The 144179-nt window shown below is 45.1% G+C and overlaps 3 protein-coding genes and 1 long non-coding RNA gene across 8 annotated transcripts; 2 read left to right on the plus strand and 2 right to left on the minus strand.

Annotated features, from left to right (window-relative positions):
• Nucleotides 1-11798: 11798 nt before the first annotated feature.
• Nucleotides 11799-18638, plus strand: LOC141154887 (uncharacterized). Its single transcript, XM_073641419.1, has 3 exons — nucleotides 11799-12203; nucleotides 14031-14414; nucleotides 17219-18638. Exons 1-3 carry the CDS (start codon nucleotides 12146-12148, stop codon nucleotides 17788-17790), a joined length of 1014 nt encoding a protein of 337 aa, XP_073497520.1. The 5' UTR covers nucleotides 11799-12145; the 3' UTR covers nucleotides 17791-18638.
• On the minus strand, nucleotides 18586-76711 carry RELB (RELB proto-oncogene, NF-kB subunit). 2 transcript variants are annotated; one of them, XM_073641417.1, is made up of 11 exons: nucleotides 76514-76711; nucleotides 52252-52287; nucleotides 44310-44584; nucleotides 40599-40759; nucleotides 39069-39160; nucleotides 37136-37267; nucleotides 23630-23734; nucleotides 23122-23337; nucleotides 21737-21802; nucleotides 21585-21659; nucleotides 18586-19361 (listed from the first exon to the last, which is right to left on the minus strand). In XM_073641417.1, exons 1-11 carry the CDS (start codon nucleotides 76533-76535, stop codon nucleotides 19054-19056), a joined length of 1488 nt encoding a protein of 495 aa, XP_073497518.1. In that variant the 5' UTR covers nucleotides 76536-76711; the 3' UTR covers nucleotides 18586-19053. The 2 variants fall into 2 exon arrangements, with proteins under 2 accessions (XP_073497518.1, XP_073497519.1); XM_073641418.1 differs by lacking the exon at nucleotides 52252-52287.
• LOC141154888 (uncharacterized) lies at nucleotides 76710-120150 on the plus strand. Of its 4 annotated transcripts, none has more exons than XR_012247489.1 (4): nucleotides 76710-76839; nucleotides 89673-90508; nucleotides 112953-113086; nucleotides 118158-120150. It is a non-coding gene; the product is annotated as an uncharacterized lncRNA (long non-coding RNA). The 4 variants fall into 4 exon arrangements; XR_012247491.1 differs by lacking the exon at nucleotides 118158-120150 and adding an exon at nucleotides 116565-116693; XR_012247490.1 differs by lacking the exon at nucleotides 112953-113086.
• CLPTM1 (CLPTM1 regulator of GABA type A receptor forward trafficking) lies at nucleotides 89842-109109 on the minus strand. The gene is made up of 14 exons (XM_073641416.1): nucleotides 108959-109109; nucleotides 99116-99237; nucleotides 97851-97974; nucleotides 97601-97759; nucleotides 95386-95503; nucleotides 95171-95256; nucleotides 94972-95092; nucleotides 94099-94343; nucleotides 93845-93938; nucleotides 93562-93752; nucleotides 93212-93307; nucleotides 92631-92766; nucleotides 92097-92264; nucleotides 89842-90439 (listed from the first exon to the last, which is right to left on the minus strand). The coding sequence occupies exons 1-14, from the start codon at nucleotides 108983-108985 to the stop codon at nucleotides 90252-90254; spliced, it is 1875 nt and encodes a 624-aa protein (XP_073497517.1). The 5' UTR covers nucleotides 108986-109109; the 3' UTR covers nucleotides 89842-90251.
• Nucleotides 120151-144179: the final 24029 nt, after the last annotated feature.

Consider the following 144179-nt stretch of genomic DNA (forward strand, 5'->3'; position numbering starts at 1 on the left):
ATATGGTCACCCCTTATATACACCCTACAATTATGTGCTGTGTTTTAAAAGGGTTTTCTTCCTATTGTCAAATAAACTGATTTCTTATATGTCTCATTGCTTCTCTATTCTATCCCGGAGAAGGATTGGCATAATCCTTAATTAGTGATGGTGGACCGTCATCCTAAGACTTCCATTACTCGGCTGATGCTAAATTGTCTTTGTTACCAGCCACCACTAGAGGGAGCTCACTGCATTTGCCTGTATACAGAACCCATTAAAGTGAATGGGAGCTATTTTATATATGGAAAGAGTGATCCTTAGTGACTTCTGTCGGAGTAATTCTTCTCAATTTGGATCAAACTCGCCAATGGATCTGTGAAGGAAAATGGATAAAGAACGGATGCTATGAGTTTCATCAACGTTTTTTGTTGTTTTTTTTTTTTATAACTGTTTCATGGGTAAGAGAAACTTCAAAACTTTATTTTTTGCCTATAAGCATACTGATGGTAAGAATGGATGAAAATTGTGTTCGGTTCCCAGATGAAAACAGTCTGCTCTAAAAATGCATACCTGAATGATTCTTTAAAGACGTTGAGTGGAGGCGCATAAACTTTATGGTGGCCATGTTCTCTACCCAAACTATATGGGACACAAATACACCTGACACATGCCTGTCCCTGCAGAAGGTGGTCTGCTTGTCCGTGTGGTAGCCCCCCTCTATCCTCAAGACACATGTCAGACATCGATCGATGGGATGATGTTCCATAGACAGAGGACTGCCGTCGACTGGTGGGATACATTTTAGTAGCAGTGTTCATTACGTCTATGGTCACCTTTTTTGTTAAAACTGAGACATCGCAATTTTTTAAAACTTTTAAGAGAAAAACAAATTGTGAATGTTGGCCTTTTTTTACTTAATGGAGCACATTTCTTGCAGTGACACATGGAAGGTGAAAGATGTGCCAATTTAATTACCGTAATAGGTACACCCTTTGTCAAGACTGGTGTACAAAATGGCAGTATTGGTGAATTGGGGCTATTTGCATGCAACTTGTTAAGTGATGTAAGCAGCCTGGTACTATACGGAGCACTGGAGAGAATAAACCTGTGGGAAACGGTCCCGGTGCCCAGTGCACGGCAGCATCGGGGGTCACAGTGGAGCGTGGAAATCAGCATCTGCTCCATGGAGCGGGAACTAGCGCCTATTATTTCAGCTGATTAGGTCTTAACTGAGATCTAGCTTTAATCAATGAGACCTAATGAAGCTTGAAGCCTTGGTACGGAGAGCTCTTATCTCATATTTTATTTCATTAAGGTTAGCTGCTTGGTTGCAGTTTACCATGACTTCATTAGGATAGACGTAGTGATTGCAGCTTAGTTTCCTTGATTATGGGGAGGCTTAAAGGGGCACTCTCACTTCATCAATCACACGGTCCTATCTGACGCTGTATATACCCAACGTCGCTTGCAAACTTTGACAGGAGATCCAGCTAATTTTTCTTAGGATACATCCACACATGAACGTGTCACATCCTGGTGCCGTCAATGTTTATTATCAGGGGTTTAAGGGGTAACGTTTCTCCATAAGAAGAGTGACAGGCCAGTGCAAGGAGACTTAAAAGGCCATGCAATGCTCTTCTGGGAAATTAAATATGCCAATCGTCTCTTCAGAGAGGAAGACTACCTGATTTCTAGTGCCACCTATTGGAATTGACAATCCTAAAATCTATACTGACCCTTTAATGAGTTTTACCATGAGACTTTGGATAAAAAGCCAAACCAGAATTTCTATTTACAGACACATGTTTCAGTGTGTTGCCCCTCCTCAGTGCTAAGTGAGAGATCCTATTTGGCTGTATGAGAGGCCACTGATGGGCCTAAGGGGTAACGTCTCTCCTTGTCGAGAGTGACATGCCAGTGTAAGGAGACTTATAGGCCATACAATGCTCCGCTGGGAAATTAAGCATGCAAATTGCCTCTTCAGAGAGAAAGAGGGATTGAACTCTCAAGTCTTAGAGTTGCCATACAGGCAAATCAGTCCTCTTACTTTGCACTGAGGAGGGCCCACACCCCATAATAATTTTTTTCCTCAGCTCACTGACCCATAGAGTTAATGATCCATACGCTTCAGTTTTAAAAACGGATCCGAGTCTCAGGGCAGGTTCTTTTCTCATCTGTTTTGTGGATCAGTCTCGGACATTAAAGTCTGTGGGGAATCTGCGAGACATGGATGACAAACTGTGTACGTCAGAGTTCCATCCGTTTTAACTGATACATTGATAAGAGTCAATGGATAAAAAAAAAAAAAAGTTCAGACCGTCTACTTGCTTCAGTGAAAAAACTAAATAAAACATACAAAGAAGATGACACCTGCGAAAGAAAATGGTTCCGTTTCTCTCGGATGGTAACACATTAATGTGTGAATGTGACCTTAAAGAAGATCTGCCGCCAGGTCAGAAATGACCAGTTTTTGCATTTATTTTATTCCCCCTCATCCCCTTAGTATCCCACCTTTTGTAAATGCGCCATACGCTTCAAGAGATATGGACCTTTTTATTTAGTGTTACTTTTTATGGTCTTTACCAAGAGGGTGTGGCTCACAGGATTATAATGTAGAGTAACCTAAAGACACCCCCCCAGAAGATCCTGTGAGCTACACCCCCTTGGTAAAGACCATATATCTGAAACCATATGGCGGATTTAAATACAACAGCAATCGGGCACAGTGGGAATAAAATCAGAGAAAAAAATGTTCATTTTTGACCTGGCGATAGGTCTTCTTTAAAAAGTCCAAATGTCGCCGCCTTCTTCTTGACTGCCTGAAGTCACACAGTATAGAGGCGATCAATCAAGCAGGAAGAGGCAGGGAATAGAGCTGGAGTGACAGAGGCTTCAGATCTACCATAGCCCTTCAGCCTAATTTGTATATCTATTGAATCACTGATTTCTCAGTAACAGAGGAACAGACTGGCGAGCTAAAGGTATTGATGGACTCGTCTAGCGCATATATATATATATATATATATATTAATTAAAAAAAAAATTAGAACAGAGGATTTTTTTTAGAACAAATAAATGGCAAAGTCGCTTATTTTTATCAGCACTTTGCAATTTTTGTTCATACGAGAACATGGGAAAAACTATTTGTTAGGCCACAGGCACATTAGACATCTACATACTTTAGTTTTCCAACCTTGGAGCACTTAAAAGACATCCAGTATGACATTGTACATGACCTCGTATCACAGGAGTACGGATGAATAAGAAGCGGTGTGTGAGAACAGTACATTGCCTGCACTAGTGTACCAGCACATGATGGACAAAAGCCTCAAGATCAAAAGTGTAAAGGGAATCTGTCAGCAGGATCTCACTCCCCAAACATTGTGTGTGTATATATATATATATATATATATATGTACAGTACAGACCAAAAGTTTGGACACACCTCATTTAAAGATTTTTCTGTATTTTCATGACTATGAAAATTGTACATTCACACTGAAGGCATCAAAACTATGAATTAACACATGTGGAATTATATACTTAACAAAAAAGTGGGAAACAACTGAAAATATGTCTTATATTCTAGGTTCTTCAAAGTAGCCACCTTTTGCTTTGATGACTGCTTTGCACACTCTTGGCATTCTCTTGATGAGCTTCAAGAGGTAGTCACCGGAAATGGTCTTCCAACAATCTTGAAGGAGTTCCCAGAGATGCTTAGCACTTGTTGGCCCTTTTGCCTTCACTCTGCGGTCCAGCTCACCCCAAACCATCTCGATTGGGTTCAGGTCTGGTGACTGTGGAGGCCAGGTCATCTGGCGTAGCACCCCATCACTCTCCTTGGTCAAATAGCCCTTACACAGCCTGGAGGTGTGTTTGGGGTCATTGTCCTGTTGAAAAATAAATGATGGTCCAACTAAACGCAAACCGGATGGAATAGCATACCGCTGCAAGATGCTGAGGTAGCCATGCTGGTTCAGTATGCCTTCAATTTTGAATAAATCCCCAACAGTGTGACCAGCAAAGCACCCCCACACCATCACACCTCCTCCTCCATGCTTCACGGTGGGAACCAGGCATGTAGAGTCCATCCGTTCACCTTCTCTGCGTCGCACAAAGACACGGTGGTTGGAACCAAAGATCTCAAATTTGGACTCATCAGACCAAAGAACAGATTTCCACTGGTCTAATGTCCATTCCTTGTGTTCTTTAGCCCAAACAAGTCTCTTCTGCTTGTTGCCTGTCCTTAGCAGTGGTTTCCTAGCAGCTATTTTACCATGAAGGCCTGCTGCACAAAGTCTCCTCTTAACAGTTGTTGTAGAGATGTGTCTGCTGCTAGAACTCTGTGTGGCATTGACCTGGTCTCTAATCTGAGCTGCTGTTAACCTGCGATTTCTGAGGCTGATGACTCGGATAAACTTATCCTCAGAAGCAGAGGTGACTCTTGGTCTTCCTTTCCTGGGGCGGTCCTCATGTGAGCCAGTTTCTTTGTAGCGCTTGATGGTTTTTGCAACTGCACTTGGGGACACTTTCAAAGTTTGCCCAATTTTTCGGACTGACTGACCTTCATTTCTTAAAGTAATGATGGCCACTCGTTTTTCTTTACTTAGCTGCTTTTTTCTTGCCATATTACAAATTCTAACAGTCTATTCAGTAGGACTATCAGCTGTGTATCCACCTGACTTCTGTACAACACAACTGATGGTCCCAACCCCATTTATAAGACAAGAAATCCCACTTATTAAACCTGACAGGGCACACCTGTGAAGTGAAAACCATTTCCAGTGACTACCTCTTGAAGCTCATGAAGAGAATGCCAAGAGTGTGCAAAGCAGTCATCAAAGCAAAAGGTGGCTACTTTGAAGAACCTAGAATATAAGACATATTTTCAGTTGTTTCACACTTTTTTGTTAAGTATATAATTCCACATGTGTTAATTCATAGTTTTGATGCCTTCAGTGTGAATGTACAATTTTCATAGCAATGAAAATACAGAAAAATCTTTAAATGTGAAGGTGTGTCCAAACTTTTGGTCTGTACTGTACATATATATATACACACACACACAATGTTTGGGGAGTGAGATCCTGCTGACAGATTCCCTTTACACTTTTGATCTTGAGGCTTTTGTCCATTATGTGCTGGTACACTAGTGCAGGCAATGTACTGTTCTCACACACCGCTTCTTATTCATCCGTACTCCTGTGATACGAGGTCATGTACAATGTCATACTGGATGTCTTTTAAGTGCTCCAAGGTAGGAAAACTAAAGTATGTAGATGTCTAATGTGCCTGTTGCCTAACAAATAGTTTTTCCCATGTTCTCATATAAACAAAAATTGCAAAGTGCTGATAAAAATAAGCGATGCTATTTATTTGTTATAAAAAAATCCTCTCTGTTCTAAAAAAAAAATTTTGTGTAGTGCACAGTGTATTGGTTACTGGACACCGTTGAACATGACCAATGCTCAGGGTATGTTCACGCGGGGTCTTTTTTTTTTTTTTTTACATGAATTCAAAAACCACAAGTTTTCACTACAGTTTTCTGTCCCTAAATGTATATTTGGATGTCAGGACGCTGGTTAATGATGGAGCATATTGGCATCATACACACACAAAAAAATCTACCAAGATTTTTTGGTGGCATCTGGGATATTTGCCAATTCTTTTGGGACTCCAGGAAGGACTCCGCTTTTTTTTTTTTTTTTTTTTTTTTTTTTTTTTTTTTGCGTAAGCCTTCCAAATGTTTTGAAAGAGTTGACAAGTATCATTTACCCCCTTCCCCTCTTTCAATCACATTGTACTAAAAGTTCACATTCATTGGACTGGTCGGCTTCCCTTGTTTGCAAATTGTGCTGCAGCGGTGCAAGGTCACAGCGCCCATGGGGGGCAAGGATCCTTCTTTATAGAGCGCTAAACTATGATGAAGAATTGGACAATTAATGAAAGCAGAAACAGACTAGAAAAGTGAAAAAGTGACACTGATGTAAGAATTTGATAATGATTGCCTCAATTTGCAACTGCCCTGACAGCTCTTTCCCATTGCCATCTAGTCACATTCTTCCAGCAGTCCCCTAAGCGTTAGTATAAGTATTATTATTTGTTGGTCCTGTGTAGGTCCACGTTATTGAGTTCCATTGACAAGGGTTGCATATGAGGGATCGACTTCTAATCACTGTTAAGCACACACAGTCTTTTTGCAGAGTCTACAGAGCAGAAATTGAGCAAAACCTCAATTTTTGAGGAATTTTGAGTCTTTGAAGGGGATTTGGAGGCTTTCTGCTCAGTTTCTGCTCCAAAACCTTTTTTTTTTTTTTTTTTTTAAAAAAGCCTTCAAGTTTGTGCACAGAGTTTCTTGAGAAGTTTTTGAATCACAAACGGAGAGGAAACTCTTCAAATCCTCCACCAAATCTCAATCAATTTGAGTAGGGTTGAGCGGAGTATGTTCTATTAACCCTTTCGGCGAGTATGCTCAGGCCGAGCTCCGAGTATTTACAGCTGCTCGGTGATATGGTTGAATCGCTCCCCTGTGCATGATTTGCAACTGTTTGACAGCTTTATTACATGTGAGGAATGTGTAAGAAATAGACATTCCTCACATGTATTAAAGCTGTCAAACAGTTGCAAATCATGCACAGGGGAGCGATTCAACCATATCACCGAGCAGCTGTAAATACTCGGAGCTCGGCCCGAGCATACTCGGCGAAAGGGTTAATAGAACACACTCGCTCAACCCTACTAATGAGCACAAGTGCTTGTGTATGTACTGAATATCGCGGGTGCTAGAGTGACAATTTCGAGTCCCTGCGGCCACATGTTTCGCTGTTTTTAGACAGCCATAAAACATGCGGGGATTGCCTGACATACTTGGGCAATCCCCGCATATTTTGTGGCAGTCTTACACCCACAACATTCGGCCACGGGGACCCGAACTTGTCACGAGCACCCGCGATACTCCGTACATACCCGAGCACCCTAGGCAAACTCAAGTAATGAGCACTTGTGCTCATCTCTAAATTTGCGTTTCCATTGCGTGGCTCTGTGCACACGGACTCCTTGTGCTGAATTTTCAGAGAAGAAACTGAGCGGAAACTCAGTTTTTGAGGAGTTTTGCATTTTTTAGCAGGAATTTGGAGAGTTTCTGTTGGGTTTCTGCTCAAAGAACTCCTCGAAAAACTCTGTGTATACATAGCCACTTTCTGCTCCAAAACCTTGGCAAAAAGATTCTTTGTGCACATAGCCTTATTTGCGTTTTATATTGAAAAAAATTTTTTTTTTCATCTGCTTATTGATTAGAGAGGAAAATCCAAGGCATTCAGGGTGCGGCACATGGACAGCCTAGAGCCCGGCCCCTGGGCAAGTTGAGAAACGATAATCCTGCATCCTCAGGAGCAATAAGTAAAACTTCACATTTATTAGAAAAACTTAAAACGGAAAAACTGTAAAAAAAAACAAGAATATGTCAGGGAGACACTTTGTCTACGCGTTTCGAAGCTCTACTGATTGGGCTCTTAATCAGGATTATTGCTGCTATGGATTGAGATTTTATTCCAGACCATTTCCCATCTCCGTGCATTTCCATCCTTACTGACACCTTACCACTCGAGAAAATATCCCAGAAAAAGTATCATAAATTTGGTCATGGTTTCTTTTTATTCAAATTGGTTAAATTCAATCCTGAATCGTTTTTGGAGCTTTTTTTTTTTTTCTCTGATCCAGCCCTTCAAAATATAACATATTGATTACCACTAGCGAGAGCTTTGGACTCAATAATAACACAGTATGCGGTGAGCTCCCCCTAGTGGTGACTACTGGCAGTCAGAACATTATCTTTTAACTTTAAAGCTTTGCAGTGGATTTGACACTTTATAGTTATATCAACCAGAACAGAATAATAGGGACCTATACAGTCTATATTGATTAAAGGTGGAGATTCACTTTAAGGAGAGAACAATATTTTCTACAGCTAACTATAGCACATTACTCATCAGTTACAGAACTTTTCAGAACTTTGACATTTTATTATCTACTCTATGGCTCTGTGCTGTAATGTTACAGCAATGTGTGCATTATGCTGCTATAGTAAATCATTAAATCTAGCAGGAGTATAAGTGCTTCTAATACCACGAGCACAAAGCTCCAAGGTGACATGAAATACCCCGATAATCTCACAGTGGGGGGCACATTAATCCTCACAATGCACAACTTATTTTATAAAATGTAGCCACGGAATTATTACAGGAAGGATCATTATATAGCATTGCTTATAAAGACTCTGGCGAAAAAAGTACCTTTTCACCTCCAAGTAGGGTCCACACAGGACCGGACTGGCCCCGCTGAAGAACAGAGGATTCCACGGTTCACACATCGGGACACAATAATGGACCAAAGTAGTGCATGGCACAATTTTTTTTCCATACAGTCATTTGCATTGGCACACTAGCGTCTGTGTAATACGCTTGTCCAAACAAGGTTTTAAAGGGAATCTGTCAATAGGATCGACCCTCCTGAGCCGTCTATATGGACAAGCAGGTCATAGGAAGCTGAATAAAATGATATTTTGATATCTGCAATCTGATGTCTTATTCCAGAGAAATCCACATTGTTCTTAATATGTAAATGAGTTGTTAAGCTCTATGGGCCGGACATAGATCTCCTTAAGACTCCGCCTCCAGAGCGAAAGGAGGCGTCACCAGTGTGAGACATGTAATGACTGACAGTCTGCTCTCCTGATTTACATGTCTCACACTGGTAGACATGTCCCGTGTTGCAGATTTGGTGCATTTTTGATGCTGCTGATTTTCAGCAACATTTCTGCACCAATTAGATAATTTTGTGTACTATTTTAGTGCGCGTTTACCGTGTTTTTATCATGTTATTTCCACTACATTTTTTGGTCTCTTTTTCGGGCAGTCATATAAAATAAAACTATATTATTTAGGAAAAACCTCCAGTTTACCAAACAATAGAAATTGACATACGGCGGATTTCAAAATTGTACCCCCAGTCAATTTATGCATCTTTAAAAAAATCTCATCCCCTTTGCTGAAACTGTAATAGGCTGTGGTCTATTCACAAGCAAAAATATGCAGCTTATATGCCCGGGAGGAATCTGGCCTTAGGTCGGGGTCACACGGGATCTGATCAGAGTTTGAAGCGAGTGTCAGATTCCGGTGATCCGATTCTCTCGCAAGAATCGCAGCACAGGTGTCGAGAAGATGGGAGAACGTAATTTCTCTATCTTCTCCATTGTCTGTGTCTGTGTAAATCAGACTGCACTCAGATGACATCCGAGTGCAGCCAGATGTTTTACAAGCACCCATAGACTTGAATGGGTGTGCGTGATCCAATTTGCTGAATCAGCAGGAGAAAAAATAGCAGATCTGCACTGCCCCATAGTATAACACTGGGCTGATTGTAGAATTGAATACAAAAATGGGTCCATCCAGGTACAAAGTTTCCTTTAAATTGCATATTTCTCATATATTTTCAAAACAGTAAAGGGTTTTTTCCACCCTTGGGGACATTTTTTTTACTTAAATGCATGTATTTGGGTCTAAAAATCAGTTTTGCAATTCTGTTAAATTAAAAATTCAACTTTAACGTGGTCTGTGGTCATTAATCAGCTGAGAAAAATGCAGATAAAAGAGTTACACACTCCTGGTCTGACCATCATAGCTCACTGACTGATGGATTCTCAGTTAACACATTATGCATCCAGCAATAGACAGTGGAACACAAAGGCTATAGAAGGCAAACGGTGCCAAACTTTTAATGAAACCCAATAGGAAAAATTATTTTAGACCTAAATACATGCATAAAGTAAAAAAACAAAGGACCTGTTAGTTCCGAGAAAAAGGCATGTCTTTAGCAAACCAGTTGACTTCTCTCAGCATTAATGGATGGAGTTTTTAGTCTAACTTTTCCACAGTGCACCCTGAATCTGGAGAAGTTGTGATTTATCAACTGTGAGAGGGGGGACGGTTTTATACAGCAACTGAACACTAAATGGAACTTTGTGCTTATATTTGAGGGATATAGGGAGGACTCATAAATTCACCTGTTTTGTCAAGTCGCTTGTCCATTGATGACAATAGGAGAATTAATTAACCTATGTTTTATTTTTTCATACATTCTCTTAAACAGAGTCACAAACATGGTGAATCGCGTCACCAATGTATCCCCAATGAGCAGTGAATCAGTGAGTCGAAAATCAGGCGAAAAGTGTCTTCCTTTAAACCTGGAGTCTAAACTTTACTTGATACTGAATATTGCTATTTATCAGACATGTAATAAGATGTTCTATATGTTCTGCAGACCAGCTGAAAGAAGAGGACATACCTGTTCATAAAGGATTATCTGCTAATAGGAGGACAGAGCTGCTTGTAAAGGGCTAATCTGAGTGTCCTGCTACATACTGCACAAAAACAACCTCAACCAAAGCACACAATAAAGGCTGTAGCTTTTACCTGTACAGCTGCTCTTATCCTCCTCCTGCACCAGCTCCATAATATACAGGGATCAATCAAATTTTGCCACATATACTGGCCTGTGGGGTAAGTTTGCAAGTTGGAAGCTTTTTCTTACAAAGAATAACATCCAAACCCGCCTATGTTTGCTAAAATCATGTCTGCCAAAAGCATGTCGAAAAAATGTTATGGTCTGATGAGACCAAGGCTGAACTTTTTGTCCATACTTCCAAACAGTATGTTTGGTGCAAAGCCAAAACTGCACATCGCCAAAAGAACACCATACCCACAGTGAAGCATGGTGGAGACAGCTTTATGCTTCTGGGCTGCTTTATGGCAGATGGAACTGGGGCTTTAGTCAAGGTGCAAGGATTTAAGGACAGTTCTAAAAATCAGTCAATTCTGCATCAAAAGCGTCAGGCCCCTGCTAAAAAGCTGAAGATTTAAGAGGAATTTCAGCATGACAATGACACTAAACGACCTCCAAATCAACAAAAGAATGGTTTCGCCAGACAAAGATCGTAATTTTGGTATGTCTCAGCCAGAGCGCAGACCTGAATCCAAATGAAAATCTGTGGGTGACCTAAAGAGGGCGCTGTACACAGGAGATGCCCTCACAACTGGACAGATTTGCAGCTACTACAAGGAAGAGTGGGCAAAAATTACTCTGACCCAAAAAGACTAAACTGCTGTCAGCAATTCAAAGGGTACTTCAACAAAGTCTGTGTATATTTATGTTACCACATTATTTTGTTTTTTATTTTTCCACCCGAAAATATTTATTCTTCAATTGAATTGTACAGCTTGTGGGGAGACAGTAACGGTGGAAAAAGTTCTGAAATTATTATTCTTGGCATGATTTTTTCACATGGCAAAATCCTGGCATATTAACAGGGGTGTGTAGAGTTTTTTATCCACTGTATACCAACATTCAGCATGGAACAAACAGACTCTGCTGTATTGTTTACATGCTACATTCCGCCAGGCTCCCCCCACACAATGGTATCGCCCACCTCACAAACAGGAAGTTTCACACAACTGTCAAATAGTGAGGCAGCTACTTCAATCTCCTCTTAAAGGGCCAGAGCTTTTATCACTAAATTGGTAAGGAAACGCTTTAATTTTTTAAATTGTATATATTTGAGAAAAAACTTTATATTTGGTCTTCTTTAACTTTATCAGGTTTCCTCATGAGGTGATGTGTACACTTTTAGCAGATCTTCACTTTACATTGCTGTGTACAATACAATGAATGCTAAGAAACGCTGACGGACAGAAATCCCTGGACTTAGAACAGCTGAAGGTCGATAAGGTGCAACTCCTGGTAATTTATCTGTCATGCAGACACAGGGAACGAAACTTTATTGCTAGTATGAGGGGATAGGGTTCATTTTATCCTTGGGCATTGGGCCATTGGATATTTTTTTTCCTCCCTATTCCTGTATATAAATGGCCATTGTTAGGCCGGTGTCAGCTGAGCGAGAAGGGATTGCATGGACTGGGAGGAGGGGGGTAGAAAGGGGCTTAAAGAGGGGGAGATATGATTGATAAAACAACTAATGGAGAGGAGGGAACCAGGCACATGGTCGGCTACAGCTGGGAGGAAAGACCCAAGAAGTGAGGGGTGGAGGAACCCCGCCGACAGTGACCCAGAGACATAACACCCAAGGGGGAGTGTGACCAGCACATGATCCATGGAGGGGGGCACCGCAAACACAAGAAAGAAGCAGACACTGGAAGAAGGCGAGAAAGGTAAGAGGATGCGAGTAATGGGACAGGTGAGAGAGTCTCAGCAACCCTGGGAGACAGCAGTGCGTGGAGGAAAGAGACAGACGTGACAGCAATGAGAAGAAGGGATCAGCTGCTGCTGTAAAGCCCCCTGGTCTCCCCTCACACTGCCCCTCCAGCATTGCCACACACTCAGGAATGTGCTCGCATGTCCTTTCATTCTTTTTACAGAGATCCTAGCAACCAGCCATTCTCTGGCTGTTGTAGTACTACTAGTTGCAGCATGTCTTGCAGTAATTAGTAAAGTACTGGTGGAATTCTGATGGTTTTGCCAAAGTTACAGTATTCTGGATTCTGTTGCTTCCAGGTACCGGTTCCTTCCCTCAAATATACTCCAGAAGAGCATTGCATGGCTTGTAAGCCTCCTTACACTGACTTGGAAAAACTTTACCCATTAGCCTTCCCTCAAATAGGCATGTACCAGCCGTTGGCCGTGCCAAGCATCCATTCCTTTTTTGCTGACCCATTCACTTGTATACACAAGTTCTTTCTGCAGATCTGACCAGAATAGCACATGCCTCTGTCTTTTTTTTATTTGTGCCGGCCAACGCTCTAGGCATAAAAATACCCGGACAGGTGAATAGCCTCATAGAGCCCAATTCAAAATTCGTAAAAATTGCTTGAAAATGAAGCAAAAGTTTTGTGCAACTCCAAGTTGTGGAAACATTTTATAGCATTTGACCCTTTTTACGCCACTCTGCCAACTTTTAGAAAAGTGTGCAGAGTAGGGATGAGTGGACACGTGGCTGTCCGGGTTCCACCGAACTTTAGTTCAAAGTTTGGTTCTGGCACCAGAACTCTACCCGAACTTGAACCCGAACCCCATAGAAGTCAATGGGTACCCAAACTTTAGTGCTGTAAAATGGTCATAGTAAGGGCTAGGGCTAGTAAGGGCTAGGGGGCTGTCAAAGCTCTCTCACTTCCTCTCTCCGAACTCTCTCTCTTCAAATTTTGTCTCCAAACTCTCTCTCCCTCTCTCCAAACTCTCTCTCTCTGTCCGAACTCTTTCTCCAATCTCTCTCTGCAATCTCTTTCTCACTCTCTCCGAATTCTTTCCAAACTCACTCTCTCTCTCTCCGAACTCTCTCTGCGCCAGAAAAATTCATAACTTAGGTCACAAATTGGAGTAAATTACAACCGAAATGTATCCCAGCCCCTTGTGGTGCACGGCCATTGAATGATGCATAAAATGCGCCTCTTTATGAGCTCAGTTTTGCTTGTGACTGTGTTGCTGTTATTTGCACCAAATGTATAAAAGTGTTGCAAAAGGTTTGGTAAATGTGCTGCATATTAAAATATGACACTTGTCTCTAAAAATATTACACCCCACCTCTTAACACCCACCCCCCCTATATTTGGAGTTTTTGACTCTTTTTTTGTGACTTTTTAAAAATCATCGATTCATAAATCTGACCGCCTCCACTTCTGAAAAATGTCGAGAACGGAACAAATCGTCAAAGTCACAAATGTTTGTGACAAAATAAATAAATAAATTTCCCCCCAATGTGTCAGTGGGCCGTCACCGACGTGTGAATGAAGCCGATGGCCGGGTCCAAATGAGTGAATGAAAAATTGTCCGGAACTTTTGTAGATCTATGTGATGCCGCTGATCTCCGTGTGATCAGGTTGTGACGTCAGAATTTTCCTAGCGTATGTGAGCGGAGCCGTACGACTTCTTGATCCAATGTGGTATTTGATGACTGACTTTACTTTGGTTTTTTTTTGTTTCTTTGTTTTTTTTTTTAAAAAAAAAAACTTTTTCTCTTCATCTTTCCACCGCTTTCCGTGTAGCTGCCGCCATGGTGTCGCACCTTCTGCTCTTTGCAGTCTCGCTCACTGTCTTTCTAACGCAGATCGTACTTAGCAGACTGTCAGATTCCCTGCTGACGCTGGCGGACTCCGCTCACACCCTCTCTCTGGTCATCGCTCTTTGTCCCAGTCTCATCCTTACTCACGTACCCTCCTTGCCCCCACATGCCAAGGTCCGGCTCCCCACTCTCTTCTCGCTGCTCTCCCCACTCTTTCTTTCTTCCCTTTGTCTGTCTCTCACCCTAGGGTCCCTCGGACATCTCGTGAATCCGCACCACTCTCACCGTCCGGCGCTCATCTTTGTGGCCGGAGTCCTAGGTCTGCTCTTCAATGTCATTTATATGGCTGTTACTGGAGCTTTACAAGGTAAGACTGGTGCTAGGGTAGGATACTCTGGTGGGTGCAGTACCCTGGTGCATTAAAGCCCCCCATTCACATCAGATAGCTGCAAGCTGAACAGCTATTCCCCTGTTTTCCCCAACACAAGAATTCTTGGCTCGGCCGTGCGCTCCTTAGTTCTCTCCCTTTAAATCACCTGTCGGGGGAAGAGTTGGGAGGCCAATCCGGCCACTATCATCCAGTTTGGCCAATTTTAACCAAATATGGGGACCTTTATTTGCACTCGACGGAGCAACAATGAGGCTTTGAGATATAAGATGACCAGATATGTTCTGCAGAGCCTCTGCACAATTCTTCAAAGTACAAAAAGTATAGACATTATATAAATAGATCTCTTAGCCCTGATGACACCGGTGTACTTACTTTAAAAATGCAAATCCAAATGGTTGTGTAATCCAAAACGTTTGCCTGCCTCAAAATAAAGTAAGTAAAGCCAAGCTCTACCAGCCATTCCGGTATGGATTATCAAATTAAGTACATCAGCCTCAAAATATATATATATATATATATATGGTATAGACCAAAAGTTTGGACACACCTCATTTAAATTTTTTTTCTGTATTTTCATGACTATGAAAATTGTACATTCACACTGAAGGCATCAAAACTATGAATTAACACATGTGGAATTATATACTTAACAAAAAAGTGTGAAACAACTGAAAATATGCCTTATATTCTAGGTTCTTCAAAGTAGCCACCTTTTGCTTAGATGACTGCTTTGCACACTCTTGGCATTCTCTTGATGAGCTTCAAGAGGTAGTCACCGGAAATGGTTTTCACTTCACAGGTGTGCCCTGTCAGGTTTAATAAGTGGGATTTCTTGCCTTATAAATGGGGTTGGGACCATCAGTTGTGTTGTGCAGAAGTCTGGTGGATACACAGCTGATAGTCCTACTGAATAGACTGTTAGAATTTGTATTATGGCAAGAAAAAAGCAGCTAAGTAAAGATAAACGAGTGGCCATCATTACTTTAAGAAATGAAGGTCAGTCAGTCCGAAAAATTGGGAAAACATTGAAAGGGTCCCCAAGTGCAGTTGCAAAAACCATCAAGCGCTACAAAGAAACTGGCTCACATGAGGACCGCCCCAGGAAAGGAAGACCAAGAGTCACCTCTGCTTCTGAGGATAAGTTTATCCAACTCACCAGCCTCAGAAATCGCAGGTTAACAGCAGCTCAGATTAGAGACCAGGTCAATGCCACACAGAGTTCTAGCAGCAGACACATCTCTTCAACAACTGTTATAAGAGGACACTTTGTGCAGCAGGCCTTCATGGTAAAATAGCTGCTAGGAAACCACTGCTAAGGACAGGCAACAAGCAGAAGAGACTTGTTTGGGCTAAAGAACACAAGGAATGGACAGTAGACCAGTGGAAATCTGTGCTTTGGTCTGAGGAGTCCAAATTTGAGATCTTTGGTTCCAACCACCGTGTCTTTGTGCGACGCAGAAAAGGTGAACGGATGGACTCTACATGCCTGGTTCCCACCGTGAAGCATGGAGGAGGAAGTGTGATGGTGTGGGGGTGCTTTGCTAGTGACACTGTTGGGGATTTATTCAAAATTGAAGGCATACTGAACTAGCATGGCTACCACAGCATCTTGCAGCGGCATGCTATTCCATCCGGTTTGTGTTTAGTTGGACCATCATTTATTTTTCAACAGGACAATGACCCCAAACACACCTCCAGGCTGTGTAAGGGCTATTTGACCAAGAAGGAGAGTGATGGGGTGCTACGCCAGATGACCTGGCCTCCACAGTCACCAGACCTGAACCCAATCGAGATGGTTTGGGGTGAGCTGGACCGCAGAGTGAAGGCAAAAGGGCCAACAAGTGCTAAGCATCTCTGGGAACTCCTTCAAGATTGTTGGAAGACCATTTCCGGTGACTACCTCTTGAAGCTCATCAAGAGAATGCCAAGAGTGTGCAAAGCAGTCATCAAAGCAAAAGGTGGCTACTTTGTAGAACCTAGAATATAAGACATATTTTCAGTTGTTTCACACTTTTTTGTTAAGTATATAATTCCACATGTGTTAATTCATAGTTTTGATGCCTTCAGTGTGAATGTACAATTTTCAAAGTCATGAAAATACAGAAAAATCTTTAAATGAGAAGGTGCGTCCAAACTTTTGGTCTGTACTGTATATTATAGATTTCACACAACAAATTGCAAATTATATATATATATATATATATATAAAATTTGTAATTTTATATTTGTAATAAATATATATATATTTGAAATCTGCAGTGTGAAATCTTGTGACAGATCCACTTTTACACTATTTCCTCTAGTATTATCTAATTAGTTTTTGTGTTGATTAAAGTAGCATTTGTGGTGTAAGAACCTCTGCCTGTTTTGATGAATCTGATGGGTGGGGTGTAGGTACACCCATGTCCTGCTCTGTCTACTCTCGAGCTCCATCCATTTTTGGCAAAGGTGCCCAAAACTGGAGTGAATACTCCAAAAACTGTCAAATTCCTGTACACCTTCGCGTTGCAACTTTGTACACTGTTTTTTGGCGTACACAATTTGATTAATCGGGGCCTAGGGGTATGTGCACATGGCGTCTTTTTCAGGTGGACCCAGACGGCAATCACCACATAAGAGCCCAGCACTATTATAAATTAGACGGGGCATGTACATTGCGCACCAGGAACTTCCAGTCACATCTCGGAGCATTACATGGAACATGTAGCTGTCTGTGTAGTCACTTGTTGGCATTCAGCCATAATGACCGTATTTCTTCTTTTCCCATCTGATATAACCAGGTCTGTGCTTAGCGGGACTGCAGCCATATCAGCCCCGGTGGTATCTGGTCCTGCGCATGCTCTGTTCCCTTGCTCCGTCATCGCTCCTCCTCGCCAGCAGCTTGCTGCTTCACCTGCTCAGTCACCCGGCCGTCCACTACCTGGATCCCGCTCTCTCCTTGGCATCTATAGCAATCATGATTGCTTCAGCCTACTCAGACATCGTTCAAAATGGCTGCATTCTCCTCCAAGTTGTGCCACCCTCTACTAAATTACAGAGCCTAAAGCAAGATCTGGACTCAATCTGCGTCAATAATGGACATCACGAGCTTCACATATGGTCCCTTGCCCCAGACCATGGTGTGGCATCTCTCCATGTTCATTGTTCTGGGCTGGAAGACTACAAGAACATTTCCGCCCAGGCCAAAATACTTTTTAAGCGTCATGGTATAAGAGAGCTGACCATCCAACCGGAGTTTGGTAGCCCAGGAACGTGCGCTTTGGCTTGTGGACCGGCTTGTGCCCACCACTCCTGCTGCGGCTCTCCACACACATTAAGTAATGATTTAGTCTTGGCCAACGTCTGCACCTGAACGTAACGGATGAGATTCACCGCTCGGTAATGGACAATTGTGGAAACTTACGGAATGTGAAAAGCTTGGACCCATAACCGATAGAGTTGAGCAAAAAGATTCGCAGGACACTATGTCAACAGCCACATAAGTAGTAAAACGTTTGTAGGGCTCTGGCGGCCATAAACTATCTGAGGCATCCCAGGTGCCTCTTCTGATTAGTAGGTCCTTGGGACATTAGGTGGAGTCGCAAAGTAATGATGTTGCAAGGCTCTCGTCTGATGGCCACATCCATAATCCATGGCCATCAGACCAGGACCCTGTGAACCTACTAATTTCAGCATCCTAGGCACCTCTTCTGATTAGTAGGTCTCTGCGACATTAGGTGTAGTCGCAACGTAATGATGGTGCAAGACTCTGGTCTGGTGGCCACATCCGTAGTGCATGGCCATCAGACCAGGACCTTGTGAACCTACTACCTTCAGCATCCCAGGCGCCTCTTCTGATTAGTAGGTCTCTGCGACATTAGGCGTAGTCACAAAGTAATGATGTTGCAAGGCTCTGCTATGATGGCCACATACGTAGTTCATGGCCATCAGACCAAGACCCTGTGAACCCACTACCTTCAGCATCCGAGGCGCCTCTTCTGATTAGTATATTGTAGCACAACACCACTGCGAATCATTTTGCTCAACTCTAATGACCAACCATAACAAGGGTTGAAGAGCAACCTCCATTTTTCACAAGGACGATGGATCTTCGCCCCTCGTAGCCGTTCACGGACTATCCTCAGACTACAAGGTGTAACACAAAATGTTTTTTTAAAAAATATGATTTTTAATATCTACATTAAAATTTAGTGCATTGACTGCTGCTTTTTTTAAATTTTCAATCGCTACTTACAAGATTTCTGATATAAAACCCCATTTCCCAACACAAAACCACTCTGCAGCCATATTGTTAGATAGCGTAGGGTAAATGAATAAAGTGCATCCCCACCATCCTTCCTGCCCACGATCCCGGCATTGTACGGTGGTACTCGCCGAGTCCAATAAATCTTCTTCTAGTTTTCGTTCATGGTGGAAAGCTGTAGTGGGATGTTAATGCTGTTATGTTAGTGGATATACCATTACCTTGTATATTTACATTACAACTAAAAAAAATAACCCTATCATCTTCCAAGACCTTGGGTTGGTCTTTCCGTTCAGAACACCTCGGATTGGGGTTTTACAATAAAGTCCAAAATTCGAGTGCATTCATGAAACATTGCTGAATCCCGAGAGGTCAGCACCTATCCAATGGGTCCTCTGGGTAAGCAACACCTGGAAAATGTAGTCCATGCTCGCCGGTGAGGGCAAGGCTGTCACCCACCAAGCTGGCTGTTGCATCGTCGACGGGAACATGCCCTAAATTATCAAAATCGACTGGATCTGCTAATTCATTGTATTCTCCATGAATCCATGGCATCATTGCATTGAAGTTGGCAGTGGAATCTTCAATAAAAGGTTCATGGAACATAGCTTCATTGGTGCCCATCAGGTTCACAGGCGTGTAATCGAAGTTAGAGAGGTGTTCATGAATGGGAAATAAATCTTAAAAATACAATGAAAATGGATAAAAATATAATTAATAAAAATATTTAATATATTCTGCAATAATTCATACAATTATATTGGCCTTCCATGTGAACATCACTACATTAAAGCGTTATTCCCATCATTTAAACCTACAAGTACAACTTGCAAACCTGTGGGGGCTTTACAGCTGGGAAAAGGAAGGTCCATCCAGCACTGGGTCCTCATAAAAAATTCTTCTTTATTTCAAATCCAGAAAAACTCCAGACAGAGTAATCGCATACGCGTTTCAGACGGTTATGTCCATAGTCATCCAATGTCTAAGGACATAACTGTCTGAAACGCGTATGCGATTACTCTATGTCTGGAGTTTTTATAGATTTGCAATAAAGAACAATTTTTTATGAGGACCTAGTGCTGGATGTACCTTCCTTTTCTCTTCATTGTTCCTTGCTATACTACAAGACCGTCCGTGCAGAGGAGATCCCCGGTCCATGGGTGAGCTGAATATCAGGTTGCTGCAAGGTTTCCTATGACTTTTACAGCTGGGACCCCTATAGATCTAGAAAAAGGAGCTCCAAAATGGAGCTGGAATAACCTCTTAAAGGAAACCATTATTCATTTCCACTCAGCACGTCATCCAACTGGTGCTGCTCCACTAATTCTGGAACACTTTTTCTTTTTCTTCTGTGCCCCTCCGTTCCAAAGTTATGCCCCTCGGAAATAAAAGTGCAAATTCTCCCTTTATCCAACTAGGCGGGTACCACACAACCTCTCTCTGGGCGTGGCCGTGTTTTGATTGCCTAGCATCAGAGATGAAAAAGCACACGCCCCCAGAGAAGTTATGTGGTATACACTCAGTTTGGTTGAAGGGAAATTTTGTAACTTTATTTCCGGAACAGAGGGACACAGGGGAAAAAGAAAAACTGTTTCACAATCACTGGAGCAGCGGCAATTGGAGGAGGTACTAACCAAATCCAGGGAAAGGTGCACTTTAAGCTCAATTCACATTTGTACTGGAGGCCCAATTCCATTGCAGCTCTCGTCATATTTGCATAGAGCGGAAGGCAGTGCTATGCTTTTCTGGTGGAATGACGGATGCCATGAAGGAAGCTGAAGGACCCCACTGTAAGTCAATAGAGTCCATAAGGTCATGTGATGGATGTACAGTCTCATTGAACTCAATTACAAAAATAACCTACTCGGCTCCCTCTAGTGGTGGCTGTAAGCACAAAGAATTTCAATATTTCACTAAATTCTTATTTTAAAGGGGTTTGTCTTTTGTTTCATCTGCAGGAGCGCACCGCTCCTCTTCCTACTGGTTTCCTCTTTGCTAGGAAGTGATGCGTTCCTGAAGATTGACTGTTCATACCAATGGCATGGTTACGCATCTGGTCTCTTCAATGCTGCGTCGAAGAAGCACAGAAGCAATGCTATACCTGAAGCTGACCAGATTGTGTGCTCCGGCGATCCAGCCAGCTTCAGATCAGCGCTGACAAGCTCTGTAGAAAAGAGCAGTGGTCATGATCAGCCACCGCTGAAAGGCTGCAGAAGTAGCCGGTAACCTAGAAGGTGACCTTGAGAATGGAGAGGATTTTTAGTAACAAGTTAATTGCAAAGTTGCTTATATTTAAGAGCACTTTGCAATTTTACCTATTAGTGATGTTGAGGCGAACGCTTTCAACCTCGAACCTGTTTCATTGCATATTATTAATAGTCTTGAACCAGTAATCCAAATGACAGGTGTCACCTCCCCCCCCCCCCCGGATAAGCCCTAATAACAAATGACAAACTATAATGCAAAACATCTGGCAGAAGATGAAACAAGATCTATCAGTATGAATAACCACAAAGTTAGTATGACTTTGTAATAAAGATATAAAGGTTCCAAAAAGATTCCATTATTTGCTGAACATTTCCTTTCTTTAACCCCTAGGTGGCAGTGCGACTGCATGTAATAAATGGACTGCCAAAGACCCATTTCCGCTGACTTTAGGGCAAGGCCTAGAGGAGGCGTTCACGGCGCGGCCATAAGCTGCAGCAATGATTTGATTTTTGCAGGGAGAACGGATGTCTGACCTTTCTCTGGAGTAGAGAGTTAATCTCCCATTAAACTATTCTCATCTGGGACACGTCTCACTGATCTTTGACTTTGATGAGACGTCTATGAGTCCGGTCAGACTGAGAAGAGTAATGTTACCAGCAGTAATCATTATTACGTGCCTATACTGCAGGACGTACCTGCCATAGGGTTGCAGTGCTCCGTGTAGTCGGGTCTGACTTGCTGATTCCTTTTACTCTCAATCCCATGTGGATCTGCAAAAAGAAAATTCAGACAATTCAGTCACTTCCCCGTTCCACCAGCTTCCCCGTTCCCCTATGATGATACGGACCTGGGCCGTTAATGTCCTCAAAGGGAGACGAGAGTCGTTGCCGCTTTTTGCCTAATCCATAGGAGTCTGGATAAAAGATTAGTAACTATAAGGAGATGCACGAACAATCTGTAAGGGTTAAAGGGGTTTTCTGAAACACACACAACAAACTGACTGTGCTTTACTCACCCTCCCCAGGTCCAACACAGAGTCCCCTCCGCTGCTCACAGAGTATTATTGTCCACACCTCTCCCCTGATGAAGCCACAGCGGAAGTGGCGATACGCGTAGGGTTGCGGTCTTCTTGACCTCCTTGGTATACATGGGTATACTTCCACCTTTAGCCTACAGGTCTCACTCAAGGGGTTCTTAATAATGGTATTGGGATAATCACCCCCTCCTACCCCTTTTGGGCAAATTGTGCATATTTACCATGATGAATTCTGATAGCACTCTTTCTATTTAAGGAAATGTATTTAACCAAACAGTGCTAGCATCAAACTTTTGGTGGAGGAGAGGGGTTTATCTATGTACTTACTTATAGGGCCCGTTATGGGCTTATATGAATATGTTAGGTGTATTTACTGGTGATATTTATATATGTGTAGGGGTCTTTACCACTATTATATTTCAATGTGGTACACTGTTGTATTTAAGTAGTATGCTTTTTAAATGTTTTTAATCTTTTCATGTCTGTCCGGTCTTGCTGAATAATAAAATCATGTTGGTATATATTTAGTGCTCCCTGTCTTTCTGTACATACCGCCTTTTTTGTTACATGCTATTAGTGTATTATTGTCTGCAGCGCTGATGTCAAAAGTGCTGCAGCCAATCAGTGAGCTCAACTGCTCTGCCCAAGTAGACGGCACAAGCCGCTGAGTCCATCGATTGGCTGCAGTGCTGTGAACATGACAAACTGAAGTGAATTTTAGTCTTGGATTAATAAAGTAAAGAACAGATTCACTCTCTTCTAGCCTTCCCCGCACTTCTCGGGGTATTGGAATTACCGTACGAAAAATTCCTACAAAAAAATCTGCAATCAGCAGGAAAATCCACACCGGCAAAAATACATAAAAAGGATGCAGATTTGGGAGTGGATCCGTTCATATTTTAATCTTTGGGGGTAGAATTGCAGGCAATGCGCAACAAATGAGAAAGTCAAAATCCCCAACAAACCTCCATTGTTGTGGATTTTCACTTTTTTCGGATGGAAAAAATGATGCAATGAACGCGCCACCGTTCTACAACGCAAACTGACAAGCTGCAGATTTAAAATCCGTCAATGTCAATGGCATGTTAATCTACAGGGAAATATTATTGCAAATCCAGGAAGAAAAATCTCCAGCCTTTACGTTACTTGTGAACTTGGAGAATATTCTGTGGTGATGCAATGAATGGAATACTTACTGATTGCTCGCGGCATGTACGTGAAGATCACTCCTTCGCTGCGGATCCCGTCTCCGATCCTCTCTAGACATACTTGCACAGGAGCCGGGTTCTTTATGTGCAGATCGTGATATGGAGGCGTCTTCAGGACGATGGCGATCTGTCTGTGGACATCGGCTTGCGAGAAAGCGGCAGTAGCATGCCATTCTCCTTCCAAGAACATAACCTTGATATCCTCTGGAAGAAGGCACCAAATGTCAAGGTAACGTACGAGCAGCATATTCTGCACAACACTTACTGATCTGATCGGTGTATTATATCTTCAGGCACAGAAATCTCAGGACAGTGTCAAAGGGGCCAGTGACCACAGATCTTATCACAGGGACATCTGACATAGCACATACTAGATTGGCCCTAGAGGAACATCAGCCATAACTGCATATGTCATCAAGCAATGAAATATCCATTAGTTGTCAGTAGACCCTGACAACCCATGGATTTCCTGGGATCCCATGTGCTGACCTCTTACCTTTCTGCACTTTGTCACATAGGATATAAAGCTCCTCTCCGCCATCACAATGGCCGTGATCTTTATTCATCCGGCAGATCTTCAGCTCCGAAGTGTTAGTGGATTCTGTAAAGATGGATGGAAGAGATTACTACAGAGCAAATGTTACTCCATTGACGGCATTTCATAAATGTGTGATCCCTGGGGGTCCGAATACAGGGATTCCCCCTCCACCAATCACAAGAACAAGGATCCCAAGTCTTCACATCTATGGGAAAGGTGATCACACCGGTGCGGTACACAGTGTACCAAGTAACTGTAATCTCATGGGCCCCAATGCAAAATCTCCTACACGGCACCGACTATCGCAAGTGTTTAATAGTAATAGTGTTTTCATATGGGATGGGCCACATGGATCCTTTCCACCCACTAAACTCCAGGGCCCGGGTGCCATGCTGCCCCTGCACCTATCATAGTTACACCTCTGCCGAAAGGTGAATTTATCCAGCATTTACATTCACATGGGACTTTTAAACCTTCACTCTTGGGATCTGTTGGGGATCCAGTTGTCGGGCCTCCTCGGACCTCCACAATTATATACTTCCTACCTATTGTGTGGATAAGTGTTAACCCCTTCCCACCAAAGCCATTTTTCGTTTTCATTTTTTTGCATTTTCCATTTTTTCCACCCTCCAAGAGCCACAACTTTTTCTTATCTACCTGTCCCCATAGACATATGAGTGTTTTTTTTTTCATGCAGGACGATTTGTAGTTTTGAATGACACCATTAATTTTAGCATATAGTGACACACACATACAGTTATATGAAAAAGTTTGGGCACCCCTATTAATCTTAAGCTTAATGTTTTCTTAAAATTGGTGTTTTTGCAACAGCTATTTCAGTTTGATATATGTAATAACTGTTGGACACAGTAATGTTTCTGCCTTGAAATGAGGTCTATTGTACTAACAGAAAATGTGCAATCTGCATTCAAACAAAATTTGACAGGTGCATAAGTATGGGCACCCTTATCATTTTCTTGTTTTAAATACTCCTACCTACTTTTTACTGACTTACTAAAGCACTTTTTTTGGTTTTGTAACCTCATTGAGCTTTGAACTTCATAGCCAGGTGTATGCAATCATGAGAAAAGCTACTTAAAGTGGCCACTTGCAAGTTGTTCTCCTGTTTGAATCTCCTCTGAAGAGTGGCATCATGGGCTCCTCAAAACAACTGTCAAATGATCTGAAAACAAAGATTATTCAACATAGTTGTTCAGGGGAAGGATACAAAAAGCTGTCTCAGAGATTTAACCTGTCAGTTTCCACTGTGAGGAACATAGTAAGGAAATGGAAGAACACAGGGACAGTTCTTGTTAAGGCCAGAAGTGGCAGGCCAAGAAAAACATCAGAAAGGCAGAGAAGAAGAATGGTGAGATCAGTCAAGGACAATCCTCAGACCACCTCCAGAGAGCTTCAGCATCAACTTGCTGCAGATGGTGTCACTGTGCATCGGTCAACTATACAACGCACTTCTGCAAGCACGCCACAAACAGAGTCGGCTGAGGTATGCAAAAGCACATTTGGAAAAGTCAATTTCTTTTTGGAAGAAGGTCCTGTGGACTGAAGAAATCAAGATTGAGTTGTTTGGTCATACAAAAAGGCGTTATGCATGGCGGCAAAAAAACACAGCATTCCAAGAAAAACACTTGCTACCCACAGTAAAATTTGGTGGAGGTTCCATCATGCTTTGGGGCTGTGTGGCCAATGCCGGCACCGGGAATCTTGTTAAAGTTGAGGGACGCATGGATTCCACTCAGTATCAGCAGATTCTTGACAATAATTTTCAAGAATCAGTGATAAAGTTGAAGTTACGCAGGGGATGGATCTTTCAGCAAGACAATGATCCAAAACACCGCTCCAAATCTACTCAGGCATTCATGCAGAGGAACAATTACAATGTTCTGGAATGGCCATCCCAGTCCCCAGACCTGAATATCATTGAACATCTGTGGGATTATTTGAAGAGGGCTGTCCATGCTTGGCGACCATCAAACTTAACTGAACTGGAGTTGTTTTGTAAAGAGGAATGGTCAAAAATACCTTCATCCAGGATCCAGGAAATCATTAAAAGCTACAGGAAGCGACTAGAGGCTGTTATTTTTGCAAAAGGAGGATCTACTAAATATTAATGTCACTTTTCTGGTGAGGTGCCCATACTTATGCACCTGTCAAATTTTGTTTGAATGCAGATTGCACATTTTCTGTTAGTACAATAAACCTCATTTCAAGGCAGAAACATTACTGTGTCCAACAGTTATTACATATATCAAACTGAAATAGCTGTTGCAAAAACACCAATTTGTATAAAACATTAAGCTTAAGATTAAGAGGGGTGCCCAAACTTTTTCATATAACTGTATATATATATATATATATATATATCGTATTTTTCAGACTATAAGACGATAAGACGCACCTGACCATAAGACACACCTAGATTTTATAGGAGGAAAATAGAAAAAAAATTTAAGCAAAAAATGTGGTCATGAAGCCCTGTTGAGGGAGAGGGGGTCTGCTGCTGACACTGTTATAGGGGTAATGTCCCCCAATTCTGTATCTATATCTCCCATCCTGGTATATATGGCCCCCTCCTTCCTGTTATACGTGGCCCCCATCCCCATTCTGGTATGCATGGCATCCCTCATCCCCATCCTGGTATGCATGGCACCCCTCATCCCCATCCTGGTATGCATGGCACACCTCATCCCCATCCTGGTATGCATGGCACCCCTCATAGCCATCCTGGTATGTATGGCACCCTTCATCGCTCATTCTGGTATGTATGGATGTATGGCCACCCCTCATCCCCACCCTGGTAAGTATGGCACCATTCATCCCTCATTCTGGTATGTATGGATGTATGGCCCCCCTCATCCCCATTCTGGTATGTATGGCACCCTTCATCCCTCATCCTGGTATGTATGGCCCCCCTCATCCCTCATCCTGGTATGTATGGCCCCCCTCATCCCTCTTCCTGGTATGTATTGCACCCTTCATCCTGGTATGTATGACCCCCCTCATCCCCATCCTGGTATGTATGGCACTCTTCATCCCCCATCCTGGTATGTATGGCACTCTTCATCCCTCTTCATGGTATGTATGGCACCCTTCATCCCCCATCCTGGTATGTATGGCACTCTTCATCCCTCATATTGGTATGTATGGCACCCTTCATCCCCCATCCTGGAATGTATGGCACCCTTCATCCCCCATCCTGGTATGTATGGCACTCTTCATCCCTCTTCCTGGTATGTATGGCCCCCCTCATCCCTCTTCCTGGTATGCTCGGTACCCTTCTTCCTGGTATGCTTGGCACCCTCTGATCCCCATCAAGCTGGACACAAAAAATAAACAATCATACTCACCTCTTCTCTCCTCCAGTGTTGCGTCCTGATCTGCTGCCGACAGGGATCTCACTCTTTGTGCAGAGCATGGATTGACTGCCATGCGCCCTCACACTGTGAGATGCTGTGCCGGAATAGGCACTGCTCCCTACGCTGGGACTGTGTGCATGGGGAGCAAGGACCATTCATTCTCCCTAATGGTGCGCACACTGTAGCAGCAGCGTGGCTCCGGCTGCCGCTCTGCGGTCTGTGTGGCCGGTATTAAAGACCACGAATATTCACTACAACCCATGGGAGTGGATTGTAGTGAATATTCATGGTCTTTAATAGTGGGCACACTGACCGCAGAGCGGCAGCAGGAGCCGCGCTGCAAGTACAGTGTGCGCGCTATTAAGGAAAATAAATATTCACTGCTCCCCACTCACACAGTCCCAGCGTGGGGAGCAGTGACTATTCCGGCACAACATCTCACAGTGCTCAAAAAAATAAAAGGGACACTCAAATAACACATCCTAGATTTGAATGAATGAAATATTCTCATTGAATACTTTGTTTTGTACAGAGTTGAATGTGCTGACAACAAAATCACACAAAAATCATCACTGGAAATCAAATTTATTAACCAATGGAAGCCTGGATTTGGAGTCACCGCCAAAATTAAAGTGGAAAAACACACTACAGGCTGATCCAACTTTGATGTACTGTCCTTAAAACAAGTCAAAATGAGGCTCAGTATTGTGTGTGTGGCCTCCACGTGCCTGTATGACCTCCCTACAATGCCTGGGCATGCTCCTCATGAGGTTGCGGATGGTCTCCTGTGGGATTTCCTCCCAGACCTGGACTAAAGCATGCGCCAACTTCTGGACAGTCTGTGGTGCAACGTGACGTTGGTGGATGGAGCGAGACATGATGTCCCAGATATGCTCAGTCGGATTCAGGTCTGGGGAACGGGCGGGCCAGTCCATAGCTTCAATGCCTTCATCTTGCAGGAACTGCTGACACACTCCAGCCACATGAGGTCTGGCATAGTCCTGCATTAGGAGCAACCCAGGGCCAACCGCACAAGCATATGGTCTCACAAGGGGTCTGAGGATCTCATCTCGGTACTTAATGGCAGTCAGGCTACCTCTGGCTAAGCACATGGAGGGCTGTGCAGCCCTCCAAAGAAATGCCACCCCACACCATTACTGACCCACTGCCAAAACGGTCATGCTGAAGGATGTTGCAGGCAGCAGATCGCTCTCCAAGGCGTCTCCAGACTCTGTCACATGTGCTCAGTGTGAACCTGCTTTCATCTGTGAAGAGCACAGGGAGCCAGTGGCGACTTTGCCAATCCTGGTGTTCTGTGGCAAATGCCAAGTGTCCTGCACGGTGTTGGGCTGTGAGCACAACCCCCATCTGTGGACGTCGGGCCCTCATAACACCCTCATGGAATCGGTTTCTAACCGTTTGTGCAGACACATGCACATTTGTGGCCTGCTGGAGGTCATTTTGCAGGTCTCTGGCAGTGCTCCTCCTTTTCCTCCTTGCACAAAGGCGGAGGTAGCAGTCCTGCTGCTGGGTTGTTGCCCTCCTACGACCCCCTCCACGTCTCCTGGTGCACTCTCCTCTCTCCTGGTAGCGCCTCCAGCCTCTGGATACTGGGCTGACAGACACAGCAAACCTTCTTGCCACAGCTCTCATTGATGTGCCATCCTGGATGAGCTGCACTACCTGAGCAACTTCTGTGGGTTGTAGAGTCCGTCTCATGCGACCACGAGTGTGAAAGCACAACCAACATTCAAAAGTGACCAAAACATCAGCCAGAAAGCATTGGTACTGAGATGTGGTCTGTGGTCCCCACCTGCAGAACCACTCCTTTATTGAGGGTGTCTTGATAATTGCCAATAATTTCCATCTATTGTCTATTCCATTTGCGCAACAGCATGTGAAATTGATTGCCAATCAGTGTTGCTTCCTAAGTGGACAGTTTGATCTCACAGAAGTTTGGTTACTTGGAGTTATATTCTGTTTAAGTATTCCCTTTATTTTTTTGAGCAGTGTACATATATGCAAAAATATGAAGACCGCACTCCTCTTTGAAAAAAGCGATATATATATATATATATATATATATATATATACACACATATATATGTAAATATATTTGTGGCACCCCTGCGGGGGATTACCACAGGATCCAAAGGTGAGATGTACACTTGGGCACACACAACACCTTCTACCCCAGGTCTGAGGGGAGGAGTCAGTTTCCAGTGAGACAGCAAAGTGGCAGTTGGTCTAGAGACGGGTGAAGGAGGAGGGAGACAGAGAGCTGTTGGCTGAGGACCAGTTAAGCCCTGAACTAGGAAACAGGTCTGTGTTGTGAAGCGCCCTAGAGAGAGGGACGGAGGCGAGAAGGACAAAGAAAGAGATAAAACAATTATCCCTTTAGCTCACCCGGACACCGGAGTCCGAGATTGCTATTAATTCAGGAATAGCATAGAAAACCCGGACAGATCAGGAGGATCTACTCCCCCTGAAGAAGAAGGGGAAAGAGTTGCCAAACTTGACCAAGTATAGGACCAGGGGCCCAGAAAGAGAATTGGTAGCCCCAAGGAGAGGTTCTCATTGTCAGTTGTGGAGAAGGACCCCAAAGAAAGTAAAAGGTGGCAGGCTCAGCTTAAGGCAGGACTGATCCCAAACAACGCACACATTGTTAGAGGAGGCCTCACAAATCTCCAGAGTGAATATCTCTACCTGCACCGAAAACCTGGTTACCCTCCTGAACTGTACCTGTTACCGGACATCAGTAAAATAAAGGTACTGAAACAAAGACTTAATGTGTGTGTGTGCCTGCTTTGACATTACTGCCTATAGCGTTCGTACAAGCCGTATGCCGATCACCTCAGCAACGATACACAGCGCTGGTAACCGATTTTACCAGTTACCACAGGAGGCGTCAGGACACAATACTCCCATCATCCTGACCCCCATCCCTTTACTGACGGTCCAGGGCACGGAACCGGGAACCGACCAACCGTGATCCCCACAGAAGTAACCCATCCATCCCGGTATCCGAGTACCCCTACCCCTGTGGACCGAATAAGTTTGGCTTCACGAAGAGGATACCGGGCCCAGTAGAAAAGGGTACTATGTGCTTAAATTGGACTTTTTTGAAAGTTTGTGTACTGTAAAACGGGCCGTCATTACTGCGTCATAGAGAAATTAAACTGTGTCACAGAGCGGAGAGAGTCGCGGGGGCGCGGCTAAAGGAGCGCGAGGATAGCCCCGCCGTTTTTTTTTTTTTTCTTTTTAGAGTCACCGGTTACTGAAGGAGTTGATCGTAGCGGCTGGCAACGGTTAACTAGGGGGGCACCGTCATGAGTGAAGCAAACAATATCCGAGACCTTGAGGGAGGGGATGCCCAAGACGCAGCAGCAGCCGGTTCCTCAGCTGGTGAAGGAGCCGCAGCATCTGGAGCGATGGCCCCGATAATGCCAATTGCCTTGCCGTATGTACTGGGGGCCATATGGTTACCGACGTATGAAGGTAAACCCGGTACCTTAGCAGCTTTCAAACGTAAAATGTGTGCGGTGCTGGACACGTATGCAATGACAGGAAAGCAGCGAGCCTCTGTTGTGCAGGGACAATTAATAGGTGCAGCGAAGCTAGAAGCTGAGACTTGGAGCGATGCTGATGGAGACTCTATAGAAAATGTGTTTGATAAGCTCAAAGCTGCTTTTGAAAAACGCACACAGTCTGAACTAAGGATGCTATTCTACCAATGCACGCAGAGACCGCAAGATACCATTAGAGACTTTGCCCTACATTTACAAGCGGCACTCCGGTCCATAAAACAGGTAGAGCCAGCAAGTGTGCAAGACGAAGATAAATTGCTTTCCGAACAGTTTATGAATGGGTTGAGATCAGACTTTCACCGTCAGCAGGTGCACATGTGGGTCCTAGATCATCCAGATGTGTATTTTAATACCTTAAAGGATCGTGCTATAACTGTACTACGAGACCCATTACCTGCAAAACCTGCAATCCCATCCTGGCAGGTTAATACCTCTCACATGAACTTAGAGCCTACCCCTAAAGACTCTGTAAAAGCGGTAGGACAAGCTGTCGTACCCGAATCTGCTGATGAACTAAGTAGTCAAGTATTACAACTAACCAAAAACATGGACTAAGTGCTAAAACTCTTGCAAGCCAGACCGGAGGCACAACCACCAAGCAAAATCCAGTTAGCTGAATCCCCTGAGGATGTTCCGTGGATGAGGAGAAAGCTCATGTCGCCTGTGTAGGGGACCAATGCACCACTCCAACGCAGAGCCATGTCGCCCGTGGAGGGGATCAACAAGTCGCCCGTTCAGGGGACCAACGCACCATTCCGACGCAGAGCCACTGACCACACGGATTCTTCAGGACAACCTGTTTGCCTTCGTTGCAACAAACCGGGCCACTTTGCAAGAAGATGACGTTTAAACCCGAGATTCCTGGGTCCGCGGGCCAACCCCCAGGAATAAAACGTCAGGGCCCATATGACTGGAGTAGTCGGTATGTGGGAGGCCGCCCGTACCTCAACATTACGCTAGAAGGAATCCCCACATCGGCCCTATTGGACAGTGGGTCACAAGTCACCACCATCCCACATATCCTTTACAAGCAATTTTGGTCTGATGCTGATCTTAGCCCCCCAGACTCTAGTCTTGTCATTTTAGCAGCTAATGGTCAACCACTGAATCAGGTGGGGTTTAGAGAGGTGACAATAAAGCTGGGGAGGGTGGAGTTGAGAGGCCAAGGGTTATGTGCGGTAGAAGATGACCCCAATAACAAATGTCCTTACATGGTGCTTGGTACTAATGTGATTGAAAACTGCCTTGAAGAAGTGCTGTTTTTACTCCAACAGATTACAGAGACTGCTGGCATTGGGCGGAGGAGAGTCCCTCAAAGAGAAATCCGTGCCTTAATTCACAAGCAACAGGTAAATCTGTCTGGGGGGGAGATTGGCAGTGCGCAGGTAACGGACCCGTTTCCCATTGTATTACCACCAAACAGTGAAATGATGATATGGTGTTGAGCAGCTATGGGTATCATAAGAAAGGAATACCAGGCAATTGTAGAACCGGTATATTCAGAGCAAAGACCTACACTCCTGGCAGCTAGAGGGGTTGTGGATGTACGCAGGGGAAGAGTACCAATCCGTGTGTTGAATTGTGGTGAGGAAGAAGTGAAACTACCCCGGTATGATACTGTAGCAAAGCTGTACACTGTTAGTAATGACAACATACAGACATTAGAGCCCTTGCCCCCGTCAAGTCAGGGGGAGGACAACAACCCCAAGGGACAGCTGGAGGAGTGGTGTCAGCAGTTGCACATAGGGACTGATGCCACTCCCGACCACCAGAAGCAAGGAGTTTACCGGGTAGTACAAGAGTTTAGCCAAGTATTCAGTAAGCATCCATTAGATTTTGGGAGGATAAAAGGGGTACGCCATCACATACCCACAGGTGATCATCCCCCAATTAAAGTGAGACATAGACCCATCCCACCAAACCACTACCAGTGTGCTAAAGAGATGCTGCAGGACATGAAGGAGGCCGGGGTGTTAACAGATAGCTGTAGTCCCTGGGCGGCCCCCTTAGTCTTAGTCAGAAAAAAAGATGGCACTATGAGGATGTGTGTGGATTACAGGGAGGTCAATAAGATCACTCACAAAGATGCTTACCCGTTACCCCGGACAGAGGAGTCTCTTGCTTCATTAAAGACGGCTAAGTATTTCTCCACATTAGATCTCACTAGTGGGTATTGGCAGGTCTCCATTGCAGAAGAAGACCGGGAGAAAACAGCATTCACAACACCAATGGGCCTATGCGAATTCAATAGCATGCCATTTGAGTTACGCAATGCACCGGGGACGTTTCAGAGACTCATGGAGTGCTGCCTGGGACACCGGAATTTTGAGACGGTACTTTTATACCTGGATGACGTCATAGTGTATTCCAAAACCTATGAAGAACATCTGGAACACCAGGTATTTACAGCTCTAACAAAGTATGGAATGAAGCTCAAACCATCTAAATGTTACCTGCTGAAGCCAAAAGTCCAATACCTAGGGCATGTGGTCAGCGCGGATGGCGTAGCACCAGATCCGGAAAAAGTGAGAGCTATCCAGGACTGGCAGAGGCCGACCACTGTCAGAGAGGTACGTCAGTTCTTAGGTTTGGTTGGGTATTACAGAAGATTTATTAAGGGCTACACGAAGATGGCAGCGCCCCTACAAGATCTTCTGGTAGGCCAAGCTAAGAAGAGAAGGTCTTCAGAGCTGCCGTTGGGATGGGGAAAGAAACAAGAAGACTTCTTCCAACAAATGAAACAGGCCCTGACCGGTGAGGAAATCTTGGCGTACCCAGATTATAACCTATCATTTGTCCTCTACACGGATGCAAGTAATGTAGGCCTGGGAGCAGTACTGTCCCAAATACAAGCAGGCAAGGAAAGAGTAATTGCCTATGCCAGTAGAAGACTTCGACCTACCAAGAGGAAACCGGAAAATTACAGTTTATTTAAGTTGGAGTTCCTGGCCTTGGTCTGGGCAGTCACGGAGAGGTTCAAGCATTACTTAGCAGCTTCAAAATTTACCATCTTTACGGACAACAATCCGCTAACACACATGGATACAGCAAAACTTGGTGCATTGGAGCAGCGCTGGATGGCCCGGCTATCGAACTACGACTTTACCATCAAGTACCGAACAGGCCGTGGAAATGCAAATGCTGATGCCCTCCCCAGAAACCCTCAAGTACATTTGCAAGGGCTTGAAGAAGAAACAGATGACTTGGAGGAAATAGAACTTCCAGCTTTCCATAAAAGTAGAAAATGGAAAATGACAGAAACCCATATCTACCAGAACCGTCAGGATGTTGCACTAAACCCGCTGCCTCATTATGGATGGAAAGAAACCCAAGACTGTGATCCGGAAGTGAGCCTAGTGAAGAGGCTGGTACTTTGAAATGGGCATTGTAGTTCCTGAGGAAGACCACTCAAGTGCAGGTTGGTATACTAGAAGAACAGAACAATACAAGAAAATAGTGTGTTGAGAAAAGTCTAGCAAAATCCAGAGAAAGACAAGAAACCAATTTCAATAAAAACGCACAAGGAATTCCGTTCACCCCCGGAGAATTTGTTTTGAAAAGGAAAAAGAGACTTCATAAGCTAGATAATCAATGGGAAGAAGAACCATACACTGTATTACCATCCAATTTTGACAACCAGAAAACCTGTCTAATCAGCAAGGATAACGGAAAAACAACAGCAACAGTGTCCCGAGACCACTTAAAGAAGTGTCCTCAACCCTTACAACAAAAAGAATATATCCCTTGTCCCATACCAGAGGAAGAGACGCCAAGGACAATTAAGACAATCTTAGGAGAGTTACCCGCAGATTGGCCCCAAATAGAAGGAGCATACTTAATTCCCATGTTGACATTCCCACAACCAGTAGAAGGATCAAGAGCAGAAGAACCACCTGCTGCAGCCGAGCTAGGGAATCCTGTAATCGGTGTACCTGCCATTCCCACTAGGGGAGTGGGAAGACACTCCAGCATACCTGTGCTACGTAGACCAACACATGAGTCAGTAAGCAGTGTTCGCTCCACACCAGGCTTATGCACCAGTGGGATACCAGTTTTAAGGAGGTCATCACGTATTAATTTTTGGACACCCACCACTCAGATACTGGGAGTAAACCATAACAAGTGGGAAATGTTAATAGGTTCAAAAATGTAAATATGTAGTTAAAGTCAGTATATAGAAGGGTGACAAGTAGACCAAAACAGGTTACACCAGGTACACAACATAAAAAAAAAGGGGTGATTAGAGTGGGTGTAAGAAGCTGTCTAGGGAGAGCAAAATCTTGGCCAATAGGTGACCCCAGGGCCAAAGGGCCTACATTGCTTATGACTGGGAGAGGCCCCTGCAGTACCTAGGACCCTTGCGCCGAGGCACACGTAGTAAATGTTTTGTTGTGTATTGTGAATTATTAAGTCTATTTGAATCTTTAAGCCTAAAGAGACTTTACCTGTTTGGACGTCTGAAACTTTTTGAAAATTTTTTAAGAATGGACCGAAGCCACAGGACTAGTGGTAGCAAAAACACATTCCCTTTAACAGCTTGCAGCAGATCGACTAGCGTTGTATGGACTGGTTATCCGTTTTTCCCATTTTCCCTGGTTATTGTAAATTTTATTTTTGAGACTCTGTTCAAATTACAAATATAAATGTTAATGTTATGTTATCTTTGTTAAAAAAAAAAATGTTTCAGTCCCGGAGGACTGAAGTTAACTAGGGGGGAATGTGGCACCCCTGCGGGGGATTACCACAGGATCCATAGGTGCAGGGAGAGATGTACACTTGGGCACACACAACACCTTCTACCCCAGGTCTGAGGGGAGGAGTCAGTTTCCAGGGAGACAGCAAAGTGGCAGTTAGTCTAGAGACGGGTGAAGGAGGAGGGAGAGTCAGAGAGCTGTTGGCTGAGGACCAGTTAAGCCCTGAACTAGGAAACAGGTCTGTGTTGTGAAGCGCCCTAGAGAGAGGGACGGAGGCTAGAAGGAGAAAGAAAGAGATAAAACTATTATCCCTTTAGCTCACCCGGACACCGGAGTCCGAGATTGCTATTAATTCAGGAATAGCATAGAAAACCCGGAAAGATCAGGAGGATCTACTCCCCCCTGAAGAAGAAGGGGAGAGAGTTGCCAAACTTGACCAAGTATAGGACCAGGGGCCCAGAAAGAGAATTGGTAGCCCCAAGGAAAGGTCCTCATTGTCAGTTGTGGAGAAGGACCCCAAAGAAAGTGAAGGTGGCACGTTCAGCTTAAGGCAGGACTGATCCCAAACAACGCACACATTGTTAGAGGAGGCCTCACAAATCTCCAGAGTGAATATCTCTACCTGCACCGAAAACCTGGTTACCCTCCTGAACTGTACCTGTTACCGGACATCAGTAAAAGAAAGGTATTGAAACAAAGACTTAATGTGTGTGTGTGCCTACTTTGACATTACTGCCTATAGCGTTCGTACAAGTCGTATGCCGATCACCTCAGCAACAATACACAGCGCTGGTAACCAATTTTACCAGTTACCACAGGAGGCGTCAGGACACAATACTCCCATCATCCTGACCCCCATCCCTTTACTGACGGTCCAGGGCACGGAACCGGGAACCGACCCCTATTCACATACATACATACATACATACATATATATATATATATATATATATATATATATATATATATAGGGGCTTAAAACTGTAATTCAACAGTCTATTGCAGTATATGGTAAAATGTCTGGTCTCCTATGAAGCCCAGCCCAGGCTTCATAGAGGCACCAATATGGAGATGAAGGAGGGCCTTCAGTGGGTACGTGGCTACCATGGCAACCCATAGGCTGCCGAGGGCACCAGAACGATTGTGCTACACAGACACCATTTCTATGTTGCTGTCACAGTTTGATTGCTGCTGTCAAATCTATCTCTGGTCACTGTTGTGGCTGGATTTCCAGTATATAGGCACCAGCCGTTGTCCGCTCCATACCCCCCCATCAGACAATATATCATATATCAGGAGAGGTTAATGTTGCTTGTGGGATGACCCTTTTGAAGAGCTATTCCAATCTTCATAGATGGATTTTGTCAGGTAAAGTTAGTAAAAATAAGCACTTTTTCAATTTACTGTGTTTACTAAAAATTGCAGACGTTCTTCAGATATTAACACTTTTCTTTTCAGCTTGTTGCCAAGGAGACCGACCACCTCTGCCGTCTAGCTTGTAAGCACTGCACTGAAGCTGGCTGGGATTAGGAGCTAATGTCGGCTCCAGCAATCCTGGCCAACTGCAAAACAGTGTTTACAAGCTCAATGGAAAAGAGCTAGCAAGCACTGCGCACTTTCTACTGTCTAGCAGCGGTGATCAGTCTCCAAGGCAACAATCTGTAAACAAAAGAAAAAAAGTGTTAATATCTCAAGAACGGCTGAAAATCTTAATAAGCAGTAAATTGCAGAATTTCTTGTATTTACAAGCCCTATCCGACCAATAACTATGAAGAGGAGAATAACACCATTAGTTGTCAGGAAACTTACTTTTGTCATACACTGATTCTGACAGCACTGGGCCGATACACATTCGTTGTCCGGATGGAGGAGTATACCAAGCCTGGAAGCATAGTCTGACAACATTCAGATCCACCTCTTCATGGTGCCGCCACATGCCGGCTATGGGGAGAAAGAGCAAACAGAAGCCATGATACATATCAGTCAGTGTAGAGTATATACAGTATATGCCACATGTACATATATATACTGCTCAAAAAAAATAAAGGGAACACTGAAATAACACATCCTAGATCTGAATGAATGAAATATTCTCATTGAATACTTTGTTCTGTACAAAGCTGAATGTGCTTACAACAAAATCACACAAAAATCATCAATGGAAATCAAATTTATTAACCAATGGAGGCCTGGATTTAGAGTCACCCCCAAAATGAAAGTGGAAAAACACACTAAAGGCTGATCCAACTTTGATGTAATGTCCTTAAAATAAGTCAAAATGAGGCTCAGTATTGTGTGTGGCCTCCACGTGCCTGTATGACTTCCCTACAACGCCTGGGCATGCTCCTGATGAGGTTGCGGATGGTCTCCTGTAGGATCTCCTCCCAGACCTGGACTAAAGCTTCCGCCAACTCCTGGACAGTCTGTGGTGCAACGTGACGTTGGTGGATGGAGCGAGACATGATGTCCCAGATGTGCTCAATCGGATTCAGGTCTGGGGAACGGGCGGGCCAATCCATAGCTTCAATGCCTTCATCTTGCAGGAACTGCTGACACACTCCAGCCACATGAGGTCTGGCATTGTCCTGCATTAGGAGCAACCCAGGGCCAACCGCACCAGCATATGGTCTCACAAGGGGTCTGAGGATCTCATCTCGGTACCTAATGGCAGTCAGGCTACCTCTGGCGAGCACATGGAGGGCTGTGTGGCCCTCCAAAGAAATGCCACCCAACACCATTACTGACCCACTGCCAAACCGGTCATGCTGAAGGATGTTGCTGGCAGCAGATCGCTCTCCACGGCATCTCCAGACTCTGTCACGTCTGTCACATGTGCTCAGTGTGAACCTGCTTTCATCTGTGAAGAGCACAGGGCGCCAGTGGCGACTTTGCCAATCCTGTTCCTCTGTGGCACATGCCAAGCGTCCTGCATGGTTTTGGGCTGTAAGCACAACCCCCATCTGTGGACATGGAGCCCTCATACCACCCTCATGGAGTCGGTTTCTAACCGTTTGTGCAGACACATGCACATTTGTGGCTGGCTGGAGGTCATTTTGCAGGGCTCTGGCAGTGCTCCTCCTGTTCCTCCTTGCACAAAGGCGGAGGTAGCGGTCCTGCTGCTGGGTTGTTGCCCTCCTACGGCCTCCTCCACATCTCCTGGTGTACTGGCCTGTCTCCTGGTAGCGCCTCCAGCCTCTGGACACTACACTGACAGACACAGCAAACCTTCTTGCCACAGCTCTCATTGATGTGCCATCCTGGATGAGCTGCACTACCTGAGCAACTTCTGTGGGTTGTAGAGTCCGTCTCATGCTACCACGAGTGTGAAAGCACAACCAACATTCAAAAGTGACCAAAGCATCAGCCAGAAAGCATTGGTACTGAGATGTGGTCTGTGGTCCCCACCTGCAGAACCACTCCTTTATTGAGGGTGTCTTGATAATTACCAATAATTTCCATCTATTGTCTATTCCATTTGCACAACAGCATGTGAAATTGATTGTCAATTAGTGTTGCTTCCTAAGTGGACAGTTTGATTTCACAGAAGTTTGATTCACTTGGAGTTATATTCTGTTGTTTAAGTGTTCCCTTTATTTTTTTGAGCAGTGTACATATATACATATATATACAATACAGACCAAAAGTTTGGACAAACTTTTGGTCTGTACTGTATATACACTCTGCATTACCACATCATATTTGCCACTACCCCTTTAGCCCAGACGTGGCAGTCATTACTCACCATTGTAGGGATCTATGCCCAACTTTAGTCTTCTCTTGACTGATGACTCAATTTCCTTCTTGCGGACGCACTGGATACCCAGATTACTAAAGCTGGAAGATAAAAAACAGACAAACTGTGTAGTCAGGATTTAAACATATCATGCAAATACTAAATATCAATGTATTGTGGGCTTAAGAAGCAACGGTATTCCAAGCGCACAGATCCCCGATTACTTAGTATCTCCTGCTGCAGAGGAAATGGAGAAAAAACTTGCCTTTGGGAGTGAATGGTGGCAGCTGTGATGTTTTTTTCACTAAAAGTTATTGTCCATTCACCACTTAGATCGGTATAAAGTAGTAAAAAAAAAATAGTAAAAAAGAGGAATTAAAGGGTTTTCGTACCCCTTTTAAAAGGGGTTTTCCCCACAAACAAAGTTGATTTTAATGAATAGATCTTGGAATAATAATAAGTTCTACAATTGGATGTGTTTAAATAAAATGTTCCTGTGCTGAGATAATCTTATAAATGTGCCCCTGCTGTGTACTGTGTAATGGCTGTGTCTGACCGTACAGGAACATAGTCTGATCATACCACAGCTCCTGGGCAGGGGGAGGAAGCAAAAGAGTATACAGACATTACAGCAGGGGATCACAGCTGATTCTTTGTGTGATGTAAAACATTTCCCTGCCTGTTTTTAATCAATGTTTTACCTCAAAGAAAGAATCAGCTGTGATTCCCTGCTGTAATGTATGTATTGTCTTTTGCTTCCCCCCTGTACAGGAAATGTGGTATGATCAGACCATGTTCCTGTACGGTCAGACACAGCCAATACACAGTACACAGCAGGGACACATTTATAAGATTATCTCAGCACAGGAACATTTTATTTAATCACATCCAATTGTGGAAGTTATTATTATTCCAAGATCTATTGATTAAAATGTTGATTCAAATTAACTTTCTTTGTGAGAAAACCGCTTTAAAGTTAGGCATTTCTCTGCAGTTGCAGATTTAAATTCAACAATAAATTAAAGGGGTTGTCTGACATTAATAAAAAAAACTTTAACATGGGCATTGATGGCTTAAAACTAACAAATTGTGGTACCGTATACTCACCTGCTGTCATCCCCGGGGATCCAGCTGAGGCCAATCAGGTGGTCTGTGCCCACATGGGAAGCCATGACATCACCGTTCTTCTGTAACAAGACTGCTGAGACCTATGATTGGCTGCAGAAGTCAGGTGGCTAGCAGAGCATGTCATTACATGAGCGCTGCAGCCAATCACAGGATTGTGACAGAAGAACGGCAACATCGTGAGCAGCCTGTGCTGGATCCTCAAGGGGTAAAAGCAGGGAGTATGGCTCAGTCTGTAATTTTTAAGCCATCATTACCCAGATTTAAAGTTTTTATTCTGGCAGGAGAATCCCTTTAATTGAGCTAAACCATAGTCTTCCCCCATTTTTCAGTTACACATACAATATATATATGGGTACGTTGCTCAGGCGGTCGTATCATTATTATGAGGCTCCCTCCTCATTTTCGGCTTACCTGTGCTGGGTTTGTCCTTCATCAGGATGCAAGATAATCTCACATATACCGTCATGGCAGTCTTTGCCCACCAGTCCGTGCGGGTGGATCCGATAAGGGGAGTCTTTCCAAACAAGGCACACTTTGACTTCAACGTCATGGATTCCTCCGCAGTTTAATAGCTAAAAGGTGACAATACCAGAAAGGTGACAGCTCTGACAAGGCGGGAAGGTGGAGGAATCTCAGGTACTTTCCACAGGAGGGTCAGTAGTAAATCTAATTACTGCACAATCCAAGTGATCACACGAGAAACAGAGTAACTATGTGCCCAAGAAATAGAAACCAACCCTGCACATGGCAACCACCTCAATAATACAACGTCTGGGACCATAAAACCGGCACGTCAGGACATGAAGGACTGTGCAAGCTGTAAACAACTGCCAACCACCACTGGGGTAATTATACAGAGGAAGGACGTCGGGCATGGAGCCCGGGAGCCATGTCACTGTTAATACATGGTAGATGGTAAAAGGGGAAAACCAAGCTAAATCAGACGTCTCCAAACTGTGACGCTTCAGCTGTTTTTCTACCCCTTACCCTTATCCAGACATTGATTATTGAGGTGATGTCACATAATGACATCATCAATGGCTAATAATGCACACCATGATGTCATGTCACACTGTACCCCTAATTTAAAGGGTTGATATTTTGGTAAAATTGCTTATAAAAATGGTCACATTTTGCAATTTCACTTGTTATTAAAAATCCTAAACATTCTTAAAAACGGAGATTTTTTTTTACATTTTATTGTTTATAGCTCACATGTACAGAGCTTACATGGTCTTTTCTATTGAGCTTGTAAGCGCTGCACTGTTCTGCTATAATGCCCGCTGGATCGCTAGTGTTTAATGTCAGATCCTAATCCAAAAAGCTACAATTCTTCTCCGCTCCTCCGATTCTTAGGTGCCTCATATAGCAGTATTGGGGGGGGGGGGGGGACAGTTTAGGATCCAAACCATCAGTTATGCAGAAGGGAACTGCCCCCCGTTCCCAAGTAGTTGAGGAGCGGAGCACTCCTGCTGAAAATAATGGGACGACCCCTTAGAATTATAAACTTTATGAGATTCAGAAATAATTATCCTAGCCTGCGTCTGCATACATTTTTACATGTTAAAGCAGAAGTTTGTGCTGCAGAGCTGCTCTTCCTTCAGTGGCTGGGGGCAGGAAGTTGCTGAATGATGGTAGCCATTATAGTTGTTAGGCTGTGTGCCCACGATTCGTTTTTTAAGCGTTTCCGCAGCAGCAAAAACGCTGCAGAAACGCTTAAAAAACACATGGTAGAAGGTCTGCCATGTCCCCCAATGATAATCCGTATGTGCTGTGCACACGCTGCAGAAATTTCCGCTGTGGATTATCATTGCGGAAAAATACGCAGCATGTCCATTAATTTTGTGGACACGCAGCGTAATTGCCACCATTGACTTGCATTGAAACGCATATTATCCGTGTCAGCACATTTGCACACACGGATAATATGCGTTTCAATGTGCGGATGGTACCCGGGTGTGGAGGACAGGAGACTCCTCCGGACCCGGGTCCATAGTACCTGTTAAAAAAAGAATAAAATAAAAAATAAATATTATACTTACCTTATGATGGCCCCCGGTGTGCTTGTCTTTGCTTGCCGGCAGCTCGCGGTGGACTGAAGGACCTGCGCTGACGTCATTTAGTCATGTGACGGCAGGTCCTTCAGTGTACCGCGAGCTGCTGGCAGCCAGGACGCATCGAATCAAGACTCCGGGGGCCATCGGAAGGTAAGTATAGATTTTATTTATTTATTTTTTTTGACATTCTTTGGGGTCACACTATATATATGCCGGTTGCATGGATTTATATAGTGTGACCAAGTTGTCAAGCACTTTCCAAGTGATGCTAAAACCGCTTGGAAAGCGCTTGTCAACCCGCATGCGGAAATGCATGTGAAGAACGCTTCACATCCGCATGTCCCTGGAAGGAAAAACGCATGTACAATCCGCATGTACAATCCGCATGTGTTTTTTCTGCCAGGGAGATGCAGAAACGCTCAGGAAAAAATCCGGAACATTTCTGCATCGTGGGCACATAGCCTTAGTGCAGTTATTTTTCCGTCATCACTCCATCCTCTACTTGCCAGCAATTTTTGGTGCTACGAGGCAACAATGGCTGCACAACATGGAGATCGCTGCTGTAAAATTTTTGGTGCTACGAGGCAACAATGGCTGCACAACATGGAGATCGCTGCTGTAACATCCCAACTAATGACTATCAAACTGGTCACATTGCAGCAAGCAACATAATGGGACTGCGGCAAAAATTCCAAAACTGCTGGATTTTTGGTTCCAGGATGGATGCAACTTTTCCATTAGGGATCACCTATACTGATAGTCACCAGCGACCAACACTTGTCTGCGATTCACTTGAGTTTTATCGCAACTCTACTTATCTAAGATGGGATGTTGCACGAAACCCAATCACTGTGTCTGATCAGATTAGTGACGGAGCTGGGAATACTCATACAGTGTCTATTCATTTCAATTAATGGGCAATCACACACATCTTGGAAGAAAACTGCTCTCTATATTCACTTGTTGCGGGGGGCGGGGTTCTGTAGGCAAAACCTGCTCTCTTGGCAGTAAAGAAGGTGATTACAAAAATAAAGTTTTGCTGCATTTTTGCATGATTTTTGGGTGCAGATTACAAGTGTGCTTTGTCTACATTACATGTTTGATAAAGCTAGTTTTATTCACCAAAAATGTTGCAAAAACACATGGTTCCGGTTTTCTGCAGCATTTTTTTGCAACTTTTTTACTTTGACACATGGTAAGGTTTTCATACTAGAGGTTAGGACCATCCCGAATAGGGTCACCTTGACGTGGTGGGATGGATTTTACATTTTTTTGATCAAAATTATGTTAACTACTCTATGTTATTTTCATGCACTATTACCATTTATTTTCTGCAGGGTATTTGCTCATTTCTGTTTTTATCTGAGGTTTTGTCTGTTTAGTGGCCAGTGTAAACATGCGCCTACACGTTACAAGCACACCAACTTACATTCTAGTTAATTTCTTTAGGTTTTTGTTTCATTATTTTTGTGCTTTGTGCAAATAAGGTTGTGGCCTCCCTTTTCTTTTAGCTGGACCTTACATTCATACAGCTCCCCATGGCTGAGTGTCCATTAGCTGGGTCTCAGTCCTTCTCAGCCCTTATTCACATTACGTCCCTTGACATATGGTAAGATTTTAATACTAGAGTTTAGGACCATCCAGAAAAGGGTCACCTTGACATGGTGGGATGGCTTTTAAGTTTTTTTTTTTATCAAAATTATGTTAAAGTACCCTATGCTATTTTCATGCACTATTACCATTTATTTACTGCAGGGTATTTGCTCATTTTGTTTTTATCTCAGGTCATTTTAGTGGCCAGTGTGAACATGGGCCTACACGTTACATGCGTACAAACTTATATTCCAGTTCATCTCTTTAGGTTTTTGATGCTGTAAAAAGGAGCCTTTTAATTTGTATTTAAAAAAAGCTGGGAAAAAACAATGCAAAAACGCAACATGTGAACAAAGCTTAATATTTTGGTAAAATGCAGTAAAAAAAAAAATTATTATTAATCGTTTTTCACCAGAGCATTTTTAGTAAACAATGGAAAATACATCTAAAAACACAGCAACAATGTCCTTACGGCAATAGCAGGAAGTGTCTTGCTGTTTTCGGTGCTGCTTTCTCCGAGGATGCTGCCCGCTGACCTCCCCTCGCACTGGTACCGGAACCGCATTCCTCGCTGTTTTGGCTGTTCCATAATAATTAATTCTGGTGCAGGAGTATTCTCGCATTGGGCCCAGTTTGGGGTGGCAGGATCCACTGGGGAATTCCATGGGGCAACAGTGACTGTGTCGAGAAGGGAGTTACACGTCCATATGGGTCTGGATTCACTATCGATGAAATCCATGACTTCTTCTATAAAAAATTGGACAAAAAGAAATGCACATGATGACATAACACATGACGGGTTTAGAGGTGAGATCACACTACTTGGTGCGTTGGTTGGGGAATCCCATTTTCTGATTTCTCACAGCTCGAAAACATTGCTTGCCTGCTTGTAACAACTTATGACTCACAAAGCCCAGGTCACACACAACTGAATCCTCACCAGCGCAATCAGACAAGGCACCGAGAGGTAGTGCATGGCAGTGCACCGAGAGGTAGTGCATGGCAGTGCACCGACAGGTAGTGCATGGGAGTGCGCCTACCATCATCTTCTCAACAATGGTGACCCATCCATCTCCCAGTGTCATGTAATCAGAGATTATTTTATTCATAAGTTGCTTAACCGGACAATTTTCCTCAGATCTGACCAGTTATAGAAATACTTTTTGCAACTTTTTTTTTTGTGTTACACAGGAATTATTTTTTTTTACATTCTGTGGTCAGGATAGGTCTAATGTGTATGGGGGCCTCCCGTCTCTTCCCCGACAGATGTGTGTCTAGAGCAGGGATGTCAATCTCAAACACAGAGAGGGCCAAAATGAAAAACTTGGACAAAGTCGTGGGCCAACCAGTATACAGTATAATGGGCCCCACACAGTCCTCCATACAGAATAATGACCCCACATAGTCCTCCATACAGAATAATGGGCCCCACATAGTCCTCCATACAGAATAATGGGCCCCACATAGTCCTCCATACAGAATAATGGGCCCCACATAGTCCTCCATACCGAATAATGACCCCACATAGTCCTCCATACAGAATAATGGGCCCCACATAGTCCTCCATACAGAATAATGGGCCCCACACAGTCCTCCATACAGAACAATGGGCCCCGCATAGTCCTCCATACAGAATAATGGGCCCCACATAGTCCTCCATACAGTATAATGGGCCTCACATAGTCCTCCATATAGCATAATGGGCCCCACATAATCCTCCATAAAGAATAATGACCCCACATAGTCCTCCGTACAGAATAATGGGCCCCACATAGTCCTCCATACAGACTAATGGGCCCCACATAGTCCTCCATACAGACTAATGGGCCCCACATAGTCCTCCATACAGACTAATGGGCCCCACATAGTCCTCCATACAGACTAATGGGCCCCACATAGTCCTCCATACAAAATAATAGGCCCCACATAGTCCTCCGTACAGTATAATGACCCCACATAGTCCTCCATACAGAATAATGGGCCCCAGATAGGGGTGGTGGTTCTGGTGTCTCTGGCCAAATTTGTCCCACGGGCCAGAGTTTGACATGTATGTATTAGGGTGAAAAAAATGAAAATCAGCAAAGATGTATAATGTTTCTGGATATGCTAGAACTGGTGCAAGCAAGATTATTGTATATAGTTGGCAGTGCCCAGAGATGAACGATGTCTTGAAACGCTCTTTACCTGCAGATATAGGATTAATCTGAAGGTAAATAGTGGTAAAATCATCCCTGCATTACTGGAGTAGCGGCTGCAGGAAGAAAACGGATTTATGTCCTCCCTGCAGCCGCTCGCTTTCAGTCATAGGGGCAATGCAGGGAGCGGTAACAGTCACCACTCATTACACAGTGAGCACAGCTGTGATGACTGCCAAGCAAACTGATTGACAGCCCGGTCTGCACACAGACGCTGCTGATCAGGCTGTCAGTCAGTGTAGCAGGGAGTGATTACCGCACCCTCACAGTATAGTGAGTGGCAACTGTAACTGAAAAAGGCAAGTGGCAAAAAAATCAGACCCGAATGGATTTTGCACTGTGACCCCATTCAATTGCACTTTGCAGCATAGAGCGATCTTTGGACATAGAACCTGTACTTTAGGCGCAGCCTAAAATATGATGTTAGATCTAGTCTGTATTGTGCTCCAGAGCTGCATTCATACTTCTGCTAACTCTAAGGCTGAAATCTACAAGCATAGCTTGCTGGCTCACACCAGAGTCATTTGCATTCTGTATAGTCTCCAAAAATCACCTCTTTATAGCGCCACTTATCAAGTAACAATGGTTCAGCTAGGTATTAGGGGAGTGTATGTTGTCAACCTTGTCAACAGTTTTCAATAGCAATGCAGCTTTATGAATGCAACTCTGGGGTATATTACAGAATAAATCAGGAGCGGCACAAGTAATGCATTTAATTTAGAAAGTTACTCAACTTTTTGGTGTGTATGGGTATAATTCGATGGAAAAGTGGTGAATGAGTGAGGCCCTTTCCCCTGAAGTCTATGGGAATTATGGAATGACCTGTGCAAGCGGCCACCGCTTCAGTGAAGGTCATGGTCCCCGAGGTGGCATTTATGACATATCCTGTTGACATACATTGACATTTTGGATTGGGAATACCCCTTTTCTTTACTTTCTGTTCCCTTTTTGTAAAAGTGAGAACTGAGAGTGATACAGAATTCGCAAGGGTTTCTTGATAAAATAATTCTCATTAACTGGTATCCTCCTCCGGAAAGAAGAGAATTCCCTTAATTCTGAGTTTAATCCAGAACCGCACATGTCTGACTGCATCTGTCATCTCTGGAAAAGTGATGACTGCTTTTCCTTTTCCACTGACTCAGGATCGCCTTTCCAGGGACTGTGATATTTCCAGGATTCGTATGGCTTTTACCTCGTCTTAACCTAGTAATTGAGATGATGCATGTCTCTAGAAGGGTGCCAATTCTAAAATTGGGGGTTTCAGTAACACATAAGGAATGCAACCCGTCCATTAACTTGCTGTAGTCACACACATGGGACTATCAACTTAATATGCTGCCATATGTACTTCTCTACAATGTTGTACTACAGCGCCACACCTGTTCGGAGATTGTGTGTGGTATAGCAGCTCATCTTCAGTCACTTCAGTGGAGCTTAACTGCAATACCACACACAAACTGGTCAGGTGCGGTGGCGTTTTTGAAAAAATAAATACATCAGCCAATATGTACAACCCCTTTAATTTTAAAGGGGTTGTCCAACAAATAAAGTACATTTTAATTAATAGTTCTTGGAATAATAATAAGTTCCATAATTGGATGTGTTTAAAAAATGATCCTGTGCCGAAAAAATCTCATAAATATGTCCCTGCTATGTGCTGGGTAATGGCTGTGTCTGACCATGTAGAGCTGCTCTAGTTCATGCTCAGCAAAGACCACAGTTCCTGGCCATGGGAGGAAACATTAAGTCACTTATGATAAGAAAGTATACACATGACAGCGAGGGATCGCAGTTGTTGCTTTCTGAGTTAACACATTTCCCTACCTGTTTTATCACAGGAATGAGTGTTTCTGCTGCATTTACAGCCCTCTGAGCTCATCATAAATCAAGTTAGTGACATATTAGTTCAGTGGCCTCCAGAGCTACATCACTAACTTGATTTATAATGAACTCAGAGGGCTGGAAAATCAACAGAAACACTCACTCCTGTGATAAAACAGGCAGGGAATTGTGTTACCTCAAAAACAAGTAACTCTAAGCCCCTGCTGTCATCTGTATACTCTCTTATACTCTCTTATCATAAGTAACTTATGCTTTCTCCCCAGGCCAGGAATTGTGGTATGTGCCAACCATGAACATGAGCTGCTGTGTATGGTCGGACACAGCCATTACACAGTACACAGCAGGGGCACATTTATAAGATTATCTCAGCACAGAAACATGTTTTATCACATTCAATTGTGGAACTTATTATCATTCCAAGATCTATTAATTAAAATGTACTTTGTTGGCTTGTAAACACAATCACTTTTGCAATTTACTTCTTTTTAAAATTTGCAGCTGTTCTTGAGATTTTAACACTCTTCTTTTGTTTACAGCTCATTACCCAGAAGACTGACCACCACTCTTGTCTAGCTTGTAAGCATTACTCTGAAGCTGGCCAGCATTAGAAGTAATGGTGCACTCCAGCGATCCTGGACTGCATCAAAACAGTGCTTACAAGCTCAATACAAAAGAGCTTGTACGCACTGCGCATGTACTACTGTCTAGCAGTGGTAGTCGGTTTTCAAAGCAACAAGCTGTAAACAGACAAGAAAACTGTAATAATCAGATCTGCACCAATCGGCAGAATGGGGAATTTTTATCCCCTGGTCTGCCGATCGATGCAGGTTCCAGCGACCGGACCCCCACTGATCCATAAGTTATCGTTTGTCCTGCGGATAGGAGATTAAGGGGTTCTCTGAGGAAAACAAGTTAAGAAGCACCACACCGAAAACCAATAATGAAACATCTGCTGTCACACAATCAATAAGTCATTGGGTTCCATCCTCCAAATATCGAGGACCTTTGCCAGATCCCATGTAAAGAACATCCCCTTTCTGGCCTCACTTAACTATGCTACAAGTCAAGAACATATGAAGCAGATCTATGATGTTTAGGCGGTAAGTGCAGAAATCCCCTTAATTATGTAACAGGAGCTGATGACACGAAGTAACGCTCTGGAAAGTAGGAAAGTACCCCTGAAGTTCAGGTGCTGACAGCGATGTGGATCTTCACTTATCATCTATGACATGAGGCTGGAAAAAGACTCCAAAGAGCAAAACTGAAAACTCAAGGACGCGTGACTGAGTGCAGAACTGATGCCTCATTTTTATTTTTTTTTCCATTTTTGAAACATCATGGTATGAATTGCACATGGTGCCTTTTTCAGGCAGCTTTCATCTGGGACCCGCCTGTTCAAAAACGCTAAAAAAAAAAGTAAACAAATGAACAGTAATGTCAAAACGACGTTCCGTGCCTCAATCTTCGATAGCCGTGAAGTGGCTGATAGAAGTGAACGGTCCATTCTAGGTGAAAGCCGCCAATGTGTTATATTTAGACTGTAAAAAAAAAAAGAGGTTCAAAAAGACTTCATAAAAGGCGCTACGGGAAAAACGTCACCAATGTTTTCCTGAAACATCTTCTGCTTCAAAAACAACGTCTAAAAGCCGTCGCGCCCACATACCCTTAATGGTCTTTTTATACAGAGTTCTTTGAGGAGTTTTTGGAGCAGAAATTGTTCTGCAAGTATTCCTCAAAAACTTAGTTTTCGCTATAGGTGCAGGAACAGACTTTCCCTCACCTTCCAGCCTGCATTGCATCTACCATTGTCTAATTGCTTGCCTGCTTTTACCTGTTTTAAAAAAAGGATCTTGTGTTCATTGGTGGAGGTCCAGCTCCTACCACCCACTTCACCATCTGATAGAAAAGGCCGCACTGTAAGCACCACAGCTCCGTTTATTGTGTAGTGGCCATGAATGGTACTGCATACCAGTAAAGTGGTGAGAGCTGCAGTACCAATGTATGGAGCTGTGCCGTATCTGCTGTACCAAATCCCAAGCAATCAGCAGATCATGGCGGTGCCAAGTCTGGGAACTCCATTACTCTGAGACTGGACCGCCATCAATATTAAACCCTTCTAACCCCACAATCTAGCGAATAGTTATTGAGCTGGATGTCTCTGCCGGCCACAGAATGAGGATGTCATTTCTTTTTGTGTTGCAATCATTTTTTTGGCTCGGCCTTTACAGTCCTCTGAGGGTAACTCCCCGGCTAATTTTGGAAACGTACACTATTGCTTTCCCAACAGGTTGTTATGTTTTGATTCTTAAATTATTATACGCTTAAAGGTACCTCACCTTTCACACAAAACCTGTAGTAAAGCATAATCTTCCTCAACCCCAACTAGTTAAAACTACTTTAAGTGCACATACCAGTCTAACATGTTCAAGAACTGTCCTGATCCCTATGCTCTGTAACTTGCCATCTACTCTTTTTGAGTGGCCGGTTCTTACTTTTCAGTATTCTACCAGCAATATAGGTGCAGGAACCACCTTTTTTCTCATCTCCCAGTATGTGTCCTACCACTGTCCTATACATGTAAAGGTGAGAGAGCTGCAGTACCAATTATGGCCACTACAGACTGTACAAAGCTGGGCCACTTCCAAAGAAATCAAGCCCTATCTCAGTTGATCATGGGGGTGTCAAAAATAGCACCCTCCACTAATCTGACAGATAAATGCTTTTATAAAATTGCATTGCACAAAAAAAAGGAAGTGTCAGGAAACTGTTGTTCAACCGGACATCAAATTAACACAGTCCCAAATTGCCTGTCTTGTTAAAAAAAAAAAAAAAAAAAATAGATGCTGACAAATAAATTTTGATGGAAGCAACACTGGAAAAAAAAATATCTGAAAGTGATGTGAAGAGACCCCAAGTGTCCTAAGTACCCACCAGAGACCCGGCGTGTACCGCCCATGATACCTGTACCACAGATTGGGCACCTGGGGCCCAAAGCACAGACAATATCTTCCAAATCATGTTCGGACAGATGTATACGAGGGGCGATCCAAAAGTAATGATAATCGGTTATTTCTATTGCACACAGAAATTAAAATAAAAGGTTTTCTTCTCTCTTAGGTACCCACTAGTCCAAGAAAAAAAAATCCCTTAAATAGGCCACGATTCCCGGGAGCTACATTCATTTGAATAGGAACTCCCGAGGAGTGAACATCAAAATGGAAAAAAACGAGCTCAGAGCTGTCCTCAAATACCTCTGCTTGAAAAAAATGACTACCAAAGACATACACAGCGACTTGGTGGAAACATTGGGGGACTCTTCTCCTCCATATTCCACAGTTGCACGCTGGGCCAAGGAATTTAAGCTGGGAAGAACATCGACAGGAGATGAACATCGTGAAGGACGCCCATCCACGTCCCTCAATGAATGAAGAAAACGTGAAAAAAGTTGAAGAAGTAGTATTGGCCGATCGAAGAGTGACTATCAGGCATGTAGCTGAGGTCACAGGGATCTCATATGGCAGTATTCAAAGAATCCTTGCAAAAGAATTGCATATGAGAAAGGTCTCGGCGCGTTGGGTGCCAAAAATGTTAACCGACGAGCAAAAGAAGAAACGAGTTGACATTTCAATAGCAAATCTCGAAAAGTTCCAAGCAGACAAGGAGAATTTTTTGTCACGTTTTTTGACCATGGACGAGACCTGGATCCACCACTTTGATCCCGAAATGAAACAACAATCGATGACATGGAAAAGAGCCAACGAACCGACGCCGAAGAAATTCAAAATGTCAAGCTCAGCAGGGAAGGTTATGGCGTCCGTTTTTTGGGACGCTGAAGGAATTACTATGGTGGACTATTTGGAGAAGGGAGCCACTATTACGGGTTCCTACTACGCAGAACAAATAAGAAGATTGCGGGAGGCTATCAAGGAGAAAAGGCACGGCAATCTGCGGGCTGGAGTGCTGTTTCACCAAGATAACACGCCGGCTCACAAAGCTGCAGTTGCCATGGCTACCATTCAAGAAGCGGGCTTTGAACTGGTGGAACACCCCCCCTATTCGCCAGATCTAGCCCCCAGTGACTTCTTTCTCTTTCCTCGGCTCAAGGAACACCTCCGGGGCAAGAAATTTGACGACAATAGCGACGTGATAACCGCTGTTGGGGATTTTTTTGAGGGTCAAGATCAAGAATTTTTTTCGAAGGAAATTCTAAGTTTAGAAAAGAGATGGACTAAATGTATAGACTTGTTAGGAGACTATGTAGAAAAATAATTTTTCTTTTTTACTATATTCATTGTGTTTAGTATTGATTATCATTACTTTTGGATCGCCCCTCGTACATAGGTATATATAGGATTATATAAGCCATCGGGCACTTACCTAGTGTTGGAGTTGGTTGGGAAGGGCAATTAGAACCTGAAATAAAAGGAGAATATTAGAAACTAGATGGTGGCCCGATTCTAACGCATCAGGTATTCTAGAATATGTATGCGGCCGACCGGGCGCAATCAGCAGAGCGTTGTTTAAATTTGGCGCCAAAATCGCTGATTGGACGCGGCCAGCAACTGCGACCAATCAGCAAAACGGTGTTTAAATTTGGCGGCAATATCGGTCGCGGGTGGCGGCCGCGACCAATCAGCGAACTGTGTTAGTGAGGACCGGAGAGCTTGTTTAAGTTTGGCGCTAAAATCGCTGATTAGTCGTGACCGATCAGCAAAACGGTGTTTAAATTTGACGCCAATATCGCTGATTGGTCGCGGCCGGCGATCGCGACCAATCAGCAGAGCGGTGTTTAAATTTGGCGCCAATATCGCTGATTGGTCGCGGCTGGCGATCGCGACCAATCAGCAGAGGGGTGTTTAAATTTGGCGCCAATATCGCTGATGGGTGGCGGCCGGCAACTGCGACCAATCAGCAGAGCGTTGTTTAAATTTGGCGCCAATATCGCTGATTGGTCGCGGCCGGCGACCGCGACCAATCAGCAGAGGGGTGTTTAAATTTGTCGCCAAAATTGCTGACCAATCAGAGAACCATATTACTGATGACCGGGCAGCGGCGCCGTCCCTCCCTTCACACTTGCCAGCGGGAGATCAGCGGCCCAAGCCGCTGATCTCCCAATGGTAGCCGCATGGAGGTCAGCGGCGCCGCCCGTCGGGGTACTTGTGCTGCCAGCAGTGGGGAAATGAGCAGCTAGCGCCGCTCATCTCCCGGCTGCATCGCCGCTGACTTCCGTCTGGCAGATGAGCCGCTAACGGCCGCCATCTTTTTCTGAAATCCCGCGTCGCTGATTGGCCGCGGCCGGACCAATCAGCGACGCGGGATTTCCTGGACAGACAGACAGACAGAAAGACAGACAGGATAAGACGATTATATATATAGATGAATATAAACTTGAGCCAATAATGTGCACAAAATCAATATAAATATATTCACATATATATATATATAGATATATATATATATATATATATATACAGTTATATGAAAAAGTTTGGGCACCCCTATTAATCTTAAGCTTAATGTTTTATAAAAATTGGTGTTTTTGCAACAGCTATTTCAGTTTGATATATGTAATAACTGTTGGACACAGTAATGTTTCTGCCTTGAAATTAGGTTTATTGTACTAACAGAAAATGTGCAATCTGCATTCAAACAAAATTTGACAGGTGCATAAGTATGGGCACCCTTATCATTTTCTTGTTTTAAATACTCCTACCTACTTTTTACTGACTTACTAAAGCCGTTTTTTTTGTTTTGTAACCTCATTGAGCTTTGAACTTCATAGCCAGGTGTATGCAATCATGAGAAAAGCTACTTAAAGTGGCCACTTGCAAGTTGTTCCCCTGTTTGAATCTCCTCTGAAGAGTGGCATCATGGGCTCCTCAAAACAACTGTCAAATGATCTGAAAACAAAGATTATTCAACATAGTTGTTCAGGGGAAGGATACAAAAAGCGGTCTCAGAGATTTATCCTGTCAGTTTCCACTGTGAGGAACATAGTAAGAAAATGGAAGAACACAGGGACAGTTCTCGTTAAGGCCAGAAGTGGCAGGCCAAGAAAAACATCAGAAAGGCAGAGAAGAAGAATGGTGAGGTCAGTCAAGGACAATCCTCAGACCACCTCCAGAGAGCTGCAGCATCAACTTGCTGCAGATGGTGTCACTGTGCATCGGTCAACTATACAACGCACTTTGCACAAGGAGAAGCTGTATGGGAGAGTGATGCGAAAGAAGCCGTTTCTGCAAGCACGCCACAAACAGTCGGCTGAGGTATGCAAAAGCACATTTGGAGAAGCCAATTTCTTTTTGGAAGAAGGTCCTGTGGACTGATGAAACCAAGATTGAGTTGTTTGGTCATACAAAAAGGCGTTATGCATGGCGGCAAAAAAACACAGCATTCCAAGAAAAACACTTGCTACCCACAGTAAAATTTGGTGGAGGTTCCATCATGCTTTAGGGCTGTGTGGCCAATGCCGGCACCGGGAATCTTGTTAAAGTTGAGGGACGCATGGATTCCATTCAGTATCAGCAGATTCTTGACAATAATGTTCAAGAATCAGTGACAAAGTTGAAGTTACGCAGGGGATGGATCTTTCAGCAAGGCAATTGTTATGTTCTGCTACCAGAGCTAAGGAAAGAGAGGAGATCTGTCCCTACGATAGAACTCAGCTTTATCCCTACGATGTAACAGGGGACCTGATCCTGCGATCAGACCTGCTAAAGTCCTAAGCTAGTCTGTACGGAGACCTATAGATGTGGGGAAGGAATCCCTACAAGTACTAAGGACTGGGAGGAAAATGGGACACCTCCTAACAGAAATAGTAGCAGACAGACAAACAAACAAAATATATAGAACACTGAGGTCCGTAGACCAAGCAAACTAACAGAGTTAGATACAGAGCACAGGCTAGCTAGAAAGTAGTTATACAATGAAGTCCAGCAAAGCCAGAAGGGCGGAGCAGGATTAAATAGGCCAACAAGGTCATGTGACCAGCAAAGGAAAAAAACCTAAGAGCAAGGTTCTAACAGTACCCCCCCTTCTAAGAGGATCCTCCGGATCCCCTAGGACCAGGCTTATCAGGAAATCTCCTGTGAAACGCTCTGATAAGTCTGGACGCGGAAACATCATCTGACCTCACCCAAGAGTTATCCTCGGGTCCGAAACCTTTCCAGGCCACAAGATACTGCAAACTACCTCTATACCGTCTAGAGTTAAGGATGCGAGAAATTTCATATTCCCCGTCCTCCACCACCGGAGGAACAGAGGCAGAGGCGTCACCATCCGACAACAGCTTTTTTTAACAGAGAGACATGAAATACCGGATTAATTCTCCAGGAGGTAGGAACCTCCAACCTAACAGCAGATTGGTTGACAACCTGAAGCACCTTAAAGGGCCCTACAAACTTGGGACCCAATTTCTTAGAAGGAATCCTCAACCGCAGATTCCTAGAGGACAACCAAACCATGTCACCAACAGCGAACAAAACCTCCTGTCATTTCCTATCAAAGTAGTCTTTAGATTTTCTGTTGGCCTCCTGAAGATTACCACGCACATCCGTCCAAACTCTCTCCAAATCACCGGAAAAATTCTCCTCCTCAGGCACGGCAGATCCCAACTTGGAGAACGACCCAAACGACGGATGTCTCCCAGAACAACAAAAAAAAGGCGAACACCCAGCAGAAGAGGATGTATGATTGTTCAGAGCAAATTCAGCAAGTGGCAGAAACTCAGACCACCCCTCTTGATTGTCTGCCACAAAACAACGCAAGAACTGCTCAACATCCTGGTTTTTCCTTTCTGTCTGGCCATTAGATTCAGGATGATATCCGGACGAGAACGATAAATGAACTCCCAACCTGTCACAAAAGGCACGCCAAAAACGAGCCACGAACTGAGGACCCCTATCAGAAACAATGTCAGTAGGAACGCCATGAAGTCTGACAATTTCCTTGACAAAGGCCTTAGCGAGAGTTTTAGCGCAGGGCAGTTTGACGAAGGGAACCAAGTGACACATCTTGCTAAAACGGTCCACGACCACCCAGATGACAGTAAAACCCTCAGAGGGGGGAAGGTCAGTTATAAAGTCCATAGCCAAATGTGTCCAAGGAGCACTGGGAACCTCCAAAGGACAAAGCAACCCCGCAGCAGGAGTATGTGAGGACTTAGATCTAGCACATATAGTACATTGACGCACCCACTTAATGACTTCCTTCTGCCATCCAGGCCACCAAAAACTGCGACCCACCAGTCTCTTGGTCTCAGAGATTCCGGGATGACCTGCCAACCGAGATTCGTGACACTCAACAAACAAATCTCTCCTAAAAGTCCCAGGCACAAACAACCTCCCATGAGGAGTGTTAGATGGGGCATTCTCCTGTGCTTTAAGAATCTCATCTTCCAAAACGGAGTCCAAAGCAGCTATCACAACACCTTCTTGTAAAATGTTCTCCTCTTTCTCAGCACCGACTATGGGAGAAAAACTGCGAGACAAGGCATCCGCCTTAACATTCTTAGTACCAGGGATGTAAGTAACGGAGAAATTAAACCGCGAGAAAAACAGTGCCCACCTAGCCTGACGGGCATTCAGGCGCTTGGCAGCATCAAGATATATCAGATTTTTATGATCCGTAAGAACCTGAACGGGAAATTCCGCACCTTCCAAGAAGTGGCGCCAGTGTTCAAATGCGAGTTTAATAGCCAATAATTCCCGATTACCAATATCGTAATTCAGTTCAGTCTCCGAAAATTTTTTTGAAAAAAAGGCACAGGGATGTAATCCATCCCCGTTATCCTGAGACAATACTGCGCCAACCCCCACAGAGGAAGCATCAACCTCAACCAAAAACGGCTTAGTCACATCAGGCTGCATAAGGATGGGAGCAGAGGTGAACCTCTCCTTGAGATACACAAAAGCTTCAATAGCCTCAGAAGACCACTGAACCGCATCAGCACCTTTCCTGGTGAGATCGGTCAGAGGTTTGACAATACTAGAAAAAATTTTTATGAATTTTCTGTAATAATTGGCGAAACCTAAAAACCTCTGTATCGATTTCAAACCAATAGGCCTAGGCCATTCCTGTACAGCTTGAACTTTAACCGGGTCCATCTCAAAACCTTCGCTGGAGATAATGTAACCCAAAAAACTAATTCTCTGTACAGCGAACTCACATTTCTCCAGCTTAGCAAAAAGCGAATTGTCCATTAACAACTGTAATACCTCACGTACGCTCCGCCAATGAGACTCCAGATCCGGCGAATAAATCAAAATGTCATCCAAATACACAACCACATTTTTGCCGATCAAAGGTCTAAGGATGTCATTAATAAGATTCTGAAAAAATGCAGGAGCATTAGTAAGACCAAAAGGCATAACCAGATTCTCAAAATGACCCACAGGAGTGTTAAAAGCAGTCTTCCATTCGTCACCCTCCTTCATGCGCAACAGATTGTATGCCCCCTTAAGGTCAATTTTAGAGAACCACTTGGCCCCCATTAACTGGTTAAATAAATCAGGAATCAATGGCAGTGGGTAAGGATTGCGTACAGTAATTTTGTTAATCTCACGAAAATCCAGACAAGGACGTAAACCGCCGTCCTTTTTTTTTTTTACAAAAAAAAATCCAACCGCCACAGGAGACTTAGAGGGCCTAATGTGACCGGCGGCCAAACTTGTCTGTATGTATTCCTCCAAAGCCTTCCTCTCAGGAATAGTAAGGTTAAATAAACGATTTTTAGGAAGAGTCGCTCCAGGGACAAATTCAATAGAACAATCATAGTCTCTATGGGGAGGCAAAACCTGCGATTCCTTCTCAGAAAAAACTCTCCAAAAATCCTGAATAGGAACAGGCAATTCTCCCCTATCCAAAGCGGCAATACGCCCGTTACAACACTTGTCATAACATTTATGGCTCCAGGATTTAATTTCACTGGTAGACCAATCCAGTACAGGATTGTGAAATTTTAACCAGGGCAATCCCAATATTACTGGAGAAGGCAAGTTATTCAAAACTACCAAATCCAATTTCTCATGGTGAACACCATTAATAGTGAGAGGAAATTCACAGACCTTGAGAGTAATATTCTTCAAAGGGGAACCATCCACAGAAACCACAGCAATGGGGGATGATAAAGGTTCGGGTTTTAAATTGAGTCTTTCCAAGAATCCCCCATCAATTACATTCAGAGTAGACCCACAATCGACAAACACCCGAAATTCCATTAATTTTTCCTGAGCAATCGTGGAAGCAGCTAAAAATACACCCTTGGAATTTAAACAGGCAATACGGGCATGACTGACCATTTTTTTTTCTTTCTTCATACGAAGCTCACAGCCTTTAATCAAATGACCAGATTTTCCGCAATAGAAACACAAGCCTTCAAAAAATCTACGGTCTTTTTCTTGAGAGCGAGGTGCCACCGATCCAATCTCCATCGGTTCACCACTGTTAGTACACACATTCTCATAACCAGAAACTGACATAGCAGAGGATTTGCTCTCATTAACCCTTGCACGCAGTCTCCTATCCACCCGTATAGCTAATTGCATAGCCTGTTGCAAATCTTCAGGTGTAGGATAAGCAATTAGCAGGTCTTTAACCCTTTCATTGAGCCCAGCAAGAAATAGACTTTTCAGAGCAGAATCGTTCCACCCTGTTTGAGTAGACCATCGACGGAAATGAGTACAATATTTTTCCACATTACCTGATCCCTGTCTCAAACGTCTTAACTCAGTCTCAGCTGATGCGACACGGTCAGGATCATCATATAATAGCACCAAAGCAGAAAAAAAACTATCCACTGATCTGAAGCATGTATCACTAGGTTGCAAAGAAAAGGCCCACTCCTGAGGCTCTTTGCGCAAAAGTGACATTATGAACCCTATGCGCTGGGATTCATCCCCAGAGGACTTGGGTCTCAAACGAAAATACAATAAGCAAGCATTTTTAAATGAAAAAAATTCTCGGTGTTCACCAAAAAATAAATCCGGCAAACATACCTTAGGCTCCAAGAAATGTGCTCCAGGACAGTTACTCACGTGCTGACGGAGCTCGGCCACCTCCAGAGAGAGTCCCTGCAGGCGATGAGCCAAATCCTGAACCGACACCATGATGGAACAGAAAAATCTTTCCTTAGAGAATTTGCAGGCTGGACTTACTGTTATGTTCTGCTACCAGAGCTAAGGAAAGAGAGGAGATCTGTCCCTACGATAGAACTCAGCTTTATCCCTACGATGTAACAGGGGACCTGATCCTGCGATCAGACCTGCTAAAGTCCTAAGCTAGTCTGTACGGAGACCTATAGATGTGGGGAAGGAATCCCTACAAGTACTAAGGACTGGGAGGAAAATGGGACACCTCCTAACAGAAATAGTAGCAGACAGACGAACAAACAAAATATAAAGAACACAGAGGTCCGTAGACCAAGCAAACTAACAGAGTTAGATACAGAGCACAGGCTAGCTAGAAAGTAGTTATACAATGAAGTCCAGCAAAGCCAGAAGGGCGGAGCAGGATTAAATAGGCCAACAAGGTCATGTGACCAGCAAAGGAAAAAAACCTAAGAGCAAGGTTCTAACAGCAATGATCCAAAACACCGCTCCAAATCTACTCAGGCATTCATGCAGAGGAACAATTACAATGCTCTGGAATGGCCATCCCATCCCCAGACCTGAATATCATTGAACATCTGTGGGATCATTTGAAGAGGCTGTCCATGCTCGGCGACCATCAAACTTAACTGAACTGGAATTGTTTTGTAAAGAGGAATGGACAAAAATACCTTCATCCAGGATCCAGGAACTCATTAAAAGCTACAGGAAGCGACTAGAGGCTGTTATTTTTGCAAAAGGACGATCTACTAAATATTAATGTCACTTTTCTGGTAAGGTGCCCATACTTATGCACCTGTCAAATTTTGTTTGAATGCAGATTGCACATTTTCTGTTAGTACAATAAACCTCATTTCAAGGCAGAAACATTACTGTGTCCAACAGTTATTACATATATCAAACTGAAATAGCTGTTGCAAAAACACCAATTTTAATAAAACATTAAGCTTAAGATTAATAGGGGTGCCCAAACTTTTTCATATAACTGTATATATATATATATATATATATATATATATATATATATATGTATATATATACACACACACACACACACACACACACACACATGTCCCGGCTCCAGAAACTGGAATTAGAGGCCTAGCGGATACATCAAAACCCAAGGTGGAAACACATGAACCGCAATGGGGTGTTATAAAACGAGGTGTGAGAGTCAGGAAGTCATGGTATGATCGTGTGTAAGAAGAGTCTGCTCCGAGGGTCACAGACATTACATTTCTGCTAGATCCCAACAATCCCGACAAGAATCACTGGTAATCTAATGACCATGAGACCGGGCAGAGGATCGTCTCCGATACAGCAAGAATCCATCCAGTTTAGGTAACCTTGCTTCCAGATGTGTCCGACAACCGTTTATCTCTAATGTCAAATTGATGGATCCTCTGGTCAGATAAGCGGCACCATCGAGTCAATTTACCCATGAAAATAACTTATTAATGGGGAAGCTGCAATCTAATATCATTTACAGTTAGAAATAATACTAATTAGGGGAAGAAAACCAGGGGCAGAGGAGATGTGACCCAGATGTATCCAAAAAAACAGTTTTGTGGGTTAGGCCAATGCCCCACTATCAGTATTTGGTCAGTATTCAGTCAGTATTTTTTCTCAGGAGTGGAAGCCAAAACCAGGTGAGGAACAATCAGAGAAAAGGTATAATAGAAACAAGTCACCAATTCTGCATTTATCACCTACTCCTGGTTTTGGCTCCCACTCCTGAGAAAAAATACTGACCGAATACTGACCAAATACTGATAGTGGGGCCGTGGCCTTAAGCTGTAATACTGTGCGTCCTTCATCAACAAACAATTAGTTTCTCAGTTCAAGTGCAATCAGACAAAACATCGGATCGCACTCAGACCAATGTTATTCTATGGGGCTGCGCACACGTCTGTTTTTTTCCTCAGACAGATACTGTCCGAGAAAAAATATTGCTGGGTGCCCGAGTTTGATCTGATATTCAGATCACACTCATCCATGCAAGTCAATGAGTGTGTGGAAATCATCAGTCTGCACTCCGGTGACATATGAATGCAGTCCGATTTCCATGGATTGATAGAATGGAGAAGATGGAGAAAAAGATGTCTCTATCTTCTTCACATACAAGAAAATCAGATCACACTCTGATCATACTAGGATCCTACTAAGATCTTACACAGATCATAAACGCACCATACACAGATCATACTCTGGTCATACACTGATCATACTCGGATCATCATACACCGATCATACACAGATCATACTCTGGTCATACACTGATCATACTCGGATCATCATACACCGATCATACACTGATCATACTCGGGTCATACACTGATCATACACTAATCATACTCGGGTCATACACTAATCATACTCTGATCATCATACACCGATCATATACTGATCATACTTGGATCATCATACACAGATCATACACTGATCATCATACACAGATCATACACTGATCATACTCGGATCATCATACACAGATCATACACCGATCATACACTGATCATCATACACAGATCATACACTGATCATACACTGATCATCATACACAGATCATACACCGATCATACACTGATCATACTCGGATCATCATACACCGATCATACACTGATCATCATACACAGATCATACACCGATCATACACTGATCATACTTGGATCATCATACACTGATCATACTTGGATCATCATACACAGATCATACACTGATCATACACTGATTATACTCGGATCATCATACACGGATCATCATACTTGGATCATCATACCCGGATCATACTTGGATAATCATACACTGATCATACTCAGATGATCATACAGGAATCATCATATACGGATCATCACACTTGGATCAGCAAACTTGGATCACACTCTGACCAGAGTGTGATCAGAATGTGATTAGCAAAATTGATCTGATTTTCTCGGATCACAAAAAAATACACTCATGTGCATCTAGCCTTAGTATGAAGACTGTGGGGGCTTCCATTATGGTTCTCAGCCACATCACAGCTCTTCTTTGAGTGGTTTTACACATAGAATTTTAAGAAAACACACTTATTTTTTTGTGCCATTTTTTTCCTACTTTTATTTTGCAACCCTTATTGGCAAAAAATTCTGAAGCCAGATGTTAGCTGTAAGACAACAGAAAAAAAATATCAAAAAGCGTTAGACCTCATTCAGACATCCATTAGACGTACAAATGTCAGTGGTTTTTTGCGGGCCAGGTGTCCGAAAAAAAAAAACAACAACGGAGAAACATCTGTTTTTGATTCGAGTCAGACATCAAACTCGCCTATTGAAATGAATGGGTCCGTAGAAAAAAAAAAAAGAACAATATATGGACGACATCCATGTGTCATCTAAAGTGCTGGAAGTTTTCTACTATATAATGGGTAGGAGAAGCCTGGATTGTTTTTTATTGTTGCATAAAAGAGGAAAGTGGAGGTTACACCGATTGTGTTGATGGACCAAAAAAGGGTGAAAATCGGTTGCAGTGTGACACCCCAGGGGTCTGGTTGCCACAGTGATAGAGATATTATGTCTGAGAGCAGGTGGGAGGTCCTTTGGTCAGGGATCCTGTGCATGCCACACCTCCTGCCCAGTCTTGGGAGGGGAAGAACTTCCCCTGTATAAACCCGGGGCTGAGGCAGGGTGAGTCAGACAAGGAGAGTGGAGAAGAGAAGCAGCATAGGAAACAGCAGAGTTACAAGGAGTCAGGGGCTGGCAGCTACAGAGCTCGCCCTGACTAAGAAGATTCTTTACCGGATCCGGAGTCCGAGGCTGTGGGGACTAACTCCTACCCAGCAGCAGAATCCGTCGGGCAGGGGATTTCAGGTCCTCTGGCCCAGAAGCCCGAAGGCACGGTCACACGCGTGGGACCAGCACCGCCATCGTGGAGCGGAAGCCATTAGAAGGCCCCGAGTCACCGGCCATACGGGTGAGCACCACACGGTACACTCAGGGACGTGGGCTACTTACATCAGCTTCTAGCAAGGTAGCCAGAAGAGTACAGTCAGTTTGGGAGGCCTACAACTACGCCTGGCCAGGGGAGATCCCATCTGCTCAAAGACTGACCAGGCCCCGTTTGCTAGCAAGTACTCCGGGAGGGTCTGTCGTTGTTACCAGTAAAGACCCTGAACTACACCGTACCGTCTCTGAGTGGTTCCTGCTACCCCCATCATCCACGTCGGCTGCCCTGAGGCCATACCCCTCCCGTTGGGGGTTATACTATCACGCTGCACAATCCTACCACCGGCCTCAGCGGTCTGCCCTGCAGCAGCAGCTTCCTGGCTGCACTCAACGGGTGGCGTAGTCATCAACTATTTACTACTAATAGACTGCCGTCTAGTTTGACTCCCTGGGCACGGACCGGGTCACCGCCACGAGATTACAACCCTCCACGGATCCGGCTCCGGGTAAGCTCCCGCGTGCGCACCACAGCGCGACACAGGCCCAGGGGCGCGTCAACTTTGGCGTAGTCGGCAGGATTTCGTGCCCGCAACCACCGGGTACTGCGTGCCTGAAAAGCAAAGACTGTTCAAACTTACCAGTGGTGAAGGTTTCCCGCCATCCGGCGCCATCTTCTACCTTCTTCCCGCCATCCGCGAAGTTTTCCCGCCATCCGGCGCCATCTTCGACCTTCTTCCCGCCATCCGTGGAGTTTTCCCGCCATTGGACGCCATCTTGAGGACGCCGCGCGGGAAGAAGAGGGCCGTGGACTCCGAAAGCGCGCGAGAACTGAAGCCCCGCCTCACGTCCGGACGTTGCGTAAGGTCCTGGAAGGAGCCCAGCAGACGCCGACGTCACAGGAGCGCGACGGAAGGTCCTCAACCCTGACGATCCACTGCGGAGCCGCGGCCTACGGAAGAGGATCATCGCAAGGTAGGCCACGGTCCACTAGGGGGGAGGAAGATGTCGGATACGGAGGAGAGCTTCACTGCCTCAACCCCCGCCAGCGCTACCGCTGCTGCAGTTATGCCCTTCACCATGCCCTATATCCCGGGAGCAGCTTGGCTACCCCAGTACTCAGGGGAGTCACATACCCTGCATGACTTTAGAGAAAAGCTGGATAGCCTCTTCCAGGTGTACCCCCTCACAGAAGAGCAAAAAGTGAGCATCCTGGTGGCCCAACTAACCGGGGCAGCCAAAAGGGAAGTAAAATCCTGGCCACCTGGGAGGAAGACTGTCGCAGGGATACTAACCCGGCTGAAGGACACCTTTGATACCCGCACCTCAGCCGAGATTAAGCTTAGATTCTACGGGTGCAAGCAGCGAGCGCATGAGAGTATAAGGGACTATGCACTAAACCTACAAGAGGCCCTGAGGGCCATAAAGCAGACCGACCCTGATGGGGTGGGAAACGAGGACAGGCTGTTGACTGAACAATTTATAGAGGGTTTATATTGCAATGCCCACCGAACCCAGTTGCGGGCAATGGCCTTACAGGATCCCCATCTGGACTTTGCACAGTTCAAGGACAGAGCCATCCGGGTGCTCCGAGAACCGGCACCAGGTGGCGTTGTGACCCACAGACGCCCCACTACCACTTACTACCAGGAGGCGGCGCCCTTGTCAGCAGGGCCTGTGGGAGCTGATGCGCAGGCTTTGGACAATGACCCGGCTCCAGACCTACACCATCAGGTCCAAGAGCTAGCTAAGAGCGTTGCTGCGCTAACCCGAACTGTGCAGTCTTTACAGGTTTCCACCCCAGGGAAGATCCAGCTGGCATCCGGACCGGAGGACATCCCGTGGCGTCGACCAAGGAGGACCCCACCGGCCAGAGGAAGACCCAGTGACCGATACAGTGAGGACGGACGACCCATCTGCCGCCGCTGCAATCAACCCGGACATATGGCAAGGTACTGTTCTTTAAACGGGCACAACCTGGGGTAGAGGGCCAACCCCCAGGAAAAAGATCACCAGGCCCATCGAACTGGCGCGACAGATATGTGGGAGGACGTCCAGTCTTGCCTGTGGTACTGGATGGCATTCCCATGAGTGCCCTACTGGACACCGGGTCACAGGTCACCACCATCCCGTACGTGCTCTTCAAGCAGTACTGGAATGACTCGGATATTACCCGCTACCCCGACGACGACTTGAGTATCATCGCCAGCAATGGTCAGCCCGTGCCACAGATCGGATTTAAAGAGGTGACCATCAAAATTGGTAGAGTCGAACTGGCCGCACAGGGACTGATCATTGTAGATATCGATAAACATGAGAGTCACCCAAAAATAACTCTAGGAACTAATGTAATTGAAAATTGTCTTGCAGAGGTGATTTTCCTTTTACAGCAGGTTGCCAAGAATGCCAGCTCCGGCGAGCAGCGGGTGCTCCAGAAAGAGATCCAGGCACTGATGCAACGGCAACAAGTGGAACTCTCCGGCGGTGAGATTGGTAGCGTAAGAATGTGTGACCCTTTTCCTATTGCCATGCCCCCAAAAAGTGAAATGATGATTTGGTGCCGGGCAGCTATTGGTCTGAGAGGTAGAGATTACCAGGCAATGGTAGAACCAGTTTACTCAGACAGTAGGCCCACCATTTTGACAGCACGGGGGGTGGTCAATGTACGCCATGGGAGGGTGCCCATTCGCATAATAAATATCGGGGAGAGGGAAGTGTACCTGCCCCGGTATGCCACACTAGCCAAATTATATACCACTAATCAAAGTTCTATACAATCTGTGGAACCCTTGCCTCCATCTCACCCGGAGGAAGGTAACGGCTCTAAGAAAGACATGGAGGACTGGTGTCAGCAACTACATTTGGGTACTGACTCCACTCCGTCACATCAGAAACAAGGAGTCTATCGGGTGGTTCAAGAGTATGAGAGAGTGTTTAGTAAACACCCGTTAGACTTCGGGCGAGTCAAGGGGGTAGAACATCGCATCCCCACGGGAGATCATCCTCCCATAAAAGAGAGGTATCGACCCGTACCCCCTGCACATTACCAACACGCCAAGGGGATGCTTAGAGATATGAAGGAGGCTGGGGTAATCCGGGATAGTTGTAGCCCCTGGGCAGCCCCATTAGTTTTAGTCAAAAAGAAAGACAACACCATGAGGATGTGTGTAGATTACCGGAAAATCAACCGTATCACACACAAGGATGCGTACCCCTTACCAAGGATAGAGGAGTCATTGGCTGCTTTAAGATCTGCTAACTTCTTCTCTACCTTGGATCTCACTAGCGGGTACTGGCAGGTTCCTGTAGCAGAGGCGGACCGGGAGAAGACCGCATTCACCACCCCGATGGGACTTAGCGAGTTCACCTGCATGCCGTTCGGACTCTGCAACGCACCAGGAACCTTCCAACGCCTAATGGAGTGTTGTCTGGGCCACAGAAACTTCGAGACGGTCCTGTTGTACCTGGACGATGTCATCGTATATTCCAAGACGTATGAGGACCACCTGAAACACCTGGCGGAAGTGTTCGAGGCTCTGGCGAGTTACGGCCTAAAGGTGAAACCCTCCAAGTGTCACCTCCTGAAACCAAAGGTGCAGTACCTGGGACACGTGGTGAGCGCTGACGGAGTGGCTCCCGACCCCGATAAGATCACCGCAATTAAGGGATGGCCAAGCCCCTCCAGCGTAAAAGAAGTGCGGCAATTCCTCGGGTTGGTAGGCTACTACCGAAGGTTTATTCCCGGTTTCACCAAAAAGGCAGCACCTATGCAGGACCTCCTGATAGGCCAGTCCCGGAAGGCCAAGAACCAGAAGCCGCCCTTCAAATGGGAAGAGCTGGAAGAAGAGTCCTTCCGCCAGCTGAAGACGGCCCTCACGGGGGACGAAATCCTGGCGTACCCGGATTATAGCCAGCCCTTTATCCTCTACACCGACGCCAGTAACATCGGGCTAGGAGCCGTACTGTCCCAGATCCAGCAGGGGAAGGAACGAGTAATCGCCTACGCCAGCCGAAAACTGCGACCCACCGAAAGGAACCCCGAGAATTACAGCTCATTTAAGTTAGAGTTCCTGGCCGTAGTATGGGCAATCACTGAGCGCTTTAAGCATTACCTCGCTTCTTCCCGGTTCACCGTGTACACGGATAACAACCCGCTGACACACCTGGACACGGCAAGACTCGGTGCCCTGGAGCAGAGGTGGATGGCCCGTCTGTCCAACTACGAGTTCACAATTAAATACCGGGCAGGACGCTCCAATACCAACGCGGACGCCCTGTCCAGGATGCCCAACCTGCCGGACGGAGGAGAAGATCCGGAGGGACTGGAAGAAGTTGAACTCCCTGCGTTCCACCGTCATGGGACTATTCAGTATTCCCACCGGGTAAGGAGTAAGCAGGCTGCTACGTTGAACCCCTTACCCCACTACAACTGGGCGGAAACGCAAGACAGCGACCCTGCCGTCCGACTGGTGAAGGAGATGCTGACTCGGCCGGAGGCTCGCCTTGAACCAGACGCTCCGGAGGAAGCCAAACAACTATGGGCAGAGAAGAGTCGAATGTTCCTTTACAAAGGGAAGTTGTGCCGCAGAATGGTTAACTCCCGGACGCATGAATTACTCTGGCAAGTAGTGGTGCCACGAAGAGACGCAGCCATGGTGATGGAGGCATACCACGACGGAGCTGGACACTTTGGGTGGAAAAAGCTGGAGTTCCTGCTGCGCGAGCGGTTCCACTGGGTAGGCATGAGGGGAACCATCGAGAAGTGGTGCAGAGATTGTGGCCCGTGCAACCTGAGAAGGAAGGACCGAGCCAGCCAGAAGACTCCCCTGCAGTCCATCGTCACCCGGCAACCGTTGGAACTGGTAGCCTTGGATCATGTAAAACTGACCCCAAGCAGAAGTGGCTACGTCTACGCGTTAACCATCGTGGATCATTACTCCCGGTTCTTGGTTGTCGTCCCCGTCAAGGACTTAACGGCTCAAACAGCAGCTAGAGCCTTCCAGCAGCACTTCTGCCGTCCACACGGGTACCCGGACCAAGTGCTGACGGACCAGGGACCTGCCTTTGAAGCGGAGGTCTTTCAGGAATTCTGCAATCTGTATGGCTGCCGGAAGATAAGGACGACACCCTACCATCCGCAGACTAATGGACTTTGTGAAAAAATGAACCAGGTGGTAATGGATCTTCTAAAAACGTTGCCCCTGGAAGAACGCAGTCTGTGGCCTGAAAAGTTGCCCGATCTGGTGGACCTATACAACCACATCCCGGTAGGTTCCACCAACTGTACCCCGGCTTACCTAATGAGGGCAAGACCTGGTAAGTTACCTGTTGACCTGGAAATGGGAGTCCTGACCCCCGAGGACACTTCACCAGAAACAGACTGGGACACAGAGAGGCAGCAGCAGTACCGGAGAGTACAGGAGAGCGTGGAGCGAAGTCTCTGTCAGGCTAGGGAAAGACAAGAGAAAACTTACAACCAGTATGCTCCCGCTGTTCCCCTGGTACCCGGAGAGCAGGTCTTGAAGAGGAAGAGACGGCTCCACAAGTTGGACGACCAGTGGGAGAAGGACCCGTACACCGTACTGCCCTCAAGCCACGAGAACCCGAAGGTCTGTACCATCAGTAAAGACGGAGGGGAAACCACAGCCATTGTATCCCGGGACCACCTGAAGAAGTGTCCCGAACAACTGAGGAACCCTGAAGAGGAACAAGAAGACCATCGACCCGTGGAAGAAAGGGAAGATATGGTTAGTACCGTGCTCAGGGACTTTCCTCAGTCTTGGACTCAAGTCAATGGTGCAGTTGTGGTACCCGTACTCACCTTCCTCCAACCATCATCCCAAGAACCTACGGAGCAACGGGTAGAGCTGGAAGAACAGCCGGTCCAGGAGGCAGAAGACTCCACACAAGCAGAACAGGAGAATCAACCCTCTGCTTATAGTGAGCCTGCCGTACCCCTAGTGAGACAAAGAGCCGGTAGACAGCTGCCCAGTTTACCCTTGACAGCTCCTACACCCTGTAGTTCAGGGCCAGACAGTCAGCTCCGTAGGTCCACTCGGGCCACTAGAGGCCAGTTACCCGCACGCTGGAGAATTTAAAGTGTATAAATTGTTTTATTTATGTTTTTCTGTGTCTTGTTGCTTGTGTATAATTTTGTGTTTCTAGTTATTTTTAGGAAACCTTGGTGGATTTACCGGGAATCCTTGTATATAGTTGGAGCGTAACCCAGGATGGACTAGAGACTGTTAAGGACTCGGGGTAGGACAGACCCCTACCTGGTTACGTCTCCCTGTGTTGGTGAAATGGACACCTTTGCTTTTCTTCAAAGACTGCATCCGGTTGCGGACACGCCGTAACCATCTTATGTGTTTTTCTTATAGTATTGTTATTGTTATACTTTGTTATGTTTTTCTAAATGTGTTTAGTCCCGGAGTACTAAATTTCACTAGGGGGGAATGTGACACCCCAGGGGTCTGGTTGCCACAGTGATAGAGATATTATGTCTGAGAGCAGGTGGGAGGTCCTTTGGTCAGGGATCCTGTGCATGCCACACCTCCTGCCCAGTCTTGGGAGGGGAAGAACTTCCCCTGTATAAACCCGGGGCTGAGGCAGGGTGAGTCAGACAAGGAGAGTGGAGAAGAGAAGCAGCATAGGAAACAGCAGAGTTACAAGGAGTCAGGGGCTGGCAGCTACAGAGCTCGCCCTGACTAAGAAGATTCTTTACCGGATCCGGAGTCCGAGGCTGTGGGGACTAACTCCTACCCAGCAGCAGAATCCGTCGGGCAGGGGATTTCAGGTCCTCTGGCCCAGAAGCCCGAAGGCACGGTCACACGCGTGGGACCAGCACCGCCATCGTGGAGCGGAAGCCATTAGAAGGCCCCGAGTCACCGGCCATACGGGTGAGCACCACACGGTACACTCAGGGACGTGGGCTACTTACATCAGCTTCTAGCAAGGTAGCCAGAAGAGTACAGTCAGTTTGGGAGGCCTACAACTACGCCTGGCCAGGGGAGATCCCATCTGCTCAAAGACTGACCAGGCCCCGTTTGCTAGCAAGTACTCCGGGAGGGTCTGTCGTTGTTACCAGTAAAGACCCTGAACTACACCGTACCGTCTCTGAGTGGTTCCTGCTACCCCCATCATCCACGTCAGCTGCCCTGAGGCCATACCCCTCCCGTTGGGGGTTATACTATCACGCTGCACAATCCTACCACCGGCCTCAGCGGTCTGCCCTGCAGCAGCAGCTTCCTGGCTGCACTCAACGGGTGGCGTAGTCATCAACTATTTACTACTAATAGACTGCCGTCTAGTTTGACTCCCTGGGCACGGACCGGGTCACCGCCACGAGATTACAACCCTCCACGGATCCGGCTCCGGGTAAGCTCCCGCGTGCGCACCGCAGCGCGACACAGGCCCAGGGGCGCGTCAGCAGCACACTGATGAAAAAATTCTCGTATGAAAAAAAAAAATACCCGATGTCTGACTGAGGCCTTCCAAAAATCCATGTAAAAAGTGAACAAAAAAAACAGCACCAAAAGAAGTTTGTAAAGAAAAAAAAACAAACTGAAATTTGTTGTGTATTTCTCAAGCTGAAAAGACTGCAAAAAAAAAACCCTGAAGGAAGATTGAGGCTGGCTCATGATGACCTGCACTTTGGAGTGCCCTCTTCCCAGAAGTTCCAGAACTGTGTATAGGAACGTTCCTCCAGAATCATGAGACTGGACGTTGTGAGAACAGACGTCTATAGAATCATCCGTCCCTCCATATTGGAGTTTGTACTTGTTTTCTGTTCACCAGATGGACACAATATGGAGGAGCCCCCCGCCGCTGTGTCCTCTCTGCTCCGTACGGATGACTAATCCACCTGGTATGGAGAAGTATGATGCAGCCCTTTGGTTGGAGGCGCTGTATGGGGGGCTTCTCGGCAGCCACTGGATTATTCCTTAATGGACATTTTTGTAAAACTTTAATTTCTCTGACACGAGGACATCCACGTGAGCATATCTGCAGTCGGTGTGCCGTCCGGGTGGAGAATGGATGACTTAGTGTTTGCCTATGTGTTAGATCGCATGGTCTAGTTTTCAGATAGACCCCAGGTCCGTGTGAATTAAAAAAAAAATAAAATAAAAATCACAGCGTGCTCCAATCTTGTCCGATGCATGTAAAGAGCATGGATGGACCCACAGGGCAGCCTGCCACATCCGCAATGTTTGGACGAACCGGCTAAGAGTTTTGGAGTGCCCGTCTGAATCCGACCTAAGGCCTCATTCAGATGCAGCTTTTTTTTCTCGGACTCAAAAAATGAAGCGATTTCTATCAAAGAAACATTAACTTCTCCGGTACGGGTTACAGCCAATGTCACATGAGTGCCGGGAGACCTGCAGCCATCACTGGAACGGCATTGGGGCAGGAGGTGATTATAAGAGTTTTTTGGGGTTTTTTTTAACATAGGAGACAACTACATTTAAGAAGAGTTTATCCGAGTAGTGTACAACCCCTTTAAGTGGTTCTTTAACACATTTTAGGGTTATGATAAACATACACTTAAAGGGGCTGTCCACTACCTGGAGAACACCTTGTCAATCACTTATGTTATTAATTAATTAAAAGCAATTAAAGTAATAAAAGCTATACTGGCGCCGTTCAAGCGATGACTTCCCCTGGATGTCAGTTTTGTCCGAGGCAGCGGAGAGTGATGCCAACGCTGATTTTCGACAGGGATCATGTGATATTTTTGTTCCCTGGGAGAGCAGCATAGCTGTTATTATTTTACATAGTTAGTGAAAAGGGGGTTTCTGATTAGTGGACAACCCCTTTAAAGGTTTAGCGCTCATCTATCTACAGAGAGCGGTGGCGTGCAAGTCATGATGGAGGTATTTTAATGTCCTGTTCTTGGGGTTCATCGGGGTCCCAATGGTCGGATCCCAATGATCCGCAAGTTAACACTTATCCTTTGGACAGGTAATAACTTTAAAGGGAACCTGACAGCTGATACCCGATCCACGGGCAGCATGAATCAGACACTGGCGGCATGATTCCAGCCATATATGTTTGACTCTAAACACGCCCAAAAAGTGCCGGCGACTGACAGGTCTCGCCCTGCGTATAATCGTACCTGGCTGGAATCGGGCAGCGGGTGTCTGATACAAGCTGTCCGTGGATCGGGCGGTATGTATCAGCTGTCAGGTTCCCTTTAAATGTAGGAAATGTCTATGAAGCAGCCGAAGGACTGATTTCCCACAATCCAGGCATCACAGACCTTACAGTACATAAAGGCCTCTGCACGAGTAACATGGATGTGAATGTGGAGCACTGGCTGACCTTCTTTTGTAACATGCAAATATTTCTCATCCGTTTGTAGCATTTTCATCTGAACTACTGTCTCTCACAAATAAGAAACAGCTGCTGTTTCTCACGTGAAAGCTGAAGTGCGTCTCGGTTATAACCACAAAACACAATTTCACCCCCCGTCCTGACATGAAGGAGCTGACAAACATTTTTCAGGAGACTCTGGTTAGGTGTCTGTGCGGACAGTCCATTCCAGGAACAGACACACGGAATAAGTGATCCAAAAGGAAGCTCAGGCACCCCCCCCCCCCCCATTGATTATTATGGGGTCCAATTGATATCCTTTTCTTTTATAACAGGAAAAAAAAATGAAGAACTTTTACGTCCGTTCTAAAAACGGAACCCAGATGGACCCCATAGAAGTCAATGGGGCGCCTCTACTTCCATATGCATAACTGTTGCTAAGGATCATTTATTCCATGTGTCTGTTCCTGAACTTGAACAGACAAATAAAATATCAGAACGGAAGTGTGATCAGAGCCGAATGTAACATTCTGAGAAGAACAGAATGGCGGATCGTCTATACAGTCTGCCATAAACAGCCTTATAATTTGCGGAAGGATTTGCTGGTCATCAGCTCTACGCAGTGACGTCTGCAGCTGTAAAAACCCCACAAAATGGTGCACTTATTTTTTGGGGGGACTTTGATACCGTTTTTACTCTTGGAGGATTTAAAATCCGCTCCGCAGGTCAGATTTTTTTTTGACAGTTTATGAATTAGATTTTTCATTTGCAGGTATTGTATTACACTATGGAATCTCCACATGCAATTCTTGGTGAAAAATCCACCCCATATTAGCTACATGTGAACATGCCCTTCTGTATTAGAGAAGTCTCCGACAACATATAATGTTACAGTATCAGGCAACAGCAGCTCCCATCCACCCCACGATCAACTATAACGATAGCGCTGAAGGGGGCGCTAAAATAGGCAGACATCATAAAGGCGGGGGTATTCGATACTGACAATCTGACACCTGGGATTTTAAGTGGGAAAGCTGGTTGGACCCAGTGGTGTGGGCTAAAGCTTGGCAAGCAATGTTTCCCATCATGAAACTACAGTCACATCTGCTGGCAGAATAGGACTGTCACACCGAGAAAGCGGAGGAATTCCCGGTGGGCCCCCTACTCCACCTAATCGTACAAACTGTATAGTACACACATCCTCTGCGTGCCCTTTAGTAATATTTCATTGATGCTGATGAATCATTGTTTCCTGGATCATCGGGTACAGAACAGCTCCATGGAGAACGTTTCCCTGTCCTCTCTATTTGAGTACTGCACTTTTTATGCTTTTGGGATCTTATCTATGGAAAGCAGAAACCCTAACAGTCAGCTACAGGGGTCACTGCTGTGTATGAGGAGGATTTTCTCGGGTTAAATACCTCAATATTAGTATAATTCACAGACTAGACTACTACACTACATGAAGCTATATCATGACAGTATAGGCAGCGATTACAGGAAAAGTAAATATCTCTTAACTGGGGGGTTGGGGGGAGTAGAATTATTTGTACTGTTTTTTCCCGATGCCTTTTTTTCTTTACCAGACTCAGCGTACTCTGGGTATGGCCTATTCACATGCGCTTTCCTATAGGCTTTTCTATAGTAGAAAAATAAAAGATAAACCATGGCTTATTGAAAAAAAAATTGACTGATTTTTCATCCAGGAAACTCAGACTATTTAAATCCGGGTTGTCATTCGTGTGATTTTATATCCATTTTTACGTCCGTATTTATACATCAACACTTTAAAGTGTACATGATCACATACAGTTTCTTCGGGTAACAATGTATCCCTAAGAATCTGATGCGATACAATTCTTCCGTATGTATTTTTTTGCCCACAAATTAAATCTCATCCGATATATGGAAGGGAACGGTGTATGGCGCTATTATTTTCACATGGACACTTGGTCTGAACGAGCCCTAAAGAATGAAATGTATGTTCATTTGTTTTTTTGATTTGAGTCTGAAAAAAAAAAAATCATGTAAATAACGTTACCGTACGTTCCCGTTGGACCATTATGTTGCATATTCGTTTAACTTGTCTAGCAACTTAGCGGAAAATCGCAAACGCAGACGACTTTCCGTCAGGATTTTCCCTACTAAAAATCATCTGCTCCCCACGATTTGGTAGTGAACTACAATTCCCAGTATTTCCATGACATCTGCAGACTTTCAGGACCTGCTGGCAGTTGTAGTTCCCCTTAAACCTCCTCAGTACATCCATTTCTCTCACGTGTGCCACCTGTTTCTATTAAGGATTGCATACTGTCACTTTATAGCCTTTGGGTGTTTTCACACATTCTTTTTTTTTGCTTGCTGCAAAAAAAAAAAAAAAAAACCTGAGACTTTTCCAATTCTCAGACCAAACTCATACATGTGAATGTATGATCGCACCGCACGTGGATGCAATCCGGTCAGTATCTGTGTGCTGTCTGCTACAAATAAGGACGCATCCATACATTACGGCAAATCAAACATATATTTTAGGGGGTTTGCGGCAGAAATCCGAGGCCGTGAGTCACATTTCTGCTGTAGAATAATGAAAGCGCTCATCGTGGATTTTTTTACGGAGCAGGAGAATGAGGTATGTTATACCCTATTCGATGCACAATTTAAAGGGAATGTGAACTGGGAGATGGTGGGCCCCTAGAATTAATCCCACTGGTGGGTCCTAGGTGGCCCAGTCTGGCACCATTGTCTGTGTTGACAGATATGTCATCAGTGGTGCAACTTGAACCTTGTGGGCACCAATGCAAAATCTCTATCAGCGTCCCCAACTGTCAGAGGTCTTTAATAGTGTTTTCATATTGGGCCGACGGACCCTAATATGTGGGGTGTTGTTGCCCCCCTGCTCATGCTTGTATTATTCTACAGTATCCAAAGTCTGGTGACTATTGTGTCTACAAGCCTGGGGCCACGCAGAGAAGACAGGCGCACAATGGAGGCTCTGCTGCTGTCACGGCCGTCAGCTGTATTAAAGGGAACCGGAACAAAGTATAAAGTCTGATAGTGCAGAAACATTACGTGACCAAGATTCCATATTGTGGAGCGGCTCCTTGACCCACTACCGTCCCCAAACTTCTCCAGAGTCCACTTCATGTCTTAGAAGAGGGTGAAGTTTGGGCAGTCTATGATTTAAGGCGACTACCAGTGAGAAGGACTCGCAACAAGATGCCTTTAGCGATATTCTTATTTCAGCCGCTAAATATCGTCCTTTGTAGAATGAAAAGTTCTACAATTTTCCACTACTTTCTGGATCAGTTCCTCGCTGTTTTCTCTGCTCGTCGCTGTCCTATAGGAGCCACATTGTTTACTGTGATGACGAGCAGCCCTGGTCATGTGATCACAGGCAGGTGCAGGACTCCGACAGGTATCAGCCCTGCACCCCTGGATCCATCATCACATGACACGGATGGTCCTTGGGGGGCAGAGATCTTGTAATCACATGGCACAGATGGTCCTGGGGGGGCAGAGATCTTGTAATCACATGGCACAGATGGTCCTGGGGGGGCAGAGATCTTGTAATCACATGGCACAGACGGTCCTGGGGAGGGGGGCAGAGATCTTGTAATCACATGGCACAGACGGTCCAGGGGAAGGGGGCAGAGATCTTGTAATCACATGGCACAGACGGTCCTGGGGAGGGGGGCAGAGATCTTGTAATCACATGGCACAGAAGACGGTCCTGGGGAGGGGGGCAGAGATCTTGTAATCACATGGCACAGACGGTCCTGGGGAGGGGGGCAGAGATCTTGTAAACACATGGCACAGATGGTCCTGGGGGAGGGGGGGGCAGAGATCTTGTAAACACATGGCACAGACGGTCCTGGGGGGGGGGGCAGAGATCTTGTAATCACATGGCACAGATGGTCCTGGGGGAGGGGGGGGCAGAGATCTTGTAAACACATGGCACAGACGGTCCTGGGGGGGGGGCAGAGATCTTGTAATCACATGGCACAGACGGTCCTGGGGTGGGGGCAGAGATCTTGTAAACCATAAGAATCAGTACAGAAAGTGTATGGGGAAGTTGTATAACTTTTTAATCTACAAAAAATGACATTGCTTGGCTGAAAGGTGGAAACCCCTCTAAATCCTGACTGTGACCCCCCCCCCCCCCCATCTCCTCCCAGTGGCCGCCGTCATTTACAGCCACTTCTGCAAGAAAGTGACATCATTATGATCTAGCTGTTAGGGCAGCCTGGGTCTTGTAGTTCCCCTGCTGTGCATGCTCTGATTGCACAGTCTGGCGCGCACTCCTACCTGTCCTGTCCGGGTGCCTCATGCTGCTGGCTGCACAGGTGACAGGTGGGCACACTGCAGAGCGGGGATTTGCGGGCAGTGGGCGCGGCGCCCCCAGTGCAGAAGTGACAACTCCGCCGAGAAAACTTCTCCGGATTTCTTCCTCTCCGAAGCCTGGAATTCCCCGGTTCCGTGGCCAGCGAGCTGATTGGTGGAGGCACCTGGTGACGTCATGAAAAGGGCAGGAGGAGGCGGAACCAGGAATTCCCCCCTCTGAGTGCGGGAGACCACGTGACTTCCCGTATTTGTTACCACGTGGGATAGAGAGAGAGAGTGAAGCTCTGACGGTGAGTGCAGCCTGCACAAGAGCACGGCGGCCTGCACAAGAGCACGGCGGCCTGCACAAGAGCACGGCGGCCTGCACAAGAGCACGGCGGCCTGCACAAGAGCACGGCGGCCTGCACAAGAGCACGGCGGCCTGCACAAGAGCACGGCGGCCTGCAGCGCTGCGTCCTCATTACACGCCAGACGCTTTTATTCTTCTATCCTCCAGTAATTTATGTATTTTTCTGTGGTTTGTTGCAGGAGGTTTTTTTTTTCTTTCACAGTTTGTGAAAACTAAAAAAAAAAAATGTGGGATGGAAAAAAAGGATATTGCACATTTTTGTGTATTTTTGGTTGTTTAAGGTTTTGGTTTTACAACGTTCACTTAGCGGGGAAAAAACAACATTTTTTTCAGTGGGTCAGTACAGTATTGGCTACAGCAACTGTATTTCTCATATATTTTTTTCTTTTTTTTTTAATAACGAAAAGATGTTCTAATTTTTTTAAGATATATATTTTTTTTTATCTTTGATTTTTTTTTTTATAGTCGCACTCGGATTCCCTGTATCTACTTTGCAGTGTATTGTGCTTGTCTGATCTCTCCCATGATGATGAGTTTTTGACGCTGTGTATTTTTGCTGCATGTGAAATGCAGAGTTTTACAGTCCTAGCAAAGTGGATGGGATTTATAGACATCTCATGCTGTTTTGTTTTTTTTTTTTTGTTTTTTTTTTATTATTTTTTATGCTGACCTGCGGTGCGGGTTTCGAATCCACAACGTGTCAATTTCTCCTGTGTATACGCTGAGTTTTATGTGCAGATTTTTCTCACAGACGGTGTTAGATGTGAAAAATCCGCAGGTAAAAAAAAAAAAAAATGCCCATGCGTTTCTGTGGTGGAAACCCATCAAACACACATAATCCGCACATGATTGTATTAAATTGTCAAAGCCAAATAGCAGGAAGTATTAAAAAACAACAAAAAAAAAACAGCTTTAAACATGACGAACCAACAAGAGACAAAAACACATGTTAAAAAAAAAAAAACACAATGAAAAACATGCGACTAACCAAATCTGCTACATCAGAAACTCCCCAAATGCTCATCATGGGAACGTAGCCTAAAGGGGTCTTCTATCTTCGGAGCACACAGCTCCCCAGACTCCTGGCTTCTGGTTTGCTGAGGGTTGTTGGGGGCGCTCTTGAAGATTGAGGCTATGTTCCCACAATGAGCTTTTGGTGCATTTTTAATATTGGCAGAATTTTTGTACCTACTATTTACATTAGGTTACTTTTTTTTTTTTCATTGCGTTTTTCTATGCATTTTTTTTGTGCGTTCTTTTTGCCATGTGTTCTTGACTGTTTTTTTTTTCTTTCTGGTGTGTTATTCTTTAAATAAAGTTGCTTTGTTTTTGATACTTCCTGTTGTTTTGCTTTGACATACGTAGCTCTGGGTTACATGCGCTTTTGTTGCATTTCCGCTGTGGAAAACGCACTAAAAATGCATGTGCATTTTTTTGCTACGGATTTTCCACATCTATTGTAACTTTATGGGGAAAATCCGCACAGAAAACTCAGCGTACCCGCATGAGAAATTGACTTGTTGCAGATTTGAAAAACGCACCGCGAGCGAGACTATGCAGTGTTAAAAAGAAGCACAGTGGGCAGGAGATTTCTATAAATCCCATCCACTTTGCTAGAACACTGATATGGAAACCTGTATGGAAAGTTTTAGGAGAAACTCAAGCGGTTTCACACGTTTGCCAGTTTTGATCAAATCAGGGAGTCGATCGGAGACAAGAGAAACACAACCAAATCTGTCTGTGTCCCAGGCTTGTCTGCACTCAGATGCCCAGTCACATGTTTTTATTACTAACCACAAAGATAAGGATGTGGGAATGGTTTACATTTCATTACCTAAAAAGGAAGATATTTAAGTTGGGAATAACAAAGTCGTAAATTATGTCAAAATTCCTTAGAAACTGGCTATATCTAGTTTTACTATACTTTCAGAAATAAAGGAAGGCTTTAATACAAAGACAGCTCTTTATTAGATACGCCTTATGTTATTTGCTTTTACGAATAACACTTATAAAGCTAATATTATAAAAGATATGTGTATATTTAATTGTCTAAATAATAATCAAAGCAAAGTATACAAAGTAAACATTCACCATAACAAAACGCAGCATCAAAAAAAGCACCAAAAGCTGATCATGAGAACATAGTCTGACAGTTCAGACCAACTACTTGGTTACGCCACTGGTCCAGAGGCAGCTTTGGCTTTTGCAGGATGGAGAAGATCTACCAAGCTCCAGAGCTCTAAAACAAACCGCACACTCATGCCTTGGAAACCAGCCACTGCTGATAAGTTGGAGGAAACTAGAAGTCCTAATTATATTTTTGTCTTTTTTTTTTTATGGTGTGATTTTTGCTTGTTTTTCATATGTGCCTTTTAATTAGCATCTTTTTTAAAGTCTGTTTTATATTATGTTCAGCATTGTGGTTGGGGTTTCCATCTGATTCATCAATTGTAACTTATGATGCAAATATACACCGGTCTGTGGTTTTATTTTTTGTACGCCTGAAATTTTGTTGCAGGTTTTTTTTTTTTGCCACATTTTAGTGGAACGTGTAACTTTTTGTGCTAACAGTGGCAGAACCGGTTAAAGACAAAAAATAAAAAGCATTTATATTTTGCACAAAACTCATGAACCGCGTGCGATATTTTAAAGAATACAACAAAACAAGAAAAATAAAGAAAAGTGGCTTAAAAAGATGCAAATGACGAAGCAGGCTCACAGACTTTAAAAATCTCTGTTCTTGAGAACGGAGAGGATTTTTAATAAAGAGGTATATTGCAAAGTTATTATTATTTTTTTTTTTAACAAGCACTTTGTATTTTTCATATTTAGCAAGATGAAACAATCCCCCCTTTAAAGGGGTTGTCTGGCCATGTAATATGTCCTATCTGTAGGGTAGGATAGATCAGCGGGCACCCCCACTGATCAGCTCTTTACTGCTCCGCAAGCTGGATATAAGCATTGAATGGCACTGCGCTCCACAACTCCATTCAGTGTGTAGCTGCCGCTGCCAAGAACTGCGGAGCAGCTCCTGTTCAACCGGAGCTTAAAGCAGCTGATTTGTGTCAGACACCACCAATCTGATACTGATGACCTATCCTAAGGGTGCAGGATGGCCATATAAATCGGAACAAGATCAGAATGCAGTGCTCAAACTGGCCGGCTGCTCTCCTGAGCAGAGCGGGATTACTTCATGTATTTCTATGCGGCTGTCACACTTGGGTCAGTAGAGCCGCCAGCCAGTCTGTGTTCTGCGTTCCAATTTATACGGTCGTCTAACTGCGACCTACGGAAAGGAAATCATTAAGACCTTTAGACCATAGCGATTTTCTCCCCATTAGGATGCAGCGGCAGTGCACATGTTCATTCCCTTTGGGGTTGCAGCATTCGACTTTTTCCCGAAACCCCATGGCAATTGAAGCTTTGGTGGAGCATGCGCACTGCTGCTCCATACTAACAGGGATAAAAGTTCCCAATTCTGCCGATTGGTTTTGGTCCCGGCGGTCAGACCTCTACCGATTAATATGTCATTTACATTGTGGATAGGTGAGAACCTCTTTTCACCAGACATCCCCTTTAACCCCTTAACGACCGTCGTAGCGCATTTTTACGGCAGTCGTTAAGGGTACTTATTCCACAGCGGCGTTAAAAAGCGGCACTGCGGAATAAGTGTATAGCACCGCCCGGCGGTGGCGATTCTTACGGGTGTTAGCTGTCTGTGACAGCTGACACCCTGCAGTATCGGCCCCGGCCGGTCTCTATGCCGATCGGGGCCAATTGACCCCTTAAATACCGCTGTCAATCGTGACAGCGGTATTTAAGTGCAGACAAGGGGGTCTTGTGACCCCCTTAGTAACCATTGGACCCTCGCGATGAGAATCGTGGGTCCTGATGGTTACCATGGTACCCTGAGATCATAAGCTGGATCTCACAGGCAGAGTCAGTGAGTTCAGTGACTCACTGACAGGTCTCATGCACTGCAGTTTATGAGACGAGTGATCAGAATAAAAATTATACATGTCCCACAGTGGGACTTGATGAAAAAGTGTAATAAAATCTGTAAAAAAAAAAAAAAAAAAACACAGAAAAAAGTGCATACAAATCACTAAAATCCGTTTCGCCGCTCAAAACGCAGCATTTGTGATAAAACAAAAATAAACGAAAAAACGTACACATAATTGGTATCGCCGATTCCAGAACGACCCACTCTATAAAACTGTCACTTTATTTAGTCCGTTTGGCGAATGCCGTAAAAAATAAATAAAAAACACGCCAAAAATGACACTTTTTCATACTGACTCACAAAAAAGTGAATAAAAAGCGATCAAAAAGTCGTACTTAAAAAAAAATGACATTAATAAAAACGCAAAACTGTCCCACAAAAAACAAGCCATAATATGGCTCATTCGGCAAAAAAATAAAAAAGTTACAGCTCTCAGAATGTGACGATGCAAAATCAAGTTCTTTTTTTGTAAAATATTGTTTTTAGTCTGAAAAAATAGCAAAGCATAAAAAAATACATATAAATCTGATACCGCTGTAATCGTACCGATCCGACGAACAAATCAGTCTTATCACTTTTACCGCACGGCGAACGACGCATGAAAAATAAAAACAAATAACTGGATTGCTGGTTTTTGTTCATTCTGTGTCAGAAAAATCTGAATAAAAAGATCAAAAATTACTATGTGCCCCAAAATGGTACCAAAAAAATCTGCTACTCGTCCTGCAAAAAAAAAATCCCTCATACAGCTGTCCACTAAAAAATAAAAAAGTTACAGCTCTCAGAATATGGCAACGAAAATAACTACTTTTTATTGAAAAAAAGCATTTTTACTGTGTGATAGCAACAAAACATAAAAAAAAACATATAAATCTGGTATCGCTGTAATCGCACCGACCCAAAGAATAAATCCGCCTTATCACTTATACCGCACGGTGAACCGTGAAAAAATAAAAATAAGAACTATTCTGGTACTGCTGTCTATTTCTTCATTCTGCCTCCTAAAAAAATCGGAAAAAGGCTCGGACCACGTTTATCCTGCGCTCTCTGCTGAGCGCTTACGTTGGGGTTTCCGTGTAAATTCACCAAAACCACAATTCAGACAAAAAACCCAGATGGAGCCACTCACTTATGAGGCTGATGGAGTCCCTTTGGACTGGTCTCTGTTCCGGTGTCCCATCATTTTAGACTTATTTTTAGCACACAAGTGTGGACGACCACAGATCTGTGCACACCTAAAAAGATGGAGACCACCGGAGCAGACATCAAATGGACTCCAAAGTGTCTCCATCTGCCTCTTTGTGGTGGGTGGTTCCGTTGGGGGTTTCGTCTGAATCCTATTTTTTGGGGGATTTACATGGAAACTCTGACGTAAGAGCTCAGCGTAGACTGGCGATCCAGTCTTATTCTGGAAGCAATTGAAAATTATGTACCAATAAAACCCCTTATTTATCCCACACAAAACCAGCCCCCTTTCAGATCTGTCACTGGGACTATAGAGGGTCCCACGTTACTGGTAGAACAAAGACTCTGGAAAGGCGACATGGCTCCCGCCCCCTCAAATAAAATCCAATGAATTCAGCGCTCCCAAATCCAAATGCCCCCTCCTTCTTAGCCCCACTGTGCCTAAACCGCAGTATGCGGCCACGTTTGCCATTATTGTAGCGAGGAGAGCACTTAATTTACAGGGTGTGTGTCACCAGGAGAAATGTATGGGGCCCCTACACTTTATGGGGGCACAATGTATGGGCACTAAACTGGCATATTTGGAATTCTCCAGAATAAAGCCTGGCGTGGATGTTTCAAAATAAGTCACTGCAGCAGTAGATGAATTCATTGAGATGTCTGTAATTTCTACAATGGGGTCACTTTTGGGGTTTTTCTGCTGTTCTGGCACATTAGGGGCTCCGCAAATGTTGCCCACAAACTATTCTACCAAAATCTATGCTCCAAAAGCCAAATAGTGCTCCTTCCTTCTCAGCCCTGACGTGTGGCCTAACAGTAATTTCTGATGACATATGGGGCATCATCGCGTTTGGGAGAAATAGCATAACAAATTATGGGATCCATTTTCTTCTATTATCAATTGCAAAAATTATAAATTTGGGGCTAAACTACATCTTCGTGAAAAAAATGAAAATTTTCAGTATGACGACCTAATGTTATCAAATTCTGTGTAATACCTGTGGGTTCAAAATGCTCACTATACTAACTTGTCAGGGTTTTCCACTGTTTAGGCGCATCAGGGACTCTCCAAACGTGACATGACACCCACAGACCATTACATCAAAGTCTGTGTTCCAAACGTCACTCCTTCCTTTCCAAGCCTTGCCATGCGCCCAACCAATAGATTTCCCCTACACATGGGGTATGTCCATACTCAGGAGCAATTGAACAACAAATTTTGGGGTCCATTTTCCCCTCTTACCCTTGTGAAAATAAAAAAAAATTGGGACTAAAAGTACATCTTTGTGGAAAAAAATTTGATTTCTTAATTTCACGGCTCTATGTTATAAACTTCTGTGAAGCACCTGGCGGTTCAAGGTGCTCACCACACGTCTAGATAAGTTCCCTGAGGGGTCTAGTTTCCAAAATGGGGTCACTTGTGGGGGAGGGGGGTTTCCACTGTTTAGGCACATCAGGGGCTCCCCAAGCACAACATGGCGTCCGCTAATTATTCAAGCAAATTTTACATTCAGAAAGTCAAATGGCGCTCCTTCCCTTCCGTACCCTGCCGTGCGCCCAAACAGTGGTTTTCCCTCACATATGGGGTATCGGTGTGCTCAGGAGAAATTGTACAACAAATATGGTGGTCTATTTTCTCTCGTTACTCTTGTGAAAATAAAAAAATTGGGTCTGAAGTAAACATTTTGTGAAAAAAAGTTAAATGTTCATTTTTTCCTTCCACGTTGCTTCAGTTCCTGTGAAGCAAGTGAAGGGTTAATAAACTTCTTGAATGTGGTTTTTAGCACCTTGAGGGGTGCAGTTTTTAGAATGGTGTCACTTTTGGGTATTTTCTGTCATATAGACACCTCAAAGTCACTTCAAATGTGATGTGGTCCCTAAAAAAAAAAAAAATGGTTTTGTAAATTTTGTTGGAAAAATGAGAAATCCCTGGTCAACTTTTAACCCTTATAGCTTCCGAACAAAAAAAATCTGGTTCCAAAATTGTTCTGGAAATGTTATTTATTAACTATTTTGTGTGAAATATCTCTGTGATTTAAGGGCATGAAAATTCAAAGTTTGAAAATTGCAATATTTTCAAAAATTTCGCCAAATTTCCGTTTTTTTCACAAGTAAATGCAAATCATATCAGAGAAATTTTACCACTATCACGAAGTACAATATGTCACGAAAAAACAATCTCAGAACCAGTGGTATCCGTTGAAGCGTTCCAGAGTTATTACCTCATAAAGTGACAGTGGTCAGAATGGTAAAATTTGGCCCGGTCATTAAGGACATAATTGGCTCCGTATTTAAGGGGGTTAAAGAAGTTTTCCATTTTCAAAATGTAATACCCCAAAGGCTTAACCTTATTGAAAACACCAAAATAATCATTCCTTACCCCCCGGATGCCTCTCCGCTCCTGGCTTTGGTGACATGGTTGCAGTGGTGACGTCACGTCTACAGCATGTGACTGCTGCAGCCAATCACTGGGCTCAGTGGTCATGCCAAGGTAATGACTGGGGTAATAGTGAGCGCTCCCACCCTTGTTTATACTGCCGTCTAAGACATTAAAACATCCAGGGATCAGACTGAGTTATCTCAGATCCCGGTAGTTATAGCAGGAGCCTAGTTGTTATGGCCCTCTACACCTAGTGTCAGATGTGGTCGAATAGTCCTCCCTTTTAACTTAGCTGCTCCTCCTCCAGCTATGTCGGTCCTGTGGGCCCTTACAGGTCTATGCTCGGCTTCCATTGCTGCAACGATGACCTGCCATCAATGCTGGCATCACAACTGCTGTCAGTGATTGGTTGCAGCGGTGACGTGACGATGTGGCAGCTCCACATTAACCTAACGATAAAAACAGAGAGCACGGCACTGCTGGAGTGAGACTTACAACGGGAGTATGTGCCCTGTTCTTATTTTAGCCCATAAGCAACTGCCAGATTTATTTTTTTTTCGAGCTGGAAAACCCCTTTAAGATAAAAGACAAAGCAAGAAGCTCTATGTAATGGACTGTGGAAGGAAGGCCCTATGCTGGACAGCCTCCTACTACATTCCCGTCCCCAAGGTGGTTTCCACTGCTAATAATTGACATTTGCAGTATCGCAGTCCAGCTCCATATATCAAATGGCAGTGAAAATTGTCGATGTTGCACAATTGTATTAGAGCTCTAAGACCCCAGTAGCTCCGACGGCTCGAAAACCGCCTCTGAAAATAACTGGGCCCATCGATGGACCCCTGGGCAAATGACCGTATCAGCGGTTCAGTGACATCATCACAGCTGCGTGTTGTGATGTCACTCACCTTCATTTACAAGCCTACATATGTTTTTTTTTTTCTCCATGTGTTGGCAAAACAAGTGCAAGAAAGAAATAAAAATTGTTTTCCCGCATATTTTTTTTTTATATGGGCAGACAAAAGTCTCTAACTCGCCCTCTCATGTCCATTAATACCCAATATTGAGACACAGGGTTTTACTTTCTAAATCCAGAGAGGTCAGCACTCTGCAGTTTTTAAATTATTAAATGGAGACAAGATTTTACTGAAAAAATTAAAAATTGATTGCAATGGACACTTTTTTTGCATGAAAAAGCTGCTTTGTAGCAAAATAATACACCTATGTAGCAATCAATTCAAGCACCTCAGTGACGGTGTGCTGCTGCAGTCTACAGCCCCATTGTGTGGTATTGTCAGTGTCAACCAGTTGGTCCTTTCCATAAGTTGCCCTTGCTGGCAGGCGGCAGCAGCACCAGGGTGAAAAGCAGGAGCTGCACCGATATTTAGCTGCTGGTGTAACAGCCTGTGAGGATAGATGACAAGGAGAGAAGAGCTTTATGGATTTGGAGTTTGCAGAAGAAGAGACTTTAAATATGCAAATTGTTTCTGCAGAGAGGAAGAGGATTAGAACTCTACCGCCACCTATTGGAAGCAGCAATAAGTTTGGGATTGCAGCTTCCAATAGGTGGCGCTAGAGTTCTAGTCCTCTTCCTCTCTGAAGAAACAATTTACAGAATTTTCCAGAGTAGCATGCATGGCCTATAAGGCTGCGTGCCCACGATGCGTTTTTCATGCGTTTCCGCTGCGGAATTTCCACAGTGGAAACGCATCAAAAACGCTTGGTAATCCGCCCCCCATGGTCCTCAATGGCATTCCGCAATGTCAATGCACATGCTGCTGACTTTTCCGCAGCGTTTCTGCGGCGCACAAAAATCCGCAGCATGTTCATTAATTTTGCGGACACGTTTTTCCTAATAATGAGATGATCTAGTATATGAACCGTCTTTATTAGTCAGATTATATTGGCTTATGTACAAACACCATGCTACTTGGATGATTATTTAATAACTATTAGGCAGTACAACCTGGGTCCTGCGTGTCCCATATTACGGTGGAATTTTTTGCACACTGTGTGTTGTTTTGCACCATTTTTTGTACCGACTATCTGTATATGACAAAAAAAAATTTTATGAAATGGAATATTTAATAAATTAATTTTAATGATGTATATTGGCTTTTTGATCGTGGTTGCTTTGGTTGTGTATATCCTGGTAGCACCTCCAGCCTCTGGACACTACACTGACAGACACAGCAAACCTTCTTGCCACAGCTCACATTGATGTGCCATCCTGGATGAGCTGCACTACCTGAGCAACTTCTGTGGGTTGTAGAGTCCGTCTCATGCTACCACAAGTGTGAAAGCACAACCAACATTCAAAAGTGACCAAAACATCAGCCAGAAAGCATTGGTACTGAGATGTGGTCTGCGGTCTCCACCTGGGAACCACTCCTTTATTGAGGGTGTCCTGATAATTGCCAATAATTTCCATCTATTGTCTATTCCATTTGCACAACAGCATGTGAAATTGATTGTCAATCAGTGTTGCTTCCTAAGTGGACAGTTTGATTTCACAGAAGTTTGATTCACTTGGAGTTATATTCTGTTAAGTGCTCCCTTTATTTTTTTGAGCAGTGTATATATCTCATTGTAAAAATTGACACACAGACCAAAAACACTAAAAACAAATATTTCCATTCTGTGCAATGAGGGTGTGCAGTGTCTCGTACATGGACCAGTACGGTATTTCCCGACGGCAGCTGGATGTGGTCAGTTTGTCATTTCATTACTGGTAAATCATAGTACAGAAATGGAAATGTTCTGTGCCAACAGCTCCAGAGTACGACCAGTGCTAGGCGGCTGTACATTACGCCTGTCTGTGGTGCGAGCCTCTCGTTCATTTTAATATGCACTTTTTTTTTTTTTTTCAAATCGATCCTTGCACCGTCTCCCCTCTCACAGCATGCAATCTCAGCATAGGGCAGATAATGCTGCTGATTCTCCAGCTATGGATTATTATAGAAACCACATGGTGCATGAGAATATTTTTTTTTTTTTTAACCAACTCTCATCATTCACCTGCAGTTAAAACAAAATCTGGAGTGTGAACTAGGGTGTAGATGATTTTCACTATAAATCTTACTCTTTGCAGTCTACAGCCATGAATGTGCCATTAGTGGAATTTAGCCGACAGCAGGATGTTCTGACTAGTCCAGGCATCTAGGCCTGCAGAAATCTGTGTACTTGCTGCCAAAACAACCCCATGCAGATTAATAAAACTGAAATGCCTGCAGTCAGTCTGCCGTGTGTTCAAATCCACTTAGATTGTATTCACGTTGTATATAAAGCTGGTTAGGAGAACTTGGGTTGTGCAGCATGGATGTTTGAAACCTGCTTAAAGGGGTTGTCCTTTTATTGGACAACCCGTTTCCACCCCATAAAATGAAAACTATACTCACCTCCCGTGCCGACAGCAGGCACTGGCTCACCCGGGGATTGCGTGACATTATGTCACGCGATCACTGCGGCTGATCAGCGCTGGCTTCAGTCTCCTCTCCTTCAGACATCTGGAGGAAGCGAGAATTGCTGCTGACCTCTCATTTCATCCAAATTAAATACGCCCAAAAGAGGCGAGCGTAAATCCAGCGCTGATCAACCGCAGCGATTATGTGACAATGTCACGCAATCCCTGGGAGAGCAAGAGTAAACACTGGTGGAATGGCGCCGACACCAGAGTATAGGTGTAGCTATTTTACTGGACAAACGGATTGAGAAAGGGTTGTCTAAGTAGTAGACAACCTATTTAAAGTACAACAACCCGGTGGGAGGGGAAAAAAAGGACACTACAACTACAGGCTACTTACGTGAGTAACCCTAAAAAAAAAAAAATTAAATTAAATACAATTGTAGGTTTGCGAAGAAACACTCATACAGGACAGCTGTACATTCAACTAGGTGCCTTCATACTCCACACTCGTGTGTGACATCAAATCTGAACTTTACTCTGGTTTTGTACAAATCAAACATGTCCAGGTTAAAAAATAAAAGTCCACAATCTGATATGATATTACATATAACCTGTGTAAGGTCATCCGTGATCACTTCAATGAAAGACATTTTTCTGTTTGTCGTTTCCAGTTAATTTGAAAAAAAAATGTGTCTTTTTTTATTTCTTTTTTTTTTAAAGGGGTTGTTCATTTTTTGACAAACCATTCCTAAGATGTTCTGCGCAGGTTTACATCTATATTAATAAGAGAATTATAATATTGAGATGCACTTTATGGCAGAAAAACAGCAGACTGACCCCGACTTATGCACGACCCCTAGTTAATAACATTAGATGTTTAAATAAAATTAATACCTCGCTGCCCGGTCCTTTCATTTCCGCTGTCGCACGCTGCATCTCCGGCCTCTTTACTTCCCACCACGTCCAGGCCTTAAAGGTCACTCTATATTATAAGGTCACGACATGTGTTGTGTTGTGATCTTATGATGTTCATTGACCTCCGGGTCATGGACGCGGTTGAAGGTCCTGGCGGTACGTGACTGCGGAAAGAAGACCACCGGACTGCAGGAAATGAAGAAGGCCAGACCGCAAATTTTTTAGAGAATTAAGATACATGGAGCCAAATAATACACATACAAGACTGATGCACATTAGAGAGCCGTCGGATGATTGATCGTTCAGCTCAAAGACATCTCTTCCGACATCCTTGGCGCTTCCGTCCTCTACGAAAGAGCCGATGCTGTAACCATACGGCAGCACTTATCCAAGGGGAGAACAGAAGGATCAGACGATTAAATTACAAGTATCCGATCCTTATGTTCTCCAATATCATCTGTCAGGGAAGAGTTGGAAGACCCCATACACAATAGATGCTTAGCCGACTGTACCGAAATAGGCTAGTGTAGAGGACTTGTTTTTCCTAATGTGCATAGATGCCTTACTTCTTGCAGATTATGGAAGACTCCGATAATCTGTCGCTGAGTGAAGAATACGCAGCATTGGTCAAAAAGTTAACAACCCAATTAAAAAAAGAATGTATTAGACGATTAGTTTGCTTCTGAACATCCTAGCAGCCATTACACTGGCCATGCATCTCTAGATGTTACGTCTCTACAGCAGTGCATTTTCAATACAGAACTTTTTTTTCTTTTTGTCGACCTAATACAACATGATTAAAAACGTAACAATGGAAAACCATATATAGTACAACATGAGAGAGATCATCGCCTTCCTCCATCTTTTTTTTTTTTTTTTTTTTTACAGGATGAATGTGGTCAGTAAGACAGACAATAAAAGGATGGGAGAAGACGCTTTATCGCCTGGGACAAGACCCTTAGCAAGGACCCCCATCACATAGCAAGGACCTAACAGAGAAAGCCCCACCACCATCTAGAACGGCTCCATTGGTGTAAAACAAGCGTGAAACATCTGGAACTATTCTGCCGCACAAACTGCAGGAAGGTAAGGAGCGGCCATATTTATTAAACCTGATTTGAGGATGTTGATCCCACGGAGGAGTCATGATTAAGAGGCGGAAGAAAAGGGCACAGCACAATGGAAATATATCAGAGAGGAGAGAAAGGAGGGGCAGCGAGGGAAAGAGAGAACAGACCGGACAGAAAGACGGACGGGATGACCAAAAAACGACAGGGTGGGCAGAGAAAGACCAACTTCACCAGTCCCATATACATAATTAACAGATGGGGAAACGCCGTCTCAACAAAGGGGGAGTCAGGGACAGAGGGGATTAATATATAAAACAGCAGCCGATCTCCCCCCTTCGGGGGCTTAACAGTTCATGTACAATGGGAACAAGAAAAAAAAATAAAATAAAAATAATAATCAGTCTTTCTTTTTGTCTTCTGCTGGTTTTGGTGGGGATGTGTCTTCAGGGTTGGAGGACGTGAGTGCTGGCTGATCCTGACTCGGGAGAGGAGCGGGGGTCTCTCCACTGGTCCCAAACTCATTCATCCGCGTGGGGTCCACTCTATAAATCCAGCGCTGATACAGATAGATGAAGAATACCACGTCTGGAAAGTAAAAGGGGACAAATAAGAAACTGGGACACTGGAGCTGTAATATAATTCCTTCATGACCAGGTAATTTTACAGATATTTTTTTCTTTGCGCTTTCGTTCCCCCACCCATTCCCCTTTAAACCATAAGCCATAACTTTACTCTGTTACCACAGCAAAATGTGGCAATTCTGTCATTTTGATTTCTCTCATTACGGCGTTTCCCATATGGGTTAATCAATTTTATATTTTGATAGCTCAGATTTTTTTACGGATGCGGCAATACTAAACCGTTCTTTTTTTTTTCTGTCATATTTTTAATTTTTTTATTTTTTATTTAAAAAAAGATTCTTTATCTTTTTAGTCGCATTAGGGGACTTGAAGCTACGACCATTTGATTTATATACTGCGGCGTGTATTGAAAGTGACGCTGGCAATGATGAGGGCCTTTATGTCAATCCATCAGCACCCGATGATAAGTGTCCATGGGAGGTCAATGTGTGCCAATAACAATGCACCACCTAAGTGCTGCTGTCAAGAAATTGACAGCAACATTTAAAGGGTTAAACAAAACAAGAAAAAACACCAAAAGCAAGATCTGGTCACTGTTCAGAGGCAAATGGTGGCTGTGTAACATGGTTATCACCCATCATGAGTGGAGCAGGCTCAACTCCAGAGCCCACTCCATACACCCAACCCCAGATGTAAATGTACCTTGTACATCAAAAAGGGATTTTCCAGGACATTGATCACAAAATCCGCTATATTGCACTCAGACATCACCTCCGCCATCAGTCATTAGCGGGTCCAGAGGCAGCCGAATGGTCAAGTTCCGGAAAACTATTGTTCTTACAGGAGGCCATGACCAGGTTCCTTCCCCGCTATGATGTCCATATATGCACAAGGAAAGGGGAATACTAAAGGCCCCCATAAACAATAGATAGCTGTCAGACGACTGCCATCTCTCTAGGCCATAAGTGTCAAACTCTGGCCCGCAGTGTTATTATAATTGGGCCGCAACACCAGAACCATCACCACTATGTGGGGCCCATTATACTGTATGGAGGACTATGTGGGGCCCATTATACTGTATGGAGGACTATGTGGGGCCCATTATACTGTATGGAGGACTATGTGGGGCCCATTATACTGTATGGAGGACTATGTGGGGTCCATTATACTGTATGGAGGACTATGTGGGGCCCATTATACTGTATGGAGGACTATGTGGGGCCCATTATACTGTATCAGGGACTATGTGGGGCCCATTATACTGTATGGAGGACTATGTGGGGCCCATTATTCTGTATGGAGTACTATGTGGTGCCCATTATGCAGTATGGAGGACTGTGTGAGGCCATTACACTGTATGGAGGACTATGTGGTGCCCATTATACTGTATGGAGTACTATGTGGTGCCCATTATGCAGTATGGAGGACTGTGTGAGGCCATTATACTGTATACTGGTTGGCCCGCAACTTTGTCCAAGTTTTTCATTCTGGCCCTCTGTGTGTTTGAGTTTGACATCATCATCTGTCGGGGAAGAGACGGGAGGCCCCCATACACATTAGACCTATCCTGCCGAATTCAGTGGGTTCAGCTGACATTAGTAATGTTTATGGAGGCCATAAGAGAGACAAACCCCTTTACTATAAGATAACAGAGGTCTTACCATCTCGCAGACACCCGATCCTATACATCATGGGCATCTTGATGACAAAAGCAAAGAGGTCATCGATGAAGGTGTTCAGGGCTTTATAGGTCAACATCCTCCATGGGAGGTGGGCAACTGACTTCAATTTATAGTTGATGAAAAGCTGTGGGGTCATTGTGATAAAACCTGCAAAATCACACAAAGAGTTAATAGTTTGGCTTTTTATGGATCTTTTTGCCAAGTATAAATGTTGCATATATGGTGCCGATTTCTCAACAGAAAGTTACATTCGGACTTTGCACAGATTTCAACTTTTGCGTGCTGAATTAGTGTGTTGTGGACTTAAAAAAATAATAATAATAGACAGTGAAATAAATGTAAGCGCAGAAAATATCTGCGATGTGTAGAGATTTGTAAAAGGCTCGTGTACTTAGCTGGTACTTGTTGCGTTGCAGAATTTCTGCATGCAAATTCACGCAGAAAATCCTCACCAAATACACAATGTATGAACTCGGCTTAACGGTTAACAGATTACATTCTCCTGATACTTACCGAACGTGAGGAGGAAGCCATATAACATGCTCAGTACCCAGGAATACCAGCCCTTGTGCTCCATGTACAGCAAGCTGTATACGGCGTAACATCCTAGCAATGGGAAGAGGATCCAGGACAGGTATCGGAAAGCCATCTATGCACAGGAATCATAAACCTGGTCAATCCCTAGGATCACATTATGATGTACTCAATTCTATGCCATTCACAGCCTCATGAATGCACATTACATACATAAGACACTAATATATCCGTGACATATAAATAGTGAATATCTCCATCATCTTCTATGCCTCCCTAAATTCAGATCATACTATTTAATATCAAGTTATTAAGGTCTAAGGGGTAACGTGTCTCCTTGTGGAGAGTGACAAGACAGGCCTGGTATGTCAGTATGAGGAGACTTATAAGCCATGCATGCTTCTCTGGGAAATTAAATATGCAAATTGTCTCTTCAGAGAGGAAGAGGACTAGAACTTTGTAACCCATGCCTTGTTAATCGGGTCCTTTGGCAACAAGTATCAGGGGAAACCTTGCAGTAAGGCAAGTAGTGTAGGTCATTTCAAGAACGCAAAACTTACATCGTCGTACACCTTTGTAGCCGACTCAACATACGTAGACTTATCCTTCACTGTCACTCTGGGGAAGATACCGGCCACTTTATTCTCTCTGTCCAACTGCAAAGCAAAAAAAAACAAAAAACGAAGTGTTAAAAATGTTGAAGGTCCATTTCCACAGAGAAAAAAATCCACCTAAAGCTGCAAGAACAATCAAGCTTTATGACATACTAGAGATGAGCAAAACATTTTGCTTTGTTTTTATTAAGAACACTGGTCCTGTAGCTACGCAAGTAGTCTATAGTCGCAGGACCAGAGACCTGTAATCCTCCTACTAAGTCTACCAGGCCCATGGTGTATAAATGGCTCCTTACCTTCACATCCATAACCTTGGTAATCTTCCAGAAATCAATCAGCAGGCCAATGCCCACGCTGACCTGCACCACAAAGTTGGTCTCATTGTCCAAGATATAAAGCAAGACCACAAGGGACTGAAAGACCCCAAAGATGACAGATCGGACAGAGAGACCCTCCAGAGACTGACGGCTGTTCCAGAACTGGATATCTGAGGAGAGAAACAAATGAATGAAGCCATAGTACAAATAGGAGGCGTCGTACAGCATCTTCTCCAATGATGTCAGACAGGAAAAACCTCACCATTCTTGAAAGCCAAGAACTCGAAGATGCTGTGTACAATGGAGACTGTGATGGTGAGAGCGAGGAGGTAGGGGTTTGTCTCCAAAAGAGCCACCTGGAAAGTCCAAATACATATTTAATTGGCGGTCACGGGTTCAATCACTCAACCCCTTGTGCCCTCATATTTTTATGATCACTGAGCCAAACTTACAAGCAAGAGAGTGAGATGCAGCATGATGCAGATGCTTATTTATGGTTAGATAAATTGCCCTCACCTTAATGGAGTCCTGCTCCTCATCAGACTGCTCGTACATGTCCTCTCCAAGGAAGCTCCAGGGGCTACGAGAGCTCTGAGCTGCATAAAGCTGCCACCGCCACAAGGACAGAGGGCAAAATGACAGTCGCAGGGGCAAGCTTGTTACGCTGGCATTGACCGGCATGTAGTCCTTCTGTAGGTTCCAGTAATCATTGAAGTACACGATGGGATAGTAATCGCCGCTGACTGCGTCAAACTTCACATCTGTGGAAGAGACAGACCTGGTTGTACAACGGGGGGTCCCAGCAGAGAAGTGGGCACTTGTTTTAACATGGTCAATAGGATATGTGACCACTTTCCTAGTCATGCATTGACTAACACTGCTGACAAACTACAGGAAAACCCCATCAAGATGTATTACCGTCTCAGAAAGTGATGGCTCTTCATTAGGACATGCAATCCCCTGGGGTTTGACCTCTAGGATCCCCCCTGATCCTGAGAACGAGGGGGCTACACACTGCTGCTCTACACCAGGGTATTACCAACTTGACTCCATTCAAGTGAATGTGGGCTGGCCGCAGTTTCTTGCACAGCCAGACGACCGAGAGGACGCCGCTGTGCAGAGGAAAAAAAAACGTGAGAGCAGCAGCGCCGTACGTCATTTTCAGGATTGCCTGGTCCTAGAGGTTGGACCCCTAACGAACATATGCTAGCGATAAGATTACTTACGGAGAAGGAAATACCCTTTTAGGACCCTGTACGAATGAATACTGCTGTACATAAGAAACAAAATGATAACTTAAGGCCATTTATTGCCAAAATCTACACTGCCATCGTCCATTAGACAGTTTCCAGCCAATACATACTGTGATAGTCAGAGAAAACTACTTACATTGGTCGAGAGGAGGTGGGACGCTGCCTTGTACCCACGGAGTGTGGTCATCCACGATATTAATGGTTAAATTAGGGTGCCAGTGGGAGATGATCTCTATGGGACCGAAGTCCTCAGCTCTCTGAAATAAGAGGACGGAGTAAGCGTCTCTCCATATAGAGTCAGAGTGACGCGGCTACGTGACTATACGGACGCTCACCTTTATTATCTCCGGATCAACTTCCGTTTCTCCTGTCAGGAGGTTTTTGGTCTTGAGGAATCGCTTGCGTTTATATTTATTAAGCACTGCAAGAAAAAGGGGTAATGAGAGTCGGAAAACAGTAAGAAAAAGAGGGGTGAATGGGGAAATACACAGGATAGACAGAGAGAGATGTGGTGAAGGATGGACCATAATAAAGAAGATGCAATCCTTACTACGAGATGTAGAGACTGTGGCCAGCCTCCGGTGTACAGCCTTCCGGCTGGGGTCTGGGTGGAAGCCACTCTTGGTCAGGTATACATGAATATAGAAGGTGCCATTGTTCTGGACTCCCTAAGACCAAGACATAAAGTGTAGTTATTGCAGGAGTCCAGCTCTTATACCTAGCAGAGAAATTGAGCGAAAATTAGGGGCAACATGTGTTGCAAGCAATTCCTAGAAAAGCCGCGCGACCAAGAACAACTGTGCAATCTTTCTGTGCACCGACTATTTTAGAGCGGTGATTTTGATGGTTAAAAAAACAAATTACATTTACAAGTCGCACTTAAATCGCAGTTGCATGTGACTTGCACTGAAGTCTATGGCAAGTGAATTGCATGCGACCAGTGACAGAAAATCCAACATATTTGGAAACGTGTGAACGTTGCAGTGTGATACCATAGGAAATAGTTATATGACATCAGTGTGACACTGCAATTTGAGTGTCGCGTAATACATGGCCCCATGTAGCCCTGGTATTCTCATATCCAATGCAAAGGAAAAGCGACCAACCAAGCCCTGGACAACCTCGTCTGACATTTTTCTGACACTGAGCTGTGTGCAGACTTACTTTTTGCAGAATGAGTTGATGTTTTGATAGGTACCATTTTGGAGTACACAAGTTTGTTTTTTTTAACAGCAAATCTGCAAATTTTTTTTGCAGTATTCAGTGTACAAGCTAAATAACGACAATAATGTCTATATCTTGCAATGTTAAAATTGGGGAAAAGGTTTGTTTTGTTGTCCTTTATTATATTATTGTGTCACGAGGGAGGTGGCTGAATAAAACAGAGCAGCCATACCAGAAAAATGGGCCATATGTTTCTAATCTCATAAAGCCCCTTCAACACCTTGGGTTTTTCCATTTAGTTTTTTGCTTCCCTTCTTCCTAGAGCCATAGGTTTTTTATTTTTCCGTCAATATGGCAGCGTGAGGGCTTGTTTTTTGCGGTACGGGTTGTACTTTTGAACCACACCATTGGTTTTACCATATCATGCACTGGAAAATGGGCAAAAAAAAAATCAAAGTGCGGTGAAATTGCAAAAAAAAGTGCAATTCCACAATAGGTTTTTATTTTTTTTTTACCATGTTTACTAAATGCTAAATCTGACCTGGCATTACAATTCTCCAGGTCATTACGAGTTCACAGATACCAAATATGTATAGGTTCTTTTTTAGTTAAGTGATGAAAAAAAAAAATCCAAAGTTTGTAAAAAATAAATAAATAAACAAATAAATTTAAAAAAAGCGCCATCTTCCAAGACCCGTAGCTTCTCTATTTTTTGGGACCTGGGGCCAGGTGAGGGCTTATTTTTTGCGCGGCAACGTGACGTTTTTATGGATACCATTTTGGGGTAGATACGATGTTTTGATCATTTTAATGCAATGTTGCGGCGACCAAATAAACGTAATTCTGTTTAGATTTTTTTTCTTGTTACAAAGTTTACCAATTGGATTAATTATTTTTATATATTTATAGATCGGGCAATTCTGAATGGCGCAATACCACATATGTGTATTTTTTTTTTTATTAATTTATTTTTAATGGGGCGAAAGGGGGGCGATTTGAACTTTTCTATTTCTTTTTAAAAAAATTTTTTTCACTTTTCACTGGCTTCAATAGTCTCCATGGGAGACTAGAAGCTGCGATCTTCTGATCATTGTGCAACACATAGCAGGGATTCAGCCCTGATGTGTGTTGCAGAAATGCTCATCTGCTGTGACCGCCGACCGCTGGGCGGCGCTCATAGCAGATTGGGTATGACAACCACAGGGGTCTCCTGCAGACCCCGGGTTGTCATGCCAAACTATCGGCGCCCTGCGATCATGTGACGGTCACGATGATGGGCGGGATTAGTGACGCGCTTCTGCCATGTTAAATGCAGCTGTCGGAGATTGACAGCAGCATTTAGTATGATTCTACCCGCGGCTGTTATGGGCACATAAGAGTTGATCAAATTAGATGTCATGTCCCCGAATAGGTGGGGGAGGGGGAGGCAAAGTATGCTGTACCTATATGTCATAGGTCATACAGAGGTTAAAGAATGTGACTAGCGGAAGGTGGGGGAAAAAAACAAAACAAAAACAAATCTGTCACATAAATTTAGCAAATAACCAATTGGGCTTCCTTATTTGGGGAGAGCAGACCCTCACACCCAGAAAGCCCCTTACCTCAGGAATACTGATTTCAGAGTACTGATCGTAGCAGCCATCTCCATTTTCGCCGCTGCTCCAGTCCCCGTAGACCAAATCTCGCTGCTCCCAGAACAGAGCCGTAGAAGAGTTAAACTCCGTGAAGTGCTCGTTTTCTGAAAGGAACACGTAGAGGTCCTGCAGAAGAACAAAATGAGTGACAACGTGAGTGGCATCTGACGGGGCGGTGCGATTCAGCCGGATAGTACTACCAACAATACAGTCGTACCATTAAAGTGTCTTTAGGAAAGAGGTTGCGGCTGGGGGGTCGTGGAGCCCCAGTGGATGTGTTTTGGTCCTGGGGAGCTGATCCTCTGCGGAACCAGCTGCTGATGGCCCATATGATAAAGATCCTGGAGAAAGAGAGAAGTCGACATAACATGACATATCCTGGATATGAAGCCTTCATACCGTTTCCTGTGTCAGTGACTCTTCCCAAACGCAATAAATTCACATGTAAGGTTTTCAAAATGAATGACCCATCTGTAGGATTATCAGGTCAGTGGTAGATCAGCGCCCGGTGCCCTGGCCGGTCTTCTGGCTGCAGTGCTCCAGATGTGGCCATGAACAGTGGGTGAGCTCTCCCACTTACCTGTATGAGGGTCTAACTCTTTGCACAACCACTGATGTGATATTCACATCACGAGTCGGTGTGAATTGATTCTAAGGACTCAGAGAAGAGTGAAACCACCTCCCACTTGCCGGCATCCAGACGCCTCTTTTGATTATTCGGCCTGGCATGGGGGTCACCGTTGCGGCGTTGTGCACATTGAATGGCGTGTCATGGTTGATAATCAAAAGAAGAGCCACGGCTGCCGGCAGGTAAAGAGGAGGTTTGCTGGACTCCCGTCTGGCAGCCACAGATTACTTTGTGTCTTCTGGATCCTGTGAAGCGATTTGCACCCTCTCTAATGACCTATTGTAAGAATATGCTCTTGTAGTCACTTTAGGCACAAGCTCCCCATGCTTTATGTGACATGGGCAGTAGAAATGGCTTATTGGTATAGTATCTGTTTACCCTTGACTCAATAGGGACACCTGTTGGTCATACATGGGTAACAACAAAGTGCACCCTGCAAAGCAACATACACAGGGGAGCGGACAAGGCTGCACTGTATTCTTAACAGATTGGAAACCAGTTAGCGGGCACCTTATCCCTAACACTGCCTTACATATATAATAGTGCATGCATTCTGTGGGAATTATTAACATGTAATAAAAAGGGGGCCTGACGGGTGACAGATCCTGAAAGATCAATACATAGAAAGTAGTCGTACTCCAAAATGACTGCCATTATCAAACCAAAAGTGCGACACACGCTACGTAAATATAGGGAGGCCCAAATTTAACATTAGGACCCAATACATACCATGGACGCGAGGCCGGCCGCACCTGTGCGCGATGGATTCACTGGCCCAACGCCTGAGTACAGTACCTGGTGATGGGCACATGATGCCTTTGCAGGCAGTAGAGGAGTACGGAGAGAGCACTGACCTGAAGAGGACACCTTTGATCACCTGCCATGCATTAGGCGGGGGCGGTTGTTGTTGCTGTTGTGCATTCTGTTGGTCAGGAGCGATGGCTGCTTCGGTCCCGACAGACCCATTGAGGCTGGCCTGCAAAAGGACAAAAAAAAGCCCATCTTCAGTAGTCAGATCAATGTAAAAATCAAGATGAGGAGAGACAGATGTTTTCATTTTCAGCGGCGGTCAATTAAAATTTTCCCCACTTGGAAAATATTGATTCTAACCGGACATTTTTTTTTTTTTTTTTTTAAATGAAGCAGACCCCCTTGTAAAATAGAAATACCCCACACTCACCTCCCACACCAGCTTTATGTCTCCCGTTACACTGTTATACCATGTGAGCTCTGTAGCCGGTGCAGGAGGGGAGTATAGGATATTTTTATTTTATAATGGGGAGTACTTTATTTAAATAGGGGTTGACCAGGTAGTGGAGGGACCCCCCCTTTAATTTGCCATGTGACTCCATCAGGTGCTGTGCAGAATCAGGACTGAGCTCTTACAGGAAGGGGTTAAGCGGCTGTATGGTGCAATACGTCAGTAACAGTCTGCACGGTCCCTGGGGGATTGCAGCCTACACGGGAAATATATAGTATACACAGCAGACCCTTATACCTGTGACATCAATGTACGGTACTTGTCCGAGCACAGGTACTTGTGATCTATCCGTGAGGGTCTGGCACCCAGTAATCCCCTGGATTAGCTGACAGATGCTCAGGCAGAAGGTCAGACCCCCATCAATCAGATATTAATGACCTATTCTATGGCTAGGTTAATTAATACCTGTGGCCAGACATCCCCTTTCATTTTACATGGTATATTTCTTTATAAAAGGGTTTTCTGAGTTAAGACGTTCCTCACAGGCAGCAATAGAGCTAAAGTATGTAGCTATATACTCCCCTATGTTAGCCTTGCCATCAGCAAAATATATATATATATATGTTTATTTTTTCCCATATTTTATACATAAATAAAAAATTATATATATTTTTTTTTCTTTTTTCCATACAAATATTAATAATACAACAAGTAATCTGCTAATTGCTAATCCATTTTGCACAAATAATTGGCATGCTGAGGATATTATAATGAGTCCATTTCCATGCAAAAAGTTTCCACAAAATTTAGACGAGAACGGAAATAAATTCTCATCCAATTGCCTGTCTTAATAGTGCAGCCATTTTTATTTTTTTGCACTTCTGTTTCTTCCTCCCCTTCTTCCATAAACAATAACTCATTTTTCCAGAGTTGTAGGATGAGTTGTAGATTTGAAGGAGACCATTTATTTTACTATATAAATGTATGTAAAAAAAAAAAAAAAAAAATGACCTGACAATTATGATTCTCCAGGTCTGCACTAATCTCTGTTAACCCAAACTTGTTCAGTTTTTTTTTTTTTTTTTTTTAGTAGTTTACAAAATACACAACTTTATAGGCGAGAAAGAGAAATTTTGCAGCTACAAAGTTTGGGTCCCCATTGTTTTTCAATGGGGTTTGGGTTCTGGTTGAAGCTCGGGTACAATTCTGGCACCCGACCCAAACTTTGGAATAAAGTCCGGGTCGGGTAACAGAACCCGAACTTCTATGTGTTCGCTCATCTCCAGTGTTGAGCTGTTTGTTTGCTTTTTTTATTACTATTTTTGGGGTACACACAATGTATTGCTCACAAACCTTTCCTTCTGTGGAAAAGGTTTGTCCAAATTACAGGACAGAGGACAAATTTCCCTATAGTGAAAGGGGCTGAGCTGCAATACCAGACAATGCCTTTAGTCAAGAGAGGCGCCATCTGAACAGGCGGCTCCGCAGTATTTAGTCTGTTGCAATCGCCACAAAAAGCACATTGTTTCCAGCCAAACATGACCTGACTAGATTCTGCCACCAGACACATGAATCGCCGACGTCCTTGTATCACACACACACACACACACACACACACACACACACAAAAGAAAGGTTTTCACCACATAGGAAAAAAAAAAAACCTGCTGACACCACAAACACCAGGGCACACGGGGTCAGGAGTCTGGAAACCATAGTAATACATTGCAAAAAAACAACAGGTAGCCATAATGGGAAGATAAAGAGGCCTCCATCTCACTGGAGATACCTCAGGCGATACCTCAGGCGCCACCTCAATCATGAGTACACGCACCACTAGGCCTGAATGATGGAAATTTCCACAAAAACACTAAAGAAATACAAAAACCTGAGGTAAAGTGATAGGTGAGGTTCTTTTATAACGGATCCTTAGAGTTTTTGTCCCATCAAATCTTACAGGTTCTCCATTACGGCCATTTTGTAATGGCTGTGTCCAACCTGCGACTATGCACTGGCTGTAAAACCACAACTCCCATCATGGCACGGGCGTGCTACACACTTTCCACAGAACCTAAAATATTAATCACTAGGAATCCAGCGAGTCTCCGTGACGCCGTTTTTTCAACAAGATTCACCAAGACCGACGACGTGCCGAGGTAAGATGCGCCAAATTCATTAAGGTGTGTTCCTCTCGAGGAAATTGGCACATCTTTCGACTGCTGTGCATCAGCGTTAAGAAACATTATTCCAGCCATTTCTGTCGTAATTTACACGCTGCAATATCAGGCACAACCAATGGACAAGAGTGGCGCTGTGTCACCCACAGGTGATGACGTTTAATGATGGATATACACCCCCATCTTTGCCGAGATGGCAAAGTGCATGGCCGGCACACGGATGATCGCCTCCTCGGGATTTAGACCGACCACCTCTTCAGAGTGGAAGCGAATATAATCTCCTGCCAAGCAATTCCTGCCTGGTATCCTGTGATTTCCATAGGACATATCCCCCCAAAACACGAGGACTACTGAAATAATCATCGGCCTCGTGTCGGTCAGAAGTTACAACATCGCTCAAAATAAAAACCGGGAATTCCAGTTTTCTGATTTCTCAAGAAATTGTGCAAGAATTTATGTAATTCCACCTCTAAGTCAGGCTTGTCCGGGTACCACGGTGACACAACGAGCCCAAAATAAAATGACAGCACCAGACACCGCTTTAATGGGTTATTACAGATCCAGCAAAGTGGCCACAGTGGGCAGCACATGTGGCGGACAGGGCACTGTCCATGTTCAGGTACCATCGGTGGGAGCTTCACAGATCTAACAACTATCTAGTGGATTTTTAGAAACTGGAATACCCCTTTAATTACAACGCGTCTCGATAAATTTTTGGAGACTGGAATACCGCGTTAAAGAAGCACTCCTCCTCATCCCATCAAAATTTTTACCCACTTAATATATTGCAGTCACCATATTATATGGCACGGTGTACTTACAATTGCTCATTTTACCTTTCTACCCAGATAATTCTTCTCTAAAGGAGAATCTTTACATGTAAGACTAGGCGCTGGATGACACTTCTTCGGCGCATTGCCCATTCGAGCCGTACGAACACTGGCAGAGAAGCACGATGTTTGTTAGGAACTGGAAAATCATTTTAACAGTGTAAATGGCAACCTGGATAGAAAGGATTTCGTTTTAATAACCATCGGGAATCTGCGTAAAAAGCTACAGAAGCTTTGATGATCTTGACGCGGTTTAGTAGAACGGTGGGGTACGTTCCTGGCCAGAGCCTACAATCCAGGTGAATTATGGCCATGTGATATAAAATAATGCCTACTACATGAGTAATGATTACCCTTTTAATACAAAGTACTGTTTGGAAATGTGTAAAAAAAAAACAAACAAAAAAAAACACTGTAGTGACCAAAAGATGTATTTGTCAATGGCACATTACCCACTTTGGCTACATTTTCTATCTGCATAGTTAGGCTTAATTCAGTGCATCATGTCTGGACTCAGATCGTGATACACGGACTTCTGAATTCAGCCTAAGGCCACGTTCACAAATTCAGTATTTTACATCAGTATTTGTAAGCCAAAACTAGGAGTTGGAGAAAAATGCAGAAGTGGTGACGTGTTTCTATTATACTTTTCCTTTCCTGATTTTGGCTTACAAATACTGATGTAAAATACTGACCAAATACTGATAGTGTGAACGTGGCCTTAGGGTATGTGCACATGGTACATTTCTTATGCGTTTTTGCTGTGGCAAATCTGCGCGGATTTGGCCCCAAAAAAATCATCCCAGCATTTTCTATGGGATTTTGGAAGATCTGTGCACATGATCAGGAAATTTCCTGACAGGATTTCATGTGCGGAAAAAGAAGCAGCATGTCCATTCTTTGTGCGGATTGGCCCGTGTTTTTCCTATACAATGCATTGGAAAAAGCACATGGCAAATACGCACATAAAACGCATGTAAATGCAAAAAAAACCACATCAATACGTGCAGAATTCCCGCAGCGTTTTTGATGCCAAGAGGTGCAGAACCTTGCAGAAAAGCTGCAGAAATTTCTACAATCAATTCCTGATCGTGCACACATAACCTTAAAGGAAACCTGTCAAGGGGACTTACTCTTGTAATGTAAAAGGATCACTTTATCAGGCTCCTAGTCACTTCAGTGTTAGTGCAGCGTGTCTAAAGATGTGGACAGACTCAAGCCTGCGGGGGGCACTAAGCATAGGAGGAGATCAAGGGTTGACTTCTCCTCCCTGTTCACGCTGGTTGTCAATTCCAGTGACATGCATGGATGAGCGACCATATACAGCACAGACCAAAAGTTTGGACACACCTCATTTAAAGATTTCTCTGTATTTTCATGACTATGAAAATTGTACATTCACACTGAAGGCATCAAAACTATGAATTAACACATGTGGAATTATATACTTAACAAAAAAGTGTGCAACAACTGAAAATATGTCTTATATTCTAGGTTCTTCAAAGTAGCCACCTTTTGCTTTGATGACTGCTCTGCACACTCTTGGCATTCTCTTGATGAGCTTCAAGAAGTAGTCACCGGAAATGGTCTTCCAACAATCTTGAAGGAGTTCCCAGAGATGCTTAGCACTTGTTGGCCCTTTTGCCTTCACTCTGCGGTCCAGCTCACCCCAAACCATCTCGATTGGGTTCAGGTCTGGTGACTGTGGAGGCCAGGTCATCTGGCGTAGCACCCCATCACTCTCCTTCTTGGTCAAATAGCCCTTATACAGCCTGGAGGTGTGTTTGGGGTCATTGTCCTGTTGAAAAATAAATGATGGTCCAACTAAACGCAAACCGGATGGAATAGCATGCCGCTGCAAGATGCTGTGGTAGCCATGCTGGTTCAGTATGCCTTCAATTTTGAATAAATCCCCAACAGTGTCACCAGCAAAGCACCCCCACACCATCACACCTCCTCCTCCATGCTTCACGGTGGGAACCAGGCATGTAGAGTCCATCCGTTCACCTTTTCTGCATCGCACAAAGACACGGTGGTTGGAACCAAAGATCTCAAATTTGGACTCATCAGACCAAAGAACAGATTTCCACTGGTCTAATGTCCATTCCTTGTGTTCTTTAGCCCAAACAAGTCTCTTCTGCTTGTTGCCTGTCCTTAGCAGTGGTTTCCTAGCAGCTATTTGACCATGAAGGCCTGCTGCACAAAGTTAGAACTCTGTGTGGCATTGCCCTGGTCTCTAATCTGTGCTGCTGTTAACCTGCGATTTCTGAGGCTGGTGACTCGGATAAACTTATCCTCAGAAGCAGAGGTGACTCTTGGTCTTCCTTTCCTGGGGCGGTCCTCATGTGAGCCAGTTTCTTTGTAGCGCTTCATGGGACACTTGGGGACACTTTCAAAGTTTTACCAATTTTTCGGACTGACTGACCTTCATTTCTTAAAGTAATGATGGCCACTCGTTTTTCTTTACTTAGCTGCTTTTTTCTTGCCATAATACAAATTCTAACAGTCTATTCAGTAGGACTATCAGCTGTGTATCCACCAGACTTCTGCACAACACAACTGATGGTCCCAACCCCATTTATAAGGCAAGAAATCCCACTTATTAAAGCTGACAGGGCACACCTGTGAAGTGAAAACCATTTCCGGTGACTACCTCTTGAAGCTCATCAAGAGAATGCCAAGAGTGTGCAAAGCAGTCATCAAAGCAAAAGGTGGCTACTTTGAAGAACCTAGAATATAAGACATATTTTCAGTTGTTTCACACTTTTTTGTTAAGTATATAATTCCACATGTGTTAATTCATAGTTTTGATGCCTTCAGTGTGAATGTACAATTTTCATAGTCATGAAAATACAGAAAAATCTTTAAATGAGAAGGTGTGTCCAAACTTTTCGTCTGTACTGTATTTAATGAGTAATTTCCCGCTCCATTTTGCATAGACCCTGGGTAAGGGAGCGTTCACACCTCCGCTAATTACATAAAGACCAGCCGCGGATGAATTCTCCAGTGAACTGGTTAATAAATGAATGCAATAAAAATTCCAGATTAAGGTCCAAGCAGACACAAACATTCACATTAACATTGTGGTTAATGGGTAGGCTCAGCCGAGCCAGCAAGCTGCATGCATAGCAATTCCATAAAGCACCTGATAAGAGCCAAGGAGGTGAATCCAAGCTGCCCAGCTCGGCTCTGTGATGGCGTAGACGGAACAGCAGTTTTTAGCAGTCTTATGGAGCACAATGACCTATAACAGTCTACACTGCCCCTTCATATAACATACTGCCCAGAACCAGGCCGGTTAGTCGTCTGCAGGATCAATCATACATATTACTTCCCCCAGCAAAACTGACAGATAAAGGGGCTGTCCGGCGCCGCTGACTTGTGCCTCACCAATGACAGAATGTCTGGGAAGAATGCACGATCGCAGGTGTGTGTAGACGTAGGAGCTCCTGCACAACCCATTTATAACCACCATTAATAAACAGTACAGCGCAATATGTGCAAAACACCCCATCACCTGTTTATGAGGCTGTAAGTTCAAGTCTGGAGACCCGTGTTCAGTCGGGGCATTGCAGTCCACATGCAGAATTTTATGCCCATCTGAACCCAGCCTACATGGCACAGCATGGTGGCTCAGTCACTGGAGAACTTGGCACAATCATGCACTCCATTGTCAATGAATTAAAGGGGCTATCATCTCAATTCTACATTGGGGGCCAGAAAGACACTGCTGATGGGACTCCAATGGATGCCTGCCAGATATTGCTGCGGCGGGGCCCCCCTTTCCCAGTGACTTACCGCGGTGCGGCGGGGCCCCCCTTTCCCAGTGACTTACCGCGGTGCGGCGGGGCCCCCCTTTCCCAGTGACTTACCGCGGTGCGGCGGGGCCCCCCTTTCCCAGTGACTTACCGCGGTGCGGCGGGGCCCCCCTTTCCCGTGACTGACCGCGGTGCGGCGGGGCCCCCCTTTCCCGTGACTGACCGCGGTGCGGCCGGGCCCCCCTTTCCCGTGACTGACCGCGGTGCGGCCGGGCCCCCCTTTCCCGTGACTGACCGCGGTGCGGCCGGGCCCCCCTTTCCCGTGACTGACCGCGGTGCGGCCGGGCCCCCCTTTCCCGTGACTGACCGCGGTGCGGCCGGGCCCCCCTTTCCCGTGACTGACCGCGGTGCGGCCGGGCCCCCCTTTCCCGTGACTGACCGCGGTGCGGCCGGGCCCCCCTTTCCCGTGACTGACCGCGGTGCGGCCGGGCCCCCCTTTCCCGTGACTGACCGCGGTGCGGCCGGGCCCCCCTTTCCCGTGACTGACCGCGGTGCGGCCGGGCCCCCCTTTCCCGTGACTGACCGCGGTGCGGCCGGGCCCCCCTTTCCCGTGACTGACCGCGGTGCGGCCGGGCCCCCCTTTCCCGTGACTGACCGCGGTGCGGCCGGGCCCCCCTTTCCCGTGACTGACCGCGGTGCGGCCGGGCCCCCCTTTCCCGTGACTGACCGCGGTGCGGCCGGGCCCCCCTTTCCCGTGACTGACCGCGGTGCGGCCGGGCCCCCCTTTCCCGTGACTGACCGCGGTGCGGCCGGGCCCCCCTTTCCCGTGACTGACCGCGGTGCGGCCGGGCCCCCCTTTCCCGTGACTGACCGCGGTGCGGCCGGGCCCCCCTTTCCCGTGACTGACCGCGGTGCGGCCGGGCCCCCCTTTCCCGTGACTGACCGCGGTGCGGCCGGGCCCCCCTTTCCCGTGACTGACCGCGGTGCGGCCGGGCCCCCCTTTCCCGTGACTGACCGCGGTGCGGCCGGGCCCCCCTTTCCCGTGACTGACCGCGGTGCGGCCGGGCCCCCCTTTCCCGTGACTGACCGCGGTGCGGCCGGGCCCCCCTTTCCCGTGACTGACCGCGGTGCGGCCGGGCCCCCCTTTCCCGTGACTGACCGCGGTGCGGCCGGGCCCCCCTTTCCCGTGACTGACCGCGGTGCGGCCGGGCCCCCCTTTCCCGTGACTGACCGCGGTGCGGCCGGGCCCCCCTTTCCCGTGACTGACCGCGGTGCGGCCGGGCCCCCCTTTCCCGTGACTGACCGCGGTGCGGCCGGGCCCCCCTTTCCCGTGACTGACCGCGGTGCGGCCGGGCCCCCCTTTCCCGTGACTGACCGCGGTGCGGCCGGGCCCCCCTTTCCCGTGACTGACCGCGGTGCGGCCGGGCCCCCCTTTCCCGTGACTGACCGCGGTGCGGCCGGGCCCCCCTTTCCCGTGACTGACCGCGGTGCGGCCGGGCCCCCCTTTCCCGTGACTGACCGCGGTGCGGCCGGGCCCCCCTTTCCCGTGACTGACCGCGGTGCGGCCGGGCCCCCCTTTCCCGTGACTGACCGCGGTGCGGCCGGGCCCCCCTTTCCCGTGACTGACCGCGGTGCGGCCGGGCCCCCCTTTCCCGTGACTGACCGCGGTGCGGCCGGGCCCCCCTTTCCCGTGACTGACCGCGGTGCGGCCGGGCCCCCCTTTCCCGTGACTGACCGCGGTGCGGCCGGGCCCCCCTTTCCCGTGACTGACCGCGGTGCGGCCGGGCCCCCCTTTCCCGTGACTGACCGCGGTGCGGCCGGGCCCCCCTTTCCCGTGACTGACCGCGGTGCGGCCGGGCCCCCCTTTCCCGTGACTGACCGCGGTGCGGCCGGGCCCCCCTTTCCCGTGACTGACCGCGGTGCGGCCGGGCCCCCCTTTCCCGTGACTGACCGCGGTGCGGCCGGGCCCCCCTTTCCCGTGACTGACCGCGGTGCGGCCGGGCCCCCCTTTCCCGTGACTGACCGCAGTGCGGCCGGGCCCCGCTTTCCCGTGACTGACCGCGGTGCGGCCGGGCCCCGCTTTCCCGTGACTGACCGCGGTGCGGCCGGGCCCCCCTTTCCCGTGACTGACCGCGGTGCGGCGGGGCCCCCCTTTCCCGTGACTGACCGCGGTGCGGCGGGGCCCCCCTTTCCCGTGACTGACCGCGGTGCGGCGGGGCCCCCCTTTCCCGTGACTGACCGCGGTGCGGCGGGGCCCCCTTTCCCGTGACTGACCGCGGTGCGGAGGGGCCCCCCCTCCCGTGACTGACCACGGTGCGGAGGGGATCTCCTTTGCAGTGATCGGGAACTCCTGCAATCTGACATATATCTCCTATACAGCGTTCCTGTGCACTAATCCCTTACAAGATGCCAGTAATCAGTAGTGCCATACTAGTGCCTGCTGAGGGTTGCAGTGTCTGGCGCTGCACAGGTCGGGGGTCGCCCCACTGCCCGTCGGTCTGTGGTCGGGGCTGGACGTGCAGGCTGCAGATCATCACACGTCACATTGGGAGGAATTAAGAAACTGAATAATGGAGGCAGCAGTGCCGGGCATGGACCGTACCACAGCGCTGGAGGGGGGGGGGCTCAGCACTGATCCTTCACCTACGTGTCACTATGGTCTCCCCCGCAGCTCCGCGCCCCTGCACTCCCCGCGGGTCTATAGGCCGGGGTGCGGAGTGCAGTCACTTACCTGAGTCTCACCTCCCGGCGCCGCCATCTTGCTCTTTGCTCTGTCACTGCACTCGCCGGATCTCGGGAGAAGCAGCCGGGAACACAGTCGCACACACTACCGCAATCTCCACCAATGACAGCTCGTTACGTCATCAGTAGGAGACGCGAAGCGTGAGCTTCTGGGTCACCTTGTTGGTGTCTTCCGGCGCTTGAAGCTGCAGACGCCATGTCTGAGAAGGGCAGTGCAGGCAGCAGCTTCACATGACGCCATATCTGTAGAGGGCACGTTCGCACATGATCGCAGGCTGACGAGGCTCCTCCTCCGGACACGCACGCACGGCAGCCGCAGCCATATTTGTGCAGGGCGACGCCGGCTGCCTAGCGGCCATACTTCACAAGGGCGGAAACGTCCAGTCTGAATGTGTCTGTGGCAGGAGCTCTCACGTATTGCCTCGTTACCCCTTCAAGATAGTTATAGGAATATTTAGGATCTTTACTGAGGCTATAAGTTGACAAAGAATGAGGATAATACTGGGAATAATCTCTTTAACCCCTTCATTGATGGCTACGGTTGTTCTTTTCTCCCCACTTGTCCAAGAACCGTAACTTTTTTTTCCCCGTTGACCTCATCATATTAGGCTTGTTTTTTTCAGGACAAATTGTAATTTTGAATGACTTGTAACATTTAATTTTACTGTATAATGTACCAAAGTATAGGGAAAAATCCAAGTAAAGTGAAATGGGAGATAAAAAAAAACACTTCCCACGTTGTTTTTTATTATAATTAATTTTTTGAGGGGTGTTCACCACGTTTCTTGTGAGTTAATAATGACCTGCAAGCATGACTCCAATCTGATTGTATCAATACAAAAATGATATACAATCATGGCTGAAAGTGTTGGCACCCTTGTTGTTCCAGAAAATGAAGTATTTCTCCCAGAAAATTATTGCAATTACACCTGTTTTGTTATATATGTTTATTTCCTTTACTAGATGGTGGCCCGATTCTAACGCATCAGGTATTCTAGAATATGTATGCGGCCGACCGGGCGCGACTAATCAGCGAAGCAGTGTTTAAATGGGTTGTGCACTACTTTAAATTAAACCCCCAATGTATCCCCCCGGGGCCCCTAATGAATTTTGTAATTACGTCATGTTGTCAATACTGCTTGTGACAACATCGCTGACCACGCACAGCCAGCATGTAATTCTCCCGGGTGCAGCCGGCTCTTGCTTCCGCTTACATCACGACTATTTGTGGTTGCAGCCAGGGGTCTCCTGTTCCGTGTACCACGGTGAATGACGGGCTGTGGGCGGGGTTATCCCAATATCACTGATTGGTCGCAGCCGGGACCAATCACCGAACCGTGTTAGTGAGGACTGGGGAGCGGCGCTGCCTGTGCGGGTACTACTAGTGCCGGTCATCTCCCGGCTGCATCGCCGCTGACCTCCATGCGGCTACCGTCGGGAGATCAGCAGGCTAGGGCCGCTGATCTTCCGACGGCAAGTGTGAAGGGAGGACCGGGGAGCGCCGCCACTGGTCGGGGTACTTCTGCGAGCAGCCGGGAGGTGACCGGCTAGCACCGGTCATCTCCCGGCTGCGTCGCCGCTGATCTCCCGACGGTGGCCTGCGTGTTTCAAATCCGGCGCCAATTCGCGGCCGGGCTGCACCAGTCGCTGATTGGTCGGTGTTTTAAATTTTGCGCCAATATCGCTGATTGGTCGCGGCGGGGCGGGTGCGACCAATCAGCGAAGCGTGTTTCAAATCCGGCACCAATTCGGGGCCGGACTGCGCTCGTTGCTGATTGGTCGCTGCCGGCGGCCGCCACCAATCAGGACAGCGGTGTTTTAAATTTCGCGCCAATATCACTGATCATCTCCCGGCTGCATCGCCGCTGACCTCCTTGCGGCTACCGTCGGGAGATCAGCGGCTAGGGCCGCTGATCTCCCAACGGCAAGTGTGAAGGGAGGACCGGGGAGCATCGCCGCTGACCTCCGTGCGGCAGATGAGCCGCTAACGGCCGCCATCTTGTTCTGAAATCCCGCGTCGCTGATTGGCTGCGGCCGGACCAATCAGCGACGCGGGATTTCCTAGACGGACAGACAGACGGGATAAGCCGATTATATAGTAGATGTGTATTAGAATAACACAAAACAGCTGAGGAAAAAAGGCAAATTGGAGATAATTTCACACAAAACCCCAAAAATGGGCCGGACAAAATTGTTGGCACCCTCAACTTAATATTTGGTTGCACACCCTTTGGAGTAAATAACTGCGATCAATTGCTTCCTATAACCATCCACAAGCTTCTTACACTTCTCAACTGGAATTTTGGACTCTTCTTACAAACTGCTCCAGGTCTCTCATATGTGAAGGCTCCTTCTCCCAACAGCAATTATAAGATCTGTCTACAGGTGTTGAATGAGATTTAGATCCGGACTCATTGCTGCCACTTCAGAACTCTCCAACTCTTTGTTTCCATCCATTTCTGGGAGCTTCTTTAAGCAAATCCAGCTTTCTGACACTTGGCACTATATTGCAACCCCAAATCCTTTGGTAGTCATCAGATTTCATGATGCCTTGCACACAGTCAAGACACCCAGTGCCAGAGGCAGCAGAACAACCCCAAAACATCTTTGACCCTCCACCATATTTGAGGTACTATTTTCTTTTCTTTGTAGGCCTCATTCTATTTTCGATAAACAGTAGAATGATGTGCTTTACCAAAAAGCTCTATCTTGGTCTCATCTGTCCATAAGACTCTTTCCCAGAAGGATTTTGGCTTAATCACATACATTTTGGTAAACTGCAGTCTAGCTTTTTTATGTCTGTGTGTCAGCAGTGAGGTCCTCCTTGATCTCCTGCCATACCGTTTCATTTCATTCAAATGTTGACGGATAGTTCGCGCTGACACTGATGCACCCTGAGCCTGCAGGAGAGCTTGAATTCTTTGGAACTTGATTGGGGCTGGTTATTCACCATCCGGATTATCCTGCATTGCAACCATCAATTTTTCTCTGCCATCCACATCCAAGGAGATTAGCTACCGTGCTCACCGTGGACAAAGGAACATCAAGATGTCTGGAGATGACGTGTAACCTTGAGATTGTTGATAGTTTTCAGCAATTTTGGTTGTCAAGTCCTCAGACAGTTCTCTTTCTGTTGAAATCTGCAGTATAAATTGACATGTCAACCTTTGCAATGCTCGTAGAGTTGCATTTAGGGTCGAAAAAGTATGTGTCATTATGAAACCACCATTGAACTACTACAAAATATGGACGGCTAAAGAGACCCAGGTTCTAAAATCGTAATTATATTTAAGCTCACCCTCCCTCCCTGCAGTCAGTAAGCAAACAGCCTGCGCCCCGCATTGTCATGTATCCCTCCTAAGCTCAGAGATATGATACCGCGGACTCCATGCTGCTTCATACAGAACACGGGTTATTGGTGGCTCACTTATAATAATTGCATCTTTCAATGTGTACCTCAATTATCCATGCTTTATAGAAGATAAGGGTTTTTTATAGTTACAGATGCACCGGGGAAGCTGTTTTATCTAATCTCAGAAGTTTAATGGATGCAAGAATTATGAATGTGATATCAAAGAATGGGTTGTATGTTTTGGCCTGTGTTATAGCAGAAGATGTGGTCCCTCAAGTTTAAATGCCCCATCTATGCTATATAAGTCTGACAGTTACTTTAGGTCAAAACAACAGCTAAATGTTCCTTCCTTGTATCAATAGAGACTAACGTGTCCTTGCTAGTCATCAGAATGTATCTGATTAAATGTGTCTGAATAAATGTATCTGATTAAATGTTTCAACACAAGCATAAGCATCACGAGAACAGAAACCAGTCTTTGTGTGCTAAATTGTATAATCGGACCATATATGGTAAATCTGTTTCCTGCCTTCAGGGTGTATATAAACCCTATGCTTTGTAATAAAGTTAGAGCTTGTTTGACACATACATCCTGTCCTGTGTCTCATTCTCTCCGATATCGTAATCCAAGGATAGAAGACCCAGAAAGCAGTGACGTCAGCTGGCGCCCGAACAGGGACCTGAGTTAATCTACCCAGGGGTGCTCGACCGGTCCGAGACGTGGGACGAGTGAAGCTCTCTGTTGGTGATATATACAGCGCTGAGGTAAGAATAACATATTCTACCTAAAGTATATCACTGCCTAGAAGAGACTCCCTCACCCCCGAGTGGTCGGCTCCCAGGTAATTCACAGATTGTTGTCTGGCTCAGGTCCCTTTGAACCAGTAGAATCCCCTCAGATAAATTGTCAGTCCTGCCTTCTATCCTTTGGAAAAACTTAAGAATGAAAGTATGGATCCGATGATTGTGTTGTGGGTGTGTCTCGGGATCGGTGTTTTTGGTCTGTTTTTCTGGCTGGCGTATAAGTCCTGGAAGGCTAGTAGTGGTGTGGTTCAGAAACCTTTGTGGCCCATTGTCTAAGTGACTAAGGAGTCTACTCTAAGTGAGGAGAACCGAAAGAATGGGGAACCAAAATGCCAAAGAAGGCATTACTGCCAAAGACTTAGTAGTACGCAGAGAAGGGAAACAGGCACTGATTGGAATTGACAAAATATTGTGTAAGGCGGTAATGAATGTAAATGGAGAGATGAACGGAGAGAAATGGAAATCCTTCTTTAACTCCTATCATGGATGGCTGAAAGATAAGGGTCTGTTGAAGACAGTGGATGTATGGATGAATGCATGCGCTCATTTTGAAGGAAAGATTGAAGAACTAGGAGACGGATGTTACAGACTGACAAAAACTGGAATGACAGATTTTTCTCCCTATCTGCCCCCGACGTCACCCCCACCCCAGTACCAGAATTCCCAGGAACCCAATTGCTGGGTTTGCCCCAGATGTGGACAGCAGAACCCCTTGACAGTAGACATCTGTGTGGCATGTGGAGGACTGAGACCCCACCCAGCTAGTCTATTCCCAATGAGAACGGTAGTTGGGCCTGGAGCACCGGGAGCAGTAGCAGCAGCAGCAGCAGTAGGGGACGCAGTTGTTCCAGGTCAAGAAACCCGTACAATATTAATGTATAGACCATGGAGTCCCTCAGAACAATTGGCGTTGATTTCCCAGTTGCCAGATCCGTACCAGTCCCCGATGGGTTTTGCCAGAATGATAAGAACCATACAGGATACGTACAATGCAACTAGGTTGGATTTACAAGGGGTAATTAAGGGAAAATTGGCAGATGAAGCCCGCTATGATAGGTTGATAGATGAGACAAAAAAACAGTATGCCAATAGGACCGGACCCGTAGATGCAGAATCTAATGATGCAGCAGCTGGAGTCCTATTCGCAGCAGCGTTGGTAAAGGCATGTAAAGACAGACAGGCAGAGAGGCAGGTTACACTAGAAGACCGAGTTCAAGGTAAGGAAGAAGACCCCAAAGATTACTTTTGGGCATTAAGGAGAACTTGGTCAGAAATGGGATTTATTCCCGAAAATAAGACTAGTGAGAGGGTATTAGCAAGTGCTTTCATGAATGGACTAAAGAAGGAGATTGCAGAGAAGGTAAAAGCAAGTAGACCAGACTGGAGATCAGTGAAAGCAGAGGATTTGGCTAGAATAGCCCAGGGGGCACAGCATGACATAGCACAGGCAAAGAGAGCTGCCAGAATACATATAGTAGAGACGACCCCCAGAAACAACAGAAGCAGAGGACGGACTGCAGGAGGAGGACAGAAACTGTGTTACGGATGTAAAAAGACAGGACATTTTAGAAAGGACTGTAGGACCAACCCGTATCCAAATGCTCAGAGTACGGGTCCTCCAGCCGACCAAACAACACCCCCATAGGATAAGGGTAGCTTGCACATGAACCCCCTCATGTCCTTACCCCCAACTCCCAGTTGTATAGTGCAGGTGAACCTACCAGGGGGACATGAAATCGATTTCCAAGAAGATACGGGGGCCGACAATTCAGTATTTACGCGAGGTGATTGGCCATACACTGACACTGATTTTTCACATCATGTCATTGCCACCCCCTTCAATTCCCCGTCTGTCCTGCTCCCTGTCACCAAGAGAATTCCCCTGCAAATTCAAGGAGCTACTGTACATAGCCAGCTCATGGTATCGCCCCGAGGCCAATGTAATCTTTTGGGAAATGATGTGTTGTCCCAATTACAAGCACATATTGAATATCATCCCGATGGCACTGTCACCATGACCCTAGGTTTAAAACCAAGTACCCTTTGCAAAATAATGTCACTAGATATTGCCAGCATAGAAGAGACAAACGATTTTCCCCTGATATTGGAGCAGGCTGTACCCTATGACTTTTGGGCCTCAGATAACACAGATGTTGGTAGGTTAAGAGTTCAACCAGTAATGGTGAAATTAAAACCAGGAGCAATCTTGCCTCAACAGAAGCTGTATCCCCTTAGCTCGGCTCAGGAGAATGCCATAGCCCAGCAAGTCCAAAAATTACTACACAGGGGAGTCCTAGTCAAAACCCAGTCCCCTTGCATCACTCCCCTGTTCCCAGTAAAGAAAAAGAGTGTGCCAGGACAACCAGCCGCATATAGAATGGTCCATGACCTCCGGTTGGTTAACAAAGCAACAGAACTTCTAACACCAGTTGTGCCCAACCCTCATACTCTTCTGTCACAGATACCTTCTAACTCTCTTTGCTTTTCAGTGGTCGATTTGGCAAATGCATTTTTCAGTGTACCATTACATCCTGACTGCCAGTACCTGTTTGCTTTCACGTTCCAGGGAAGTCAATATACATGGACAGTGTTGCCACAGGGTGCCCAGAACTCCCCCACCATGTACACTGCAAGTCTGCAGGAAATACTGGAGGGATGGTCTGAACCACATATCGTTGTTCTGCAATATGTCGATGACCTGCTCATTTGTGCCCCCTCCAGGAAACAATGTCATAGTGCAACTATATCACTTATGTTGTTTCTCTATCACGCTGGCTGCAAGACATCGAAAGATAAGCTTCAGTTTTGTAAATCTTCAGTCACCTTTTTGCGACATTGCATTACACCAGGAGCTCGTCATTTAACAAATGCACGCAAACAAGCAGTACAGGCATTCACCGTCCCTAACAATGTTGCAGCCCTCAGAACTTTTATTGGACTTGTTTCCTATTGCAGACAGTGGATTCATGCCATCTCTGTTTTGATGCAGCCCCTTTATGACTGTCTTACCCCAACACCTTTTGTACTAATATCAGAGGCAATAGACTGTTTTTATTCTCTTAAAAACCGTATTTTGGCCGCTCCAGCTTTGGGTACCCCTAATTATGAGCTCCCATTTACTCTGTACCTTCATGAACAAGCTGGACATGCAGCAGGAGTTTTAACTCAAACACACGGTGATAATCAGAGACCTGTTGCCTACTTTATTGGCAGATTAGATGCGGTAGCCAGAGGTGCACCATCCTGCGTACGTGCTCTGCATGCTGTTGGACTATTACTCCATAAATCCGCAGACATTGTTCTTGACCACCCGCTCACCGTTCTAACACCTCATGATGTCTACACTATATTGAACCAAGTGCAACCCGCTCACCTCTCAGCAGCATGTCATCTCAGGTTACAATGTGCACTGTTAATGCCTCCCAATGTTTCTTTACAGAGGTGTACTACTTTGAACCCAGCAACTTTGTTACCTCTCTCGGTTCTGAAGGAGGGGTCAGATACTGCGCTTTTTAAGGAAGATCCAAGAGAGGATGTTCCTCATGACTGTGTTAAAATGATGGCACAAGAAAAGGCAGGTTTACCTACTGTATTTGAACATGAATTAGAAAATGCAGATTTTGAATTTTTTGTAGATGGATCCCGTCATCAGGACGATTCGGGTACTTTCCATACTGGATATGCAGTTGTCTCCCTCAATGCAGTAATCAAGGCAGAACCAATGCTCCCACACCAATCGGCTCAAGAAGCCGAACTTAGGGCCCTAACCGAGGCCTGTAAACTAGCAGAAGGTAGTATTGTTAACAGTTACACGGATTCTAGGTACGCATTCGGTATATCGCATGATTTTGGTCCCATATGGAAATCAAGAGGTTTCCTTACGGCAGCAGGACACCCCATTAAGAATGCTGATGCGGTCCAGCAGTTAATTGATGCGCTACAACTACCCAAAAAAGTAGCTGTCATAAAGGTAAGAGCACATACCAGACGCACCGAACAGGTGAGTAAAGGAAACGCGATGGCAGATGCAGCAGCAAAAACAGCAGCCTGTAAGCCGCAACAAGGGCCAACAGTACGTCAGATAAGTGCCCCTAAAAACCCCTTTGTGTCGGAGGACATCTTATCCCAAATGCAGGCTCAGGCTCAAAAGGAGGAGGTTGATAAGTGGTTAAAGGAAGGTGCAGGCCTGAATGAAGCAAATGGGGTATGGGGGAAAGGGACACGACGATGCCTTCCAAGGGCACTGTACCCAGCGGCTGCCCAGATGCTACATGGGCCGACACACCAATCTAAAACGGCTGTGATGAGTGTGATGCAGAAACATTGGGTGGCACCAGGATTCTCCACCTGTATTGAACAACTAATAAAAGGGTGCATGATATGTGCTACACATAATCAGGGTAGAGTAGTTAAAACACCACCCAAACACACCCCCGGCCCCTCTATCCATTCCAGAGACTGCAAATTGATTATATTCAGCTGCCAAAGTCAGGATCATGGGAATATGTGTTGGTCTGTATTGATTTGTTCTCAGGATGGCCAGAGGCTTTCCCGATTGCCAAAGCCACGGCTGCGGCAACCGCAAAGAAACTGCTTGCGGAGGTGGTCTGCAGGTATGGGGTACCAGAGGTAATTGAGAGTGACAGAGGTACACACTTCACAGGTGAAATAATGAATGAAGTCATGTCAGCTCTAGGAATTCAACAAGCATTCCACACCCCATATCACCCGCAAAGTAGTGGTAAAGTGGAAAGACTGAACGGGACATTGAAATTAAAAATTCAGAAAGTCATGGCTGAAACAGGAAAACCATGGCCGGATTGTTTACCGCTTGCTCTGTTTTCAGTAAGATATACGCCCAATAAAAAGACTGGACTCTCTCCATATGAGATATTGTTTGGCAACGTACCCAGCCTAGGGTGTTTCTATCCGCAAGCATTAGAAGTGAACAACCATGTGCTAAGTTCCTACGTGAGGGCTTTACACAAAAAGATTAAGCAAGTACATGATAATGTCTTCAGTTCTCTTCCAGATCCAGATCAAGACTCTAGCAGCCATACGCTGCAACCTGGAGACTGGATGGTTATAACAAGACACGTGAGGAAAAGCCTAGATCCACGGTTTGATGGACCCTTTCAAGTTCTGCTGACCACAAGCACAGCCGTTAAGCTAGAGGGAAAAGAGGCCTGGATCCACACGTCCCATTGCAAAAAGATACTAGGAGAACCAGCGGACAAAGAATGAAGACATTGTTTATACTTACCTGCATCCTTGCGACCACAGGTGCATGGACTACGTTGGGCACTACAGATGGAGGCGACAATAGATTCATTAAACACCATCTTGCTCTAATCGATGGACTAAAGGAGCAAAACCAGACTATTGCTAATTGTTGGATATGTACACATGCCCCTGTGACATCCACTAGCATAACCTTTCTCGCTGTTTCAGTCTCATGGGAAGAGATAAACTTTTGGGTGAACTGTTCAGATACTTGGGCCAATAATTCCACACAGAGATTGTGGAATACCACTGTTGGGATTCCCGTAGTAGGGTGGACAAAATTTCCCTGGTGGCAAGGGAACCTGACGGGTCAAATAATTCCCAGGTTGTATATAGCATTTAAAGGAGGGGAGTGGGTACCTTGTAACAAAACAAAAATTACTGATCTAGGGAAAATACCTGAACAAGGATTAAAAATAAGTTTTAATGCCACTTCAGGAAGCAGTGATGCCTTTAAATCTTCCCTGTTGGAAAGATATCTACACATTTCTAATTGGGTGAATAATGTCTATTTTAAAAACGGAACAAATGATACCTGTGCCAAAATACCTGGCAATCTACAGTGTAATGAAAGCTCAAGTTATCAGAAAGGTGCACCTACGTGTGGCAATCCTGATGCTGGCTATTGTTCCCCTATAGGTCCAATGCCTGGGTGGTGTATGATGTCAAATGTCTCTAAGTTTGTTGATTTAGTTCACCGTCTAATACTGCAACATTCAGCATTATGGAATCTCCCCTTATCCATGTATTGGGTATGTGGAGACAAGGCTTTCAAGTGGCTCCCAGTAGGAGTAACAGGAACTTGTACTTTAGCCAGATTGACACCCGCAACTTATATTGTTACTCCAGACCAGCTAGATCCTTTGTCTATCCCAAAACATAACACTGCATAAAAGATCAGCAGACGATAAAGAAAGACCAAGTGGGAGACCCCATATAGTTCAAATGGGAGGGGTAAACAAATTTTTCAGTGCATTGTTTATATACCCTATGTTGACACAAATGTGGGATAAATTAGAAGAAGCTACGGACTATCTTGATGACCAGATTTGGGATATTTTAGAAGTAGTTAACGGATCTCTTGCAGTACAGAATCAATTGATTATTGTCACGAACCAACATACCCTTGTACTAGATTATTTAACAGCGGCACAAGGAGGAATGTGCCAGATAATAGGGCCCGCATGTTGCCATTATATAGACAATTCTAGTGTATAGACGCTGAAACATAAGTTAGGAGACTTTATGATGAGGCCAACCTCAAGAATCAGGATTCCTGGTGGGCAAAAACCCTTTCCTTTCTAAATCCCGTTAATTGGTTTAAAGGTATCGGTGGGTGGTTGGCTGGCATAGTACAAGCTATTTTTCAAGTTTTGCTAATGTGTCTTGCGGTTTATTTGGTTTTTAAGTTTTTTCTAATGAGTATTCAGCGTTGTACTAAAAGAAAATATAGAAATTCATATTGATAAATGAAGGAACAAAAGGACGGAATGTTATAGCAGAAGATGAGGTCCCTCAAGTTTAAAGGCCCCATCTATGCTATATAAGTCTGACAGTTACTTTAGGTCAAAACAACAGCTAAATGTTCCTTCCTTGTATCAATAGAGACTAACGTGTCCTTGCTAGTCATCAGAATGTATCTGATTAAATGTGTCTGAATAAATGTATCTGATTAAATGTTTCAACACAAGCATAAGCATCACGAGAACAGAAACCAGTCTTTGTGTGCTAAATTGTATAATCGGACCATATATGGTAAATCCGTTTCCTGCCTTCAGGGTGTATATAAACCCTATGCTTTGTAATAAAGTTAGAGCTTGTTTGACACATACATCCTGTCCTGTGTCTCATTCTCTCCGATATCGTAATCCAAGGATAGAAGACCCAGAAAGCAGTGACGTCACCTGTTAAGATATTGTTAATTGGAAAAGCTTTTGATTTCAGTAAATGTGACCTCTTCATGCTTCTAATTCAACAAATGACCGTTTTCAGTTTGTTACAACATCTAAAATGTTTGGAAATTCTGTGCATAATAATATGGAACAGTGTATTTTCAGTTTTTGAAAAAAATACTGTTATTATTGGGAGGTTTGTCCAATAATGGTTGATGATTGGAACAATGTACTGACTCATTTGCATCATCAATTTAAGAAAATCTGAGAAAAACAGCATTGGCATAATAATTTGGAACACGGTGTAGACTGTCAGATATCGGTGCGTTCGTTCAGATGACGTTAATGTGTACGGGGGCCTTTAATTCCAATATCTCATTCCATTGTACCTCAGAGAGGGCTTCCTTATCTCCCTCCTACTTTACTTTTACTTGTACTGGGTATTTTTCTAGATCTGAAGATAATAACTGTCAGTAGTGATTTCTTCTACAGCAATTACATTAACAATAAAGCTATTATCCAGAGAGATATTTGCTATCCTCAGGAGTCATAATGGCAAATACTGGTAAGAAAAAAAATGACCAGGAGTATAAGTTGGTATGCATGCAAAATAGGAGCATTTGCTTATTTTCTTACACTGCATGCATACTATGTGTTTTTTTAAGCATTTCCGCAGCGTAATTTCTGCCGCGAAAATGCTTAAAAAACGCTTGCTAATAGGTCTGCAATGGTCCCCAATGATAATCCGCATGTGCTGTGCACATGCTGCAGAAATTTCCGTTGCGGATTATCATTGCGGAAAAATCCACAGCACGTCCATTAATTTTGCGGAATCGTGCCGTTTTAGCCGCCATTGACTTGCATTGGACCACATAACATCCTCATGACTACACGTGCACATGCGGATATTATGCGATTCAATGTGCAGATGGTACCCGGGTCTGGAGAAGAGGAGACTCTCTTCCAGACCCAGCTACCATAGTACCTGTAGTTAAAAAAGAATTTAAAATAAAAAATAAACATATACTCACCTTCTGATGGCCCCCTGTCTGCTCCCAGTGGCGCTGCGGGCTCTTCGGCTGCTCGCGGTGGTAAAAGGACCTTCCATGACGTCATTTAGTCATGTGACAGTTCACACAACCGCTGATGTCGGCAGTCGCGTGACCTGTCACATGACTAAATGACGTTATGGAAGGTCCTTTTACACCACCGCGAGCTGCTGAAGACACCGGAGAAGGAGACCGGGGACCATGAGAAGGTGAGTATAATGTTTTGGTTTGTTTTTTTTCACCCTTTTTATTCTTTTTTTTTACTATTGATGCTGCATTTGCAGCATCGTAACTTGGTCACACAACATAAATCCATGCCGGTTGCATGGATTTATATAGTGTGACCAAGTTATCAAGCACTTTTCCAAGTGATGCTAAAATAGCTTTGAAAAGCGCTTGATAACCCACATGCGTAATCCCATGCTAAAAGCGCTTCACAAACGCTTCTACCTGGCTGAAAAAAAACACATGTACAATCCGCATGTACAATCCGCATGCATTTTCTCTGCCAGGGAGATGCAGAAACGCTCAGGAAAAATGAGATTACCAGGCGCTCTGCAATGTTTTCTAGTGCCACAACCATGTAAATGTTGTAAGGCTAAAAAGAAATAGATCAGTGCCAACCCACCCGGGTCTGTTCCTCTTTGTAAAGTTTGCAGTTTAATTCTGGTGCGCTTTTTCCTGAGTCGTTCCCTAAAAAGACTGCACCTCATTAAAAAAAATTATATAAGGAGCCACAAAAGAGCGTAGTGCAGAATATATCCTGGATCTAATCCTCATAAACGGAGGAAATGGTTGAGGGGGTAAGGGTGGCTGGGACTCTAGGAGGTAGTTATCATGCTATCATAGTGACTAGCCCAGGGGGAGATGGGGATGACTCGGTACCCGGGCCTTTAGGGATGTTGCGGTGGTCGGCTCCCGGGCCCGTACCCTGGGCCTCTCCTTTAAAAAGGGGTTGGTGATTTGTTAAGTTTATAAAAGAGTTCGTGACGACACCTGTGGCTTCTGGTAAGGATCACCAGCTCTGCGCAGTCCACTGAGGCTGGTGATAAGGCAGCTGGATGGTATAGCTCCCCACAGGTGGAGCTAGGCCTCAGGGCAGTGTATGAACGGGGAAAGCAGGACGAAGAGACCCCGCCGGGTCACAGCAAGAACAGGGACAGACACGATAGTCACTTCAGTACCATTTACTGATGGAAATTCAGGCACTCCCCGGAGCACTGTAGGGTGAAGGGTGTATGTCCGGATCCTCCCCAATGAGCAGGTTTTGGGCCTCCTGCTTCTTGACTCTGCGTAGTAAGTTTCTGACCTGCCTGGAGCTAGGCCTAACTTTGTCTCTGTCCTGCGCTGGCTGACCTTGTGGTAGGGCCTTCTCTTGGATTACACGCTCCCGACTTACAGGGCCTATGTGTCTCCTGGCTCTGGTACGTATCAGCACTTTAGCGATCCTGGGACTTGTAGTTCTCCAGGGATTCCGGTTTATCTTACTGGGTCATGGAGATCCCGGTAAGCTTCGGACCCGGTGTCCGGTAACTGCTTCTTCGGGGTGAGCTAGTTAAGCTCCTCTGCCCCCTATGAACTAACTCTCTCTACTCGCCTTCGGCCTACTCGGGCTCACAATAGGCTACTCGCACTAACGGCAGCTTGCCGCGCTTCACCGATCTTATGGCGCCGGCACACCTAAAGCTCACCTCTCTGAGCTACAACTGAGTCTCGATCTGGATAAGCTCCACTGCAGGATAGCAATTGCAAGAGCTGAAACAGGCTTTTGTCCTCTGAGGTAACTCCTCTCAGGCTGTACTGGACTCACTGCTAAACCAGACTGAACTAGACTCTGACTCCAACTAACTGCTGCCTGGCTCCACCTACCCTTTTATATCCCTAACGGGCTCCCTCTGGTAGTCTGAGGTGGAAGGTGGAGATGTGTGAATCGTTATCGGGGCCTCTTGTGGAGGAATCCATCAATACACCCTTCTAGGAGTTGTGATACCCAGCACAGCTGGGCTTCACATTCCCCCCTAGTTAAACTCAGCACTCCCGGGCTGAAGTACATTTTATAACAACAGGAAACATGAACAATACAAGAACAATAAGGACTATCTTCCCTTTATGGGAGGCACAAATCTTAAAACGTTACATAACAGTAACAAAGCAATTACAGAGTGTCCTCAGAATCCAAGTCTCTTGTGGTGAGGTTCCCAAGAAGGATGTCCATCTCACAAGGTAGAGTACTTTGTGGTTTTGAGGGACCTGTCCTAAACCCTCTACGTAGGCCCTGGGGTGGCTGCAGGGCATGAAGATCCCGTGTTGGACCTCCACCCGTGCCACTCCAGACAGGTTTTGCTTCTGAGGTCACCTAAAGGGCACTCCAGGGAGCGCAATTATATATAATAAAAGTTTTTGGGCTGCACACAGTCCTCAGCCACGAAGTTCATTATGTAGGCATAAAGAATTAATAGGAAAAAGCACAAATTGATAAGCATGCATGAAATTATACAACTATGCAGTACATCACAATTTAATATACAATACCCCAGGGGTAACTATCTACACTTTCAGCAATTTTGATCATCTACTGTGTGTACCTAGCAGGAGGTTTACCTCTTGTGCTGCGTACTGATCTGCGTAGTGCTGTGGTTGGTGGAGTGTCAGTGTCTGTATCCTCAGTCACTCTATCAGTTCTACGTGTAAGCATGTTGTAAAACTGCCTTAACCTCTCTCTTAGGCTGGCAAGTCTACTATTGGCTGGACCTTCTTGCTCTGCTCCTGCCGGGGATCCTTCATCCAGGGATACTTCTTGAGCTGGCTCTTCTGCAGCACTTACAGTTACAACTAGCTGTAGAGGGTTTTCTAGCTGTTCATAGAATTGGAGTACTGGAATGATTACTGCACCTCCTATCTGAGGCCAATCAGCTGGGAAGTCTCCAAGGTCAGTGTGTATCACCGCTTCTTTAGGTTCTTCCTGGATTGTGAGAGGCACTTTTTATTGGGGTTTCAGTAATTCTGGACACAACTTTAAGTGGTCCCTGGACACTGTAGCAGATGTTTTTCCTCCATCACGACTGATTATGCATGTCTTTTTGTTGTCAAATCTTGACGGTAAGACAGTGTAGGGTTCTTTTTCCCACTGGTCATCAAGTTTGTGGTTACGTCTTTTCCTTTTTAGTACTGTTTCACCAGGTGTGAAAGGTTCTGCTGGTGCGTTTTTGTTGTAGTGCATTTCCTGCTTTTCTCTCACCCGAGTAAGACTGTCCTTGACACAAGCTTGTATCCTTCTGTACTGCTCTTGTCTGGTCTTGTCCCAGTCCTCAGTGGTCATATCAGCTTCAGGTTCAACAACACCAAGCTCCAGATCCATGGGCAGCTTTCCTGGCCTTGCCCGCATGAGGTATGCCGGAGTGCAATTGGTGGAACTGACTGGTATATGATTGTACAGATCCACTAGGTTTGGTAGTAGGTCTGGCCACTGGTTTCTCTCCTCAAGTGGTATGGTCTTTAGCAGGTCGATGATGATGTTGTTCATTTTTTCGCAGAGACCGTTTGTTTGTGGGTGGTAAGGTGTAGTTCTTATCTTTTTACACCCGTAGAGATGGCAGAACTCCTTGAACAACTCAGCCTCAAAGGCCGGGCCTTGGTCCGTCAGCACCTGCTCAGGGTAGCCATGGGGTCTGCAGAAATACGCTTGGAACGTTTTTGCTGCTGTCTCTGCCGTCAGGTCTTTGACGGGGGCGATCACCAGAAAACGTGACTAGTGATCTACCATGGTCAGAGCATAGGAGTACCCTGACCTGCTGGGGGAGAGCTTGACATGGTCCAGGGCCACGATCTCCAGGGGTCGAGTCGTCTTGATGGGTTGCAGGTGTGCCTTCTGGCTGCTGAAGTCTTTCCTTCTTAGGCCGCAGGGTCCACAGTCCCGGCACCACCTTTCAATGGAGCTGCGCATTCCTACCCAGTAGAATCGACATTTCAGCAGGGTCTCTAGCTTTTTCCAGCCAAAGTGCCCCACTTGATCGTGGTAAGCTTCTAATACCATCTGGATGTCTGTCTTCGGGACCACTATCTGCCATACCATCTCATGGGTTCTTGGATTAACGTACCTCCGGCACAGCTTCTCACGGTAGATAAACAGCCGGCTTCTCTCGTTCCACAGCTGCTTTGCTTGCAGAGTGGCATCTTTCTCCAGGGAGGCACCTTCTTGGGTTATCAGCTGTTTGATGCGGCTGACAACAGGGTCACTGTCCTGGGTCTCTTTCCAGCTGTGGTGAGGCAGGGGGTTTAACGTCTTTCCAAGCAGCTTCCTGGAGGCTCGTTGCTCATGGATCATCCCACTCCGGTGAAAGGCAGGTAGCTCTATCTCTTCCAGGTCATCCACTTCTTCTTCTGTGTCTGACTGGTGAGGCATCCTAGACAGGGCATCGGCGTTGGCGTTCTTGCGGCCCGCCCGGTATTTGATTGTAAATTGGTAGTTTGACAGCCGAGCCATCCATCGTTGTTCCAGAGCCCCCAACTTAGCTGTTTCAAGATAGGTCAAGGGGTTGTTATCAGTAAAGGCAGTGAACTTGCTGGAAGCCAGATAGTGCTTGAATCTTTCAGTGATGGCACAGACCAAGGCCAGGAACTCCAACTTGAAGCTGCTATAGTTCTCTGGGTTCCTCTCAGTCGGACGGAGCTTCCTGCTTGCGTATGCGATGACTTTCTCTTGCCCATTCAGCTTCTGACTTAAGACAGCGCCCAGGCCTTCGTTGCTGGCATCCGTATACAGCAGGAACGGTTGGCTGTAGTCAGGGTAGGCTAGGATCTCATCACCTGTCAGGATCTCCTTCATCTCCTCAAACGACTCTGCTTGCTCCTTACCCCAGTGGAATGGAGGGTTTTTGCCTTTGGGGGACTGCCCTACCAGGAGGTTTTGCAGAGGAGCTGCTTTCTTTGTGTAGTCCTTTACGAACCTCCGGTAGTATCCTACTAGTCCCAAGAACTGACGCACTTCCTTGAGGTTCTTCGGCTCCGGACATTTCTGGATGGCTGTGACTTTCTCCGGGTCTGGTGCTACGCCTTCCGGACTGACAAAGTGTCCCTGGTACTGTACCTTCTTCTTGAGCAGGTGGCACTTTGAGGGCTTCAACTTCATCCCGTACCGGGACAGGGACTCAAATACCTCTGCCAGGTGTTTCAAGTGGTCCTCGTACGTTCTGGAGTACACAATTACGTCATCCAGGTAAAGTAACACAGTCTCGAAGTTGCGGTGTCCCAGGCAGCATTCCATCAATCTCTGGAACGATCCGGGGGCATTGCAGAGTGCAAATGGCATGCTGTTGAACTCGCAGAGTCCCATCGGGGTGGTGAAGGCCGTCTTCTCCCGATCCTCCTCAGCCACAGCTACTTGCCAGTATCCACTAGTGAGGTCAAGGGTAGAAAAGTAATTTGCAGACTTTAAGGCAGCTAGGGACTCCTCTATGCATGGTAAAGGGTATGCATCCTTATGTGTAATGCGATTTACTTGACGGTAATCTACACACATTCTCATGCTCCCGTCCTTTTTCCTAACCAGCACTAGGGGAGCTGCCCAGGGACTACAACTATCCCTTATCACTCCCGCCTTCCTCATGTCATGCAGCATTTCTTTTGCCTTCTGGTAGGGTGAGCTGGGGGTATAGGCCTATAACGTTCTTTGATTGGGGAATGGTTGCCTGTGTGGATATGATGTTGAACCACCTTAACCCTCCCAAAATCTAGTGGATGTTTACTGAACACATGCGAGTACTCTTGAACCACCCGGTGTACACCCTGTTTTTGATGTGCAGGAGTGGTGTCTGTCCCAACATGGAGCTGTTGACACCAATCCTCCACCTGGGTTGCAGGGTCATTATCCTCTACTTCATCTGGTGAGGTTAAGGACTCCGCCTCATGGATGCAGTTATTGTTGACAGCGTGTAATTTGGCAACAGTGGCATAACGTGGCAGTTTGACCACATCTTCCCCTAAGTTGAGAAGACGGACGGGCACCCTCCCATTGCGTACATCTACCACTCCCCTGGCGGTTAAGAGCGTGGGTCTATGCTCGGAGCAAAGGGGTTCTACTACCGCCTGGTAGCTCTGTCCTCTAAGACCTATGGCAGCTCTACACCAGATGAGCATTTCACTCATTGGGGGGATGACAATGGGTATGGGGTCTGTTACCCTCACGTTACCGATTTCACCGTCTGTTAGCCTTACTTGCTGCTGATACATCAGGACTCGGATCTCCTTCTGTAGCGCCCTCCTCTGTCCTGGTTTGGCAGTGTCAGCTATCTGTTGGAGTAAGAACACAACCTCTCCCAAACAGTTACCAACAATGTTAGTGCCAAGTACCATGTACGGATTAGTGTCATCAGGATTGGTCTCTACTACAATTAGTCCCTGGTCCTTCAGCTCCACTCTCCCCACCTTTACAGTCACATTCTTAACCCCGAGTAGGTTAAGGGGGAGTCCATTTGAGGCATATACAGTCAAATTTGAAGCTGGTGAACGTAGGTCGTCCATGGACCAGAACCTCTTGTAGAGAACGTCAGGCATGATGGTTACCTGAGATCCTGTGTCCAGCAGGGCATGCGTCGGGATCCCGTCCAGTACAATGGACAGGAAAGGTCTTCCTCCGACGAACCTGTTGTACCAGTCTGATGGGCCTGGTGAGTCTACTCCTGGGTGTCGGCCCTCGGACCCAGGGTTTTCTCGTTTAAAGTACACTTCTGGGCGAGGTGTCCGGTCTTGCGGCAGCGGTGGCAGGTAGGGTCCCTCGGTGGACGACGCTGGTCACTGGTCCTCGGCGAGGGCGGTGTTGGCCTCCTCCTCCTGCGCATCCAGGGGACATCCTCAGGGCTATCGGCTAGCAGGATCTTCCCTCCTTCCTCAGGCTCCGTCCGCAGCTGCAGAGCACTCAGCACGGTGGTCAGAGTTTTGCTCAACTGACGCACCTCAGAGCGCAGACTGTCCAGTTCTTTAGGGGACGTTGCTGGGACTTTAACTTCTGCAGCCACTGGGGATAAGGTGGGTGCAGCAGGCACTGGAGTAGCCACACCCTGGTAACGTTGGATGGCATTTGTTTCCAGGGGCTGCAGTCCTTTTATAGCCATGTCCTTAAGATTGTCAAAGGTGTCATCCGGATGACCCAGGGACCACCAACGCACAGTCCTGCTCTCCTCTGGAGACTTCAGTCCCCGGACAAACTGTTCCTTCAGCATTTTGTTCTCATTCTCAACGCTGGTTGGACTAACCTGGTTCAGAGCCCGCAGGGCCCCCTGGAGACGCCAGGCGTAGTCCCGAACATTGTCCTCTGGTTGTTGGGAGCAGCTGTAGAACCTCATCCGGAGGTCCACCTCAGTAAGGTCCTCAAATACAGTCTGTAGTTTTTGGAATATTGCGGACACTGACTCCTGGTCTGCGGCTGACCATGTTTCCACTTCCCGTTCAGCAGCACCGGTCAGTTGTCCTAATACAACGGCAGCTCTTTGTTTGCCGGTCATAGAGTACATGTCTAAGATATCACATATCTTCCGTTTGAATCCAGACAGGGTATCTGGTTTGCCGTTGTACTGGGGGAGCCACTTTGCTCCAGGAATGTACGGTAAAGTCAAAGGAATGACGGGTGTTGCAGGCGCTGCTGGTGGGGCGGCGGCTTCGGCCTGCTCATCATCGTGCGCGGGTTGAACTTCAGGGACGTTGACCAGCAGGTCGGCGTTCTGCTGCTCGTCGGACATCTTAGCGCCCCCCTAGTTAACCGTGGCCTACCTTCTGGTTTTTCTTCCGGTAGGCCGCAGCTCCGCAGGTGACGGTTATCTTCAGGACCTTGCGTCGCTTGCGTCCTACGTCAGAGCGTTCAGCGACGCTCCGTACAGGACCTGGCGCTTCCTGATTTAACGTCGAGGCGTGGGGCGTTCCGGGACTTCGCGCTCTTTTGCAGGTACGCCCCTTATTTTCCCGCGGTTACGCCCTTCTTCTCGCTCAGCGGCCTAACAATGGTGGCAACCTTCACCACAACTTTACGTACACAGTTCAGAATAAAGGCGCACAGTACCCGGTGGCAACGGGCAAAACACGGCGTCGTTGCAGCGGGCACGCAATCCTGTTCGTGACGCCAAGTAGGAGATGACTAGCCCAGGGGGAGATGGGGATGACTCGGTACCCGGGCCTTTAGCCTGGCCTTTAGGGATGTCGCGGTGGTCGGCTCCCGGGCCCGTACCCTGGGCCTCTCCTTTAAAAAGGGGTTGGTGATTTGTTAAGTTTATAAAAGAGTTCGTGACGACACCTGTGGCTTCTGGTGATGATCACCAGCGCTGCGCAGTCCACTGAAGCTGGTGATAAGGCAGCTGGATGGTATAGCTCCCCACAGGTGGAGCTAGGCCTCAGGGCAGTGTATGAACGGGGAAAGCAGGACGAAGAGACCCCGCCGGGTCAGAACAAGAACAGGGACAGACACGATAGTCACTTCAGTACCTTTTACTGATGGAAATTCAGGCACTCCCCGGAGCACTGTAGGGTGAAGGGTGTATGTCCGGATCCTCCCCAATGAGCGGGTTTTGGGCCTCCTGCTTCTTGACTCTGCGTAGTAAGTTTCTGACTTGCCTGGAGCTAGGCCTAACTTTGTTTCTGTCCTGCGCTGGCTGACCTTGTGGTAGGGTCTTCTCTTGGATTACACGCTCCCGACTTACGGGGCCTATGTGTCTCCTGGCTCTGGTACGTATCAGCATTTTAGCGATCCTGGGACTTGTAGTTCTCCAGGGATTCCGGTTTATCTTACTGGGTCATGGAGATCCCGGTAAGCTTCGGACCCGGTGTCCGGTAACTGCTTCTTCGGGGTGAGCTAGTTAAGCTCCTCTGCCCCCTATGAACTAACTCTCTCTACTCGCCTTCGGCCTACTCGGGCCCACAATAGGCTACTCGCACTAACGGCAGCTTGCCGCGCTTCACCGATCTTAGGGCGCCGGCACACCTAAAGCTCACCTCTCTGAGCTACAACTGAGACTCGATCTGGATAAGCTCCACTGCAGGATAGCAATTGCAGGAGCTGGAACAGGCTTTTGTCCTCTGAGGTAACTCCTCTCAGGCTGTACTGGACTCACTGCCTGGCTCCACCTTCCCTTTTATATCCCTAACGGGCTCCCTCTGGTGGTCTGAGGTGGAAGGTGGAGATGTGTGAATGGTTATGGGGGCCTCTTGTGGAGGAATCCATCAATACACCCTTCTAGGAGTTGTGATACCAAGCACAGCTGGGCTTCACAATAGAATTTTGGATAAGTCGAGGAAGACCCTTGAAGAGTCAGAATTCAGGGTTGGATTTCAGAAAGACTTTAGAAATTTTAAGGGACTCAGAAAGAGGATAGGAGGTATAGGACTTGTCATAAGAGCATACAGATGAATATGTAAGCAGAGCACCAGATAGAGCGCCCCCCCCCAGAGGCCGCCCCAGAGCAAGAACATATCATTATCTCCAAACTGAAAGTAAAGATTACACAAGAACCACAGGACGGATTTCATCAACCAAGGTATCATATTAACTATGTTACTATGAGTGTATAGCTCAATGGTAAGTGTGCAGACTGCTAGACATATGCGTTTGGGTTCAAGTAGCGGACAGTAAACTTTTTTTTTTATTATTATCCTTTCAAACCAAACCAAAACTATGTGTGACACAGATGCCTTACCATTAAACTATAGGTTCATTATTTGATTTATTTAGGTAGTAATATATAACAAGCGAACAATAAGTTAGGTGTCAGAGTAAGTTGTCAAAGTCACATATCAAAGTCGGATGTCAAAGTCACTTATCAAAGTCACATATCAAAGTCAGAGCAAGTTCAGAGAAGAGTAACCAGGATGGTGACCAGTCTGCAAACAATGTCCTATGAGGAATGGTTAATCATAGAATCCTAGAATGTTAGAGTTGGAGGAGACCTCCAGGGTCATCTGCTCCAACCCCCTGCTCAATGCAGGAGTCACTAAACCATCTCTGACAGATGTCTGTCCAGCCTCTGAAGACTTCCATTGAAGGAGAACTCACCACCTCTCGTGGCCGCCTGTTCCACTCATTAATCACCCTCACTGTCAAAAAGTTTTTTCTAATATCTAATCTGTATCTTCTCCCTTTGGCTGTGTGCCCACAAAGCATTTTCCAAGCGTTTATGCTGCGGAATTTACGCAGCGTAAACGCTTGGGAAACGCTTGGTAATCCGTCCCCCATGGTCCCCAATGACAAGCCGCAATGTTAATGCCCATGCTGCGGATTTTTCTGCAGCGTAATCGCCGCCTTTGACTTGCATTGGACCGCGTGACATCCGCATCACTACATGTGCACAAGCGGATATCTCACGGTTCAATGTGCGGATGGTACCCAGGTCTGGAGGAGAGGAGACTCTCATTCAGACCTGGGTACCATAGAAACTGTAAAAAAAAGAATTTAAACTAAAAAATAAAGATTATACTCACCTTCCGATGTCCTCCCGGTGTTTTCTCACCTCTGTCTGGTCTGCTGTATGGGTCGCGTTGTTGTGCAGGACCTGCCATGACGTCATTGAGTCATGTGACCTGTCACATGACTCAATGACGTCACCGCAGGTCCTTCACACCACCGCGAGCCGCCAAAGACACCGGACGCAGCAGAGAAAACACCGGGAGGACATCGGAAGGTAAGTATAATCTTTATTTTTTATTCTTTTTTTTTTAACTAACTTGGTCACACTACTATAAATCCATGCCGGTTGCATGGATTTATATAGTGTGAACAAGTTGTCAAGCACTTTTCCAAGTGATGCTAAAAGCGCTTGATAATCCGCATGCGGAAATGCATGCAAAGACGCTTGACAAAAGCTTCTACCTGGCGGGAAAAATGCATGTACAATCCGCATGTGCAATCCACATGTACAATCCGCATGTACAATCCGCATGCGTTTTTCCTGCCAGGGAGAAGTGGAAAAAATATGCAGCATTTCTGCATCGTGGGCACATAGCCTTTCATTTTCATTCCACTGCTTCTCGTGTTTCCATGTGCAAATGAGAATAAGGATGATCCCTTTACACTGTGACAGCCCATCAGATATTTGTAGACAGCTATTAAGTCTCCTCTCAGTCTTCTTTACAAGCTAAACATTCGCAGATCCTCTTACCGTCCCTTGTAGGACATAGTTTGCAGTCCGCTCACCATCCTGGCCGCTCTTCTCAGAACTTGCTCCAGTTTTTTTATGTCTTTTTTAAAATGTGGCACCCAGAACTGGACACAGTATTCCAGCTGAGGTCTGAAGAAGGAGGAGAAGAGGGGGATAATTACTTCACGTGATCTAGACTTTATGCTTCTCTTAGGGAATCCTGCATTGAGCAGGGGGTTGGACACGATGACCCTGGAGGTCTCCTCCAACTCTACCATTCTATGATATTAAAGCTGTGGCAAAAAAAAACATCTTTTTATAAGGTTACCTCTTCCAATCACCGATAGCGGAAGACGGCACCAGGTATCAATTTTGGTCCTAATCTTCAACAGAAGGAGGGCAGATTAAAAAATATTCTTGGGGCCTAACACTAACTATAAAACTAAGATATGTAAAAGCATCATCTATTTGTATATGATTGTTCAGCACCAGCAAATTGTCGACAGGCAGGAGAATAGACTTTTCCAAAGTGATGGAAAATCGTAAACATTTCCCATACACTTTTATCATTTTCATCACTGGAGATAGAGACAAAAAAAACTATACCCCCAAAAAAACATGTGCATGTCACCTGGATATAAGGAGACACGTAGTTTCCTAGATTTATATCTGAAAACGACTATTTCAGGGGAAGCCCATATCAAGCCAGCCAGTGGCTCAATAGCCACCCTATTAGCCTAAAATCCTAAGGACATGCTACCTCCATTTTAGACTATATACTGGGACCCTGGTATAAGGCCATAACTTCAAGATAATGTTCGCGATGTGCGATACAAATGATGTTTCGCTGTGCACAGATGTCATCATGGAAAACAGCAGGGATATTTAAATGGCAATTAAACTGCATGAACATTTACATAGGGGATGCAGCCCCTATAAAGATCATACCAAGCATATACCGTTTAACTTAATATCTACAGAAATATCTACCTTTATTTCATATGCAAATGAGGATGCTTCCATACAACCTTGGTGTGGTACATGCACTGATACGCCCTCGTATTTGCATAATAAAGCCAGTCCCTTGTCTTAGTAAGGGCTCATTCAGACGTCCGATTTTCACGTAAAAGTGCTATCAGTGTTTTTCATGGACAGCACTCATACCCGTGATAGTCTATCGGGCCATTCACATGTCCTATTTTTTCCTCTGCCCGAGTGTGCTGCAGAAAATATCGGAGACATGTCCGATTTTGATCCGAGAGTAGGATAAAAATCAGCAATGCAAGTCACTGGGTCTGTGAAAAAATTGGACCACACTCGGATGCCATCTGAGTGCGGTCCAATTTTCACGGACTTTCAGAATGGCGAAGGCGTATATATTTTTTTCTTTTTAATTTTTCTCCATAGGAGAAAATCGGATGACATTCATACTCTGATCACAATAATCAGTCAGATTTTTTCATAGATTTTTCAGCCAATATTAGGTTAAACTGCATATGCCTTTTATGACTTCTATAGGGGCCACGTACGGTATATAGATGTTTATGCCGTTTAATTGGCATTTTGGGGGTGACAGACTCCCTTTACCAGTTTGAATGACTAATCATCACTCTGCAAAATGTTCTCTCTGTGTCACATCCTTCCCAGACAAAACTAATGCAATATGTATCAACTAGAAGTAAAACCAGACACACAATGCAGACAGACTGTCTACAGCTCAGCTGGGGTTATCGAAAAGTCATAGGCCCCAAAACCAATTAAAGGGGCAGCGTACATAACCCTGGCACTGATAATGGTGGATTTTGTTACAGATTTCACTTTATGCATTTCAGGACTGACACGCTGCGGATATAAAATCTGCGAATCCAGGTGGAAAAATTGACAAATAACTGCAACATGTAAAAAAGCCCTAAGGGTACATCCCCATATTGCATTTCTGCAGCAGTGAAATCTGCAGAGGATAAGCTGCACTCCTTAAACTATGCATTGCATTCAGCATAGATTGACATGCTGCGGCTTTAACCCCTTCAATTTTTATTTTTGCACTTTCGTTTTTTCCTCTTCTTCAAAGAGGCATAAGCTTTTTTATTTTTCCGTCAAGGACTTTTTTTCGTGGGACAAGTTGTTGCTTTAAATGACAAAATTAGTTGTACAATACAATGTATTAAAAAATGTGGGGAAAAAAAATCCAAGTGCAGTGAAATTGTGAAAAAAAAAAAACACGATTCCATCATTGTTTTTTTTGAGTTTTGTTTTTAAAGTGTTCATTGTGCGGTGAAAATAGCCCAGCAATATGATGCTCCAGGTCAGTACTACGTATCATACTTTTTTTTAAATTATTTCAGTGGTAGAAATGAGTGAATCTGAACTTAAAAGGTAAGGATTCGTACCGGACCGCTAGTGTCCGACGCCAAAATGCAGACTTCTCCCGGAGATCCGTTGCAAAGTTTGGAGTTCCGGGGGAAGAGAGAGAATTTTTTTCCAGATCCAAAGTTCGGGTAACGCATTGTTTTCAATGAGGTTTGGGTTCTGGTTCAAGTTCTGGTACCTGAACAAAACTTTGGACTAAAGTTCAGGTAGGGTACTAGAACCCGAACTTCCACAGGTTCGCTCATCCCTATTCAGTGGCTTAAAAAAATTCTCAGCTTTAAAAAAATAATTTCTACAAATTAAAAAACAAGAATTACATTTTTTTAGGGAAAGGCATATTTGGTGCCGCCACGTTTGTATTTAGATATACAGTTGAAACCAGAAGTTTCCATACACTATATAAAAAGACACATTCATGTTTTTCTCAATATCTGACATGAAATCAGAATAAACCTTTCCTGCTTTAGGTCAATTAGGATTACCATAATATTTAATATTTGCCAAATGCCAGTATAATGAGAGAGAGAATGTTTTAAGGCATTTTTATTACTTACTGCAAAGTCAAAAGTTTCCATACATTTCATTAGTATTTGGTACCATTGCCCTTAAACTGAAGGACTTGTGTCAAACGTTTGGGATATCCTTCCACAAGCTTCTCACAATAGTTGGTCGCAATACCAAATACTGATTGTGTGACCGTAACCTTATTCTGATTCTTACAGACTAACCGTTCATTTATTGCGTATGAGTTATATCCGTGAAAAACATGACTTAAACCTAGTATCATCTAAGGGACTGTTCACATGTCCGACATTTTTTGTGGACCGAGCGGTCTATGCAAAATGGCAGAGACATGTCCGATATTGTTCTGAGTGTCAGGTAAAAATTGGCAATGCAAGTCTATGGCTTCGTTAAAAAAAAAAAGAAAAAAAAATCGATCAGCACCCGGATGCCATCTGTGTGTTGTTTTCATGGACTGCTAGATAGGAGAAGGTAAAGAAACTTTTTTGTCTTTGTTTTGCTTCTCATCCGAGAAAAACTGATGAAATTCTGTCCAAACTCAGATGAAACTGAATGAGCCATCACATTGACAAAGTGACTTTCGGTCCATACAAAAGACTCAGTGTGAAGCGGCAGTATAAAAGAAAGGGATTTACATATAAAAACCCGGTACACACAAATATAATCAAAAAAATGTTAAAAATATATTTACTTAGAAAATGCAAAGTAAGACAAAAAAAAACACTTAAAAAACACACAGAAAAATAACCCCATAAATGGTCACAGTGAGTCATCCGTAGGTATAACCTACTCGGAAAATATGGGATAATAAGTCCATCAACTATAACATAGAATGAAGCAGTAACAACAAAAAAAGAAAAATTCATGAATACATAAGTATTACATAAAGCAAAATAAACAGAAATACAAAACAAAATGGCAAAAATTAGTAAATGTAAATAATAATAAACCAATATTTCCGAAAGGATGAGGAGGGTCAGGAAATGCAGGGAAATAGACCCCAAATGTTACACTGCTCCCATGTGCAGCTTCATCAGGGACGAGGCACCACTAATTCGGCATTAGAGGTGTTGCAGTTGAGGGTCTTATGCCGTATTTTAGGCTATGTGCCCACGATGCAGAAATGAAGCAGAAAATTTCTGCAGCATTTCTGCATCTCCCTGGCAGAAAAAACGCATGCAGATTGTACATGCAGATTGTACATGCAGATTGTGCATGCGTTTTTCCTGCAGAATACATGCAGATCTACATGCGGATTCACATGCGTTTCCGCATGCAGATTGACAAGCGCTTTCCAGGCGATAGCATCACTTGGAAAGTGCTTGACAACTAGGTCACACTGTATAAATCCATGCAAACAGCATGGATTTATACAGTGTGAACCGTAAAAATGAAAACAAATAAAGCTATACTCACCCCCGAGGCCCCGGCGTGTGCAGCAGCGCTGCTTCCTGGCTGGTTCCCGGCTGCCGGCATATCGCGAGACAGAGCGGTGAAGGGCCTGCGGTCACATGACTGTGACGTCACCGCAGGTCCTCAAGCGATGCCGGCATGCAGAGAAAAGCCTTCGGAAAGGTGAGTATAAACTTTATTTGTTATTTTATTCTTTTTTTACAGGTACAATGGTACCCAGGTCTGGATGAGAGTCTCCTCTCCTCCAGAACTGGGTACCATCCGCACATAGAGACGCATAGAAGCCGCTTGTACAAATGTACAGTCGCGGTTTCTATGCGTTTCAATGCAAGTCAATGGCGGGGCTTCCGCTGCGCTTCCGCAAAATTAAATGACATGCTGCGGATTTTTGTACGCAGCATAAACGCTGCGGAAAAATCCACAGCATGTGCTTAGAACATGCGGAATCCCCTTGGGGACCATGGGGTGCGGATTACCTAGCGTTTCACAAGCGTTTACGCTGCGGAAATTCCGCAGCATAAACACTTGAAAAGCGCTACGTGGGCACCCAGCCTTACAGGTAGGTTATACAGGTGATCCCCCCTTTGACCATATAGGGGGTTATGATTGTTTGTGTGGTTTTTAAAGTATTTTTAATCCGAATCTTGCTTGCATTTTCTGATTACGTAAAACTGTCAGATTTCTTTGGACCTACCTGTGGGTGTGCGCAGATTTTTTTTTTTTATGTATAGTAATTATTTTTTGATTACATACTGCAGCACACCTGGGATATTCTAATTGCGGTGCCCATCCTTAACTTATGTCTATCATTGGTGTGAGCCAGCTGGTCACCATTGCTGTCACTTGATGCAGGAGAGGGAGCAGCGCAGCACTGGAAACGGCAAACGACAGTGATGGCGCAGTATTTTAATGCACTCACTGTACACACATTACTAATGGCTTACAGAGGGAGAAATAAAAAAAAAACGATGGAGTGGACCTTTTAACTCCAAAGACAGCTATGAATACACACATACATAGATGGCACTTTCATTAAGCCTCCAGGTGCTATGGAAGCCCATTGGCACCCAGTGCCCATATACAGCTGACACCTTCTGCAGATGGAGTGGGCATACATTTATGGCAATTTGCAGAAACGGATCTAGAGATGGCAGAAGCACCAGTAACTAGAGGTAATGAAGCACCAGCCAGGAAACGAGGTTGGCCATTACTGGTTGTATTGGGCATTTGTGACCGTCAGTGTTATGGGGAGAAACTTTGGCTGGCACAGGCTGTAAAAGGGGGCAACCGAGGGTGGCACACCTCAGAAATATATCGGTCAATATACGCCAACACAAAAATCCTTCATGGACGCACGGTGATCCATTTCTGACCATAATTGATGAGTGCGATATAGTATTTATATTATTTTAGATGAGGCTATAGGGACATAATAGTAGGAGGACCCATCTATTGACCATCACAGGAGGCTTCTGAAGATATCAACTCACCCCCTGGAGGATTGAGCTTCTTCATGAAGTACTGGTAAAACTACAACTTCTACTAAACACTGGCAAGACTTAGAGAGCAACCAGTTGGGGACCGATGAGTTACACAAGCAGCCCGACTCGGGGTCCATTCATGCAGAGCTGGGCAAATATCCTGTGCATAGTCAGCCATACAGTGCCCCCTGCAATTACAGTCCATGGCATCAGTTCAAGGGCAACCAATTATAACTCTGCCCCAATTTCCACATGTGAATACTTCCCATACTCCGTGCTCTATTAATCCATAACCATGGGATCGCTTTACCAGATAACTACTAACATTTATCTGAAGATAATGAGGCGGAGTTTGTGCACTTTATGGAAAGTCCCAGACGTCTGGGTTAATTTCATTAAACCACTAGAAGGTATGAGAAAAAAAAAACACTGGTGAAGGGGTCTGACTATAAAAGACTCATGTGGCTAACTGCAGAAGGCAAGCTAGCTACAGAGACGGTAAGAGATCAAGTCCTCTGTAGGACTATATGTGTGCAAGATGGAGATGGTTATATACCCTTGGGGCTTATTCTGTGTGGTTTACCATAAAGGATTCGGTGATTGCTATTAAATGAGTGAAATTGGTATCCATGTCTTGTTGTAAGGTTTGGCATCACCGGAGCCAATCTTGATGTACAACCATGGGTAATTACTGATACTAGTGGCTCTGCTGGAGCACCAGATTTTCCCACCTTCCCGTTGTATGACTTCTCTCTTACTGGGACTTCTTTCATTTGCATTCTGGTATTCTGGAATATTGAAGAAAACTTATCAATACTGTTGTAAGAAGCATGCATTTAGAAGTCAGTAAAAATGGCACAAATTGTAATATGGTGCAACTTGCTAGGCATATGATGCCCCCCAGGCTGGGTTCAGACCTTCAATTTTCTTGCAAATGTCCATTGCCCAAAACAATACTTGTCTGTTCGCGGCATGCTGTGCGACTTATGTACCAAAAAACCATACCACTATTCCATACGAAGCAATGGAGGAGAGTCAATCAGGTACAACTTGCTCCAAAAAGGACAGCTATAAAAATCTATGAGTCCACACTGAGCCTTCAACATGCCACGTTTCTTCACATGCAGTATTATTTCCTATGTCGGCACCTGATTTGCAATGTGGGTGAAGGGTGCTGGCTGAGTGGCTCTTTCAATAGCAAACCAACCCCTTTCTTTGTGGATGCATTTGCCGTTACAGAGAAGAGGGCTTTCTTAACTAGCCCACTAGTCAGACAGTCCCCTTCATACACAACACTGGTGATAAACCCTTTCTTGTGTTGAAAACAATCTGAAAGACTTGCCCGGGACTGATGCATATATTTGGTCAATAGAACACTTTTTACAAATTCAAGTATGTTATCACCCCTTTAAGAATAAAAAAAGACTTTTTTGCTGGTAAATTTGCTTGCAGGCTATAAATACAACCTTACCATTGCAAGTCACCCAAACAAGACTGCAGACGGGGTAAAAGCAGGGCAACAGGAAAGATTTGGAGGAAGTAGCTACAAAATTAATTGCTGTCTAGACAAAAGCAAAATTGTGAGCCGAGCAGACAAAACAAACCAGTCCTCACACAGACATCAGGTGACATGAGGTGGCACCGAGGGTCATCTCCTGGCTGCTGCAGGCTGTCCATAACACGTTTTGGCGCCACGTTTGGCGTTGGTGCTGTGATGTTCTCGGTGGGTACATTGAATGTATCTCTAGGCCGCCCATTAACCCAGCATGTGTCTAAAGACTGTCCTCTTTGCATAATTTTTGCTCAGCAAACTGGCCCATGAGCCAGCGAGCATCTCTGCTAGGGCTACTGAGAAGCAGAGGCAAAGGACGGAGGCTGGAACGCAGCATGATAAGCTTGCTACTAAGAATCCTACTGTACTGTATATTTATGCATCCTTCCATTTGAGGTATACATAAGAAAATCCTCCCAATCAATTGTTAACAGATCCAACTACAGCCAGATTTATACAATGTATGGAGTCGGGACAGCAGAGCTCCTATTGACGTGAATGGGAGCTGTGCTATCCCGGCTGTGTATATCTGGCCGCAGTGGGACCTGCTGATAGTGAGGGTATCAGGTGTTGAACCCCTACAGATCTGATATTGATGACCTATCCTAAAAAAATACGTCACCAATGTGAAAGTGCTGGACAACTTCTTTAAAGCTACTGTATACTCTCTAGTTCCTTTTATTTGGACATAATTGCTCCATATATGTTTAAAGGGGTTGTCCACTACTGGAATGTGGAATGAGAAGGTGTTGTTCAAGTAGTGGACAGCTCCTTTAATGTTCAATAAACCTGTATAGCTGTTTATTACAAATTACCATATTTATGATACAGCTGTATGTAGATAATACACTGATGATTTTTGCTTTTCTGAAAATACACGAAATAGACAAAAGTATGTACCCCCTCTAGGTTACACCTACAGGAGCTTTTCTGACCTCTAATTGTACATCCATGGGCATTAATATGGAGTCAGTCCCTTTGCAGCTATAACAGCTCCCGCTCTTCTGTGAAGAATTTCTACAAGATTTTGGATTCATCTATGAGAATTTTTGCCTCTTCATCCAGAAGTGAGGTCAGACACTGATGTTGAGGAGAGGCCGGGTTCATAATCTCCTTTCTAGTTCATGACAGAGGTTTTGAGGTCTGGGCTCTGTGCGGCTGGTCATGTTCTTCCACCAAACTCCACCAAACATGTCTTTGTAGACCTTGTGCACTGGGCACAGTCATGGGGAATAGAAAAGGGCCTTCACCAAACTGTTCTCACAAAGCTTGAAGATACAATTGTCCACAATGTCTTATGCTGAAGTATTAAGATTTCCCTTCACTGGAACGAATGGGTGAAGGCCGATCTCTGAAAAACATCCCAAGAGCATTATCCTCCTCCACCATCTGTACTGCGGGCACAATGCAGTCAGGCAGATAACGTTCTGACATTCACCAAACCCAGAAACATCCATCAGATGCGAGATAGAGAAGTGTGATCAATCACTGCACAGAACAAGTCTCCTCCAGAGTCCAGAGGTGGTGGCTTTACACCACTCCATCCGATGCTCGGAATTAGCACATGATGGTAATGTAAGGCTGCATGCAGCTGTTCGGCCATAGAAACCCATGTCATGAAGCTCCCAGCGGGGGCACAGTTTTTCTGCTGATGTTTGATCATCTGACAAATTATATTTTAATGTGCACGGCCAGCCTAATGCCAATTTCATATGAAGACAATACAGTAGGAAGCTCAAAGGATGCATGAAGTGTGAAGTCACGACCACAAATGGCTGCGTTCATTGTGCGAATATGTGGTACATCGAACCAGTAGTGCTAAGTATCATGAATGATCTAAGATGTCAGACTCTCCATATACTTCACTTATCCAATTTTTAAAGCAAAAGTTTCAGACAAGAGGGAACAGGACACCTCCTGATGAAATGAATGGCAGCTCTTGCTGCTTTTAGTATTTCTAGGTAAAATTGAAAGGTAGTGAGAAATCTGTGAAGAATGAAGGAATCTTCTACCCCTTTCTCCACAAAAGAGTGAGGATGGCACATTCCCTGAGGATATTAAGGATAGTACTTTCGACATAATTATGGAGTCAACAGTGGGAGAGAAGTAAGGGAGTTGTGGCATGTAATATAGAGGGATCCTGGTACCATCTTCACAAAAATTTGGAGCCCGGGTCATGCAATAAGATCTTTACGTTTCTAATAAAAAGACAGACTCAAATCCCTTTTGGAGTTCATGAGGAAAGATGGGGATACAGAACCAAAGGAATACATATATCAATGAGAGAGTGTCTTACTGGTCCAGGATCTGAGCTCAGTCCACTGCCATCTTAGCGTCCACAAAAGATGAAGATAATGAAGGTGATTAACTCTTCAAAAACCTAAAGGACAAGGTTCTCGGGTTTTCGCTTTGTGTATATGAAATGAGAACCATGGGATCAGCTAGAGTGGATCCAATACTTAATAAACTAGGTCATTAAGACTTGATCATCAGAATGGAAAACATTGGAGACTGAGAAAAAGAAATGCTAAATTACTTTTTTTTTTCTGAGGAGGCACTTTGGAATTGGAAAGCACTTTCACAGGCAGAGAAGTCTGGTCAAGAAGTGATGATCAGAAGGGACGAAAAGAAAGAAAATTCCATGTGCACCAACAATTTAGTGTCTACGTGGCCATGCAAAAGGGAATTCATTTTGTATTACATTTGAAGCCTTTTTTGAAGCTTTCTTCTATTATTATATTAGGATGACGGACTATAATTCCAGTTTAGATCGCTCATCCTAGAACTCCCACTTCCTAACAATTGCTGTCCAATAAGCTGAGATATCGGGCGCCCGCTGCTTTGGATGCATTTATGGGTCATCTATGATCAACATTACAAGCTTTCCATATTCGTGTTATTTTTATGTAATATTATTCTCAGTGCCTATAGGCCAGAGCAGTTCTAGTGTCACCACTTGTGGGCTAATAATCAAGCTTAAAGGGGTTGTTTGGTGAAAACAAGTCATCACCTGTGGACAGCATAAGTGATAACCTACGATAGGTGTGGATGTAGAAGTCATCATCTGTGGACAGCATAAGTGATAACCTACTGATCGGTGTGGGTCTAGAAGTCATCATCTGTGGACAGCATAAGTGATAACCTACTGATCGGTGTGGATCTAGAAGTCATCATCTGTGGACAGCATAAGTGATAACCTACTGATCGGTGTGGATCTAGAAGTCATCATCTGTGGACAGCATAAGTGATAACCTACTGATCGTGTGGGTCTAGAAGTCATCATCTGTGGACAGCATAAGTGATAACCTACTGATCATGTGGGTCTAGAAGTCATCATCTGTGGACAGCATAAGTGATAACCTACTGATAGGTGTGGATGTAGAAGTCATCATCTGTGGACAGCATAAGTGATAACCTACTGATCGGTGTGGGTCTAGAAGTCATCATCTGTGGACAGCATAAGTGATAACCTACTGAAAGGTGTGGGTCTAGAAGTCATCATCTGTGGACAGCATAAGTGATAACCTACTGATAGGTGTGGATCTAGAAGTCATCACCTGTGGACAGCATAAGTGATAACCTACTGATAGGTGTGGATCTAGAAGTCATCATCTGTGGACAGCATAAGTGATAACCTACGATAGGTGTGGATGTAGAAGTCATCATCTGTGGACAGCATAAGTGATAACCTACTGAAAGGTGTGGGTCTAGAAGTCATCATCTGTGGACAGCATAAGTGATAACCTACTGATAGGTGTGGATCTAGAAGTCATCACCTGTGGACAGCATAAGTGATAACCTACTGATAGGTGTGGATCTAGAAGTCATCACCTGTGGACAGCATAAGTGATAACCTACTGATAGGTGTGGATCTAGAAGTCATCATCTGTGGACAGCATAAGTGATAACCTACGATAGGTGTGGATGTAGAAGTCATCATCTGTGGACAGCATAAGTGATAACCTACTGATCGGTGTGGATCTAGAAGTCATCATCTGTGGACAGCATAAGTGATAACCTACGATAGGTGTGGATGTAGAAGTCATCATCTGTGGACAGCATAAGTGATAACCTACTGATCATGTGGGTCTAGAAGTCATCATCTGTGGACAGCATAAGTGATAACCTACTGATAGGTGTGGATGTAGAAGTCATCATCTGTGGACAGCATAAGTGATAACCTACTGATCGGTGTGGGTCTAGAAGTCATCATCTGTGGACAGCATAAGTGATAACCTACTGAAAGGTGTGGGTCTAGAAGTCATCATCTGTGGACAGCATAAGTGATAACCTACTGATCGGTGTGGATCTAGAAGTCATCATCTGTGGACAGCATAAGTGATAACCTACTGATCGGTGTGGGTCTAGAAGTCATCAT

Source organism: Phyllobates terribilis, unplaced genomic scaffold, assembly GCF_046119375.1.
Source record: "Phyllobates terribilis strain yellow unplaced genomic scaffold, ASM4611937v1 Scaffold_7__3_contigs__length_470593459, whole genome shotgun sequence".
Taxonomy (NCBI): domain Eukaryota; kingdom Metazoa; phylum Chordata; class Amphibia; order Anura; family Dendrobatidae; genus Phyllobates; species Phyllobates terribilis.

Bases quoted from the DNA above. Each gene is read 5' to 3' on its own strand.
- RELB (XM_073641417.1), bottom strand. From the start codon at position 76,535: ATGAGGCACCCGGACAGGACAG. The intron at 52,288-76,513 runs GTAGGAGTGCGC...CTTTTATTTCAG, and splicing joins GAGGCACCCGGACAGGACAG to GTTCTAATTGCCCTTCCCAA. The intron at 23,338-23,629 runs GTAAGAGGTCAG...GCCTTCTTCCAG, and splicing joins ATGTGACAAAGTGCAGAAAG to AGGATATCAAGGTTATGTTC.
- LOC141154887 (XM_073641419.1), top strand. From the start codon at position 12,146: ATGGAGGGGGGCACCGCAAACACAAGAAAGAAGCAGACACTGGAAGAA. The intron at 12,204-14,030 runs GTAAGAGGATGC...CTTTCCGTGTAG, and splicing joins ACTGGAAGAAGGCGAGAAAG to CTGCCGCCATGGTGTCGCAC. The intron at 14,415-17,218 runs GTAAGACTGGTG...TGATATAACCAG, and splicing joins TGTTACTGGAGCTTTACAAG to GTCTGTGCTTAGCGGGACTG.
- CLPTM1 (XM_073641416.1), bottom strand. From the start codon at position 108,985: ATGGCGGCGCCGGGAGGTGAGACTCAG. The intron at 99,238-108,958 runs GTAAGTGACTGC...GTCCTTTTGCAG, and splicing joins CGCCGGGAGGTGAGACTCAG to GCCAGCCTCAATGGGTCTGT. The intron at 94,344-94,971 runs GTAAGTAGTTTT...TCTCTTCCACAG, and splicing joins CCCACCTCCTCTCGACCAAT to ATGTGAAGTTTGACGCAGTC.